This window comes from Periophthalmus magnuspinnatus, chromosome 17, assembly GCF_009829125.3.
Source record: "Periophthalmus magnuspinnatus isolate fPerMag1 chromosome 17, fPerMag1.2.pri, whole genome shotgun sequence".
NCBI lineage: Eukaryota > Metazoa > Chordata > Actinopteri > Gobiiformes > Gobiidae > Periophthalmus > Periophthalmus magnuspinnatus.
Genome location: NC_047142.1, coordinates 10,818,699 through 10,962,877, shown reverse-complemented (window position 1 = coordinate 10,962,877; position 144,179 = coordinate 10,818,699). Strand labels below are relative to the sequence as shown.

Sequence of the window (144,179 nt, the reverse complement as noted above, 5' to 3'; positions counted from 1 at the left end):
CTAAAGAAAACCGCTTATTCCTTTTTCATCTCCCAAGAAATTTTAATCCTATAAAATTTCAGACGTTCTCTCCCACGCACACGATCTCACTGTCGATCCATAGCACCACTGCCTATAGATCTATAGGCTATTACCCGGGACAATATGGACTACATTATCCACTCAGCAACACGTCTAAACTGGCCCTCCCCATGATCCAATGCCAAATGGGCACCACTGGACTCTTTACTCTCCTTTATGTGAGCTGACTTGTAAATGACAGACCCTTTAAAACTTTATAAACAAAAGAAGTTTACAGTTCTGGAGTGAAGGCATAGGATTATCACTTCAGACATGTTTTATAAAAATAGAGACATGCATAAATGCTTTTTAATTAGATGGGATTCATAGCAGGAAGCTGACTTATTTTTATCTCAAGAGTTGGTTGTACATTATCTGTACTGGGGGTTTTTTACTCAAATACATGCAGGGTGTCGGGTACAAGCCTTTAATAATAGAAATAACAGAATTTTGTTAAAGGCAAAATCCAGATTTTTAGGATTGACTGGACAAATCCCTCCAGAAATAATCATCTACAGACACGATCACATACTTCACCACATGCTTTACCACCATTTATACTTTTTGGAAGCTCAAATACAATTTTCAGCAATCTTTTGTACTGAAAAGTAGCATTTTAATCTGATGTCAACCATTGAAAATATGATTTAGGCCTAGTTCATTCTAGTTATATGCAGCATTTCAAAAGATGTAATATTTTGTTTTAAATTGGTTACCGCTATGGTATTTATAGTCATCCTGGACACGCAGGCATAGCAAGAAGTTTGCACACACTCACTTCTAGCAGCTAATATGTTTCACACTAGCCCAAATAACGTCATGAGTAGAGACTAGAGACGTGAGTTTTTGGGTGTTAGCCGTTAACATAGCAGTTGCATTTGGGTTGGTATGTGAGGAATGCATCCCGACCACCAGCGCGCAGGAGAAAGAACGCCGCGGGGAAGTGTTTGAACAAGACAAAGGGATTTCTAAATGTTTTTGTGGAAAGTGTGGGGGAGACGATGCAGGTTTTTTGTTTAGGTCGAGAAACTTGAGACCGGAAACCATTGCCAGTAAATTTATCATCATTCTGAAACCCATGGATAGACCTTTGCCTTAGCGATAAACAATTTAAAACACAAAATATGTCTTTTGAGTGGGAAAAAACCCAAAATATCAGTCACATATTCGTTGGAACAAAGAAAAGCCTCATTTTATAAAAGTTAAGACTGAACAGGGTAGTCTCACTGATGGGAAGATTTTAGAGGTATTTTGTAAAACCTACCCTAAGATGAAAAAACATACACCTTATCCTCTAGCTAGGTACTCCTGCACACGAACCTACTTCAAATAATGACACGGGACTTAAAAAAAACAAATCTTCAGTTGTAAAGAAGGCCATACAGCCAAAAACTTGCACATAATAAATTAACTTCTGCAAGGACAGACGTGTGCAGGATTCTGTCTGAAGTTTGTTGTGTTGCTCTCATTCCCGTGCTATACATGACTTAAAAGGAAATGCCAGCCCATAAAGAGACACCATTTACACATGCTAAACCAAGAGTACTGTATGAACACTAGTGGGACTGGTCCAAGTGTAGCCTGTGGTCTGTGACACCTCTGCAGACAGGACATGGTGGAGCTTTTACTGTATGAAAAAATTATGAGCTCCACACAGACACGAGACAGGAGCACGTCCTCCCGACCACATGGGGGGGACAGGAGCTCGGAGCTGGGCTGAAGCTGAAGGAGGATGAGGACATGTGTGGTTCTGTAGGGCAGATTTTTAACATGTTTTTAAGAGGCTGGTTTTATTCAGGGATAGCAGGGGGCTGGACAAACTTGGATATATCAAATGTCATACAGCTTGTTTACAGAGAAGTGCAAGACAAGTATATGATGATGGAGTAGATTTAGAAGTTAAATAGAAAATGATTAAAATGAATCAGCAGCTAGAGCTATAAGTATTAAGTATAAAGTCAGAAGCTAAAAACTGATTCAAAATGTCTCTATGGCACATTTTACATCCAGATAGAAATTAAATCATACTAATTCACCACCAACCATACTATAATTGAGTTTTGTTTTTTCTAATTAAAAAGTAAAAAATATAAAAGAAACTGAGGTAATGTCATGACCATGAAGTACAGCCTCGTTGTTGTGGCGACCGACCAGCAGCATGGAGCCTCTTTGGAAAAGTCTGGGTACTTTTGGTGCAAAGTTTGTAAAGTTTGAATGGATTAAATGATAGATAAGTTCGGTTTCATAAGAAATCTGATGGTGTGGATGTCATTCTGATCGCATCAACATGGTAAGAAACAGCAGCGCTTGATACAGAGCAGGTGCATTCTGCTAAAAACAAACTTTAAAAGCAACGTTGGCGACATAATGAACAAAAAGGTTCTTGTCTTGTTTCGGTATGTTTATTCCAGAAATGATAAGATGGATAAAGTCTAAATAGGGCTTAAGTTCCAACTAAGACAGCTTCAGACATACCAGTGCCTCCAGTTTTCATCAACATAAGCTGAGGGTGTGATGCCAGCTGTGAAGAATCAACTATAGATATAATTAAGTTATTAGATAAAAATGGATTAATACTATAATTAAATTGATGATCAACATGAACATGTGTCTACTCTTTTATATTCATTTGAACACTGGACTTTTTTTGTACAACTTAAATTAAATCAGGGACTTGGGACTAAAAATGCACCTTTCCTTTATGCTGCTTGTGAACTCTTGAGTGTTGCTCAATGCAGAGGATGTGATCTATGATAATAAAGTGTGATCCCTCAGATAAGCATCACTGTTCTCACTGACCCGAGGGGCAGAAAACAACGTGACCTACTTTATGTCATCTATACTTTATATGTGCCACTCCAGAGCAGAGTTCAGACCGGTGCCCCTCCAAAAAAGACAGTATGCAAGACAGAAGAGCCAAAATGCCAACTGTTAGAACTGGATACAATGTAATACAGAGATACAGCAAATGAAGATTCTCCTCTCTTAAGATAAACACACCTACAAGGATTGCAAAAGAAATGGGTGCTTTTAATCTAAATGTATTCTATGTATAAGACTTAAAATATGTTTAAAATAGTAGCAGTAGAAGCAATAGGCATCTTACTTCTCCAGGAGCACAGGGGGCCGGCTCATCATGCTGATCCTCCTCCAGTACCACACCATGATGATGACGATGCTGGGTGTGAGGAAGGTCTTCATGGCAAACCACACTTTGGTGAAGCCTCCGTTCTGATGGATGCCCTGCACAGTAACCATGGACACTACATTTAACAGCATGACCACACTTGAGTTTGAGTTTTCAGACAATCTTAAAACTTTTTTGGCAGTGTTTGCTAATGTGCACATTGTGTCACCACGGTAACTTCCACATGTCTGTGTATGGTGTAATGTTTAAAACACCCCCAGCGTGACGTCATTGGACAGTATCAATGGTGTTGTGCTCTTACCACCAGGCGGATGTCCTTGATCTCTCCGATACCCACGTTGACTTTCTTGCGTTCGTTCACAGGGAGACGGATGTTGACCAGGTAGTATTTATGAGCCACACTGCCCACCTCCATGAAGGGCAGCAGGTCGCACTCGTAGTGGCGGCCTTCATTATCAAAAGTCTGTGGGGGAAAAAATGTACAGGAAGTTTAGACCAGCTTCACGCTAGGATTTTAGGAAGACTTGAAAATCTTTTGCGATTTAAAGACGTGTCAAAGTGTGTGGGCCACAGACATAAGAAGAGTTTGTAATGATTATTATTCAGCTCACAGTAGCATGAAGGACAGCCACGCCGCAGAATTCTCAGAAACGATTACAAGCGGAGGACTGAATGTGTCACATGATCTAAAGGGTTGTCAATGAAACAAATACATGAGAATACAACAGGAGTGGCATCAGTGGCTCTTTGCATTAACTCTTGTACAGCAAATATGAAAGAAGAGACACGTGTGGCTCAAATCCTTCTTGTAGATGTGATGATTAATAAAAACATTTTCACAAACTCAGTGTTTCTGCCCTATACACAATTTCTATGGTTTAAGAGGCATCCCTAGGCAACGGAGGCTGGCGCTGTGACCTGGCTTCTCCGATTGGCTGTTGTAAAGTATATCACAAGTGTGAATATCCAAATGTATAAATATCCAAACATGTTGAAATCTTACAGTCTGAGGTTGTGGAGCTGTGACCTGACAACTAGTGATAGCAGAATTACTCCGCAGACAAACATAAATAATCATTTTATGAGAAGTGCTGCTTGGGACACGCCTACTTGAATTCGTGGAGAGCCAAATCTGCCTTAAAAATCAGGCAGCTGGCACCAGAGAGGAGCACCACCGAGGATCGCTAATGGTTAACTACATTTTTTGACAGTTGATGTTGCATATAGTGTAAAGTTATTATCAATTTACATGGTGAAGTGGTTAAGTGTATGTGTCTCTGCTCTCACCTTGTCTGTAGTGAAGTTGCAGCTGAGTTTCCTCTGTTCAAAGGAGTGGGCCATCTCAGTCCACTCGCTCATCGTGTCGTCTCTGTAGGCCAGTCCCACGTCTATGGTGACCAGAGCTCCATCCTCTGGAACAGGAAAAACAACACTTTAATGTCAAGGCTGAAGTAAAGAGATTAAGAATGAGGTTGTGCTTTAAAAGGTGAAATGATAGCCAAGGTGGAGGTGGGCAGATTATCAAAATTGTGAATGTTCTTGGAGGGATATACAACATTTTTATATTTAAAGTACATCATTTATAGCTGGGTTTCAGATGACATCACAACATTCTATAGGACGATAATATTTAATACTGGAGGGGGGCAGCTGAAATATTGTAAAAATGCAGAATTGTGTAGTGTTACAGTGAGTTGGAGCATCTAGTCACTAATAGAAATAATCAGATTCAAAATTTGGTAAATGGCAAATACAATGTAATAAATGTGGAATAAATGGCTTTTGCTGCCATCTGGGAGTATGACATCACTATCTAAAATGTGAAAAACACAGTATACAGTGACATTTCTGCACTTTTGTGGATAATTTTACCTTCAAGTATCACAAAATTCTAACTGTAAAGTATGTAACTTTCTGGGAGTGGCACGTCAACTGCATGATTCCAGGGAAATAGAAAGTTAAAGCCATACTTTGGGACATTCCCCATGGAGTTTGATACCATACTGTGGAATATTATAGCCATGCAGGAGAAACCCCCCTCCAGACTAAAGGTTTGTGGAGATGTAAATCAGTTTGGAGTAAATTTTTCAGTTCAATAAATAACCAAAAAGAAAAAAAAAAGAAAAATATGATTTAATTTTAGTCTTATGCCAAAATGTGCATGTAGCTTTAATCTCAACCCTTTAACACATTGAAAAAAAGAGTCCTCAAAATGGCAGCTTTAAAAAAGGAACTGAGGTCTGATGGAACAGTGCTGTTTGTAATGAGCTTAAGTCCAGTGTGGTCCTGTGGAATGAGCTCCTGCTGACAGACACCTGACCTCTCAGTTCAATGGAGAGAGAGACCTACAAGACTGGAGAGTTTATAAAGTACTATAGAGTAGTGTTGTCACGATACTAACATTTCAAACCCGATTTCGACACTAAGGAACGATGACGATAAAAACAATATTCCCATGTGGCCTTATATCTGTATAATCCATCAGTCGTCCAGGTAGGTTCCATAGTGGTCCATGGTGTATACTAGTCTATGCGTCTTATACTTATTCTGATACAACTCAAAATCATAAATCTATTCAGAAAAGCTTCACTTCTGTCCTGCGAATGTGACTCATTAGTATCAATACTTCAGTACTATAGTTTAAGCATCAATTAGCGTCAGATTTTTGATACTTTTGAAAACTACAACCCTAATCCCAAACCTCCAGACTGTATTCCACCTGCATCGTTGGCTCCATCACAAAGCCAAGTGCACTCTGCCACAGCTCAGAGTGGTGACGTTATGAAACACACTCCAGTCAAGAGGAAGGAACCCGGTGGCCTCTGCAGTGAAAGCTCTCCAAGTCTGCCCCTGTCTCCCTCATTTCCACGGAGACACTGGACTGACGCAGACAGACGCACTAAATATGTAGAGCTGCGCTGTATGAAAACGATGTAGAATATGGAGATACGCAGGATTTATGCAAGGTTTTGAATTTGAAGACCACCCTTTTCTCCACAATCAAAATCTGTCTTATTCTGCATTTAAAAAAAAAAAGTAGATCTGTATAAACATGTTCTGAAATGTGATTATTAGTTTGTCAGTTCATATTTCAGTCTTTTAACAGAACCAATTTATTAAAACAAATAAAAAATATAAAGCTTGTCAGAAAAATTTTTCCCCAAATCATATTATTAACCATAATGAGATCCAATAGCTTTTTTTAAACCAGTTTTGCCACTAGACATAACAGAAAGCCCCTTGAATTTGACCGGAGTGACGTGAAGCGACTTGCCCAATGACACAATGGCAGTATACATTGTCAGCAGTGTGGATTTACTGCATTTTTAGTTCATTTTTATCATCTTTTGCATTGAGTTTTAAAGGCAATGTCTTGAAAAATTTGAATACTGTACATATTGTTATTACATGTGAATTCTTAGCTCATAGCACACGGCAAGACTCTAAATATAATCACAATTATGCCAAACACCTTATAATATCTCTCAAAATAGGTTCTCTAAAGCTCGCTACATCCCAGCATTCCTATGTAGTGTGGCCACCATTACGGGGGAGACTAAGCCCTCTCTACAGCTGTGTTATGGCTGGACCCCCGCCAAGGCTGCTGAGTGCGGGTGGAGTGGGCCAGGTGGAGGAGGAGGGCACTATGAGAGGGGGCATGTAGTCAGAGCAGCCGTATTCAACTCATAAGAAAACGGAAGATGAACAGGAAGATGAGATGCGTGTAGGGCTGTGCAATTCATCAAATTTAACCAAGATCACGATTTTGGCATTTGTAAGGGTCAGTGATCAGCTCGGGTCTTTTTAATGGAGAGGTCGACAGCCAATCCTCTGACTTCTGCTCCAAACCACTTTTATCGACAGCCGTTGGAGGAATAAACTGTGTGTTAGCTAGTATTGTGCATGGTTTAAGTTTAAAATACTGAAAGCAATTTTTTCAAAAGTATAAATGGGGATCAATATGATTCAGTCAATATGAGGGAAAAAAAGATTCATTTCAACTGTGCCCTAAAGATATTGGAAAACACTGCGCAATACAATACGGCAAATACTGCAATATCAGTTAAGAGTGCGCCATGGTGTTTCTGGTGTGTGGTCAGGTAAAAGCTTGTCTCCACGGATATGTTATTTCTTTTGCTTGCAATGTTCCACAATATGTCATTAACTACAATAACATATTTATTCAATTGCAGGTGTTTTTATGGCTTAAAACCTTGAAAAAAAAAAAGTATTCTTATTGTAAGCGAAGATCATCTCTCCACAGATCTGACCTGTATCTTGGCCTGATGCTGTCTCCATGGCGATAAATAAGTGAAATGGCAGACTGCGGAACATTCTAGGCAAAGCAAATAACTTCTCAGTGGAAACAAGCAGGTGAAGGAATCTACAACAGAAACATTACTAAAATCAAAACTTATATTCGAGTTCTGTACTAATAAACTTTTCAAAAAAATCTGCCTTTAAAAAAAACTGCACATTTCTGACATCTACTTTGATTTGTATTTGTTTTTCAAAAAAGGAAGTCTTTTATTTTTTAGTCACCCACTGTATATTGCTCTTTTTGATGTTGTTTCATGTTGTTAAACTAGGGTCTGGTGTTCTGCTACAGTGTCATTAGGCTCCAGCCTGTAAACATCTGAATGAGTGTAACATCTGGACTCTCCTCTGGGCCTGTCACCTCTGAGTCACTGTCTGCAGTCTGTTTGATTCTTACGTTGTGATTGTGTGAGTACAGAGAGGGTTACAAGAAGTGAAGTTACAAGCCTATGAGCAATACAAGCAATTAGATAATAAGGAACAGGAGGCTGGTGCAATACAGAATAGATAAGATGGTATGAGGAGTGGTGCACGGAGTAGAGACGCTGCTCCTCCACACTCAGGGAAGACAGCAGAGGAGACGAGGGGGAAGTTTTGTTCTCTGGATTTACTGCATTTATTCAAATATTTAAATTGCAATTTCCAAAAAATGATTCATCCTCACCATGGAATATGTTCTCAATAAGCAAACTGTAGCTTTTATCAGTGGTATTTTAATGTTCCCTTTCATGAAAGTGAAAAGTGCTCATAAACTCAATTTTGATAGTAAGGAAAAGGTTTACTACTCAGCATCAGTTTTGTGATGTGATCATTCAACACAAAAAGTACTTTTATAGTACCATGCGGACTACTAGATCTGCTATACATCAAATCTATCCAAAAGTAAGGTGCCATTTTTGTCCTGTTAAGGTGATTAGGTGGTTTGTACAGTATCTGATTAGTGTCCCATGTCAATATTAGTCTTAAATACTGATTAATATTTGAATATCTATTGATGCCTTTTACAACCGTAATTCAAACTGACCATGCATTCATTGTGAACACATTTTATTTATTTTCATTATTCATTTGGATTGCTGACAAAAGAGTGCTCCAGCAACTAAACACCGCACTGGAAATGGAAGTGTAGTTTTTTATTGTCTCAAAAAAAAAAAAAAAAAATATCTCTGACTCAACTTCTCTTGACGTCATGTTGAAACCAGGTTAATTCTCTGTTCTCCTGGATTAGATAACCACTTCATTGCCCAGAGCTAACCGGCTTTCAACCCAGTCCACATCCTCTCTCCCCCTCCTCCCTGTCTCCCCTTCTCCTCCTCTCCCAGCCCCCGTAGGGTCTAAACCACCAACACCACCACCGCATCCATCATTGTTTGTCAGCTTAAACAGAAATCCAATCTCCACGCACATTCCTAGTGCTACCTCGAGCAATCCCAAACAACAATGTGTGGACTTTTGCATTGGGAATAATAGTGAAACGGACTGAGTACAAGTGAGTTATATGTGAAGTGACACGGAGTGGGAACGTTTAAAGGCTACACTCCTCTCGCGGGGCAACTGCAAATATTTGACTGTCCATTGTGAGAAAAAGCCAAGTGCTGACATGAGTTAGAATCTAGAAGACCTTTGCAAGAGGAGAAAATGTAGAAGCTGTGGATTAGATAAAATAGAATGTGATTTTCGACATTAAATAATAGTACTTTCTTTTGTATTACTATGTGGTGTTATATCTGTGTAATCGTCCAGATATGTTCCATAGTGGTCCATGGGCATATACAAGTTTATGTGTCTTATACTTGTTCTGATACAGCTCAACATCATTCTAAAGCTATTCAGTTAGTTAATTTCTGTCCTGTGAATGTGACTCATACCTGCTGAAATAAGTAGTTTTGATGCTATTCAATTATTAGTATTTGATTTGATACTTTTGACACCCCATGAAGCTTTTAGACAATCACTTCTTTAGTCTCCCCAGTATCCCTCACCCCTCCTCACCTATCTGGTTGTACATCTTGAAGGCGATGTCGAACTGCAGGATGACCAGCATGAACTGGAACCAGGGGCTCATCTCCTTGTAGGGCATTGGGATGTGCACAGCGAACACGATGTTGTTGGCTTCGATGTGTTTGGCCATGGCCTCGTCGAAGGAGCGGATCTTGTCACACTGGTTGGGTCCCCACGGCATGAACCACTTAGAATCCTGTCGGTGCTTCACATTGTCCACACATTTGGTTGCCAGGTAATGTACGGCTGCGGTGGGGCTGGGGGCTGCAGGGTAAGAAAAGGCAAGATTTGGTTTACTCTTATCTAAAAAGGCGTTATGGGCAGTTTAATAGTAAATAGTAAATAGAAAACAACAATTTCAAGTCACCTGCATGATTCCATGGAAACAAAGTGCAAACCATACTTCAAAACATTCTTCATGGAGATGGGCAAATTTTTATGCCATATTATGGAATATTATAGCCAAAGGAACGACCTTTCCATGGAATCAAGCAGGAGACGGCCCTCTTCCAGGCCAAATAAGAGTCAGGTTTGTGGAGATGCAAGCCTGCTCAGAGTAAAGATTCATGTTTTTCCATGTTTTTCAGTGAAATAAAAACATCTATAATGAGAAACATGCTTTTATTTTAGTCATTTTTTGGCAAAAAAAGTTATAGTAAATACTACACTAAATATATGTAGTCATGGTTTAACTTCCTGTTTAAAAAGGAGACATTTTGAGGACTTTTCACAAAATAATATTTAGTTTATGGCAACAATGTTAACATTAACAAAAGTGGCATTAATTGAAATATAGAATACACTGTGTATGGGCAATTCAAAAGAACACTGTCACATAGTGGTTAGTGCACTTGCCCTACAGCCAAAATAGCCAACCAAAGAAAATCATATTGCCATAGTGCACCACACATCCCCAAGTATGTGAGCCCTGTAGAGACATGCTGCCCTTAAAAAAAATCACACGAGATAACAATGAATTGGAGGAGGATTAAACATGTTACACAACGACTGTTGAATTAAACGCCGTCTTTGGAGGAACTGTAAGAGCACTACATTTGTTTGCTGTTATCATAGGGATACAAGTCAACCATTACACCCCCCGCAATTATCTGGTCTTATGTCTGAGCGTGCATGCCAGTCTTTGAAGAGGTTAAAGCAGGCTCAAGTTTAAAGAATGTGGAAAGAACATGTCATTTAGAAAAAAAAATGGGGGTTATAACTTTTCCAATTAAGTTTAATACTAGCTTGAAAGCTACTTTTGGATTGACAATGTGTATAGGCATTTTCAAAATTTTATTCAAATTGTTGTTGTTTTTTTTGTTTGTTTGCCATTTTGTACCAAACGTGTCTAATTGGACGTCTTTACATGTTTCAAACATCTGCCCTCAAATGCAGGCTTGTGAATTTCATCAAAAGTTCAACGTATCAATCCGGATGCATGAAACCAAAAGCTGAAATGTTGGTCAAGCCTTGAAGCCCATCCTCCATAGACTTTCCATGTAAACTCATCACCCCTGACTGTCACACTCATGACTGAGTAGGGTAGCCAATACACAGATATGACCCCAAACCTGGTGGTGACATGTGCTTGTCTCTATGGATATAGAAAGGCTAAGTTTAATGTACTACTGTGGAACAAAGTAATTCATACTTTGCAGTGACATCAAGCTGGGGGTGTTCTACACATATATCCATGGCAGAATGTTCATCAGTTACCATAGTGACACAATGCAAAGATTAACAGAGCCAAAAAAAACTTTTAAGATAGTCTGAAAACTCCTACAGACTATTCACCTCTATAATGGCCAGACGGATGGAGGAATTTTTACCTGTGGTGATACATAACGACAAAACAGGATTTATAAGAAACCGCCCGATGCATGTTAATATACACAGAACTCATGTTATAGACCATGTACAAAAAAATAAAACTGAAGTTGTGCTTGTAAGTGTTGACACTGAAAAAGTATTGGATTCAGTTAATTGGGAATTTCTCTATAGAGTTCTATATGAATTTGGCCTACATGAAACAATTATTGAAACTACTAAGGTCTTGTATACGAAAGCCACTGCGAGAATAAAAGTTAACAGCAAAAGAGGAAATAGACAGGGATGTGCCTGGTCTCCCCTCCCGTTCGCTTTAGATCCTCTGGCCCCGTCCATAAGACAGGACCACCACAACAAGGGTGTAACCATCAAAGGAAAGGAGCAAAAATCAGCTTGTTACACTGATGACATTTTAATTTATTTAGAACAACCTACAAACTCCCTACCTAAACTGGAGCATTTGTGTGAAGAATATAGCAAAGTATCCAGATATAAAATTAATATGAATAAAACTCAGACACTTTCCCACAATTATAATCCACCAGTGGAAATACTTGGGTATTAACATACCAAAGGACCAAACTAAATTATCTGAAATCAACTATACCCCTTTCCTTAAAAAAAATATATTAAAAAAAAACTATGGAATTTGATCCCCTATTTTACTCTATATTCTCAGGTACAGCCTATTAAATGATGTTACGACTGTTGTTTGTTTCAGACTGTACCTATACATATTGATCAGAACATGTTTAATGAGTGGGACAAAGTAGAGCCAGCTAGAGTCAGCTTCAAAACTTTACAATTGGCTAAAGATAAAGGAGGATGGGGTTTGCCATCCCTAAGGAATTATTACAGGGCAGCACAGATGAAGAACGTGATTAACTGGTGTGATGTATCATACACTGCTCAATGAGAAAGTATTGAGGAGAACACATTTTCTGTCCAAATAAAAGTGACCTTGGCAGACCCAAATATACAAAAATGTATAGATCGGGTGGGTAATCAATGGGTTGAGTGTACTCTCTGTGTGGAAAAATGTAGTGAAAGAATTCAAATTGGATACAGACATCACAGTTTTGAAGTGGTATGCATATGATGCTCATGTTTTACCAAACAGACTAGATTCATCATTCAAAATGTGGTCTCCAAGGGATTATCAATAATAAGCAAGTTGATTAAAGATGGCAAATCAATTAGTTTCAAAATACTGAAACCTAAATATAATTTGGAAAAGCGAGATTTTTATCGATACTTGCAAATACAGCATAGACTCAAAGATACATATGGTGTCAGATAAAAAAGTCAGCTTAAAAAAGTGCTTAAAAATGCATATAATGGTAATAACAATAAGAAACTCAATTTCTGTATAAACGTATGACAAATCACAAGTCCCACTCAACTGGTAAGATTAAGGCACTAATGGGAGAAAGCAGGAATAAAAATTATCAGAGGAAAAACGGACTTTTATATGGTAACATCAGTGGAGATGTACTGTCTCACATAGATGGAGTTTGGCTGGAAAACTTTGATTAGATACTTTATTAACCCATGTCAGAAGACTCAATATGACAGAAATCCTCCTATCTGCTGGAGAAAATGCGGAAATCAGCAACAGGAACACTTCCATATTCTGCCCACTGATTAAGCAATACTGCATTGACGTTCATAAAACATTGCAGGACATATTCAAAAGAACATTTCCCTTTCGAATAAAAACTGCCTTCTTTGGATGTGTACCACAGGACTGGATGAAGAAGGATAAATGCCTTTTTAGTCGCTTGTTGGTTGCCAGCAAGAAGTGTATGACAAATAAATGAAAGAAATGAATGAAGAAAGGGACTTGTTTAACTGCACAAATCAGCTCACCTTTATAGTTTTAGCCAAGTTAATTCTTTGTGGTCAGATTGTGTTAAAAGAAAGCTTAGATTAAAATCCAACTTCAATAACAGAGCTTCAGACAGAGCAGAGCCTACAGTTAGCATCACATCCCCAGAGAATGCTGATGAATCAACATAACATCTCCAAGTCACATAGTGCATCTTTGAATTGCAGCAGTAGCCTTGTTTGGAAGCTTTTAAATTTTAAAACCACAAATCCAACTTCCTCTGATGTAACAAGTCAGAGCAAAAGATCTGAAAACATCTCACTTTAAAATGAGTTGTTTCTATAGTTTTTGGAGGTGAGATTGTTCCTGTTGGCTGTGATCGGAGGGAATTTCCTGACAGTTCTGAGGGGCCAATTACCTCGTTTATACATTGAGATTCATGAGGCTGACGAGTCCCATGTTTGTCTCTGCTCCTCAATTACCTTCACATCCACGCCAGGAAGTAGATCCATCATTATCATGCAAACACACCAACACAGCCTCTTTGTTGTAAGGTCATAAAATCTGGAAGTACATTCTGAATCACAGTTGCCAAATCAGATTCTTTGCAACTTTTAAAAGGGCCCAAAGTTGCAACAAACCAAAAAATTTTAAGAGTTGCATGTTGTGTTTTTCTTGGGTTTGCTCCTGAGTGACACTTTCATAAAAGAGGAGCGTTTTATCCTTTTTCAGTTCAGTTTCACATTAATAATTAAAGATCATGTTTGTGTTGTCATAATAAAATCTAAAACTTGGCTGTTCATGTCTTAAAACCGTTACTGATGTTAAATATGTCAATATGTCAGCTGTGGCACACAATGTTTACCTAGTTGCCTCCATTTTGGCCATTATCGTCCTAACATGCTAACACAGCCTCTTTGTTTTGGGCATGTAGCTCCAGACAAACACAATAAATCCGTTGAGCATTTCTTATGACAATGGCTGGCCTCAGATTTTAAACACTGCAAACTCACAAATGGAGTTTGGAAATGAACAGAGGTGAAATAAGGTCTCCCCTAAACAAATTATGATGGTTTAATGTGGTGACAACCAGACGCCAGGGCTGATGCCAAATTCTAAAAAGCGAGCTCCTAGAAGAGAATTTTAATTAGGGATGTAGCGTTTAAGTATCTGTCGCTACCTGATATTAGGTTGTCCAAAGTATCGGAAATCAGATACTAATCTATAGCCTACTAACGTGAATATAGAAAATCGATACTCATTTGAGCAAGTATCAATACTGAAAAACAAGACAAAATTGGAGATTTCCTGAACAGTTTGTGTCATTTTGAGCTTTTTCACATAATGTATTAAAGTGCTATTATTTTCTGTATGAAAATTGCATCCCATTACTAAGAAAAAAGAGCATGTTTTATTTTCTTCGTTCATAATTTGTATCAAGTATTGAATCAGTTAATTAGTATTGAAAGAGTGTGACATTACTAGCAAATATTCATCAATACCAGTGTAGGGACTGACATTTTTTCCCCCTGTCAAAACACAACTCATTACAACATGGATCCAATTGTTTCATGTGAGTATCAACAGAACAGCTGTGGGGGAAGTGGCATATGGTGTTTTCAGTTGAACGTGCTGAAATGTATATTCTATAGACTTTTTATGATTATTTGAGTGCACAATTTCCCTACGATAAAACTTGTCTGACTGGCGATTGCTTTTAACCTTAATTAAACTGCTTGGCCTCAATCTCTGCACCCTGCTGTAAACAATGGCGCTGTGTATGCAAGTTGAAATAAACCTGTTTTTCAAAAAGTATACAGAATAAAAGCTCCCAGGGCTAAGGTGGTAAGGCAGTACAAGTTTACTTTTAAAAGAATAAACGCTGAATAATATTAAAAAGGTGAAATTTAGGTACAGCTGATATAATTTTTCTGTTAGAGGGTCTCCATGCTAGAGCGGAGGGTGGAATGTTCCCAATTATGGCATTAAAAACCATAACCCATTTATTTACGTATTGCAAAAAAATTACCTGCCTGCTTTGTCTCCATGGAGATAGAGAAGTTAAATGCCAAACTGTGGAGCATTCCTGGCAAAGCAATACCATATCCATGTAGTGGTGGAACCTCCAACAGAAAAGTTACATAGTGCACGTTTAAATTCCTCTATGAACTACAGGTAGATTACAAATGTTTAGGTCTGTAGATCCATCTAAAATACTTGGTCCAAATCATTGCAAAAGCTCCATTATGCATCTCTATGCATCTGACCCAAACTGCACAGGGGTTCATGCAAAAACTACAATTTATGCTGAAAAAGTACTAGGGAATGTATGCACAATGTGTTTATACAATGATTCAGACTCTTAAATCATGAGTTTGATCTGACGTTTTACATAAACACCAAAAAAATCCCTCACAAAAAATCTAATCTACATCCAACTCATCCCTTCACTGATTAACTTCTGCTGCTGTCCCGGACGAATCCTTCTAATAATCTAAATAAAACTCAACCAATACAAACGTTCGACTACACCACTAAAGCCCCGCAGCCCTAAACAGTTGACACACCCTTCACATAGTAACAGACAAGTCCATAAAACATTTACAACCCCCTGCTCATTGTCTCGGCGTGAAAGTCCCTGCATCCAAAAGGCCCACACATATACGAGAAGCCGCTTTGATTTCAATTATCCCTGACCCCTGCTTCATCCTGGTCCTATCCCCGTGTGTCCATAAGAATGCCCAACGCTGACCCCATGTTGTGTCCCTCCGGCCTGGGTAACGAGAGGAGAAAACCCCCTTCATACTCAATTACCCCCACCGGCCCCAGCCACCGGGCAAACACAATGGAATCTGGCTTCATTAAAACCATCTCAGCCCAGAGCAAACCGAACCGGCTAATTTATGGTAGAGTGAGCCGGGGGGGAGCTGGGGCAGGGGTAGAGCGCTGATGGTGAATATGGTGGAAATGGGTATTGGGGATAGGTCTGTCCTGTCACGATAATGCATAGGATATAGAGATGATAAACTTTAAAGCCACACTATGTAACTTCTGCCTGTGCCTGCCTCAACAAAATCAAAACAACAGGATGTCTCACCCAGCTAAATCAAATACCAAAGACCGAAAAGGTATAGGCAGAAACTAATCTTCTTATGCGCATCATTCTCACATTTCTACATTGTTCTCACTGGGCAATCTGAAAATATAATGCAGCCGTAAACAAAAACATACATGTAATAAATGCAACTTCATAATTTACAACTTTTCACTGATAAATAAAGAGCTTTAGTTTTAAACATTTTTTCAAACATGAACAACAAAAGTACGGGACTTTAGATCATCGTCTAAACTGTTGCACCTTGGGGTCAGTTTAACTTTATGGACACAGTTTGGAGCCATCATGTTTTTTACTTTAAATATAAATCCAGACATTTTGTAAGTCATTATATTTCAAGACTTTGTAAATGGTAAACAGTAAAACGCAGTTATCTGGCAGTGGTTCAATTACAGGCGTGTCTACTGCTCAAAATGCCTTGGAAAACATGCATTCTTACTGTGAGCGGGGTCGTCTCTCCGCAGATCTGACCTGTAAATTAGCCTTTTGACATCACCTGCCTGTCTCCACGCAGATACATAGGCTTTACGGCTTAATACCGTACTGCAAAACAGGTTAAACTTTTAAAACTTCTTCAAGCAGAAGGCCAATACTGCAGTTAGAGACTCCTGAACATTAGCCATGATCAGTTTATTAAGTATGATTTATTTATACAGAAATATTTGTACAAAATGAGTGACTGGTGATGAATGCGTCGCTGTACTCTGTGTTTTAGTTTTTCAAGTCAGGAGCTAGTTTCATAAGAGCAGCATCTATCATCTGCTTCGGCTTCACAATGAATCAAACTGTCAAGCTGCACAGACTTTTTTAGTATTACAATGTTTAAGGTAATAAAATGTCTTGAGTTTGTAATGGGGGAAAAGTAACCCTATAGTTTACTTTAGCATTTAAAAGCATGTTTGTAGAGGTCCAGAGATTTTCATATTAGTCAAGCAGCGATATTTTAAGCTCTGGATGCCCTTGGACATGTGTGCCGTGGACTGAATCTTGATTTTAAAACATAAATCACAATCTAGTCAGTCGTGATCAGTGGTGGAAGGTAACAAAGTACAAGTAGTAAAGTACAGATACCTAACCATTCTACTTAAGTACATTTTGCAGTGGATAAGTACTTCATGTTCGTGGTCACATCCTGACTGAAGTTTTCGAGTTGAAGCTTCGGATTAGAGCAAACAAAAATAAACACAAAAAAATCATGAGAAAAATCAAGAAAAAAAAAAATTTGTATTGCTACTGTTGCCCAAAATATGTAGCATTTTAATCAATATGACTGCTTTTCACACTTTAACAAATTAACAACACTTGTGAACGTGTGAAATACTTTTTACTCAAAGTGCATTTTTAAACGGGAGCTTAAATATTTTTACTTATGAAGATTTTTTCTTTTAATACTTGTACTTGAGTAACTTTTTACATCTGTATCTGTACTTTTACTTAACAAAATTGAGTACTTCATCCACCACTGGTCATAATACATGGACGAAACCTTTTTTTTGTGCCGCTCTAATTTGCAATGATGATTATTTATGTTTTGATGTGTTGTATTGTCATTTTAATGTCTTTCTTATTCTGTAAAGTACTGTCAGTTACTTTATGTACGAATTACCAATGCAGCTTATTAGTGGATTTCAGCTTCCTGTTTATAGGTGATATTTGGGACTTTTGATCATCCAAAAGATAAAATATTCTGTTTTTAATGATTATTTCTATGGCAACAGTGCTAATTTTCTATTACTCTGAAACCTATGGATAGGTAACCATTTAAACTAGATAGAAAACCTTTAAAAGTGGAAATGTTCCAGATATACACCTAGTCATATCAGGGAAAGGGTCAAAAGCTTATCACTCTTTATTTGCGTCTTTATCACAGTTAGATATGGCAGCCCTCGCATAAGTGAATTGTGTGAATGGTTCTACATCCACTTACAAACTTTTTCTTCCATTTTAGTAGTTGCATTGGCAAAGAGCTAAACTACAAGGTCCGAGTGGGTGGTTAAATTTAAAGAAAGCTGACAGGTTCTCCGGGCGACACGGAGCCCTGGCAGCTGTGTGCGGCACTGGGTGGAGGGTGGAGGGTGGAGGGCGGTTCCAATGCAGAGAGTGATGGGGATTTGGGGAGAAGGGAGTCTGCAGAAAGGTACAGCCCGGGGCTCTCACACAAGAAAGACATTACAAACAGGAGTAGAAGAGGAAGAGGAGGAGGAGGAGGTGGAAGAACAGGAGGATGAAGAAGAGGATGAAGAGGAGGTGGAAACATCTAACCAGGAGGTTGGATCAAATAGAATGAAGGTTCTAGGATTGTTCTTTTAGCATCCAGTTGCATGTAGGTGGTCTAAATGTAGGTGGTCTAAATGTAGGTGGTCTAAATGTAGGTCAGTTCTGGTCCTTCAGGCCAAAGGTGCTACCAAAATAATGTCAGATCCTCACAGGACACGAGACTTTAAAAATGCGCCTCTCTTTATGTTACTCTTGATGATCCTGGCGGAAGGAAAAAGCAGTCCAGTGTGTGAAATGTATGAGCGCTTTGAAGCATCGTGAGGCATGTCTGCACCAGCACCTGGCCGCTGCGCACTGATTTGCTGCACTCGCGTTAGCTTTGGAGGCTATCTGTGAGCTACTTTTGGTGTCATCAAGTCCATGTTTTGTGTCACCACAAGTGGCCATAGAGTCTTATTTAAACTCCAGAGGCAAAGGGTAGATTAGTAAACCTTTTACATGGCATTTGGCTTAAAGTTTATAAAGAAAAAAAAACCACAGTCATCATTAGAAACACATGCTCAACTTTTCCCCTTCTAGAAAACAGCCCATGTTCAGCAGCGTGAGCCTGTGTGCGCAGCGCGTAAAGTGGTTACGCACAAAAAGTCCAAAAAGTATCCCATACAGAGAAGAGAAACACTCACCGATTAATCCGCCCACCATGAAAGCGAACGCCTGGAACAGCAGCAGGATCACTCCCACAATCACCAACTTTTTGGTGCTCATGTTTTCAATGATAGCCCCCGCCATCGCGACGGAAAGCGTTTAGAAACGTCACGGACAGCCACAAAATGCAACAATGTGTTTGAAAAAGGACCGAATGAGTTCATCCGCGGTGAGAACGCGAGCTGGGACCCTGCGCCACCACTTAGCTCTGCTGTGCACTCCGCTCCTGCCTCAACTTCGAAGGAGGAGGAGAAAAGAGGAGGAAAAAAACACGAGTCACATGACCGTGCTTTATCCCGGAGCAGTACGCCCGCGCGGAGCAGATGTGTGAGGCGCGCGGGCGCAGTGCGCGTTGTAACAGAGCCTCTGTGTCCTCCGGATATTTAAAGGCCTATATGTCACCTCTCATGTCTGGAGCCCTCAGCACATTGTCATCACAGTCTATTCTGGTTTGTGAGGAGTTCTGTTGTGCCCATAACACACGCGCGCGCACGGGGCCAAGTGTTTAAAGGGGCAGTTTGTCTAGGAAAGAACTAATGCATTTTGTTTGGGAATATTTGAGAGATTTGAGACTTCCTTCCACATTAGGGGCAGTTTGTGCATCTCCCTCTGTGGGACACACTGTTGATTTCCTGCTCTTATCCCTTAGACACCTGCGTGTTTATGAAATCACTGTTGGCCAACTAGTCTTACCCTGCAGCACTGTGGGCCTAAAACATTTAGTTTATTAGATGTAATCTTTATATTGTCCACCAGATGTCAGCACGATGACTCAAGTGTGTGTTTCAGTGGGCAGTTTCATTTAGTTCGCCGCCTGGCTGCGGAAACACAGGTGCTCACTCCTGTGTGAGGTGTTCTTCTTATGACTTACAGTGAGGCAAATAAGTATTTGAACACCCTGTGATTTTGCAAGTTCTCCCACTTACAAATCATGGAGGGGTCTGAAATTTTCATCTTAGGTGCATGTCCACTGTGAGAGACATAATCTAAAAAAAAATCTGGAAATCACGTTGTATGATTTAAAAAAAATAATTTATGTGTATGTTACTGCTGCAAATAAGTATTTGAACACCTGAGAAAAATTATGTTAATATTTGGTACAGTAGCCTTTGTTTGCAATTACGGAGGTCAAACGTTTCCTGTCGTTTTTCACCAGGTTTGCACACACTGCAGGAAGGAGTTTGGCCCACTCCTCCACACAGATCTTCTCTAGATCAGTCAGGTTTCTGGGCTGTCGCTGAGAAACACGGAGTTTGGCTAGGCCACTCCAGAACCTTGATATGCTTCTCCTTGGTTATCCTGACTGTGCACTTCGGGTCATTGTCATGTTGGAAGATCGAGCCACGACCCATCTTCAATGCTTTAACTGAGGGAAGGAGGTTGTTTCCCAAAATCTCGCAATACATGGCCCCGGTCATCCTCTCCTTAATACAGTGCAGTCGTCCTGTCCCATGTGCAGAAAAACACCCCCAAAGCATGATGTTTCCACCCTCATGCTTCACAGTAAGGATGGTGTTCTTTGGATGGTACTCATCATCATTCTTCTTCCTCCAAACACGGCAAGTGGAATTAAGACCAAAAAGTTCTATTTTGGTCTCATCTGACCACATGACTTTCTCCCATGACTCCTCTGGATTATCCAAATGGTCACTGGCAAACTTAAGACGGGTCTGGACATGTGCTGGTTTAAGCAGGGGAACCTTCCGTGCCATGCATGATTTTAAAACATGACGTCTTAGTGTATTACTAACAGTAACCTTGGAAACGATGGTCCCAGCTCTTTTCAGGTAGTTCTGGGTTGATTCTTCACCTTTCTTAGGATCATTGAGACCCCACGAGGTGAGATCTTGCATGAAGCCCCAGTCCGAGGGAGACTGACATGTCATGTTTAGCTTCTTCCATTTTCTCATAATTGCTCCAACAGTGGATCTTTTTTCACCAAGCTGCTTGGCATTGCCCCGCAGCCCTTTCCAGCCGTGTGGAGGTCTACAATTTTGTCTCTTGTGCATTTTGACAGTTCTTTGGTCTTGGCCATGTTAGTAGTTGGAGTCTTACTAATTGTATGGGGTGGACAGGTGTCTTTATGTCTTTCATGGTCAGAATTCTAGCTGATAGACAGGTGTTCAAATACTTATTTGCAGCAGTAACATACAAATAAATGATTTAAAAAATCATACAATGTGATAAAATCACAGGGTGTTCAAATATTTATTTTCCTCACTGTATTTATATTGGTTAAAGGGACTGTATGTACGATGATATCATGCTATGTAGCATGATATAGAACTATGTAGTAATAAGATCTACAGTCATATACTACACATAGATACGTCCACAACCTGCAGAAGACACAGATCAAATACAAAGGCAAGGACACATCATTTACTAAATGGCCAGTGTAGAGTAAAGAAGGCACGTGTTTATATTAGAAAAGATACTGCACCATGTAGAGACAAAGGTCTAGGTTGTGTATTGTTGCTTTTTTTGTTTCCCTCTGTGCTAGTGTCCTGAGTCTGTCTCCCCCTCAGATGGTTTTGGGGACCACCTCAATGGCCATTACTTTCATTTGGTTGACATTGCATTGGTTTGAGAGCTTGAAATGTTTTACAATGGGATCATTAAGATTTTCTGACCTGATGGTATACTTGTATTATGCAAATCTGTCTCTCAGTCTCCCTTTTGTGAGCCCAATTCAAAACCATCCACAGCTGAGTGAGTGTATTGCAGTTTTCATATTGTTTGAAGAATGTTTTTATTGTTTGCCCAGATGAACCCTTGAGCGCAATGGACTTGTTTATATGTGTACAGTGGCCACATGATCCACACTGAAAAGTGCCAGCTGGTGGTGGAAGAGTCTTAGATTTGAGACCTGGTAATTCTTGACCAGTTCATCCTTTAAAGGTCTTACACTACGCAAAATTAACTCTTGTTACCTCCTCAAAAATATACCTGGAGTTGTGTTTTGTTTCATTCACAAATGTTTGACTAACACTTTATTATTAGTCTGTCAAAATGCTCTGTTCCACCTTGGGATGTCATGAAGCAGTAGTTTTCAAGATAACAGCTACAGTTTACCTTTTGTTCAGTAGAGATCGGCAATTGATGATTTTATTGAAGGTCTTTGGAGTTTTTAAACACGGTGGAGTACTTCATGTATTACGACATGACATCACAAGGGGGAACAGAGTGTTTTCAGTTTGAGAGAAGAACTCAGCCTAAATATTCAAGGTTTGTGTGTTAAACATGAGGGAATGAAACAAAACACAACTCCAGGTTTGTTTGTGATGGGGAAACAACATTATAACAGATTTAAAAAATAGCGTACTACGGGCCCTTTAAAGTTGGGGCCTTTCTCACAGCAATGATGTTTATGTCAAGAGAGGGATTTGAACTGCCAGCCTTCAGGTTAGTGGAGAAACGCTCTACCAACTGAGCTACTGTCTCACTGTCTTCTTCCCTTAATCCTAAATAAAGTCCAGCATCATGTGGAGAGCATTTGACTCCCTTGGCAGTGCCCTCGGTCTGTTTCTCATCAGCGTGACAGTTGGTTGAGTGTTTGATCCAAAGGTTGGAGGTTCAAATCCCACTGGTAGAGTACTCAGATTCACTGATCCACAGGTTAACGGTGCGATTTCAGGTCCCAGAGATGAATGCTGTCGTTGTGTTGGTCCTTAGGCAAGACACTTAACCCACCTCGCCCCCTGTGTCTGTGCACACTGGTCTTTGAATGGGTGAGTGGTTCCTTGATGTAAATAGCTTTGAGTGTCTTGAAGGTGGAAAAGCACTATTGACCTTATGTAAAGTCCAATGTGTCAAATCAACAGTAAAACCAGTGGGGAGTGAATAATATTACTTCTTGTTTCTAAGTAGTGATGTAAACCATGGGGTCCTTCAGAATGGTCAGTATTGGTATATAAAGACTCCACACTATGATCAACAGGAACAATTCTGGGCTACAAAGTTGCAAAATGCACAATGTTGCACAATGTTGCAAATATTTCAACACATTCTTGGTATTATTGGTTTTGGTTCTTTGTTCCTTCTCAGACCAGACAGCTTTTGTGAAACAGCTCTCAGGAAGGACCCAACATCAGCCCAAAAAGAGGATCACAAATGGCAGGGAATCCAGAAGTTGTTTCTTTGCAGCCTTCAGCCAAAGGAGGTAAGAGGGCCCAGCTCTTTCATGTTTTACACAATTTAACAGATGTGCCTTGTCAGGGTCTAGAAATGTCAACAGTGAAAGGCAGTGATCAAAGCAAAGGGTGGCTATTGTAAAAAATCTAAAACAAATTTTGAGGTTACATACTTGTAGTTTTCTCGACAATTCTCATAGTTTTGATGCCTTCCGTGAGAATCTACTATGTAAATACCGGTAGTAGAAAAAACTAAAATGAAAGTGTGTCCAAACTTTTGACTATTAGTGTAAGTGGGATTCAATTCATTTTATGTGTCTTTATTTCTGCAGTGAGAGCCCAATGAGAGCACAGGACTCTCTTTTTCATGAGCGCCCTGTTAAAACACAGTACAATACAAACAAAAACAAAACACATAATTGCATAGGTCCATTTAAAACATTAAAAACAGGAGCAGGTGTGATTATAAATGTTCATCACCAGACTAAAGTGCATCAGTGGCACTATTGTGTCCAGTTTTGAATGTCCTTGAAATGGATTCCATTTTTGGGAAGTAAAACAACCGGAAGCTTTTCTAGTGTGGCCAGTTTTTAGATGTAGACAAGATCACAATCATGAGATCTTGTATTAAAAGTTTCCTTATCAAAGTTCAAGAAACAAGTGAAATATTCAGGTAATTTATCGTAGTATTTTTATTTTCTTATAAATATTTTTCATACTGTGTTGTTCTCTTCTGACAGATAATGACGGTCAACCTATTTTTTCATAGTGTACAGTGATGGGTTTTTAATTCATCGCCTGTTATGAAACAAAGGGCTGAGTGAAAGAGTGAATCTAAAGATTTCAAAGTAAAGACTGAATGTATACTATATTTCCATAATCCAGTACAGAAAGAAAGGTTAAGGGTTATGTGTCTGTTCAGGGGTGGGCTCCTCTGAAAGTTCTCCACTTCTTCCTGGTTCCTCATCTGAGTCCCAGAGCACACAGCAAGGTCAGAAGTACTGGAACTAAGCCAAGGATTAAAATATACAAAGGACTAACTGATGAAGCCAAGTCTAAACGGCAGAGGGAGGGGGAAGTCAGAGTCAAACTTATAAAATATGTTAATACGTTGTTTTTAGCCACAATAAAAAGGTAACATAGTGAAATAAATATGTTATGTTTCAGCAGTTAATGACCCATAGAAGTAAAATACTCCCTCTTTAATACCCCAAAGAAGTAAAATGCTCCCTCTTTAATACCCCATAGAAGTAAAATGCTCCCTCTTTAATACCCCATAGAAGTAAAATGCTCCCTTTTTAATACCTCATAAAAGTAAAATACCCCATCTTTAATACCCCATAGAAGTAAAATGCTCCCTTTTTAATACCTCATAAAAGTAAAATACCCCATCTTTAATACCCCAAAGAAGTAAAATGCTCCCTCTTTAATACCCCATAGAAGTAAAATGCTCCCTTTTTAGTACCTCATAAAAGTAAAATACCCCATCTTTAATACCCCATATAAGTAAAATGCTCCCTCTTTAATACCTTATAAAAGTAAAATACCCCAAAATCAGTATCATTTTGTAAGAGTTGTTTTAATTCTTACTTTGTGGCCCAATTTACCTGATAACATGCACATGACAGGTTTTCATGTTTTTCTAATTGTGATAAATATGTATCATAGTTTTACATCAGTTAAGTGGCAGTTTGTAGAAACAAAGTTGATAAGAAAAGCACAAAAATACAAGAAATAGCAGTGAGTTGTAAAATACCTATGTCAAAAAAAAACAACCAAATAGACAATTTAAAGAAAGAACGAAGGCCATTTATTATTATTAGTCTAATGACTATTGTGTAATTTAGACATGTTTTGACTCTTGTTGAAGTAAAATTATAAACTCCCCCAGAATTAAATTTAAAGCTAATGCATTAGTAACTTAACTTAAAAATCTTCTTTTTTGTTTGTTTTTTTTTGGTGCATGGGCAGTCCCTTCATCATCCTTGTGTTCACATACAGTGTATTGTCTGATATTGGGCCGAATCCAAAGGTGTCTTCGGTCAGTAGAGCTGAAGAGTTTGTTCTTAAACCTGCTCTCCTCTTGTGCAGGCTGTGGAGGCTGTTGCTGTCAGTATTTCTGTCTCTGTTTGGCCTCTGTTGTCGAGAGCTGCGAGAAGTGCGAATGCTGTAGCAGAGACACCCCATCGACCATGCCCTTATGCTGTATCTAGGGTCTAGGGTCCACCTCCCTTTCTTTTGATTGTCCTCCTGAGCTGTTCTGGCTCCTGTCAATTGTCCCTCTTATTTGTTCCTTTTTTCCAGTAATGAGACATTAAAAGTACATTTACATAGGAAACACAGGAAACTTTCAGGATTGCAACATATTGACACCTATTGATACTTTGGCTCTGTTTAGCTGTGCATATGACTGAAAGTTTTTATTGGTTTGTGTTGTGATTGTAATGTCATTCTGTTAAGCACTTACTTAGCAATTACTTTGTGTACGAATTGTCCTCTACAAATAAACTTGCCTTGCTTTGCCCACTTTGCAGCTGATGTCATCAACATTCTCTGGGGGTGTGATGTAAACTGGATGCACTGGTCTGTCTGAAGCTCTGTTCTTGAAGTAAGAAATTTGAGCTTCATTTTACAATCTGAAGGTAAAAAAAAGTGACTTAGCTGGAATTACAACCAGTGAGCTGATTTATGCTGTTAAACAAATCCCTCTCAATTAACATCAGCCAACTGTTTTTCAGTTAGGTTAGTCTCTTTATTTTGCTGAACATCAAACATCAATCTTAAGCAGGATCATGAACGCACACCTTGATCACAGGCTCCTGAAAATGTGTTGTTTCAATCCATTTTGTATTTCTCTTTTTTTTCTTTTTAAGACTTATGTCTTAAAACCTTTTGTCTTTGTGTTTGCTGGTGTGTGCATTGTGTCACCATGAAAACTGCTGAACATTCCACCATAGACATCCATGCAGAACACCCCCAGCATGATGTCAAAGCAAATTATCAGTTACTATTTCAATGTCTCTGTGAGTTTGATTAATAAAAACTGGATATCGTTTGGTGTTATTGCAATTATAATCTATGAGTGTGTCCCTCCATGTCTCACTGTATTCAGCAACTTTCTTTTTCTTTCATTTGAAGTGATCCTGCTAGCGGTAGTTGCCAATCGAATATTTACAGAAATTATCTATATTTTTAAAGCTTATGTGGTGCTTAACTTTTTTTCCTTATCCAAAAACACAACCATCCACATTTCTTGCATTTCCCTGCCTGTATCAGCAGTTTCAAAGTCTTGCTGCCATTAAAGTTGTAAATAAAATAATTAAATATCAAATTTTAATGTCTGTTCACCTGATGGTTAAAGGTCTTATATTATGCCAGATGTCTTCAGAAATATGAAGTAAATCCACAACATTTTGATAAATCTTTCCAGGACTTAAAACATCAGTGCTAATATTGATATTGGCCTGATGTTAATGGTGGGACTTTAGGCTCTTTTATGGGATCCGAATCTTGTATTTATTTTACAGAAACCAATGTGAGAACTCATATTATCTACAAACTAATCACTGAGAGAAATGACCAAGGCTTAAATGTGTTTAAAATGTTCCAAACTGAGAGTGGGAGTGTGTTTAACCTGCACTACCATAATAATTATTTTAAAACTAACTGTTATTATGAGGCCAAATATTTTTTGGTGCATAAATCTCTCACATTGCTGCCTGCTCTGCTTCTGTGCTGATTCTTTTGTCAATTCAGTGATAATCAGTATAAAAATGCATACAAATAAGAAAGAAAAAGATTCAGCTATTTTAAAAAATGCGATCTGGATCCAACCGTTCAAAAGAGCCGGCTCGTTCACAAACATCACATCACTCTCTGATATGGAAAAAAATCTGATATTTATATACACATCTTCATTCATACATATCGAGTTTGTGTTCAGTGTTTCAGGTGTGTGTGTGGAATCTAAAGAGAGTGCATGTTAATGATATTATATACATTTATTTCATATATATGGTCTCGTATTTAGTCATTGTGTGACCGGTCAAGCTCTTTTAATGTCGTATTCAACATCTGTGACAGTAGCTCAGTTGGTAGAGTTTTTGTCTATTAATCTGAAGGTTGGTGGTTCAAATCCTGCTCTCAACATAAACATCATTCCAGCTCTCACAGATGAACGCTGTTGTTGTGTCCTTGGGCAAGACACTTAAGACATGAATGTATGTGTGAATGGGTGAGTGGTTCCTTGAGGTAAAGTGCTAGACAAAAATATGACCATTTACCATAGTTAGTTTTGAAAGTAATTGAAAACTAAAAATCCTTTAAATAAACTGACATAGCTCCCTCTAGGACACATTACTCTGCTGTACAAATAACCAATGCTTCTTCACTATTTCTTCACCTTTTCTACTTTATTGTGTTGCCATGTAAGTTTAAAGGCCTGCAACTGGCACTTGGAAAATTGTCACCAAAGTGAAATGCATTGCAAGACAAGTATCAGACATGGGTACTGGCTGCTCTGATATTAGAAAGCTACACCCTGGCCCAAATCCAGGTTAATTAAGTCTGAACCAAGTCTACATCAAACTGAGACAGATGCTGCAAGCTAATAGCAACCTCCAAGTCCCACAGCCCCGGGAGCAGAGCTGGTAGAACACACGACTGCAGCTTTGATACAGCATACAGAATATAATGAGCATAATAATAAGATGAACTTTGGTTTAAATACTGTGTAGGGTTTATTTAAAAGCAAGGGTCAAGTAAAAGTACTGACACAAATCTCAAAGGAGAGGGAGTGTCTTCAAGCAGCATGCAAACAGAGCATTTCTGTACCAAGGATTAAAGATCTACACAGAGATGGACCGTGATAACAGCATTTCTTATGGGGCAGCTGCTGTACAATACTTGGTGATTTGTTTTTCTATGACATAACAAAAAGTGAAAACTGTTGAACTGGTCTGGTTTCTGTAAATTCTGTATTTCTGTAAACTTTATAACATTGGTAAAGCTGCACATATCGTTCATCACAAACCGATTGCACGATGTAACTTGTCTGGTTTTGGGTCCGCTACCATCTTGTCTCCGTGAAATTGTTATTAGTTTTGCCTGAAATGTTCCACAATATGGTATTAAACTTATCTATCTTATATTTATTCAATAACAGGTGTTTTTATTGATTGAAACTTTGAAAAAAATGCATTCTTATTGTAAGCAAGGGTCAACTCTCCACAGATCTGACCTGTCACTTGGCCTGATGGTTGTCTCCATGGAGATAGATAAGTGAAATAAAAGAAATAACTTCTCCCTTCATCAGAAAAGTTATGTAATGCACCTTTACCATATGTGCACAAATGGGATTTCCAGACCCCAAAAGCCAAATCCTAGAATAATTTATTTTTAAAAACCCAAATTTTGCAAAACCTTCCTGGTAATAAACATTTGAAAATTTTATATCAATTTTACCGCCCATTACTCTGTTTTATGAATACAGTGAAAACATAACATTCAGCCTCTAAAAATCAACAATACATGAGGGCTGTAGTCGTTTATTCGATTAATCATTCGATGGCGTCTTATTTTATTTAGGTCAGTGGGTCATCTGAAGATTTGGGAGTGAACCCTGTGTTTTTGTAAAAATTGTTGGGGTTTTTTGAATGAACTCCACCTGCAGGTGTAGTCTTGTGAGTGCAGTTTGGGTCAGATGAACAGAGATACGTAATGGTTTTGAGAGCTTTTGCCACGTCCTTTTGTAGTTGACTAATCGATCTGCAGGACATGTCTTTAATCGACCAAGGATTTGTTCAGACTACAGCCCTTCAGCACATAACAGTTTACAATGGCAGCTTGGCCCGGTCCATCTCTGCTGACAGTCTATGGGTAAAACATACAAAATATCATTAAGTTTCTGGGTTCATTATATCAAAACAAATATCAAAACACAACATGGTGGACTGGCATCTAAATACAACTAAGTTTTAAAAAGAAACTCTACATTTCTATCTAATGCTTTAAGATGGTTTCAAGGCGTACTACATGATACTGTGATGTCTTGAAGCACCTGAATGCAGCGGTCCACAGAGCACTGCTTATGCTCTATTGTAAAAAGTAAAAAGAGAATATGTCATCTGGCGCACTGCACCATTGGCCTGGAGCGTAGCAGTGAAATATGGGGTTTGGCACTTGGGGACTGCAGGTAGAGAAACAGCATGGCACTAGGTGGGTGGGTGGGGAGAAAACCAGTCCAAGGTTTGGACACACCTTTTTTTTCTTTATTTTTTACTGCTTTCTGCATTTTAGATACATATAAAAGACATCAAATATATGATGAAAGATGTATGGAATTATGTAGCAAAGAAAAAAAGTTAAATAACTTAACTCAATATTTGTAATATTTTATATTTAGATCCAAGTGTCCAGCCTTTGCTTTGCTGACAGAGTGGCAAACCCCTGTCCTTCTCTCAGTGAACTTCATGATGAAATCTCCTGAGATGGTTTTCACTTCACAGCTGAGCCAAGAGCACAAAGCTGTGATCAATCCAAAGGGTAAAGGCTATTTTAAAATAAATAAAATCTAAAACAAATGTTGAGTTATTTTGAGTTTATTTTTTGTTTACTTTGTTCCAAATGTATCATTCATAGTTTTGATGCCTTCAGTGAGAATCTACAATGTGAACAGTCATGAAAATGAAGAAACATAAATGAAAAAGTGTGTCCAAACTTTTGACTGGTGGTGTAGGTGGGGGGTAGGTGGGTAGGTGGTAGGTGGCATTTGGTTGTATTGGAGAGGAGGTGCTTGTCCTGGAGACTGGGTGGGTGTGCTCAGAAGCGAGCCCGGATACGCTGCAGAGGGTCGGTGTCCCACATGTGACTATCCCAGGCCTGGAACCAGCCGGTGAAGGTGGGTGGCTCTGCTCCCTGTTTGATGGTGGTGATGGGGGTCCCCCTACGGCCGGAGGGGTCGGAGTCCACGTACTCTTTAGCTGAGGGAGAAAGAAGGAGCAGTGGTGTTATTAAAACATGTACCTGATTTTTTATTGTCTCTGTAAACATGAAAAACTGAACAAAACAGAAGTCCATTTTAAACAGTTTGAAGCAGTCCAAACTTCCTCACTTTAACATATTTCTAGCGTCCTAATTATTTACAGCAATGAGCTCATAAACACTAGTTTTCATCATGCTAATACTAACCACAACTACCATGCTAACAGAGCATTAGCCTTGTATCCTAGTTTCGCAGACAATAGGCTTCACGTAGAAGCCCATTTCCATCAGTAAATTAAAAAAATCCACCAGTAAATACAAAAATTTTAATAAAAAATGATAGAGGCAGTGAAGAGAATCTGAGCACAGAAATGCTTCCTTGTTTCCAGAGAGAACTAGAGAACTAAAAGGAGTAGACACCTCACCAAACATTATTCATAATAGTCCCAATACTAAACCTGAACTCTCAGATGCACACAGTGAATCCTGCCTAGAGCTGACGGCCTGAACATAATGTTTTCTGTCCCGCACTGTGTGATGTGAGTGAGACACAGTCTTCTCCTCAGGGCCTTTGATACAAACCTATTTTAGGAGCCCCCTTCTTCTCCTCGGCGTTGGCGTCTTTTCCCACCCAAATGAAGATCTGAAACAGTCACAGGAGATACACTCAGTAACAGCGCAGTAAAAAACATCTGTAACCACATTTTTCCTAACTTTTCTGACAATGTGTAAACTATCTGCTTGTCCCCATGGAGATGTTATCTCTTTGCCTGGAATGTTCCTCAGTACGGCATTTAACTTAACTATCTACCATTCATTTTCATGAATTTCATAACTGCCATTTAATCTCAAAAACACATTAAGAAGCTTGAATGAACCTTTAACTTTTACTGTTTGTGGTCTTGCCTCTCCACAGATCTGACCTGTAATTTGGTAAAGTGGCGTTACCATGGAGATAGATATATTAAATACCAAATTAGGGAACATTCTCCGCTGTGAGGAATCTCTTCCAAAAAGTTACACAGTGCACCTTTAAATAAATATATAACCCTGACCCTGTATGGAAACGACTAACTCACTTTCCTAATTGTCTAATTAAAAAGCACATCAGCAGAGGGCGCAAGGACCAAAGCTTATGGCACACTGAGGAGTGAAGCAGCATGAAACTAAATAAAAACACAGCAGCTAGCATTGCATTGGGCAGTGATAGCAGTTATGAAATGATTGATCAAAATGAGTACAGTGAAGATGTACAGACTTTAACACAGGGAACATTTAGACTACTTAAACCTTTCACGTCTCATTATTTCTATATGAGTTTGTGTTAAAATAATATACAATTACCTGATCGCAAGTGTCCAGCAGCATGACATCATCTGTGGCCAGGTCGGACTGAGTGAAATCTCCTGGAACTTCTTCAACCTAAGACATAATCATAAAGCAAAAGAAACATCAGTAATGTTGCTAAGAGGACGTGAGCTAACCTGATGGTACTGTTGGGGACTGACAGCGAGTCGTCCGGTTTTGTTGGAGCAGGCGAACAGTCGCGGAGGGTTGACCACGTTACGAAGGGCCTTAGACGTCTGGTACTCCTTCTTCCCTCCCAGAGCTGACCAGAATTCACCTGAGGGACACAAGCAAGATTCAAATGACGTACTGTTTTATGTATCAGGTCAGGTTTAAATCCTGTTTTTGAAATGAGCTGGAGTTCTCATTTATGGGACACAAATGACATCTCTCTCTGAATCTGAATTGAATAATGGAAAGCATGTAAGAAAACTACATACATGTTTTGGAACTTGATCTGCAATAACAAATTGGATGAACTGTGACAAATGTACTTACATAATCTAAAACTGATGTCATCTGGAGTCTAAACCTTTTGGTATGGGCTTATTACCAACAGAGAATATACTTTTAATAAAAAATGTTTTATTTTAGCATGCCGGAGGTAATACAGTGAACTGAAAGCAAACCACTGCCATATAAGTGGGACATGTCTTAATATTGTTCCCTAAAAAACTGTTCCTTATGGACTCGACTAGACACAATGTATGTGAGTCTCCTTTTCCAGATCTTGAGCACAGATGAAAGCTTTAACTAGGAAATGGTTAAACCCACAAATACCAACAGCGGATGAGTGGTTTGATATTGTTTACTGTATTTTTAAGATGGAGAGAATCACTTTTAATATCAGGTTGCAGCAAGACAAATGTAAGAACAAATGGGAACAGTGGAGTTTATCACAACTGTAAGACTGTGTTACATCTTAATTGTCTCATTTCATGTTGTTTAAAATATTTAAAAAAATTGCAAAAAAGAAAAAAACATGTTTTATCCAGTCCTGGGGAACTTCATGTTATTTAAATTCAGAAAGAAACCTCACATTCCTTAAGCAACATGGTGATTAATAAAAGAAAATGAATCTTTATCCACTGTGACATATCTGTACCTGGCTCGCGGCCCTCGCTCACAGAGGAGGGGCTGCCTCCTAAAAAGCCCACCACGTGTTTGGCTGCCTCCATCTCCTGCTCACTGGCCCCTGCTCCCCTCCACACGATCAAGGCCGAGGGGCTCTTCAGCACAAACACGTCGTTTGTGTTCAGACAGGACGCACTCGCCTCCACCTGGGACACACACAGTATCCTCTCATGTACCACTTTAACAGAGATATAACAAAAGTACGTGTATTATGTACAGCGCATATGACAAGCAGATTTTCGTGTTCTTCTAATTATGACTTGAATGAAAGTTAAAAAGAAAGAGTTGAAAAATACAGACTGTAACAAGGAATTTGTAATATTTACATGTAAATAATACAAACATTGGACCTTGTTAACATTATGGTTGTTAGGTAACAGTTATGGAATTAACTCTACATCATATCTGCTTCCCGTGTCCAAACAGGAAGTAAAAATGTTCAAATCAAAGAAAACTAAGTAAAATGATAATTGTGTTAACTAGGTTTTAGTGAACTGTGTAGTCTAACCTGTCATACTTAAACATAAAGTACATGTGTACCTCGACCGCGCGCGTGGCCCCAGACGAGCTCTGGCGGATGTGAAACAGGCGGGTGCTGGCTGTCTGGCTCTGTCCTCCTTTACGGGACGTCCCTCCAAGGTGAATCATCATGAGCTTAGATCTGAACAGGCTCATGAGGTGAGGAGGCTCCTGGCCTTGGGTCACACGCACCTGCACAGCAAATAGATCACTTTATCTCCAAGTAGACCACAGAACAAAAGTGCAATTCGTCTCATTTGAAGTACATTAAAACATAAATTGCAAATCTAATCGCAGTTGCTTTAAAAAGCACAATTAACTGTTTCCTAAACTGACTGTCCTTTCAAAAATAATGTCAAAGAATAGAGTTGTGTTCCACGCTGCCCTCTCCTGGTCACAGTTCAACTTACAGCATCTCATCTTAGTGGCTGTCACAGAGCTTCAAATTATTTTAGTGAAAGCTCAAAGTCTGAATTTGTAGCTTTTAGACCAATTTAACTTAAATAATATATGAAATTCTATATATCTATATGCAAAATGTACTTTTTTGAGCTTTTTTGTGCCTTTAATATTGTTCCCTCATCAAAAATATATTAGATATATATTAGAGTTATATTTTGCTTTATTCAGGCTTGTTTGATGAATCCTTTAGTTTAGTAAGTTTACTCCTTCTAAGCTCCATTAAAACATGCAATTTTGAAATTCCCAGGTTGGTGACGTAACAGATAAAAGAGGTCTCCTGTTTTTAAGTCCATAAAATCAAAATCTGAGAATTTCTCCCATCAGTTTGTTTTTATTACTGCATGTTTCTTTTCACATGTCAAAAAGAGTTGCTCACCCTACCCGTGGTTTGTTAACTGAATAGTACTAACCCCAGTTCCCAGTATTGGAGCACACGTCCTGAAATAAGTTGTCTATAATCAGAAGAAGTTCTTAAGTTCTAAAGTGCAAAACATAAAGTTCTAAAACATGAAATCAAAAATACTCCGGAGAATGTTTAAAGGCCAATAAAACCAAATAATGCATAATATTATTTTTTTTAAAGTGCAGACCTGAACCGGAGCTCCTCCCATAGAGTCGTCCAGCTTCACCGTGAGGAAGGCTGAGGCAGCCAGCTCGTCCTGGGTGCACTTCAGCCCCTGCCTTTAGAAAAGTTATGATCATTAGTCCACTCTGTGATGAGTGTTTGAATGTGCAGTGTCTCCCTCCACAGCTCACCATGTGTAGATGATGTGCTGCTCGCGGCCTCCCAGTCTGTAGCTGTACAGAATCAGGTAACAGTCTCCACCGTAGAAGTGCCCATAAGAGGCTGGGTCCACAGGTACATTAGCTCCATCCTCCACTCGCCAGATCTGTCACCAAAATCAGAAAGTGTTCAACATGTACAACAAATTCGTCCTTAAAGACACAGTTTGTAATGCACTGATTACTCTGCGAGGGTTTGCAGAGCTGCCTTGGCCTTGGCCTTGTATTTTTTTTAATTTTTTTTAATAAAATGTAATGTATTTTGGGTTATAATTTTAGTATTTTCAATAAATGAAATGAGGTTACAGTCAGTAATATCTTTACTTGTTCATTGGAGTAAAAAATAAAATAGCAATATCACTTTATAGAAATAGCTGAACCTGCTAAATAAGACAAATAAGATTTTGTGCATTGTTGGAAATGCTGATAATAGCAATAATATTACATTTTTTTATATGTTTATTTCTAAGCTTTTGAATATATTTTCCAAAATCAGAGGTGAGAACATGCAAACTCTACACAGAAAATCTCCACATTTTCTCAGACTCAAACTTGGTACCTTCTTGTTGTAAGGCAACACCACTAACCACTACACCACAGAGCCCCTCACCTGAACCTTGCCGTTGCCGTCGTCCACCATGCCGTGCTGAGCAGCCATGGTCTTGTTGGAGTGGAGGGAGGAGGCGTCGAAAGGCTCCTGTTTGATCTTAGCAATGCGGCCGATGGCGTAGGCTTTGGAGGGGCCCGTGGTCTCGTCTTTGTCCTTCCAGTCGCTGAAGAACTGCTTAAACAGAGTGGTCTCAGCTCCGGCCGGAAGCACTTGGATCTGGAGACAGAAGACTATAAGAATAAGAATATGGACATGTTATTAGCAGTTTCTACAATTACCAATAGAGGAACATCGAGGGCACTTGATCAGTAACTTTGTGCGATGTGTAAAATTAATGTAATCAATAATACGTAAATAATAATAATTATAATTAGAAATATGTAGTAATAATGTAAATGTGTTCAATAGAAAAGCCTGTAAAAAATGTTTTAAATGTGATGGAAAATCTTTTTTAGCATGCAATCCTTTTAATCTTTGTAGATAAAATAAAGATTTAGAAAACTGCTTCTTTAGTTTCTTATCTATATTAATATGTATTTATGATTTTGTACTGATAACTATTATGCAATTAGTTATTTGATTGTCTCTTATAAAAAATAAAAAAAAAATAAAAAAATCAAGACCATAAATGGACATTGTTATTTATCCACTGGGCCCTGGTAACCTTGGACAGCAAGATAAATTCTTGCAATATTTGGGTTCACAAACTCATGAGAAACCATCTTGTGTGCTCCTGGAGGGTTAGGACCCATCATTGTTTGGATGGAAGTCAAATGTGAAGCTTCTTAGACAACTGACAAACTTAGGCCTAGTTTACCGAAAATATAGAATATTTTGTCTTTGGAAAATGTGCAGGAAAATGTTTGGACTTTTCTCTCAACTGGATTTAACAAACAATTGATTTTTCGTTGTTCTGTTGTTGTGATGCCTCGCCCAATCAGCTTGGAGAGTTCAAACAGGTCCCAATCACTTGCAGTGAGAACCGTCCCAATTTGAAAATGTGTAGAGGTCAATTCAGAGGGTGACATAAACCTGCCATGAGCCAGGTTAGGGCCCTAGTGCAGCGAACACAACATGATGTTACAAAATTAAATATGGATGGGAAACTGACACACATCAAAACTGGGATTAAACCAGAACTAAACCAGGACCAAACCAAGTCTATGTCAGGACTAAACTAAGATCAAACCAGGACCAAACCAGGATGGGGTGGAATTTAATACATTTACTTCTTCCCACTCCTTTTCAAGCTTAAATAAGAAAAAAATATGTGAAACATGTATTAAGTGAACTTGAAACATGAGTTCACTTACCTGCTCAAAAAAAAACAAAAAACAAAACGTTACCTGAGTCTTATTGGAGTAGCCCTTGTCCCGGATGAACTTCTGTCCAGCCGACATGGCAGCTTTACGCTCCGATGTGTTGGCTTTAGGACCTGAGCAAAAACACATAAAAACACATAATATAGTAACAGAATTCAATGTGTGATTATATTTAAAGATTTTTAAGTATGAGTATTGTTAAATCTCCATATGTACAAAAAGCATGTAGAGAAAGACCTCATAAATCTAACAGCCTCCACCAGGGACACTACATTTGTAAATAATGAGCCCGGTGGGAGGAATGCAGGGTGCCTCTAAAGTCATTATTTGTTTAAGAGAAGAGGAGCTGACCCTTCCACACAAAGATGTTCCTGTCCACTCCGTTGTCTAGGATGTAGCACTCCTCCGCAGAGAGCATGGCCTGTTTGAATGGGCTGGAGGGGGCCACCATGGAGACCTTCATGGACCCTGAGGCATCAGAGATCTGGGTGGAGAACGTGATAGGATCAATAGGATTTATCAGCCTAGTGAGGTTTTAATCTGATGTGTTGATGGAAATTCTAAACATCTGTGTAATCCTTCAATCGTCCACGTCTGATCCATAGTAAAAGCCAAATGTAAAATCTGTCAACTGGACAAAAAGGAGTGTTTACATATTGCTAGTTGTATTGAATCAAAGAGAATAATAGAGCTAGCCAGGATGCCAATGGCTGTGAAAGCACCCATTAAGAGCTGAATGAATATAAGTATGATTCAGGCACAGTGCACACTTAGTGTAACTCAATACACATTGCCTATGTACAGAAACTGTAAACAAAAGCTGTTTCCAGTTTCAGTGTAGTTACCCCCTCCCTTCAGATAGATATAAGGCAATGTCCACCAATAATCTGACCAGAACTGAAGAAGTGGCTTGGATGAGCAGTGGAACATCTTCACTCCTATAACTTCTTTGTCCAGTTGACAGATTTTAATTTTGGCATTTTCCTATCAGAGGCTCAGAACTGGTAAACGGACAGTACGTCAGTATGTTTAGAGTTGAAAATTTTATAAACATGACCTATCTCTGTCCCGAGATATGAGGTAAATATGTCAGATATAGTTTTTACTGATAACACAAAACATTGGACATGATGACTAATCTGTTTATAATTTGATGTTTTGGTTCTAATGACGATTATCCAATCAGAAAGCAGAATGAGTCAACGCTGAAATTCAGTTGGTTTAAACGTGGTTTAAACTCTCTCTGATCTGAATCGTGACTATCTAAACCCCAATACCTACAGCCAATCATTAATCAGTGCTAGTGCAGGATTTTAGGTTCTGAGCTTTCACATCTCTGTCCATATATGAAAATGAAAAAAAAAACTTGTATTGTAGCACCACTGGTAGATGTATTGTAGATTGTAGTACCAAATAAGAGCACAGGCTACATACCCTCCCTTCAAAATAAACATGGTAAACATTGGTTTAGCTGCTCTTGTACTCACCATGTAGAGGGCGCCCTTCTTCCTGTTGGACACATCCACTTTCTCATCGTCAGGAGAAGCAGGAGCGATGCTGGATTTAGGGCCCAACACCTGCAACACAAGAGGGTTTCTTTAATAATGAATATAAGTAGTGGAGGAGGGGACGAAATAAGTATCCTGGATAGATAACAAAGTAGTTATTTAGGAGATAACCAACTCCCAAATAACTATATGATAGAGCCAGAGCGTACATACAAATAAAGCAATACATTCTTCTTGTTTCATTTATTAACACAGTGCCAACATGAGTGGAAATCTCTATAATTATTTTGTTGCATTGAAGTTTTATCATTTAGTCTAACTGAATATTTGAAGAGTTTAACAGTGATGATAACCTGACTCCATGAGGTTATCTAGGACTTTGGATTGTCTACTTCCTAAACTCATGTTGTAAGGCTAATTTTGGCACAAGGCTGGAATTGAACAAGCACTCTACAAAGACCTGGGTTGTTTTAGTGGTTTCACACAGAGTTTAACCCCTCAGTGTGAAGTGGGACAAATTTCTGTGCTTGGGTGCTACATGAATTCAAACAAAAGCTTCTAATATACGTTTTAACCGAGCACACATTTACGCGTTTATTCATATCAGTTTATTTATATAGTGCCTTCCAAACAGTCTAAATGGTGCACAGACTTTACAGAATATATAGAATGAGTGGCTGTTTCTAATGACCCCACCTCAGTGAAAGCTCCGGGCTCGTCCCCCTCCTCCACCAGGTGCAGTTTGGCTCGGCCGTTCCTCTCGTTGTCACGGATGCCGATGGCCAGCTCTGACGCCTTCAGCCTCTCGTAGCGGTTACACTCACTGCCGCACCACTGGTAGATGTCCTGGGAGCGAGGATTACACAAAATGATTGAAAAGTCTCAACTCATATTTAGTTTTTTATTATTTGCCAAAAACGTCTGAACGTCAAAATATCCACTTTAATTTGAGTGGACAAAAGTGTATGTAATTTTTAGGCATAGATTTAGTTATTACTATTACTTTTGAATTAGTTTTAGTCAGCAGAAATGTAGCTTTAACACAAACTATGAAAACATTTTAGTTGATAAAATAAATACTGATTGTGATCCCTGAGAGGAGAAGTGAAAAGTAACACTGTAAAGTAATAAAACTCAGTCACTTCACTATTAGGATCATTTCGTCATAAAACTGTACGGCATGTTCCTGTTTATATCATTTACAACTTCTTAATAGTTATCGTCTAGTACAAATACACCATAGTTTTATCTAACTCAATCAACAGAAGAACACATGTGGAAGCAAATTGGCCCCACACTGTTTGCTAATATTAAGTCAGTAACTGATGTCCCACGTCTTTCTTTTCTACACATACAGCCAATGTCATATTTCATAATGTAGGAATCCAACAATCCATCTTTTTCAATTCTGACGCTTAGACTCATTTTTTGAGAGTATTCTTGACATGGGATGATATTGAAATTTGGTATCACAATTATTAAGGCCAAAATAATTGCAATTAACAATTATATCACAATAATTATTAAAGTTGCTAACAGATAAAAAATGTTATGGATATGAATAATCTTTAAATAATATTCTAAATAGGTTCCATATTTAAACAACTCTTACAGTATTATATCAGTGAAAACTAATAAACTACTGCACATCACATCAGGTTTGTCAAGTTGCTGTGTACAGGTTTTAATCATGCTTTTGTATATTTATGGAGAATTGTTGATTGGAAACATGGGTGATGTAGTCTTGTGGGTTGAGCTTTGCACAGAATCTTACAGATAAGTGTAAGGGGGTTTGAATAGGGCTCGGCAGAGATCACTACATTACTCAAATACGTGTGGATGACATCTAAAATCTCTTCAGGCATCAGATTAAGAGGAGAGGCAGAGCACTTCACTGATATCTTTAAAGTGGCAGTAGAGGTGCGCTTCTCAGCAGAATGTGTAAACAACTTAATAATGTAAACAGTGAGCGTACCTTCCCCAGGTCCAGGATAAAGCAGTCCCCTTTGTTGAAAGATCCCCAGTTCACGTCCACTTCCGTTGCCCGGACGACCCTGCGACCCTTAACGTGCAGCAGCCTCTTCACGTCTGCGTTGTTGGTGACCACGTGCTGGAAGCCCGATGCCACGCCCCCTTTCTGGAAAACAAAATATATAATATTATTATTATAGATCTGCTGTAGCAGCACTTAGGGCTACAGCAGCACAAGAAGACTACACAGGATTAGAGCAAGGAGGACAAACAGGTTTCAATATAGTTTGTTGTTTAAACTGTAGTGTGTTGTATATTTTCCTATTAGTTCCTTGAATATATACACAGAGAGCTGCCATAAGGCTGCTCGGGTGGCCTTTGTTAATAGTGGTTGGCTTAAGTCACAGTTTAGTCAATTATTTCACAAAACATTAAAACTATAGCTATTAAAAAAACTACTGAAGAAAAAAAAAATTCACACTTAACCTACAATTTAAATATATATATATATATATATATATATATATATATATATATATATATATATATATATATATATATATATATATATATATAAAAATACAATTTGAACAATACTTGAGCTACAGTAATAATTACATGCTCTTATGACTGTGGTTCCCAACCTGAGGCAGGACACTTTAAGGGAGGGTTTAAGTTCTTAAAAAAGGTTATTGTATAAAAAAAATAAAAGAATATTTGCACACAAATAATTGGAAATTGGGTATAGGAAATATATTGTTAATATAGCTGAAATAAATGTTTGTTTCTATCACGTGATTCATAGGAAAAAGGTTGAGATCCACTGCCTTATATATAAGCCAAAATGGGTTTCTAAAACACTGAATGAGATGAGGAAAGGAGAGAGGATGGACAGTCACCAGACATCACAAACACTGCACTACAGCTACAGCCCACAAAGCCTATATGATCTATATGAGTCCATATAAGGTTATATTAGGTGAGCGTATGTTCTTGGTCTGGAGTACAGTGTGTACCTTCAGCCTGAGTGTGTCTCCCAGTGTTCCCTCCTCATGAAGCCAGTAAACAGAATAAGCAGGATCAGCACAATCAAAACCACTTTTAAAAGTTTGACTATGCATTTGAACTGCCAAGTGACCAAATGGGCGAGTGTGAATTATTCTATAAATAATAATTTACAGTTTAAAGGTGCACCATGTTTGCGTTTTCAAGTGGAGGGTCCTAAACCTTTTTTTTTCTATGGAGATGATCAAACATTATTGCCAGCCATCTTATTTGAATAAGTGAAAGATTAATTTAATGTCATACTGTGAAACATTCCTGGCAAAGCAAAGACAATAGGCAACCGGCAGAAAAGTTACCTGGTGCATCCTTTAAGTCATTTGTATCTGAAAACATCTTGAAAATCTATTGGCCCTTTGTTCACTGTCACTCTATTGTTAGCTTGTAAGCTCTTGCTAACATCTGTTTTCGCCCAAAGCCACACGCATACCATCCGTCTTGTTCAGCCTATAAACTTTTCCATGGCAACTCTCCCGGCTGCAACGGAGGACTAGTTTTAGACCCAAACTATGAGCAGACCATTCCAGATCCCAGTCTCCTCTGCTCCTCTCTAGTTCGCTGTAAACAAGTTCTGAGGGAATAATTATCCCTAAGTCAAACCAGCACTCTGCCGAGGTGGTTTACATGGAAATGGGAAGCAGATGTATGGTAGAGAACAAGCGGGTGCTACATTGGTCAATGAAAATGGCATTGCAGCGGGTTGTCATGGCAACAGCAGTAGGCCTGTCAGACACTCCTCGGAAGTAAACAGTGTGGGTTACAAGTACTTAGGTGTAACACAGTGACAAAGTCCAACTATTGTAGGTATTTATTAACTATGGAGTCATTTTTAGGACAAAATTATTAGACGGCTTTTCCAAAATGTCTTTAAACTAAAGTCTCTTTGCTCAAGTTTGATTTGGAGGAAAAGAATTTGATAGAAACCAGTATTCTGTAGAGTTCTGATCATGCGTCACACTACATAGCACAGTGTTTTTCAATTTTTGGTTAAAAACTTTTCAAGGCACACCACCTTTTAGAAGACTACCAACTTATACCACCTAGAAAAAAAAAAACAAGTTAGCCCTTATCCCTGTGCCTGATAACTGTTTTGCTCTGTCTACTTGTACAGAAGTTACCCAGGACACCACAAAATAATAAATTATCTCAAGGCATGTAGAGTCCCCCAGCACACTGGCTGAAAATCAGTATCCTAGTAAGTAGTAGGCAGGTAGAAGAAAAGTTAAATGTAAATGCTTGCAAATATAAGCCCACTGCTCACTGCCTGCTCATTACAGTAGTGAGAAAATAGAAAAAGTATGAGGTCAAAGTTCAAACGCACGCTCAGAGAAGTGCCCACGGTCACAGAGAAAGTTTGTGCAGGTCTCTAAAAGCACAAGCGGGAGTATTGACTGTTACAAATCAGTGATCAGTTTGTAGAGGATATAATTCCGCTGCGCTACTCGTGGTTTTATGATGTAGAGTATACCAGTGTATCACGTAGACTACACCATTGGAATGACCTGGTACTAGTGGTTATATGACGTACGCTTGCCATAGACTGTGTATGTAAATGGACATAGCCAACTCCCTCTGCGTTCCAAATAGAAACGAAGACAATGGGTCTTTCAAGCTCTGGTTACAATTGACTTCTATTTCACTATTTTGTCCCTAAATTAAGATATGAACATTAATAACTGACAAATTCGATACCTGCTTTCCTCGAGGTCGCTCATACTGGCATTAGCAACAGGCTGATTGACAGGTTCGTTGCCCCCTACCAGACAAGCGGTGCAGTCAGGAGGGGGCGTGTACCTTCAACAGCCTCGCTTCTGATTGGCTCTTTGGTTTCAGATAAGACGCTATAACTGCTAGCCTCGATGAGCTTCCTTTGGCTCCAACCAAACGCTATGGGTGACGTCACACTCCCTCAGTCCACTTATAGTATACAGTCTATTATGTCTGTGTATCATGTAGACTACACTACTGCTGTTACCTCGTACTAGTGGTTATATGACATATACCTGTAAGTCAAGTAAACTACACATTGGTATTACCTGGTACTTGATGCCGGTCTTGAAGTAGCCCTGGAAGGTACTGGACTCATAGTTCTGCACCTCCCTGTACTGCACCGGCCCGCCCCCCAGGAAGTCATCCAGCTGCATGGCAAAGATGGCCGCCGCTCCACTCTCGTCCTGGGAGCACTCGTCACCTGCAATACACCATTTGATAAACATATTTAGTTTTTCTTTAGTATGTATTATTTAAGCTAGCACCTACTTGTGTCCATGGAAATTGGCAATAAACTTATTTATCAGCACAGAGAAAAAGGTAACTTCACCCCATCAAAAACTGTGGCTAGTGTGGTTAGTCACAATAACTTGCAGATTTATGACAAATTCTATAAATCCTAAAGGCCCTGTGCGGCAAATGTGTCTTGCTCCAGTGCAGGTATGTTGTAAAAGCAGCTCTTGAGGTCAAAATAAGTCTGTTGAGTGCTGTCTGGATCTGATTATTCTTTTATTTTGCACTCTTCTGTCTTAATGTAAATTTTATGCTGACTATTTGTGATTATTTATGTTTTGATTTGTTTGATTTTAATGTGTTTCTTTTTCTGTAAACCACTTTGTGTACAAATTGTGCTTTAGAAATAAACTTGTCTTGCCTTGTTAGCTTTACTGTCAAGAAAAACTCTGCACTGGTGAGTTGTGACTTGTATACTTATAAACAAATTAGGACGTGTGAGGAATAACTTCAGATCGCTGCAAAACATTTAACATTAATGTTCTATTTTGTATGTTTGTAAGACTGTGAAAATCTGCTAAATCAACTCATTCAGAATCAGTATTTATGAATCAACTGTTGCAAAACCAAATTTCAATCACTATTATCGTTGTCAAAAGTATCAAAAATCAGATACTAATCCATACAAAAACTAGATACTCATTTGAGCAGGTGTCGATACTAAAAAAGTCACATTCAGAAGACAGGAACGAACTTTTCCTGAACATCATTAGAATTATCTTGAGCTGTGTCAGAACAAGTATAAGACACATAGACTAGTATACACCCATGGACCACTATAGAACCTACTGGACGACTGAGGGATTACACAGATATAAGGCCACATGGGAATATAAAAGAAAGTACTACCAACGTAATGCTGAAAATCACATTCTACTGTCTAAATAAAGAGATAACAGAATCGGTATTGCTTATCAAGTCTGTTCCTTAGTATCAAAATCGACAAACACTAATCACTATTGTAACTTTTTTTTTAGCATAAATGTTCAATTATCACAGAAAATGGCCGTTCAGATTCTTGCTCACGACCTCACATGACCCCTGAGTCACACATGGTCTGAGTGAATCACATTTAAACCACATAAGAACTGGCTCTGCTCCACACACAGGGAGCAGGCTGCACCAGGACGCTTCAGGCAGGACTTAAACCAAAACAACTTGGGTTTTATACTTCGCAATAAAATACGTTATAAAACAGTGCATGTGTGTCTATTTCAATTTTTGTACTTCTTTTAAATGAATTGCGGCAATAAAATGGAACCTACTGTGAATAAAAGAAGTAAAGATTGATGCTTAAGTAGTTTAAATAAGACAAAATACAGTCACTAAAAGCATCAAAACTGGTTGTTAGGAAGAGGAGATTAAAGCAACACTATGTAACATCTCTGTTGATGGGTATACCACCTGTATCATTTGCTTGTCTCCATATATAACACACATCCCTTTAAGAGCTACAAGACAAGCAGAGAACATGCTGTACAATAATGTATTTATTTTGTTTTCACATTTTATTAAACTATAAACTACTAAAAGGCATAAATACTTAGATTAGAGCATCCATTGTAGTCTAAATCATATATTACTGTGTTCACCTGTGTAACTTTTCTGCTTGCCACTTGCTGGTCCCCATGGAGATGTCATTGCTTTGCCTGGAATGTTGCACAGTAAGGCTTTAAATTTATATTTTGCATGTATTCGTATTCTTCTTATTATTCTTATTTTGTATGTTATTCTTACTATGAGTAAGCGACTCATTTAAAAGGAGTACAATAATGCAAAAAGACACACCTGCAGTTGTATAACATGTTGTTTCTTGTCTCGATGGAGACACGATTAAAGCCTAACTGTGGAACATTTCAGGTAAAGCAATAATATCTTCATGGGGACCAACACGTGGCTGAACCAACACCAGAAAAATTACATCATCTTTAAGTTGAGCACTGTAAGTATATTAAGACTAATATGGATTCTCTAAAAGTCAGTATTTTAGCCCTTATAAATACAGACTAGAGTTTGATACTGAGGAATAGACTTGATACTTAATACGAATTCTGATACCACAATGATAATAAAAATACTCTTCATATAGACAATAGAATGTGATTTTCAACATTAAATATGTGTTCTTTCTTTTATATTCCCATGTGGCCTTATATCTGTGTAATCCCTCAGTCGTACAGTAGGTTCATAGTGGTCCATGGGTGTATACTAGTCTATGTGTCTTATACTTGTTCTGATACAGCTCAAGATCATTATAAAGATATTCAGGAAAGGTCCATTTCTGTCCTGCGAATGTAACTTTTTTTTAGTATCTCATTTCAATACTAATTTTAATATCAATTAGTTTCAGATGTTCTAAACTTTTGACCCTGCCCTGTAGTAGTCTATAGTGTAATAAAATGTGAGAACAAAGCTTATAGATACATTTTGGACTTGGGTTCGTACAGTGTGTCCTCTGCTTCTCTTGTGGCTCTTAAAAGGATTGCTCATTTTGGCCAGAGTCTTCGTTACATAACAAACATGAGCCTGGGAAACTCTCTCCTCCTCTGATTCATTTAAGGATTAGAGACGCTGAAGCAGTTTGCACAGGCCTGGACTCAGCAGACAAAGGGAAGTGTGCAGTAGTGGAGCTGCGTAAGCACAGAAACAGGTAAGAGACATAGAACTATGGCACTGGAACATAAGTGCTTTTTGGTACAGGGGGACACAAAATTAGGTCAAGTTGAGGGTTAATTATTGACTCAAACAGATGTGCACATTTTGGAGAAGGAAAGAAGTGTCTGCTGCACTGAACAGATCATGGTCTGTTTATATAGTTGCTGATACTTCGGCCCCTCTGACCACCAACACACACACTGAAGACATTTATACTTGCCATTATGACAGTTTTGCATTAGAGCCAGTGTAGCACCAGGTATTCAGCGGTCTCCCATCCAGGTACTAATCAGGCCAAACCCTGCTTAGCTTCTGAGATCAGATGAGATCAGGCTTTGACAAGGAGGCATTACCATGTCACATTTTAGGTACAAGAGTAACAGAACCTGCCTCACACCAGATTCATATGTGTATCACTCTGAACTGAGTTCTGCACATTATTAGAGTGGAACGGCTAAAGGTTTTTCACAACAAAATAAATTGTGTTTTTACTAAAATAATACATGGCGTTGCCATGTTTTGTTTTGTTTGGGCTCTTCCCATTTAGCTTTCCTCCAATCCACAATGCCCCTTTGCCATTGGTCCAATCTCCGGCCATCATCGTCCAGGCCCTGACGCACCAGCGAGACCACGCCAACATGGATTCTTGTGAGTTTGTGAACTCATAAATATCATGAGAATCCATCTTGCTGTGCGAGGTTAGCAATAACACACATTTGAAAAAGTTAGTTTTGGTGGTGTAAACATAGTTTTGTCAGTATTACTACCTCCATACGGGGGTAATAGCAACTATGGACCTAAGGCAGGACTAATAATTAACTTTTGTTAAATTTGAAACAACTTTTTTCACTAGTGATTTTGGCATGTCTTTAAATAATATAAACTTGGCTGAAAAAAAACTGTCTGCAGTATACATGTATTTGTACGGTGTCATTTTGACATGAGCTGGGGGTTGTCAAACGTCACTGAAAAACCACAACAGACAAAAAAAACAGGATACAACATGCCGCCACGGAGATTGCACGCATTTTTCAAATATGTCTCAACACAATTATCACGGCAGGCCTATGGTGAGTGACTCATAATGTTTGGGGCATGTGTAATGAAAATAGTTAAACTGCAAACAAAATCCAAAAATGTAAAAGTACTGGTTGATTTACATACAACAAAATAGTATTAGCAGAGGAAGAAGTCCTATAAGGAACAGAAATGAAGTAACTTTACCACATGTCAGTTCTGGCTTCATTCGTTCACTTCAGACAAGTTAAATAGCAACTTAGTTCTGCCCCATAGTAGCAAGGTCCTAAGTTAGATTCCCAGACTTGACAGGGTATTTTTTATCATTTGCATGATCTTCTGTGTCTGTGCAGGTTTCCATGACCGCCACAAATAATGTAGTTGAGGTTTACCCAGAGTACGGAAGTGGCTCAAGACTAGCTTTGGCAATTTTATTGAATAACAAAATATTTTGAAAGTGTATATATCTGTTATAATGCACCATGAATCTATTCTGATGGAGCTTTTATCAACTTCTCATGTACATGGAGATGTTATTTCTTTGCCTTGAATATTCACACTGTGGAATATCTTTAAATTAATTATTCAATTACAGGTGTTTTGCTGCTCAAAAATTACTTGATACATGCATGGTGTCACATAAAGCTGTACTATGGAACATTCCAGGCAAAGCAATAACAGCTAAATGTTATTGCGAGCATGTAACCACCAGACAGGTTACATAGTGTGTCTTTAAATTTATTCTTGATCCTAAACCATAGCCAAAAATACTTCACCACTAATCGATAAATCATTTTGTTTAGATGTAAAAAGACAGATTAAAGTCATGATTCACAAGTTTAATGTGTCTTTATACAGACGACCAGTCCAAAGTACGGACACACCCTCACCCTCTCATTCAGTGTTTTTTTTTTTTTTTGCTTTATTTGTACTATTTTCTACATTTTAGACAAATAAGGAGATATCAAATATATGAAGTAGGACATATGGGATTACATAGTAAATAGTAGTAAATAACTTAAATATATATATTTTTAATTATCTTTTTATATTCAAATTTTACGCCTTGCATTGTCGAAAAAATATTTAGTAGACTTATTTAGACTTTTCTTTACTTTTGACTTCTGGTAGTGTAAATACATACTTTTTTTTTGCATGAAGTCCCACACAGGTGAAGTCTTGTGAGTCTGGGTCCGATAGATGGACATACATAATAATTTTGAGAACTCCTGTCACGCCCCCTTTTTAGTCGATTAATCAATCGCTAGCAGCGACTACTGCCTTAACTTTATTACTTTCTAATTGTGAAAAATATATCTTTCTTCTCAAACTTCTCAAACTGCAAAGGCAAGAATTATCATGCAAAAATAAAAACAGTTCTACAGTGTTGTTCATTACCGATCCACATGTGAATGCTGTAGGAGGGGAGCGAGGTCGTGTGGAGGAGCAGGTAGGCGTCCCCAGTGTAGAAGCTCCCGTGGAGGCCTTTGGGCACCGGCTTCAGGTCCAGGTTCTCAATCCTCCAGATCTGCAGCCCGGCCTGTTTCCCCGCATTCACAAACTCCTTATGGGACACCATCCTGGTCCTGTGAGGAGACAAAGAGCTGATCAAACCATCGTTTCAGACTCAAAACAAGGCAAAAGGGAAAATCAGACACTAACGATGCTTTAACTTGAGACTAGATACTTATTTAAGCAGATATTGATACTAAAAACATTTACAAGACCAAAATAAACCTTTTCTGAATAACTTTAGAATGATCTTGAGCTGTATAAGAACAAGTATAAGACACATAGACTAGTATACACCCATGGACCACTATGAACCTACTGGACGACTGAGGGATTACACAGATATAAGGACACATGGGAATAGAAAAGAAAGTACTATAATTTAACGCTGAAAATCGCATCAGAAATAGGGCCAGAAACACACTCAGACACAGGCATGTGACGTTTGGGCCCAAGATTTCCACTGGACATGATTGACAAGTGAATAAACCAAACAGAGAAATGCACTTGTGCCAGACCAACGTGACGGTTTATGAGAAGAAGAAAACATAACTGACTGAGACTGACAAAGCTGACTTCTGCAGAATTATAGTGAATTGATGCACAATCAAGCATTATACAGAAAATGTCAAATTGAAAGGCAAATAAAACTCATAATTCACTCCCAGGTCAGCTCACTGATCTATCTCCTTTCTGCTGCTGTGCTTATAAATCCTTCTAAATAAAATAATGTGGCACAAATTAGCAGCTGTGATTGGACTGTTCCAAAATAGTGTGTTGTTTGACACACTTTATGGTCTGGTTCAAGTCCATTATAGTAAGACCTGTTGAGCAATACAAATGTGTTGTTATTGGAGACGAAACAATGCAACACCTTCTCATTCCTTTCGTTCTGAGAATCACTGAGCTCTCTAAATACAGGAGCTGGTGTTTGGGCGGAACCAGTCTGACTAGCTCCAGGTACAGCTACACCTATGCTATAAACTGACTCAAGACTGAGACACTTTCTATGGATTCTACTCTCTAATCTCCATTTGAGTCCCACTTGTCAGTAAACAGACAGATTACAGGACCTGAACACATTTTTTCCCATGTATTTGAGCACAATTTTTCTGGCCACAGTACAGATATATTGTATATGCAGCTCTGACCAAAAATCAGGAAGTGCACAGTTAGCATGCTACTTGTTGTTTGCATTACTATTGGCCTCTGAGAGTTGTGAAAACTCGTAAGACCTCATTGTGGTGAATAACTACGCTACTCAGAATGCATAAGGTAAATAAGGGAGAACTTTTGACCACAGCAAACTTTAAAATGAACTAAATGTGTCTTTCACATTCTTAAAACTGTAAAAATCAGGTAGAGGGCGTTTACTATTAGTCAGCACGAGTAGTGTCTGTACAGGGACACACCCTGTACAGACACTACACTGAGGAACTTTGAACTGTAATGTAAAGATGATATCATAGAAATACGCGTTATGGGGCTAGATAGTTGTCCAGGTACGTTCCATAGTGGTCCATGTGTGTATACTAGTCTATGTGTCTTGTACTTGTTCTGATACAGCTCAAGATCAATCACTATTGAACGGACCTGGACGACTGAGGGATTATACAGATAAAAGACAACATGGTACTATAAAAGAAAATACTATGATTTAATGTTGAAAACCACATTCTATTGTTTATCGTTGTGGTATCGGAATCAAAGTCTATTTCTTAGTATCGAAATCGGGTTTGAAATTTCAGTGCCATGACAAAACTAATTACAATTCTTGTTTGTAAAAGTGCATCTGATTGATGACGTTATTCATTGAAATAATATGGATTTTATCAATATATAAGCAGATAGAGCGAAAGATTAGAGTAGATTAGATTTATACAAGATTACAAGATTACAAGTGCGACAGGATTACATCGAATTTGACGTAGGAGAGATGACCTGTATCGAATCATCTGACTCATGTTACGTTTACATCTCTGTTGATTTCATACTGGGGTATTAATATATTCACGTGCCGTTTAGTGTCTGTGTATGTGGTGGGTAAGGTCAGATTGTATTGGGTGGGTAGTACTCAGTTACATTTACTTGAGAATCTTTTTACAGAAATTGTGCTTTTCAGAGTACTTTTCTAGCAGCAGACTTTTACTCCCACTTGAGTAATCTTTTTATTGACGTAACAGTACCTTGAGAAAAGGTTTTGGTTCCTCTTCCCACTGTGAGTGAGTGTACAAGTGACAAAAGCTTAATGTTGATGATATGAACATGATTTGAACGTTTTTGTTTCTTGATCAGGTTATAGATATGTTGTTTTTTGTCCTTCAAATTACTTTAACTTCAAATTATAAATCAGATCTTATAGTACCTCTTTAAGTTACTATTACGTGAGTACTACTCAAATACTTTTTTACTTGAGTAATTTCTGGAACCACTACTTCAACTTGACTAATAATAGTAAGTAAAAGTAATGAGTAATAAATTAGCTACTCTAACTACCTCTGATTGTATTTGATTTTTTTTTTATGTTATTGGAAATTTGCCCCAGAATTTGCATTATGCTGTTCACTTAAAAAAAAAAAAAAAAAAAGGAATAAAAAAAATCAAATAATAAAATATAAATAAAAAATAATAATAATAAAAATAAAATAATCCTTTATGCCACGTTAAGTGAATAATCTTTTTTAATTTAATTTGATGATAACTTTACTAAAACATCACATCCAAAGACTTGAGTTAGTCTCTCTCATCATGAAATACTTTTACTTTCATTTTAATTATTTGAGTACTGCACTGTAATTAAATGCTCCAGTCATGTCTGGTTATCCCACAACATAAATCAAAGTATCTTAATAAATGGTCCCTCCCTTACTCACACACCTGCCTATTGTGAACTGCAGTGTATCATTCACCAGCTCCCTCTAACCACACGGCGCACAGTTAAGTCAACATGCTGACAGTCTATTATTATTGCCACTCAGAGATGAGACCCGGGTTTGCTCAGCTGGGCCAAATGAGCGGGCAAGCGGGCTAAAGGGAGATCAGGTTACAGCAGGCTTTTTGCAAAACTCAATCGATAAACAGAAGTGCAGTGATGAACTGTATGGTGTAATGTAGCTGGTGCATCTGAGATCAGGAAAACTACTATCTTAAAGCATTTAAACGTCCTGGACCCATTCATGTCCATGTAATTCACCAAACTCTGTCTTGTCCCAGTACAGATATATTGTATAAGCAGCTCTTGAGGTCAAAATAAGTCCGCTGTGTACAGTCTTCAACTAATCATAAAAGATTTTCTTGAGAATTGTGAAGTGTGCGGTTAGCATGTTACAATGTGCGGTTAGCATATTAGAGCTAATGTGTGTGTTTCTGTTCCAATTATTTTGTATTTTACCAGTCCATATAGTGATGTTCCCGTTTGCAGTGCAGTGTTGCTGATTTGAGGTTTTCCTGGGGTGTTCTGTCTTTTCCTGCCCTTGTGAGTCATGGTGGTTTGTTTTTTGCACTTTTGATATTCTTTTTTTCTTATACTGACATTTCTCCCTGTTCCCTGATGTATGTTTTGTTGCATGTTTTGCATGGTATTTCATACAATAATTGCATTTTTTATCTGGTTGTATTTTGTCTTTGGGGCTTACAAGCAGCTGTCATAGTTTTGTATGTGGTTTCACTATAGTATTTATGTTTTGAACACATCCTGTGACCTGTCTGGCTCTGTAAACAGCACGTAGAGGCAGTGGGCGTGTGCATGTGTCACTGTGCTAACTACTTAATATAGATCTTAGCATAAACCACATTTTAAAAGATATTGTTGAGTAGTCTGTACTAAAGTTAAGTCATCAATCTTATGTTGATTTTTTTAATGCTAGCATTAATTGGTCCAGGCAACTTTGCAAGATTTTCCACAAATATGAATAATTCATTTTGATCGAATCAATAAAGATGCATTATGTAACTTTTCTGGCAAGTCCACTTGCTTGTCTCTATGGGTATTTTATTGCTTTGCCTGGAATATTCCACAATCACCACATCAACATTGGAATTTGGGACCAAACCCGGAACTAAGCCAGGATTAGCACAAGACCAAACCAAAAACCACATTAGGACTCAAACTAGTAGTGTGCGGGCGCACCCTTATTGTGAGCAGGGTCCATCATCATGGAGATTGATGTATTTAATGCCATACAGTGCAACATTCCAGGCAAAGCCATAACATTGGAGATGCTGCGCAATATTATATGCAAAGGAAGTATATTCCCATAGAAACAAGCAGGAGGAGGCCCTGCTCCTGGACAAATAAGACTCAGGTTTGTGGAGCTGAAGCCCGCTCAGAGTAAAGACACTTTTATTACATTTATTAGTTCAATAAACACAACCAAAATGAAAAAACACATGCTTTTGGGCTAAACATACTGTGGTTTTAATATTTGACACTGAAAATCTCCATTAGCTCATAAAAAACTTAATAATTGTTGTGTGACTTGCTCTGCTTTTCCAAACTTCAACCAATTCACATCATCTTGTCAGAGCATTTAAAAGGTAATTCCTTGTTTACACCATAAGGCATGAATCTTATGCTGACTATGGGCTTTCCCTCTGAATGAGCTGTGCCAACTATTACATAAGCGCACGCTCTACTTCCTCGACTCAAAACTCTCGTGCTAACTTTCATAACATCGCGACAAAACGCAGACTTTTCCACCACTTCATCGCACAATGGGACTATGGACCCTTTTATTACCCGTTATCCGTGTTTCCTCTGCCCGCAAAGGAAAATCTCAGCAACTGAGTGCCAGAAAAGCAAACAGACTTCACAAGACAGCATTACAATTTCAACAAACACAACGCTACAGCTGGAAAACAGACCTGCAAGTCCAGTCATAGTTATTTAAGTTGAACATTTATGCATTTTGTAAAAGAGTGAAGCAGGAGCGCCCGGGGAAGAAGTGCCAGAATGCGTAAAAACCTGTGCGTAAAAGGCTGTGCGTAAAAGTAGAATATAACACTGTACTTACGATTTGTGGAAGAAATAACGGAGAAAGTATTCGTGAATGAAGAGAATAGAAGGATGAGTGCGGCAGATGTCTCCGGAGCGTAGAGTTTTAACGCAGAGAGAGAGGTGGGTGTGTCCGGGCTGCAGCGCTGTGGGGGAACTGGACTCTGATTGGCTGAGAGATCCAAACGAAGGAAAGATGCTCAGTCTAGACGTAAATAAAAGGTTTTAACGAGGAAAAACGACTCAAGTGAAACGTAAAGCGGGTTTGGTGAGTCGTGGGGAAGGATAACGCAATGTTTTGGAAGTAATGACCGAGGGTAACTGGCTGGACACGTGTTTAGGGCAGGACACAGCCAAGTGTCCAATGCTGGTTGATTTTCTGTTTGGAAAAAGAGCAGGTGTGTAGTAGGCTCATTTACTTGAGCAACTTTTTAAAGAATTGTACTAACTTTTATAGCAGCATACTTTACTTTTACTTTAGTAAAAAATAAACTAACAGTACTCTTTCTTTCTTACTCTTTTGGTTTTGGTTCCTCTTCTCACTGGGAGTAACAAGTGACAAAAGTATTATGTTGATGATATGAAATGATTTGAATATTTGTGTTTCTTGCAGCGCTTCTGCAGATATAATTTAGTTTTTCTCATTTTTGTTTCCATCCTTTGAAATACCAGACCATTTTGTACATTATTTAATATTTTGTCCTTCAAATTACATTAACTTCAAATCACAGGCTAAACCAGATGTTACTTCCTTACAATTACTCTGCAAGTAACTACTTGGGTAGTAGTTTTCCCAAATTGAGTAATTTTTTGGACCACTACTTAGTTCTTCTACTTGAGTAATATAATTTTGCAGTAATGTTGAGTACTATTTTGGACTTCTCTACCCACCTCTGGTAAAAACGTTGTTAGACTCAAACGTTTGACTTTTTGCTTATCGTATATTATAATAGACCCATAAAGTCAACCCAAAAGTAAATTTTATTGTCCTGTATCTACAGTAAATATTTGTCTCATTTAACTTTATGCACCTTCAATGGACTGTCATAATTGTTATAATCACTGTGTGACCTTTGTGTTGCAGTTACTATGGTTCATACTTGGATGGGACTCCAGTGACTCTAGTCTTTAGGCAAGACACTTGTCCAGTATGAAAGTGATTTGTGTATGAGTGTTTGTGGTGGTCGGAGGGGCTGATGGTGCAGATTGGAAATCTGGTTTCTGCCAGTCTGCCCCAGGGCAGCTGTAGGTACAATGGCAGTTTACAAATACAGATTGTGGGGTGAATGGATAATGAACTGTTAAGTGATTAGAGCGTCTTTAAATGCACTATAATAATATATTATTATTATTATTATTATTATTATTATTATTATTATTATTATTATTATTATTATTATTATTATTATTATTATTATTATTATTATTTAACTTTATTTTTTCAGCTGTTAAATTCTGTCCATTAGGAAGATCATTATTTGTTGGCCTACCTATTGATTTGTTGTAATGTCTTTCTTATTCTGTGAATCATTTTGAATTACTGAAGGAATTGTGTTATACAAATACAGTGCTGTGAAAGTATTTGCCTCCTTACCGATTTCTTACTTTTTCACTTTTAGCCATTTCAGATCAAGCTAACTTAAATATAACTCACTAAAGACAACTCACAAGTTAACACAAAATGCAGTCTTGAGTGCTGATTGTATTTATTAAGGGAAAAAGCCATCTAAACCTACATGGCCCATGTGAAAGTTATTGCCCCCTAAACCTAACTGGCTGAACCAGCCTTAGCTGCAACGACTGCAGTGAAGTGTTTGCGATAGTGTTTGCAATAACTGGCAATGAGTCTTTCACGTCACTGTGGTGGAATTTTGGCCCACTCTCCTCTGCAGAATTGTTTTAAATCAGCCACATTGGGGGGTTTGTGCATGAACCGCCTTTTTAAACTGATGCCACAGCATCTCTATTAGGTTCAGGTCTGAACTTGACTAGGCCACACCAAAACCCTTATTTTGTTTTGTTAAGCCTTTCAGAAGTGGACTTGCTGGTTTGCTTTGGATCATTGTCCTGCTGCAGAACCTAAGTGAACTTCAGCTTGAGGTCACAAACTGACGACCAGACTTTCTCCATCAGGATTTGTTGGTAGAGAGCAGAGCACAGTTCATGGTTCCTTCAATCACAGCAAGTCGTCCAGGTCCTGAAGCAGCAAACAGCCCCAAACCATGACACGACCACCACCACGTCTCACTGCTGACATGACGTTCTTTTTACCAAAAGGGATGCACTCCTTCCAAAAAGTTCAACTTTTGTTTCATCAGTCCACAGAATACTTTCACAAAAGCTTTGGGGATTATCAAGATGTTTTTTGGAAAAAGTGAGATGAGCCTTTATGTTCTTTTTTTTATCAGCTGTGGCTTTTGCCTTGGAACTCTGCATGACATTTTTCCTAGTCTCTTTCTTATGGTTGAGTCATGAACACTGACCTTTACTGAGGCATGTGAGGCCTGCAGTTGTTTAGATGTTGTTCCGGGTTCTTTTGTGACGTCTTGGATCAGTCGTCGATGTGCTCTTGGGGTAATTTTTGTAGGCCAGCCGCTCCTGGGGAGGTTCACCACTGTACACACCACATGCTTTCTCTGTTTGTGTGAATATTGGCTCTCACCGTGGTTCGCTGGAGTCCCAAAGATTTAGAAATGGAGACATGTCAATTACTTTTCTTCTTATCTGCTCCTGAATTTCTTTGGATCGTGGCATGATGTCTTTGTTCAATATGGCCGACTTCACCTTGTCTCACAGGTCTGGCAGCATCAGGCCTGGGTGTGGCTATGAAATTAAACTCAGGTTTCCACAATAATATGATTAATCACAATTACCTCACCATTTAATGTTTACTTGAGTTATCTTTGTTTCATATTTAAATTTGTTTGATGATCTGAAACAGTTAAGTGTGACACACATGCAAAAAAGTAAGAAATCAGGAAGGGGGCAAATACTTTTTCACAGCACTGTAAACTTACCTTACCTTGCCTATCTGTGACCTACCTGTGTCCCCAGAGACGAGGTAAACATGTCAAATATAGTTTTTACTGATCACAATTGTAATGCTGATTTATTCTTAAGTACAAAAACACTGCATGATGTCCCTTTCATGTTATAATTTGGTGTTTTGGTTCACAAGATAAAGCAGAATAAGCCCTTTTCACATGAGGCCTGTCCTTATACTGAGAACGAGCCTGGTTGACGTGCATTGAACCTTGCACATTTCGTTTCTAACACGTCTGAACAATTAGGGGCAATAAAGGAACATTCTCTGATTAGTGTTGTCATGGTTACAACAATATCTGCTCCCATAGAAACAATTGCCAACTATGAAACATCACCCTGAACGAGTTGCGAGGTGGAAATGTCTCAAAAAGTCCATATAGTTCAATCCAATAACTGTTATCTTGTCATATTTTATAACAAAACAATCATCCCAAGTGCCCAGCTGTGGCCTTATCAAGTCTGTCCTGATGTTCACAGATAACACACACGTCTACAGGACAAAGGTCTGCGATTGTACTGGTCGGCTGCCTTAGTTAAACCAACATAATATGTGTGTGTGGGGCTTTACTGCAGTCATGTGACCAGAGAAAACAGAGAAAGTGCCTCCGTCTACTTCCTGGAACATAATAGCACTGGGGTTAGCCATATCCCGGCCCCTGTGTCAACTTAAATACTGCATGTTAGCTGAACTGGCATTAGCATGTTGTGTCGTGTGTGTTTTATTGATTCACTGGTAAATGTAATGTTAGTAGTGAAGAGGAGGAGATGGAAAGGTTAATGAGACTGGTGGTTCTGCTGCTGCGGTGGATGAATTTAACTGAAGGAGGAGATTGTGCTTAAAGGTGCACAGCGTAACCTTTCATGGAGATTTTATTGGATTGTTCCACAGTATGGTATTAAACCAGGCCAAGTTACAGGTCAGATCTGTGGAGAGTCGAGCCCCTCCCACAGTAAGAATGCAGTATGCTAACACATATTTAGATTACCAGGTGTTGTTTTGAAAAGGCTGTAGTCTCCTCTCTTTTTGCTCTCTGTGCTAAGTCACCCCCCTTCAGAGCTCTATCATAACATATTTGGTCGGCTTGTGGGCTGAGCATTGTACAAGCTTGTACCCCTAACTGAAGGGTCTGAATAGGGCCGTGAAGGGATCTTAAGATGACTGAAACAGGCATGGATGACACAAAGAACGAGGGAAGAACATTTTAATGTGGCAAAAAACAAAATGAACCCCTCTCTTTAATGATACATTTCTAATCTTTCTGAAACCCATGGATAGGAGCCCTTTAACCATTTCATAAGGGTATATTTTTAGTATCAGTGATGCTACATCCCTCCTCTCCCAGCTCGGATAGGAGACAAACAGGAAGTGACATAGACCGACATTGTACCATACAGAGCCCACCTGAATCAGACAACATCCTCTACAACAATACAGGCTGTGCTGGGTTAGAAAGGCCAGGAGAGTGTGCCAAGTCCATGAGCATCACACACTATGGACAGTTTTACTAACAGCCATGCAGGGGTAGAAAGTACTAACTACAAATCCTCACATTATCACATTACTGTTTGGAGAAGATATAAACATAAACTTGTGCTTGTTACTGAATAGTACAAGCTCCAATCATCTGAATCCATGGTTGTCTCACACAGACTGTATATATAAATGGACATGGCTACCCCGTTAGCCGCCACATTCCAAATAGGAAATGAGCCTGGGCTGTGCTTCCGGCTCCATCAACTCTGGCACCAATTCACTTTCTATTCTGTAACTGCTTCTGTCAGACTTGTCATTTTGGTCTTAAAATGTTCCTATTAACCCACTCTACATGATCTTGGTGTTTTTATTTCGCTGTTTTGACAGGAATTCAGCTTTTAACTGTTTAATTAATCACATTTTTTAGAAAAGATTGATATAAAATGATAGTAAACCTGTCCTATGAAGTAACTAGTACTTTTGTGATCGAGGACATTTTTAGCTTCTGTACTTTTACTACAAATTACTAGTATTACAAATTTTCATCACTGCAGCCTGGTATTAAAATGAACTAGATTTAAATAAGATTCTAATGCACAGTAAATGTTTATGTTGGTTCATGCTAAAAAAAAGAGGAGGAGATGGAGAGGCTGAGGAAGAGGATGGTTCTGCTGCAGCGGTAGAGTTGTATATATTGAACAACAAATAACAGTCAGTCAATATTCAAATTTCAAACTCAGTTCTTTTAGGGAAAATGCTTGAACTCGAAACAGATTTTTAAAACAGATTATTTTTTTTGTACTTTCTTTCAATGTCGGTGAATCAAATGAGTATCTAGTTTCGATATTAGTCTCAGTATCAATTCAAATCTGGATATAATTTTTTTTTTTTTTGGATGCTGAAGAGGAGGAAATGAAGAGGCTGAGGAGGTTGATGGTTCTACTGCTGCGTTGGATTGCATATTTATATACTGAGCAGCAAATATCACTACAATGTGTAACTTTTCATCAGACATCCTGGCTCCTGTGCGCTCACTCTTTGCATTAATTGTTTGAAAGCTGTAAAAAAAAAAAAAAAAAAAAAAAAAAAACATGATAATTTTCCACCTCTGTGTGTAAGACAGATACAGGCTGCAGTCATTGTTCAAGGGCTCTGCGCACAGAGATAAGAGTTAGCTTTAAATAGAGTCACCCATTAACCAGGATGCCTTCCCCTCACCTTAACTGCACCGGGGTCAGTCAAACCAGTGCTACCATGACGTCATCTGAACTTTTGTTATACAGCAGGAAGAATCGACCTCATAACCTTGGATCATAATCTTTCTTTTAACTCACTGGCTGATTTAACTGGTTTAATAAAAAAAAAATTATCAGCACTTTGGGGCACTTTCCTATGTGACCTCTATACTGTATCCTTGGATGTGTTCTAGTCTAATTTCAGCTTAATGTGTAGAAACCAGCTCCAACTGTTATGTCAAATGAATTACCGTGTTTTCTGGAGTATAAGTCGCACCGGAGTATAAGTCGCACCAGTCAAAAAAAATGCATAATAATGAAGAAAAAACATATATTTATGTATAAGTCACACCCCCGGCCAAGCTATGAAAAAAAGTGCGACTTATACTCTGGAAAATATGGTATATAATCCTTACACATGAACACAGCAACATTTATCCTGAATGTAAAGACAAAATGAGAAACAACAATTGTGCCTGTTGGAACAATGTGGCTCATGGAGCAGGAAGACAGAAGCAGGAAGACATATGCGTTTATAAAAAAAAAAAAAAAATTAAAAAACATACTCTAAACATTCTAAACTTTTAAAAATATTCTAAATTGAACATTTTTGCATTGTTTCTGTTCATCTTCTTTTCCTTCTAAAAATTTGCATTGTGGCCTAGACAAGGTTAAAAATGCTACGATTGTTATTTGGCCTTTTGTTCAAAATATTAAAAGCGCAAAATGTAACTTTTCTGGTGGAGCGTCCAGTCTGCCACTATGGATGCCTCTTTGGAGATGTTGCTTTGCCGAGAATTTTCTGGGATATGGCATTAAACTTAAAGTGTATGTGAATAGCATCTGTGCTAAATATTTATCATAGTTTTACAGCAGTTAAGAGGCAAACGGTGGCTCCACTGGATCCGAAGGTTGGTGGTTCGATTCCAGCTCCCACAGATGAATGCTGTTGTTGTGTCCTTGGGCAAGACACTTAACCCACCTTTCCCCCCAGTGCCTGCGTACACCGGTGTATGAATGTGTGTGCTTTGAGTGGCTTGAAGGTGGAAAAATATGTAACCGTTCACCAAAAAAGTTGAAGAAAGTCCAAAAATACAGGAAGTAGCGGTAGGAAATACTTCTACCAACGTCATCTACTCTAAAAGTTCTATCCAAAATGCAGAGGCAATCTAACCTGTAATGTGCACTTTAACAATCTCCATGGAGATGAGCAAATTATTCTATTGAGGCCAAATTACGAGTCAGATCTGGAGACGTTTCTAGATTATTTTGGATGATTTAATAATATACAAGATATTTAATGCCACACTGTGTAACATTCCAAGCAAAGCAATAATATGTTCATGAAGAAAAACCTAGAAAAGCTCCACACTTTTCACAAAATTATGTTATATACAAACATTGGCATCCTTCATTTTGCATGGAAAATACGTCAAGTATATTTCAGAATTTTGTGTTTTTTCCTCACTGACATTGGGCATCAAAAAACATAAAAATATTCCAGCAAAGACTTTCCAAATCACTGGAACAATTGATGATCTGAGGAAAACCGGGTGTGGTCTGATGACTCAACCTGAGTCAATATAAGAGGATAAATCCCAAATCCTCAGTGAATCACTGCAGGAGAAATAAGATGGTTGCTTGGGTCTGAAAGATGATGATACTAAAATGTCAAACTCCATTTTGATACTAAGGAATCGACTTGATACTCAATACCGATTTTGATACCACGGTGATAATAAAAACACTCTTTTTTTAGACGATAGAATGTGATCATAGTACTTTCTTTTCTATTCTGTTCTTATATCTGTGTAATCCCTCAGTCGTCCAGGTAGGTTCCACAGTGGTCCATGGGATATGACATGTTTGGCCATTTCGTGTGTGGGCGTCTCATAAAAAAAGGCATTTGTCACAGTCAATGGAAAAGTGTGTGACAGGAGCCCAGATAACCTTTTCGTACAAGAGTGTGGGGTTATCGCTGTTAAGTAACCACGGCAACCCATAGAGCCTGACTGTGTCCAGGCCAACAGCATGTCCCACTGAGGTAAATGTTTTATTAGGCCTAAATTATACAAATGACTGATCACAAATATAATTAGGAGTGTGTATTTAATAGAGTTTGAATCAAGATTGAGATTCAGTTATTTCTAATTGTTGATTTGTCAATGATCAGCTTGGGTCCACAGCCAAACCTCTGAACTCTGCCCCAAACCATACGCCTTTAGACAGACTGTGGAGGTAGAAACTTGACTTTTTATTTTAGTTTTAAATGTAAATTATTAAAGTCTTTATTAATTGAAGTTTGATGGGAGAAAAAGGAGAAAGGCTGATTTTTAATTTAATTTAATTGATTTATTTGTGTTTATTTATTTTTATTTATTTATTTTTTGTCATATCAACCAGTCAGGAATTATTTGGTTAAAAGGTTAAAATATTGAGTAACTGTTTTTATATTTTATTGGATAATCCGGCAAAAATAAAAATAAAAATAAATAAATACTAATATACATTTGAAAGCAAGTAAGTAAATATATCTTCAGTATTAGCTTAAGACAGGGTACACGCATGACTCAAGCTACTCAAGTTACATGAAATTTAAAAATACTTTAATCAAAAGTGAGTGCGTGCAAAACGACTTCTACCAGAGTACAACTTCAGAGTGAGAAATAATGAATACAACGTCTGTAATACATTTGCACAGGTGTGGCAACATGCTAACTGCAGCCAGTGTTTATCATGAGTTTGACAATATGTAAAGTATATATTTATAAATGAAAGAATGCATATAAGCTGAATTCTGAAGAAACTGTGAATCATATCCTCTTTTATTATTAAAGTACTCAAAGAGTCGAAGCAATAAACCACATCCTGCACAAACCGGAACAGAAAGTAAAGTTTAATCTCTGTGGGATGCCTGGTGCAGTCGTGATAAACACGGCTCGTGCTAAAAGAGTCAAGACACAACTACACTCTATATGTTAGTTTAATCCCCAGCTGTTTTTTTGTTTTTTTCCCCCTGTTTCCATGGAGATGCTATGAAATATTCCACAATATGACATCTGACTTGATACAGACAGGCAGGCAACACCACCAGGCCAAGTTACAGGTCAGATCTGTGGGGAGGCGACTTCCCCAGCAAACAAAATATCAATGAATAAATATAAAATGAATAAGTTTAATGCCGTGCTGTGAAACATTCCAGACAAAATAACATCTCGGTGGAGGCAAGATGGCACCAGAATGCTACAAAGTGCATCTTTAAGATCCTCGTTTAAGATTCATATTATTGACAAATGATCTTTTTTGATTTTGAAGAACTACATTGAAATTCACAGGAAAGTACCAGCCTCTCTGCGGGTTTCCGTCACATGGCAAGTTCCTGTATCGGATGCCATTTAAAACACTTTTTTTTACCATTTAAAAAGGATATAATACTTTGTGTTGAATTGGTATGACAGTCCCACATCTTTCTGACAAGAAGGATGTTGGCTTCAATTCCACTTTCTGCCCTTGAGCAAGACACCTCTCTGTATGAATATGCATGTGGTTATGTGAGGGCGGGGGTCAGAGTCTGTAGCCGTCTCTTCAGGAAGGAAATCTGTTATTTTTGCACTCCATGTCTGAGAAACTGAACTGAGCCATAGCCACAACAGTGTTTCCCATAGATTTTGTTAACACAATGTTGCATTTATTTTTATTTGAATTATGTAATAATGTAATGTGGAGTATAAATGTCACTTACTACCTATATTTCATCTTTAACCAGTCCTTTTTGACCAGTGTAATCTCTTTTATAAGTTTATAATGATATGATGAGCAACAAGTTTAATTTTGTTATGCCAATATAAAGTCCAGGTTGTATCAAATCTCACTCTTGTCATAAACATCATTAGAGCGGTCAGATCCACCGACCCACAGGTTGGCGGTGTGACTCCATCTCCCACAGATGAATACTGTCGTTGTGTCCTTGAACAAGACCCCACCCCCACCCCAGTGTTCCTTGATATACTTTTATAGTACTGTAGTGTTATACTGAAACTCAAATAATTCAATTTCACCATCTGTGCATTTATCTCTCATTAATCTGCTTAAATAGAACGTGACCTAGAACTTAATTTCTTCCTTTGTAAGTCTTGTCAAAACTGTCATCCCCTACTCTATTTGTGTTCCTAAAGTGCTTAGCTAAGACGCACCATGTAACTTTTGTCATTGCTTTTTATGAAGATTGCATTACTTTGCCTAGAATGTTCCACAATATTGCATTAAACTTACCTGTCTCCATGTGACCAAATTACAAGTCACATCTTTGGAGAGGTGGTCCTGCTCACAGTTAGAATGTATGTTTTTCAAAGTATTTTCTAGAAATAAAAACACTTGTAACACTTGAATCAATGCAAAACATATTAATACTAAGGAAGAGACTCGATACTCAGTGCCCATTCTGATACTGCAGTAATAATAAAAACACCGTCTTTAGACAATAGAATGTGATGTCCAGCATATCAGGAAAGGTTCATTTCTGTCCTGTGAATGTGACTTTTTTAGTATCAATACTTGCTCAAATGAGTATCTAGTTTAAATACTCGTTTTAGTATCATTTAGTATCTGATTTTCAATACGTTTAAAAACCCTAGTCAACTTACATTAAAAAAAACAAACAACAACAATAAAAAACTTGTGGGAAGAATAGCTTGACCGGGACTATTTGGAGTTAAACCAGTTTCAGTTTGTTTAGATCTGAGCGAACTACTTTTTCCTTCACAGCCTCCACTCTCATCTGGAGACACAGATGTCCCTGAAACATGAGCCTCACGAAACATGGGAACTCACAAACCACAGTGGAACATTCACATCCATAAAACAGAATATTAAAGTTTATTTAGGCTAGATCGAAATAAATAAAAACATCTTTAACATTTACATTAAACAGACACGTTAACAAAATATTACATATGAAGAAATGAAAGGTGTAACAATTGTAGAAATACTAAATTGAATAGAGATGCTGATCTGATACCCAATATGAAAATTTGTTGAAACGGATATTAAACTGAAAATGCTGAATCTGTGCATCCCTAAAATTGATTGATAAAATTGCCAAACGAGACAGTAGTTGTAAGTTACGATGTTGTGGCTTTGTCTCCCTCTTGTGGTGAAAGCAGGTAGGTGCGCTGAAGTTTGGTTAAAAAAGCTACTGGAATCACAGCTTGAGATCAACGCTGTGCAATCTCTAAGGGGAACTTTTCGATACCCTGTTTAGTTTTTAGGCCATGACTGTCCATTGTATGATTTTAGCTCTTTCTCCTTGGTTCATACTGATGCCAGTGGTGGACCAATTTTTAATCACGAAATAAAGGACGCACCTCAATGTACTTTTTGGTGGCTCGTTTGAAGCTGTTAAAATTTTTAAGTTCTGCTTCCACTTCTCAAAGCCTTTCTGTCGTTATTGTGTTTTACCATCAACAGAGACTCCACAGTGAGTGACTATGTTCACATGCACACAAAAATCTGATTATTATCTGATTTCTGGACCTTTATGATGATTTGATTAGACATGAAAACTGCAAACTCTGATGTGAGTAATCAGAGGGACCATTATCAGAAAGAAATGAGATGATTTTGCTGTTTATATTAGAGTTGTCCAAAGTATTGAAAATCAGATACTAATATATACTAAAATATCGAAACTCATTTGTGCATAAGTAAGTATAGATACTACAAAAACAAAAAACACATTAACAGGACAAATTCTGAGCTTTCCTGAAAAAGAAAGTGCCATTTTGAGCTTTATCAGAACAAGCATAAGACCTCATCTTAACAAAGAACAATTTTTTTGTGCAGAAATCTGATAATAACCAGATTTTGAGTGTGCATGTTAGTAGTAGCTATTAGCTGCAATCTCAGTCTGCCTTCCCTCACAACTGAGAGGAAAATCAGCTCCAGTGCACAAGCAATTACATGATGAATATGATATGGCCCAGACTTAGAGCCTAAGTCACCATTTTTACACAATATTATAGTAGCTTAATTTAGAATTAAAAGGTAGTTAAATCTATCGGCTAATGACTTCACACTTCCTTGGTTGGTTAAATCCATCTGTCACTCACATCAGATAAAAGAGGGTGACCAATAGGAGGAGCGGGTGTGTCTGTGTTGGACCATTAGATGTTTTATGTAACATCATGTGGCCCACCTCATGCACATGTAAACCTGTTCTTAAAGGTGCACTATGTAGCTTTTCTGGTGTGGGGTCCACTGCCAGCTTATCTCCATGGAAATATTATTTCTTTGGCCTGAAATGTACCACAGTATGTCATTAGACTTAGCTATCTTATATACATTGAATTACAGGTGTTTTTATTTTTAAAAACCTTAAACCACAGATGTGACCTATAACTTAGCCTGATGGTTGTCTCCATGAAGATAAATAAGTGAAATATCAAACTGTGGAACATGGTAGGCAATGCAATAACTTCTCCATGAAAACAAGCTGGTGACAAACTCTCCACTAGAAAAGTTATGCATTGCACCTTTAAGTATTGACATTTGCCTCCAAACCCACCTTATTTTCCCAAGACAAACAAACTTTACTCCAATTTCTCCTATTCACCTTATCCTGGAAGTTGACTTGTTGGTCACATGAATAGAATGTTTTACACAAATCAAACTACCGTACTTTATATCAGATTTTAGCAGCAAAACTTTTCTCAAATTCTCCATCGAAATGAGTGGGACTCCTGCTTAATTGGATGTGCCACCAAAAAGACACTACAGTTTAGTATGTCTGTGTAATCCCTCAGTCGTCCAGGTCTGATCCATAGCAAAAGAAGAAGTTTAAATCTGTTCCTACAACGATTTGTCCAGTTGACAGATTTAAACGTCATCTTTTGCTACTGCAGTTTAGTAGCAGTTAACTGTCAGTCGCTACTAACACGAGCTTAGCCTAGCCTAGCTTCTTACTTCAACCTCCCTTCTACACTTTCTGTCACAGTCATAACCATAGATACATGCTTATAACCTTGACGGCTTTAATCAATTGCAATCTGATTTTAAGTGAAAAGAAAAATTGTAAACATGTTCATTGTTTTCAATCAGCTGAAGGACATCACACTTAACAACTCTATATAACCACCGCCTGGAACTAATATCACGTTTTGTTATTCCACACAGACTGATCCTCCTGCATGGCCAAAGTCTGGTTCACAAACCTTAGCATTCCTGTTAGTGTGCTCAAATTGTCCTCCTCGTCTTCTTCAGGAGGCGCCAGCGTTCCCCGGGACTCCCTCCTCCCCTCCCTCTCCTCCCTCTCCTCCCTCTCCTCCCTCTCCTCCCTCTCCTCCCTCTCCTCCCTCTCCTCCACAATCTCATCCACCTGCTTATCCATCATGTACGTCAAAGGGTTGAAGGATTGATCGGTGGTACCTGTGATGTCTACAGAAGTCAAACCCTGCCAGCTCTGGTCCACTGTGTTCTCTGGAAACGGTGAGATGGAGGAACGCGACACTGACGAATGGTCCTTCAAAGCATCCTTCAATGCGGTTTTCAAACTCGGGGATAGATCTAGGGAGGAGTTGTTGGTGCTGCTTTGTAACCAGTCGGAAACCTTCTGGTTTTTGGTGAAGGAGGTGTGGGTGGGTGGAGGTTGCTGGGGGAGTGAAGGAGAGGTACGAGGGGAGAGGGGCAGAGAGGGTGGGGCCAAGGGAGGAGGGAGAGAAGGGGCAAGGTGTTGGCGATCAGCGGCTCGTTCCAGACTGGAGATTTTACCCAAAAGACGGGTCACTTCGGACTCCTGCAGTGAGAGAAGACAAGTTTAAGTTAGGATAGACGTAAGGAATAGTCACGATACTAAAATGTCAAACTCCATTTTAATACTAAGGAATAGACTCGATTTCTGGTCAAAAAAGTCTAAAAATGGGTGTGTCCTTGCTCCGGGGGCCACTGCAGTTTCAGGTACTTGGTGACATCACATAAGACTGCCCTGATTACACTCAGGTGTTTCTGATTACACGCAAACACCTAGCTGCAGGGCCAGAGTTTGAAATGTTGATAACCAATCACACTGTTTCTCATGTGTCCAGACCTCCTCCTCTCTCTCCCTCTTCTTTAGTCCTTAGTTTAGTCCCTAGTGTTTAGTGATGTGATAAATATCTGCCAGATCCACTAAAAATATTTCCTCCACACTTCAAAATCAAGATATAATTGAATGTGCCTTTTGTTGTTGGTGCAGTGGTACCTTAATGAGCAGAGAGTCCTGGGAAGATTCCACAGACTTGTGCGAGGCGTGGAGCTGCTGCTGGAGGTCTTCAGCCTGGACTCGGCTCAGCTCTGCTCGGGCAGAGAGCTGTTGTACCCGACTCTGCAGCTGAGCGCTCTGGGCCCTGGTTTGGTCATACAGCCCCCTGACCTCCTGGAGCTCCACTCGGCTCTGGAGCAGCTGAGACTGACTCTGCTCCAGCTGAGACTGCAGACACACGGCCAGGCTACGGGCGTGCTCCAACTCTGCTCTGCTTTGGTTTAGCTGAGTCCTGGTTTCATCTAGTTCTCCCCTGGTTTGGTCCAGTTGAGTCCTGGTCTGATCCAGTTCTGTCTGGGTCTGGTCCAGTTGAGTCCTGGTTTGGTCCAGTTCTGTCCTGGTTTGGTCCAACTGAGTCCTGGTTTGTTCCAGTTGGTCCTGGCACAGCTGGATCTTGGTGCTGAGCTGCTCTTGGGAGGACTTCATGGTGGAGGAGATCTGCTCGGACACTTTGAGGAGCTGGCCTCTGGTCTGCTGCAAAGACTCCAGCTAAGGACAAACATAGGATGGACTTCATTGTATGTTCTTTTGAGTTTCACAAATGCAGAAACACAAATTAAAATAACCTGATTGCTACACACGAGTTCAGCCTAGTTAATCATTTTAGCGTGTATGAAAACGTATGTGGTTAGAAGGGTGTATCTGCGACTGTCTGTGGGCTGGTGCAGGGGTCAGATGATTGAGAACCGGGACTAATAATAGACTATAATGGTCTCTGTAAAGCACTTTTATAGATAAAAGGTACATTTGTCCTCTGCATTTGATGTATCCTTCAATGCTGCTGGGGCAACCTATCAGGAGCAGAGGTCCACTGTAGAGCGCGCACAGGGACCCATCTCCAGATCTTAAGATATGCTTAGACAGGACTACCTTGGCTGGAGGGTTTGATCTATTGTGGATGTTTTAGGGTGGATGTTTTAGGATGCATAAATCATGACATTTACAGAAGAAAGTCCATGTACATTTGGACAAAATGCAGATTATCTCCCTCTTTAATGGCAGTAGTCATGAGAGTATAACAGGACCTTAAACACGGATCATCTGGACTGGTCTTGTTGTACCTCCTTGCTGTGCTGCTCTCTCTCCAGCTCCAGCTCTTGTTCCAGACAGGTCACAGTCTCCTGGAGCCTGGCCTCAGTGTGGAGCCAGTGCGCCTCCTTCAGTGCGAACTCCTCCTCTACACGGGATAGCTCCTCCTCCTGTCAACACAACAGTCGTGTAAGTACTAGGCATGAACAATTCAGGAGGAATATTGAATTGCAATTTTTCTGACAAGCATTACAATTATGACTAGATTTGTGATTTATGTTTTAATAATAGGATTCTGTTCAAAGTTCATATTTTAAACGTGTCCAGGAGAATTGACAGAAAAACTGAAATAAGCCTTTGAACTGACAAATTAAATGAGAATCACATGTATTTCAGAAGATGTTTGTACAGATCTACAGAGTTAACAGTTCTTATGCAGAATAAGACCATATTGAATTATTTGTGGAGGAAATGATGATAAATATTGCAGTCTTTAGTCATAATCAAATCAAAATTGCACTTTGAATGGATGCAATATGGCAGCCCTAGTGACCAGTGATAGAGAGATTGTATAACGAATAAACTAAGTGTGTGAGACCTTGTCCTTGCTGTGCTGTCGGATGGTCTGCAGTTCTGTGCTCAGAGCCTCACAGCGCTGCAGAGTCTCTTTAGATTCAACAAGAGCAGCCTCCAGTTTGTGCTGACAGACCCTCAGCTCTCCACTCTCCTAACAGACAGACACACACACACACACACACACACACACACACACACACACACACGCATATTGGAAAGTTAAGAAAATCAGACATAAGTACAATTATCAATTAATGTAATTTTTAAGAGGTTTGTGTTTTGATGTTTTAGTTTTCAAGAACAACTCTCAATCTCAACTATATGTATTTTTCCAAATGGGGATGGTTACACCTTTTATTCTTCTTGACAGAATTTGCATTATAATATTTTAAAACAACAAACATTTGACTAAATGGCATTACTTTTTACTTTGTTCTTATTCTGACAGGTCAAGACAATGGTAGAAATCATGAACAGGGATGCAGACTTTACCATTAAATCCTTTTTTATAGTATTTCAAACTAATACATTTATGAAAAACTAAACATTGGTATTTGTTCCTGACCTGATTCTCCCTGTGGGTCAGCTGTCTCTGGGCCTCTCTGAGCTGCTGCTCTGTGGCCTCCAGACTCTGCTGTAGAGTTTCCACCTTCCTCTGCATCTCCAGCTTGTGCTCGCGGATGGCCACGTCCAACTGTCCCAACTGTCAAACCACAACAAATCGCAACAAACCAAGGGGCTGCCTTAGAATACCTCAGGTTTACAAAGCCAATTTAAAACCAGAAAGCAAATATGGTGCAAATGTTACGATAAAAGTGTACAATGTATACGTTTAAGTACATTGTTTATACAGAGTTCAGACTAGCCTGGGTAAACCTGCTCCAGACCAGGAAGATCCCTGTCTAAATTTCTATAGTAATTGAGTCAGACTCAAAGTGAGCCTGGTTTATGAATTTTGAATTTTAAAAGCTCAATGTTTAATTCTATAGCTGTGATTTTTAGCATGATGCTATCTGTGCACTGTCTTTGTATTAAATAGATCAAATAAATAAACAAAATATGTCAGATTTGGCCATTTTAGCCTCGCTTACAAAGTAAGCAAGGTTTTATGAAACAGGCCCCTGTTTAAGACCAGTGCAGGGCAACAACAATGCTTCAGTGTTGTGTCTTTCCACTTTTAACTTTTATACGTCAGAAAATATCTTGGAAACCATTATGATAATTTGTGTGCAAAGTAGACAAAAATCACATGAACCATCATATAAAAACAGCAACATATGAGAAGTTATTGCAAAACCATATTTGTCAAAATACAGTTCCTTCATTTTTGTACTATACCAGCTGGGCTCTTTGCTGCAACTCCCCCTGTCTTTCCTTCAAGGCATTGTCCATGTCCAGAACCTCATGTGTTCTGTCCTCCAGCTCCCTCCGGCACTCACTGTAACACACATGCACATGCGCGCGCGCACACACACACAGAGGGTTAGTTGACATGCACCTCTAGCCCTTTTCAGTTATTTTTGTTTCAGTATCTAAACCAATGCATAATGATGATCTTTCCATTTCATTAACAACCATGTGAGTGGTACAGAATGGATCCCACAGGAGGAAAAACATGTGTAGTCTTGTTGTATTTTATTAATGGCTCCACCAGAGGGCCGAAGGCTGTGGGTGTGTACACTGGGGCCTTACTGTGAATGCAGTCTACTTTAGGGCTCTTTGTTACTCCCAAAGGGTTATAGAGGTAACTGTGGCCTGGTGCTTCATGTACTCTGGCATTAGCAAATAGCCACATTTTTAGGTCAGGTGAAAATGTGCCATAAATAAATAATGTGCCATCATTTGTTATGGTGAATTACGGTAGCCTTGTTTGATACATGATATATTAGACTTATTTAGGGGCTATGTATGTAAAGTCTAACTTTAACATATTCTAAATAAAATGCACAAAATACAGTATTTGAGTAAACACATTACCTGCAACACTTATGGGTTGCTTTGACGTAGAATGTTACACAGGCTACAGAGGGTTGTGCTTAAAGCAGTTAATGCCAGCAAAGGACCATAAAAATATGTTTTGGACAATATATTTTGGGAATTTACTTTTGGAATACTGTGTAGGTGATGCAGTGTGCAAAATAAAACCATTACAAAAGGAAACATCAAAATATATTTCTATTACAACAGATAATTTAAAACGTGACATAGTCACATACAGTTCCAGGACATCCACAAGGAGATCCTATTTTCCACACATTTATGCAACAAAGCAGCTCCAGTCCAATGCAGTGTGGGCCTCTGTCCTGTAGAGGCACGCCTCACCTCAACTCCAGGCTCAATCTGTCAACAGATGCCTGTCTCTCCTCTGCGATGCCTTGAGTCTTCTGGAGCAGGTCCCCAAGCTGCTGCAGTTTCTGTACTGTGTCCCTCAGCTCTGCTCTCACCACCTCCAGCTGGTGCTCCAGAGCCTGAGCCCTCTGTCTGCAGAGCAGCCCATCAGCCTCACAGCGGTGCAGCGTCTCTTCCAGGTCTGCCACTAGAGGAAGAGGTACTAGTTAGTAGGTAGTACTAGGTAATAGCACTACTGTCGCATTTCCAAAACATTTTACATAATGCTGAACTAACCAAAGAGTTTTGTATTATGAAAAACAGTGAAACGTAATGAGTAAATGTACATATTTATTGGCCAAAGTACAAAACATACCAACATAATTTATGCAACATGTGGTACATCTTACTTCTGATAGAGACTAGATGAATTTGACACATTTGGCCTCTCATCAAGAAGGAGCAACAAGTTTGTCTTGGAAAATCAGCAGCCCCCAAGAACTTATGTCATAGTCCAAAGGTCGTCTTTGGATTCAGAAAGAACTAACCTCATGTGCTTTGTATAGTTTAGTAGATTCCAGTATTTTGCAGATAGCAAAAATCCAAATGCAGACCCTGTGTCTTACCCATGTCTGTCTTGGTGTCCAGCAGAGCCTTGGTCCTGTGCAGGCTCTCCTCCAGGTGGTTGATCTGAGACGCCTTCTGAGCTACGTCCTTCTTTAGATGCTTCAGCTCAGACTCTTTGGACACCAGTTCCACTTTGTACTTGGTCATCTCTGTCGACAGATGGCTAAAATAAAATAAAGACTTTATTCAATTCAATTAATCAATGTTCAATCAATTAGCCAAATCAAATGATCCTACTAGCTTCAAATGTCATCAAATACCTTAGAGTAAGCATAGCCCCCATTGTAAGGTCTAGATTACAAAAAGTTATGGAAGTGGCTTCACTAATTTCAACAAACATACCAAAACATCAAAAACTGCATGTCCAACCAGTGTAGTTAGAAGTGATTGCGCAGATTAAGACAAGTCTGCTGATATTACTACTTATATACACATCTCTAAATGGGATGTGGTTGGGATTGGGAAAGGGAGGGCTCCTGATCTGTGCCTGGAGAAAAAAATGGGATGTTGTGATCACAAGACTGACCCACACGACTAAAGTCATAAGTGTTACATCAGTGGAGGGCCATACACGAAATATGTGCTAAGAATAGAGTCCACAGATAATTGTACCGACATGAGCAGAGTCAGTATAAGGTTTCTCATTGATCTGTGTCAATGTAGCTCAGACAATTAAGAGGTCGAAGAACTATCTTACGTATTTATTAACTGAATATATCTAATTTCAATGTACTCTTAAAGAAACACAGAAATGCATAACTAATGTATCCAAAATGCATGAATACATTAAAAGAAAAGAATTTAAGGTTTAAAAGTGACTGCAATAGGATGTGTTCAAGGACATTACAACATTCTATAATCTTATTTGTTTAAAACTGAGCTGGGGGGCAGGGCAGCATTCTATGGTGGAATTTGCTGTTTAACTGTGAGAGTGCAGATTTGTTGATCTGGTTTAATATCTTTGTAATTACTGCGCCTATCTAATGTCTTCTCCATCAGTAAAAATATTAAAGTGAACCACATTGACCATATTAAGTCAGAAGATTAATATGGAACGTCTGCAGAGGCAATAATATGAAATAATATGATTTGTGGCAAATAAACCGCAAACATTTCATAGACTTATATAGACCCCTACCCTCATCTGTAATTATGGCATCATCAAATCCTACATCAGTATTTTAAATGTGAAATGCAGTCACCTCAATGAATGATGTTTTTATAAATATTGAGCCTAGCAAAATTTCCAATAAGTTGATGCAGTAATTACGGTGGCAGGTCTATAACAGGCTTTATCTGACCTGAGAGAGTTGGTGAGCTGTGTGTTCTCCAGCTGCACCTCCTCTAGGCTCTTGTCTCTTTGTAGGACGTCCCGCTCTCGGCTCAGTGCTGCCTCCTGGAGAGAGGCTCTAGCCCGCTCCAGGTGCTGCTCCAGGTCAGACACCTAAACACAACAGAGGACATTTCATGAGCAAATTAGGCTGCCTTCATACAAATGTGGGTGTAGGTTAGTTTATTTCCCATAGGTTACACATCGTGCACCATGGAACAAAAAAAACAACCACAAACACACAATAATTGCGGATGAGGTGAACTGTGTAACATATTTTGTTATTACATGCTTATCTCCATGTAGATGTCATTGTTTTGTCTGGGATGGTACACAGTATGGCATTAAACATACCCACCTTGCATTTATTATTATTTTTTTAAATACAACTATTGTCATTTTTAATTGTTGACTAGTCAGTCACAATTAGTTGATTAATTGTTGCAGCCCTAAATAAAGGCATATACTTTTTATATTTAAATGTTTTATTTTGCCTGTTAAAATATTGCAACATCATTATCACAATACAAAACATAGTTATCAAATATATTTTTTTTCTTATATTGTTCAGATCTAATCCATACTATGAAAATTATCAACAACATTCTTAAAGTAAAGTAAAGTTTGACCTACAACTTCTCTAGCTCACATCCCCTGGACTGCTCTGGGCTGATGTCCTTCTGTCTCAAAAGAGCATTGTGGATCTACTTTGACCCATCAAATCACAAGGTCAATTCAACATGTCCTGAAGCTCCATCAGAACCCAACCACGTGTCTTAATTATTTTATTTAGGTTAGACAGCAGCACAAAGTCAGTGAGTGTGTGAGTTATCTGAAGATTTGGTGTTTTTCGTTTTATCTGTAAAAAGGCAGATTAAACTCATGATTCACAAGTTTTATTTCAATCATTTAATTTCATGTATTTATTTATTTATTTATTTCGAGCACATGTATCAAGTACAATTAATTATTTAAGTTCGAAAAGGAGTGGGAAGAAGAATCCCACCCCTATCTTCCATTAGGGCATAAATTAAATGCTTTGTTTAAGGTTCCTCTTCAGTTGAAAAGGAAAATGAAAAAAATGGATAGAGAGATAGAGAGATAGAGAGAGAGAGAGATTCTCCCTTCATATCAGCTACGAGATGATTTCCCTCAATGGCCAATAAGTTAAATATCATCACTCCTCAATATAATGTTGAAGTTTATATTGTCAGTAGTATTGACCTTATTCCACTCTGCTACTAAACTGTGGTTTCTTTGTGGTGGCACTTTTGGTTATAGAATTGGAGAATTTGAATAAACCAACGAGACAACACTGCACTGACTCTCTGGGAGGCTTTAAAAGGGCTTTGTAGTCCATATAGAACTTATTTGCTGTCAAAATTGGCAGCCCCGTGTAAAATAATACAACACAAATGATGATGGCAGCGCCCATGGCAACTTCAGGAATAAGGTGAATAGGGAAATCAGGCCAAAAAAACAGGCCATTTTGATATTTGGTACACACTTTATAGTGGGGGTGTCTTCCTTGCAGAGCCAACTGGTAATATTTTTTCAGCTTCTCATAACATATACAGTGTAATATATACAATATTGTGTTGTATATTGTTTCTAACAGTGACGTACCTGTTTCTGCAGTTGGCTCTGACTGTCCTCCAGCTCAGAGATCCTCATGGTGCCTTCACTAAGCATGGCCTGGGTCTGCTCCAGTGACTTTTGCAGCTGCATGTTGTGTTCACTGGTTGTCTGATAAACCAGCGTTGTACTGTGCAGCTTCTCCTGCAGTGAACACACCTGGACAGAGACAAGATGACATCTAATACTAATAACAATCATCATATTATTAGGAACACTTGCAATCTAAACTTCTGTTATTCTAAACAGGTTTGCACTGATCCAGCCTTTTCATTTCTGATATAGATTTTGATATATTATGAGACTATCTGGATTATCTGGACTAATTATGACTAGTAAATTAAAGGCCTGCAATGGAAATGTGTGTGCATTCATGTAGAAATTATGCTTATCAAATGTTTTTCTGTAAATGCATTTGATCTGTGCCAGTCTGTCAGAGACCCAGACCTCACATTGACATGTGTGAAGGAAACCCTTTGTTGCTGTTCATATGACCATGAACAGATGTGACCCTGCTTCTGTAACGTATGATGTTTTGCCATTCTGGTATAAATACTCAGGGCTCAGATACTCTGAAAGAGAGACTCTGGGAGGGCGACTCAGAGACTTGCTTGGGACGCCTGGAGGCTGCTGGTCTATGGCCAGAGCAGGCCTGGGTCCCGTCCTATCCAAATCTGTTATAACAAAGAATAAACCTTTTTGTATTTCATAACTCACCAGGTTTTGCAAATGGATTGCTATTCAGGAAGAAATAATTTCAACAACAGGCCAAACCAGGATAACAGCTGAACTGATATTTTGGAGCCAATACCCTATTCAGCAAACTTTCATGGATCAGCGCTGATATTCAATACCTGCATCTGTATCAGAGCAGCCCTCATTCTAAACGTGAAAACAGTTTATATTTTACAAGGGGCTTCCTCGTAGTACTTATAACTATATTCAGTAAGTTTGGTTTAATTTTATTCTCCCCATAGGCATCGTCTTCAATCTTACACTACCACATAATACAATAAGAGCTCAGGGCTCGCTGCTGGTGGTGAATTCCACGAACCATTAAACAACCATGAAACATATTCATGTTTAGATAAAGATGTGACATCAGGGCAAATTCTAAAATTATTGTAATGTTATACCACATTCTACAGACAAGTAATTTCCCTATGTTGATATGAAGTGAAATTGCTTAGGGAAATTTCACTTCATAAAATTTAAGAGGCTTGTGTGTAAAATAAGACATGAGAGACAGTTTCATATCAATGTGTTGTATTGATATAATGTATATAAATCAATTATATCATTTTTAGCTAATCCTCAGTATGATACAGTTGAGTCAATGCTCTGATGTAATGTTAGTATTGTTGCTAGAGAAGCATGTCAGTACACATTTAAAGATCCTCATGTAATTCATGTGTGAGAACAACACAGCACAGAGAGCGGCTTCTGCGTTTGACACTTTCAAAGGATTTCAAGAAATGGGCCTTATATACAGCACGCAAATTAATTATGGAAAGTAAGTTAGTTGTGCTTTTGAATTGCTGCGTATTTAATGCAGTATTTCCCAACCAGCGGTACAGGTACTCAGGAAAACTTGCAATGATTTTAGATTTGAAAGAAAGATGGAATTGAATAGTATTTGCACAGAAAATGTTCTTGGTGATTGTGACAGAACTAACACAGCAATTTCACTATCTAAAGAATTAAGACTGAAAGTGCTTAATAACAGTTTTTTCTTCATGTTGTCTGGACTGAAACAGAGCAAAGGATCATGGTCTATGTAGTTTCCTGTTTTGTAGCACCATAAGAATGAATTTAAGCAAAACAATTTGTAATTCGTTATAGTGTGATGGCCCACAACATTATTGTGAGACTTGGACGATACAATATCATGATATTTTTGTTACATGCCTAAGTTTATAACATGGTAAAAGTTGATTTTATAGTCCCCTTTAATTACTGAAAAATGACTTTACACTCCTACATAACAACAGAGGTGAGCAGGGAGGATGTGAGGGAGTACCTTGTCGTTGCTCCTATGCAGTTCAGCGTCGTATCTCCTCTGTGTCTCCTCCATTTGCTGCACATACACTTGGAGCTGGTGTTCACAGTTGGACAGAGATGACTGAAGCTCCAACATCTGCTGACACAGACACACATCATGTAAGATCATTCCTGCATTCTCTTAGTACATGTTTACTCTGTCTCTTAACTACTGTATGCCCGGACCTTTGAGGTGGACTGAGTAGATTCCTCCTTTAATCTCTGCTCCAGCTCCTCACGGTGCTTTTCTTCTAGCTCCTTCTCCTGTAGAAAAAGCAATATGGTCAAACATATACGCTACCAGTCACAGCTTTGGACACACTTTCATTTAATGGTCTATTTACATTGTAAATTCTCACTGAAGGCATCAAAAACGATTAATGAACGCTATAGAACAAAGTAAACAAAAACATGTTTTATATTTCAGATTAAAAAGCCTTTGCTCTTGGCATTCCACTGACAAGGCACACTTGTGAAGTGAAAACCATTTCAGAAGACTTCATCATGAAGCTCACTGAGAGAAGACAGAGTTTGCAGCGCTGTCAACAAAGCAAAGGGTGGATTCTGAATCTAAAATATAAAAACTTTCTGTGACAAATAATTGCTGTTACTCTCCTCACACTGCCCTGACCCTGCCTGTCCAGACCTCCTATTAAGCTGCACTGAGACCTTTGACCTTTGAAGAGCAGTGGAAATGTTGCTGCAGCTAAACTTGAATTTCCCTCAGTATCAGCCAATCTATCCAATTCCATACATCTTGCTACATATATTTTATGTCTTCAGCATGTCTATACAATTTGAAAGTCAACATAATGAAAAAAACACTGAATGAAAAGGCATGGCCATACTAGGGTTGTCAACTTTGGGCAGCTGAAGTTGTAGTTAAATGTGCTACATAAATAAAACTGAATTGAATTGGAAAATCAAATGCTAATCGATAAATAAAGAGTGTTTTATTTATTTTTTTTTCATCGTGGTATCAGAATCAGTACTGACTATCAAATCTATCCTTAGTATCGAAAAAGAGTTTGAAATTTTTATTATCATGACAACACTAGTCCATAAAATTTACTGGTAGTGTATATTAATGGATAAAATAAAAGAATAAAGAATAACACATGACGCAGACTTCACCTGTGTGAGCCTGTCCACACTGCTCTGGAGAAGCAGAGCCACATTCTGAGCCTCGTCTCTCTCCACCTGCACAGAACCAAACAGCTCCTCTGTCTCCAGCAGACGCAACTGGACCTCTTTCACCGATGACTCCAACTGAAGAATAAGGACACTGGTATTTTACTGGTGAAATCAAGTATGATTTCATTCACACATGACTCTGTTTGGGCAGACCTGTCTCAGGTCAGGTTGTATGAGTCAATGGAGCTTAACATGGTTATAATTGTTTTACATAATATGTCCCCTTTGAATGATTTTGGGCATAAAATCACACTACTGCTACTACTTACCATCTCCATCTTGTGCTGTTGTTCCACTGACAGTTGGTTCTGTGTTTTCTTACATTTATCGAGCGACTGTTGGTATTCCCTCTGCTTTTTACTCATCAGTGTCTGGTAGTGCTCCACAGTACTAGTCTTCTCCTGCAAGTGAAATGCAAGTTTAAAGATGCACTATATTACTTTTCTGGTGGGGGTAGGGCATTGTACTTATCCATCATCCACTTGTACAATGACAGGTACTTATAGTGTTAAGAAATACATGGAAAAACATAAATTCTTAGGTCCTAAATTACACAAAATGGATTTGTGATCTTTAAGCCAAGTTTTAATGTTGTTACTTCATCAAAAAAATACAGTTGTGTTTTGTTTAATTCACACATGTTTGAGTAACCTTTTAATAGCTTTAAATATGCAGGGTTTGTGTGTTAAACATGTGTGATGAATAAACTCCTGGTACGTTTTTGATGAGGACACAACATCATAACAGATCAGAAAATACCGTAATATGGGCCCTTTAACAAACCCCCATTCATTTAACATGGCCCAGTGGCTTAACGGCTCTCTAAACATAAGTTTAATGGTATACTGTGAAAGATTACAGGCAAAGCAATCAGGTTTCCATGGATACAAGCAGGTGTCAAACCATGATCACATTGTTTTGGTTCACGAAGGAGGCACGTGTCCCAGTGTAACCAATGAGACCACAGAAAACACCCATCGACTGAACTGGGGCCAAAGGTCAAGACCACACTGTGCCTGCTACTCACTGTATAGTGACAAAATCCACCATATACCTGTAAGTATTTACATGGTATTGAACTGAACACCATAATAATATGGACGTGTTGCCACGATACAGATTCCGATACCACGATGATAAAAACTCTTTATTTAGACAATATAATGTGATTTTTAAAATGTAATCGTAGTACTGGTACTTTCTTTTATATTACCATGTGGCCTTATGTCTGTGTAGTCTCTCAGTCGTTCAGATAGGTTCCACAATGGTCCTTCGGCGTATACTAGTCTGTATAGTTTTATACTTGTTCTGATATAGGTCAAGATCATTCTAAAGCTACTGAGGAAAGGTTCATTTCTGTTCTGTGAATGTGACATTTTTAGTATTGATAGTTGTTCAAATGAGTATCTAGTTTGGATACTAGTTTTGGTATCTATTAGCATCTGATTTTCAATACTATCTCCTGGGGTTGTCAAAAGTAAGTAGTGTGTGTAACCTGCAGCTGCTTCTCGAGCTCAGTATTCCTTAGAGCGGCCTGGCTGTAGGCGGAGGTCTTCTCCTGAAGCTGTTTCTCCAGAGCAGCCACACGAGCACTCTTCCTCTTCAGCTTTACAGACAGAGAACAATAACCAACACACTCCATCATTTGTGTTCTTTAAAACCTACGAAGAATGTCACAAAACAACTGTACAGAGGTGGGTAGTACTCTATTACATTTACTTGGTTACATTTAATTGATTAACCATTTTTAAATTGTACATTTCTAGCAGCATACCTTTACTCCTACTTGAGTGAAGTAATACTCTTGAGTAAAGGTTTTGATGAATCTTCCCACTGTCAGTAAGATAAAAGCTTTATTTTGACAATATCAAATGATTTGTGTTTCTTGCATTGCTCCTACATATTTGATTTATTTTTTCTCCTCATATTTGTGTCTGTTCTTAGAAAATACCAGATTTTGTCCATTATTTCATATATTGTTTTGGTTCAAATTACACTAACTTCAAATTATAAATCAGATGTTATGTCCTGACAGTTTTTGAGTTACTGTTACTTAAGCAGCTTTTCCCAAATACTTTTTTACTCTTGGTTAAGTAATTTCTTGGACCACTCCTTTGTACTTCTACTTTAGTAATATTATTTTGAAGTAACGTTACTGAGTACAGGTTTTGGCTACTCTCCCACGTGTACCTCCTTCTCGGTGTCGGTGGCCTGGCTGACTTTGTCCATGAGTTCAGAGTGGAGGTTCTGGTAGTGGGAGGCCCTCTGTGCCATGGAGCTCTGCAGAGAAGAGACCTCTTCTTGGGCTCGAGTCAGACGTTCCTGTAGCCTCTCGACTGCCCTCTGCTGTTTGCTCCGGTCTGACTCTACAGACTGGAGAGCCTTCAACAGCTGCTGGTACCCCTCACCTGGGTCAAAGAGGTTGATTTTTGACTGTTATACACTCAATTGAATCATAGAATAAAAAAAAGAAATACCTGGCTGCAGCTGCATTATTTGTGCAGTTCCTGAGAAGTCCAATGACGGCAGCATACATGGCCGTGCACAGAGGGGCCCCAAACCTCCCTGATAAAGAAAAAAAAACAACAACTTTATAATAATATAATAAACAAAATGCTTATAACCTCAAGATTCAAGATTAACTTTATTTTCCCACTAGTGGGAAATCTCAATAAACCATAATATAGCTAATTCCATGTTAAAATATATTTCCAAAAGTACTATTAATACAAAATATATTTTAAAAATATCTATGTGAAAAAAAAACATTTTTTTTAAATAAAATAAACAGAATTGTTGCATTGCTTGGATTAAAATATGCTGAAATTCAAAAAGTGCCAAGACCAGCTGTTTATATTCATTCACTGATTACTTTGCCTTTCCTTAAAAGGTTATAAATATTTACTATTTATAATAGTTTTGTTGTCAAAACTAGTCTAATAATTTGTTTTTAAATTATTTTAATCACAATTAACCAAATATAAAACAACACATACAATTTTAACAAACGAAAAAAGGAATTTGACACAGCTGATCTGCGATCTGAAGCCTATGTGTGTTCACACTCACCTCCTGCAGGTGTAGCAGCCGTAGCACAGCCTCCAGACTGTTCAGCTCGGCTCTGCTCTGTAGCGCCTCACTCTGGCTCTGCTGGATCTGCTGCTCTTGGCTCTGGTTGTGCTTCCTCAGGTCCTGGACCTCCCTGTGCAGAGCAGACACCTCCCTGCAGTCAGCCATGCGCTCCATCAGCTGTTTCTCCATCACAGTCACCCTGCGGCCTGCCTCCTCCAACTCAGTCTGCAACAGGGAGCGCTCAGAGGCACACTGTTTCAGCTCACGCACCTCCGCCTGCAGACCACTGAAATACAAAGGTTAAGTTTAAATGATGTCAAAGTGGTGATTGGTAATAAATATCCCTGTAATTACTGGGTTAATCAATATGAAAGAAAAACTGGTATTAATATATATATATATATATATATATATATATATATATATATATATATATATATAAATTATATTTGATAACTATATTTTTAATATAATAATAATTATTATATTTTTGCAATATTTATATATTTTGGCACAGTAAGATGAGTTAAATTTTAAATTAAAACAAAAAAATGCAATCATTTTACTAGTCAAACTGGAACTAAACCAATACCAACACAAGTCTAATGTAGACTTATATTTATAAATAAAATCATGGATATAATCTGCCTTTTTGTCAATTTTCCTTTCAAAAACAGTACATTTTTGCAAAATGGGGCGCCTTGTGTTGTTGTGATCCATTTATTTTCTTGCAATATCGAATATTGCGTCAATCAATATTCCAATATCAATATTTTTGCAATATATTGTAAAAACCTTGTTAAATAAAAAAAAGCTTTGCTCAAATGAATTTGTTTAGCATCAAAAGTGACAGCAATATTCAATCAAACAGAACACACAAGCTATTTGACAAGATTTTAAGCCTATAGGAAATAAAACACATTCATGTTCCTTTTTATTTTCTTTTTTAGCATATTTGTAAATGTGAGTGGGACGAGACATAATTTCCACAAGACAAGACACGAGATTGGGTCCCTGAAAATGAGATAATGAGACAACAAAGACTTTGACATAATTTATAATTAATTGTGTGATTCAGTTCAAAGTTTTGGCCTTACAATTGATGATTTATTTGATTTCATATGTTTGCTAGGATTGTAGCACTGTTTTTGCAATTACAGCTCAACTCAACAGAGTTAACTTTTTTTCCCCCCAAGGCAAATGTAAAAACATGGGTGAACAAATCTCATAAGAGAATTCTTTTCATATGTGCACAATCATGTGGCAATTTTATCTTATGAGATCTTGTGGAATGAGATTTTGTCCCATCCTTATTTGACTTGTATTTTGGAAATTCTTATACTCAGTTCTACTCTGAAATCCTCACCTGATGGCCTGGTGCTGTTGTTGTGCCTCTTTCTCTAAAACGGAGCACTTGATGTTCAGCTCCTCTTTCTCCAAGTTACAGCTGGTCAGGTTTTCTTTGAGTTTGTTCTCACTGTCCATCAGCTGAAAAGGAAAATGTGAAAAGCCTTTATGATTCCCCTTCTATGATAACTGACTGTCAACTTGATGCTACAGAACTCTAGAGTCAAATTATTTCAAAAAGTTTGAACATACCTTTTTGAATTTAATCAAAGTTGTGGATTTGTATTGACTGAATGCTTCTTTGAGCCTCTCTGCATTTTCAAGAGCTTGGTTTCTCTGCTGCTCAGCTCTGTAAAGACAAGCTTACTAAACATCCAACATCTGTTGGATAATAAGGTTTTTGGGCAAATTTTTTACCAAAATAAATATAATTGAATAGGAAGTTTCAAAAATTAGACACATTTATATAGTAATGCACTGGTACATGGAAATAGTATTTTTGGAGGAAAAAGGTAAATCAATTTGTGTTATTATTAGGCCCGAGCCTGGGACTACGTCCTGGCGAGGGACTCATTAAAACCGCGTCCGGAGCATGGAAAATGGCAAAAATCAAGTAGTAAACACGCCCCGACATGGCAGTGAGTGGTGTCAAAAATTAAAACTCGCTGAGCTCTAATTGTCACAAAAGACCCCGAGAAAAAATATCGAAAGCCGACTCGGTAGCGCCACCTGAAACTTTGATTTTCATGGGGCCAATGGGAGCCCGACTCGGAAAAAAGTCAACATAAAAATCTGGAACTCACATCAAAAAATAATACGTGTCGGGACATGACAAAAATGATATTATGGCCCCACCCTAAAATGTACAGGAAGTCGGCCATATTGGATCAAACCCGGGAACGACAAAAGTGCACACCCTCGCATTCAGGACATTTCCTCGCAGTTTTCATCACAAACACTTCAAATTTGGCCAAATCCCACTAAACCCATGTGTGATTAAAGATTATCAATTACATTTTGATTATGACTTTGGGTGTGGTCAGGGTGAATTTTCAACAAAATTGCAAATTTTGGAATATTTCAAAAAAATATTTCTCTTTCACACATTTTTTGTTGGGAAAACACTAATACAGCGTTTATGCACATTTGTGAACTGAACGCAATGATATGCAAATCAAGGCACTCTCTCACAAAATGACTCTCTAGCGCCCTCTTCAAATTTCATTTTCAAAAATTCGTAGAAGACAATCGATTTGTCATGGACGTGTGAAAAAGGGGCCTTATTTGTGATGGGGCACAATGTGAGAAAGTCACATGACTGTAGCTGTTATGGTTTAGGAGAAAAATAATGGGTGGAAAATGCGTTTCCATTATTATTATTATTTTGGTGGCCGCTTTGAAGCCATTTTTGACCCCCTGAACGTTAACAAAAAGTCAATTTTATTGGACCCAAAATTCAAGATGGTGAAAAATTTAGTTTTTTGAAATTCCTACTGAAAAATATTGAAAAATGACTCGGTAGCGCCCCCTAACAACCCCAATTCATTTTTTTGTACAAAGTTTCTCTTAGACAATTGAAATTTGGCACATATATCCTTCTTCACATGCTGATCAAAAAAGCCAATGAGAACATTCCTCTATTTGCAACCATGTTACCGTGGCAACATAATAAATGTGATCATTGAAATGAATGGGGTTCAGAGTACTGGACTTTGTTGTAGACTAAATAGATGCTCTACACTCATCAAACTATGGCCTAAAATTCAACATTGGCAAAAAATGTTGTATTTTGATGTTCAAAAAAATTAATGTTTCAAAATGACTCAATAGCGCCACCTCAAAAATCTAAATACATTACGGCAATGAGAGACCTTTCTCATCGTAGACAAATGAAATTTGGTACAAACATAGAACATGTCAAGACAAGTAAAAAATTATATTATGACCCCACCCTAAACCCTACAGGAAGTCGGCCATTGTGGGCGGAACCCCATTTTAAAAAAAATGTTACCTCTCACATTTGAATTTTTTGTGCCTCGGAAGAAACTTGCAAATTGGTCAAAATGAACTAGATCCATGTGGGATTATAGGCTACTCTCCCAAATGTTTTTAACTCTAACTAAAATGTGGGTGTGGCCATCCTTCAAAGAAAAAAGACATTTTTTGAAGTTTTAAATGGCCAGTACCTCAAACATGCAGTGTCCTATTTTCCGTCATTAATATATATTTTGTTCAAAATCTTGATCTGAGTGCATAGATATGCAATTTACACATGTCAAACATTACATTGCTCCACAGCGCCCCCTTGAACTTTTGAATTGTACTCAAAAAAATTACTTTGTCACAAGCATTTCAAAATTTGGCATGGACATCCCTATTGCCATACTGAAGAAAAAAGCCAAATAGAACATACCTCTATTTTCAAAGGCGTTGCCATGGCAACGTCTGACATTTCTCATTGAAATACATGGGTTTTGGTTAACTGGGATGAAAAATAATTACTTTGTCATAGACCATTGAAATTTGGTACACATATTCCTCTCATCATACTGAACAAAAAAGCCAATGAACACATACCTCTATTTCCAACCGTTCAGGCGTGACAATGTCATAAATGCTCTCATTGGAATGAATGGGGCAGTATTACTGAGACGCTGATTTTGGGGGGAGGGGCGATGTAAGCGGGAACGAAACGCAGGAGCTTCACGGTGGCGTGTAGCCCGCGGTCTCAAGAGGTGGCGAGGGCCTTTATCACTGCTTGCAGTTTTAATTATTATTATTATTATTATTATTATTGTGTTATTTTTAGTGTAATTTTCAGCACTTGACAGGTGGGATCAGACTGCTGTGGTAAAGAAGGAGCTGTGTCGAAAGGCAAAGTTCACAATTTATCGGTCAATCTATGTTCCTACCCTCACCTATGGTCATGAACTTTGGGAAATGACCGAAAGGACAAGATCACGGATACAAGTTGTCAAAATGAGTTTCCGCTGCAGGATGGGTGGGTGCTCCCTTTGAGATGTTCAAAAACACCTGGCTGTACTCAGGCCAGTCCTGTGTGATGTCACATAGCACTTGAAAGTGCAGTGGCATTGTCTTTGCTCACAATACAGCAAATGTATCTAGTGTGCACTAAATTTGCTATATACACAGCTAAGTAGCAAAAAAAAAGTTGATTCAAGGTGTAATTACACTATAATTATAGCACTCAATAATGAAAATGGTAAATAACCGTTTGCAAAGTGCAGTCTTGTTCTCTATCTCGTCTCTCAGAGCATTGACCTCCTCAGTTAAAGACAGAGCCACCATCTCATTGTGAGCCGCTTCTTCCTGACTACAGTTTGCCCTCATTTCCACCTCCCTGTAACACACAAGTAATCAGATCACACAGTGAACAGTAAAAACATGTAGTTTATCAAATACAGTTTTAGGTGTTACCAATCAGAATCAGAAATTGGTTAGTGATTTTTGGGTTATCAAAAGTATCGAAAATCAGAAACTAATCCATACTAAAACTAGTATCGAAACTAGATACTCATTTGAACAAGTATCGATAGTTTAAGTATGATCTTGACCTATATCAGAACTTGTATAAGACCTCATAGACTAGTATACACCCATGGACCGCCATGGAACCTACCTAAACAACTGAGAGATGACACAGATATAACATCATGTGGTAATATAAACGTAAGATGATTTAATGTTGAAAATCACATTCTATTGTCTAAATAAAGAATGGTTTTTTGAGTCTATTTCTTAGTGTCAAAATCGAGTTTGAAATTTAGTATCGTGACCACACTAAGCCAAAGTCTACCAGAATGCTAAAGATAATGTTGTACCGTGCTATATCCGTTTTAGTTACATAGTATTTTATTTATTTGTTTTTTCAAAGACTCGCAAACTAACTTTAACTTTCATACTTTAATGTATTCTTATTTGTGTGCAATTTTTTGTTCCTTGTGTTGAAAGAACAACTACTAAAACATATTTTTGTTTCACAACTTGTCATGATTGGTCAAACGCTAAGTGTTATGAGAAAACAACTATTGCTTCCAAGTACTATAACGCAATACCATGAAACAACTGTATCCTGCATTGTCTGGGTTATGGCTGTGTAAAGACAAGAAAGACATTACCCTAGACTAATCCATTTGTTTGTTTGTACAATATGTACACTTATATCAGGTCTTAGTAATGTATTTGTGCAGGTCAAAGGGTTACTTTAGGTGCTGGGCTTGAGCCACCAGTTCTGCTTCCAGGTGTCGGATGTGCTCACTCATGATTGTCACATTATTCCGTGGAGCAGCAACACGGCTCTATATTCAAAGACATATAAATAAGATTAGCTTCTGCATTTGAAGAAAATCATAGTGCACCCATCACTCCGATCATCTTATAGCATTTTTTGTCCTTTGCTGAGTCACGATGCAATGGAATTTTGCTGTGAATGTGTGTTTTCCACCTTCAAGGTACTCAAAATGTTTTACATCAAGGAGAGACTCACCCATTCACACACACATTCATATACCAGTGTACCAGTGGATCTGCCAATGATGTTGTTGAGCGGGATTCAAAGCACCAACCTTCAGATCGGTGGACAAACTGTCTACCAACTGGACTACTGTCGCCTCTAAATGTGTACATTGAATGACAGTAGGGCTGCAAGATTAATGACAACCACATTAAAATTGGTATTTAAATAGATGCAATTAGCAATTTTTATAGTTTGCTAATTGTGTTTGCCAGTTTCCTCCACAAACAACAAAATATCCTGTCTTATTCTACATAAAAACAACTAACCCTGTAATTTAGATCTGTCTGAAATGCGATTCTTGTATTAGTTCATGTTTTGGTCGTTTTAGTCATCAGATAAATTTGAAAGTAAAATTTGCCACACAGGTGTAATATTGCTTTGTACCCTTATGTGAAAGACTAAAACATTAGTTAGTAAACAGCTATTTTGGCAACATTTTGAGATTCACAATATTATCAACAATTTGATACAGTGACCATCTTGAATTATAAATTAAATTGCCAATATTAGGATAGTTAAGAAGAGTCCATCGACATTAGGTTTTTCAGAAACTGAATTTTTGATGAGCCTTAATACAGATTATATCAACCAACAGCTGAGTTTATTGTCAAATTAACTACACAAAAACCCAAAACATAAAGATAAGAACAAAGTGCTGTTACCTGGCTTTGGGAGGAGCCGATGTCAAAGCCAGTGATAAAAGGGCCATCGTGCACAGACAAACAGGCATTTTCCTGTCGCACAGCGCTCCCTCTTTTCTTGGATGAAACACAATCCATCTTCAGCTAGTCACTCTGAAATGAAAGGAGTGTCAGAAATACATTAAATGCACTCAGTAGTGGGAAAGAAATAATAATAAAAAAAAATAAAACTGCAAAATATATCCATGTTTAAAAATTAATTGAAATTAGTGAAGATTATTTTTTTTTCATCATTCACAATAATGATAATATACTATTCAGCTTTGTGATTTTTGCTCTGGACGCTGTCTCCATTCACAAATATATAAAATTCTAAAAATGTGCTTTCAAGGTGCACTATGCAACTTTTCTGGTGGTGGGTCTGCACTTTCTGGTTTGCCAAGAATGTTCCATATCATCCATCTCCATAGTGACAAATAATAAAAACACCTGTTATAAAGTAAGGGTTTATTTTACTTAATTTCTTATTTATTTATCTCTTAGTTAGAATTGTGCAGCTCTCAATCATAGTCAAAATAATGTTGCATATTAGCATTAACACAGATGATATCAAAGCTAGCAATTTAATAATAGTCACTCCAGCTCCTACCGTGGTCATATTTTCAGCTGCAAACCAACATTTATTTACAAAGTCAACAATTGGTAGCATTTTGGTCTAGACTCTTAAGACATGTGCGCACACCATAATCTGTAATAAATTTGTAAATATCACAACTCCATTGAACTCACCTTAAGTTTCTTTCCCATGACATGTACACATTTTAACTTGGTGTATTCTCGTACATTGTTAAATTAACATAGTATAATCGCGTGTTGTAGTTTCTTCTGAATTTGGAGGCAAAACACATGTCAGTAGGCTACATTAGCTAAAGCTGCATGTAAACAATACTCGATCAGTCAACAGGTGGCTAGTTTAACGTTATCGGTGTTTACGTACAGATAAAACGCGGAAATAGATAGACGCATAATGAAACACACGTCACACTATCGTACTGGTTTCTAAACTTAAAAACCTGTAAAATAGCCTTTAGTCTGCAAACAGCCACTTTGAAGTTGCTTTTAAGATGCTAAAAGTAGCCAAAACAGTTTGTAATTTACGCCCCGCCTACACGTTAACAACGCGTCTTCTGATTGGTTAGAGCCATGAGACGTGCAACGGGATTGGTTTAAATGGTTGTCATAGAAATAACCGGGATTAAAGGCGCGTAGGTTCGCTCGTACAGTTAACCACTATTTTTAAAACCCCTTCCCTCAATAAATTGCACTCTTTTTTGTCATTTGAAAATATTTATTCTGTAGAAAATCGGTTCAAAAATAACATGTCATCTCTACAGCGATGTACAATTGTAAATAAAAGTATGTATGTAATGTAACAAAAGTTTGCATGAATGATTCTTTGGCCTGGTTAGCCTGTTGAGTCAGTCACAGTACACAGAAAACTCATGACACTGGCTGAACATATGAACAACATCAAAGTGAAGAAACATTATGAACACTTTTACACTTTGCTCAATAACCTCCATGGAGATTGAATTAATATTTGCAAGTAAACAAAAATGGCTGAAGAAACTGACATGACAGAATACTTTTGATCAAGCGTTTACACTTTGATCTGCTTGACTTATTAAATACTTTGACATAATTATAACTACAACTGAGTAAGTCTGAAACTGGTTTATAAAACACTGGAAAAGATGACACTGAACCCGTTGTTTGTTTTTTCTTAGATTTTTTTTTTTTTTTTTTTGCAATAACTGTAGATAAAAACAAAACATGGATCAAATTTCCGAGAATTTACCTTGTTCAATTTCCATGACTATAGAATAAAAAATGACATAACAAAGTCACTGCTTAGAACTTGACTTGTGTTGGCTTTTGAAGCAAGAACTGGGAACTGAGATACAAAAATGCTGCCTTGTTCCAAAGCTAAATATTAAGTGCAAGCACTCACTAAATAAAAAAACGGCTATAATAATAATAAATGTAGCATCACTCTATATAAAATAATAAACATTTGCAGCAGCAGAACTTTTTTTTTTTTAAACTTCACAACAGAAAATAATTGCAAAGACAACACCTAGCATCACAAACAGAGGAGGGACAGATGCTAAAGAATGTTCGCACGTCCATAGATTCAGTTAAGCTGTCTGAAAAAGGCAAGTGTTGGCAAAAGCAATGATTTCTTCTAACGGTCCAAGGCAATAGCGCGGTGCATTCAATTTCAGTTTGATTTCTTAACACAGACACACAGATGAGTGGCATTGGTGGTGAAAAGTCTTATGAAGCGGTAACTCCTTCCCACTCCACTAAATACTGCACCCTCCCATCCAGTGTGACTCTCCGGGCCAACACTTTGTACCTCTCGCCACAAGCCAGGCGTCCCGCTGGGCCAAAGTAGCTGCTGATGGAGCTCCGGAGGTGGGACATCTGGCTGTTTGGGTCCATGCCGTGGATTATGTCCGTGGAGTGGAGGCCATGCAGCGGGCTGAGCAGCTCTGTGGCGCTGGGGTGAGGGTCCGGTTCACTGGGGGGAGGGATCTCGGGGTTTGGTGGTGGGGCAGCTCTTCGGGGACGCCCGCGCTTCCTTTTTAATGGTGGAGAGCTAAGGGGTGTGATGCTGACGGGTGCTGGCCGAGTCTTGTTGGAACTACAAAGGCTGAGAATGAAGAAGAGAAATAGGAAAATGAACAAGACAATGTAAAGTTTTTAAGCAACTAAAGCCTAAAGCTTTTAATCGTGTTAAAGTAATTTCCCCTTCTGTTACCCTCTTGAAGTTGTATTTAGAGTGATTCATGCATGTTTGAGTAATCTTTATACTCCCGTATTGAAGACGTTGCCTTGATCAATCCCCCCATTTTCTCCACCACCAGCATAAGCCCACTGCTCTGTACTGCTTCCTCCAAATTTTATTTTCTTAATCGGTGATAAAAATAGGGCAGTGTTGTGTAGCCATTTTGGTACAAATAAATTCATTTCAGATGAATATTGCAATAAAAAAAAAATTCTAATTATAAAAAGATAATGATCCACAGGTGTCATAGATCTGAACTATACAGCAGGCACTAACAATATCTTGAAGTAAAGCAATAGTCCTTTAAATTGCTTTGAGTCCTTGCCTTATTATATCAAAAGGTTAGAAGAAGTGGATACAGCATAACTACTATAGGTACAACATACAGAACATGTAACTCCTGTGCACAAGACCTACCTAGATGGTCTTGAAATGCTAGTTGAGGTAGTTTCTGAGGTGCTCAAGGCTCCGATAGATTCCACATCTGACGTTCGACATAGAGGGCGGTCACTCCTGGTTAACAGAACAAACTGCATTATAGCATTTTATTATTATGTTATGATAGAAATTTTGTGAAGAAAAAGTACGTCACTTACTTGATAGCAGGGAATCGATCCCTTGAGTGAGACTCTAAAGGCTTTCGCATTTCCTGTGGATTAAGATCCAGGTATTAGCTCAGTGTCTCTAAGATAGGGTTGTCAAAGATATTGAAAATAAGATACTAATCAGTACTAAAACATGTATCGAAACTAGATACTCATTTGAGTGAGTATCGATACCCAAAAGTCATATTCACAGGACAGAAATGAACCTTTCCTGAACAGCTTTAGAATGATCTTGAGCTGTATGTATGTGTGTAGTATAAGACCAGCACGTATACAAGACTAGTATACGCCCATGGACCACCATGGAACCTACCTGGACGACTGACGGTTACATAGATATAAGGCCATATGGTAATAGAAAAGAAAGTACTAATATTTAATGTTGAAAATGACAGTCTATTGACTAAAAGAAAGATCACTGTGGTATCAAAATCGGCACTGAATTGTTTATTCCTTAGTATCGTAAATGAGTTTGAAATTTTAGTATCATGACAGTACTACTACAGAGATGTAAAATTGCAAGTCTACAAAATGCAGTTAAGCTGATGTTGTAGTACCCCTTAACTCATACACACCTGGGACATGTGCGTGCTGGAGCGCTGGGGCCGCGGCTCCACACAGCGACTCTCCTGCTTCCTTTTTTTCTTCTTTTTCTTTTTCTTCTTCTCTGTGCCGTTGGTTAAAGAGTGGACGTCTCTGCAGCAATAGAAACAAGTTATATTTAGCAATGACATGTACATTATGGGTGTAACCTTTGGTAGCACAGGCAGAGTATTACTGAGTTTCAGGTGACATCACAACTTTCTATAGGTCAGTAATATTTACTACAGATGGGTTCAATGAATGAAAATATTGTTAAAATTCTTTTTTTTTGTTTGTAATACAGCAAGTTCATAAGTCTGGGAAAATAACATAACTTTGTGGATTAATTTTTTGGATATTTCATGGCAAAGTACAATGTAATCAACTCCCCTCTTTCCCCCATCTGGGAGTATGACTTCATCACAATGTAGAATCGGAAAACTACCAACATGACATCAAGTGTAGTAAATAAATTTGGCGGATCAGTTAAGTTTTGCCATCATTCTAGCACAGCTTTTTGGAACAACAGCTTCTCAAAAATATATGTATCAAGATCTTGTGCCATCCCTGTTCAAATGTTATGTAAACAGTTGCATCTGATGTGCAGATTTTGACAGGTTTATGCAGTCAAAGTAATCAGATTAGGGCAAACTAATGTGGCAAACTTCAATATATTTTGTCTTTCAAATACAACGGTCATATGTCACCAAGTGTTTTTAATTATCCATTTTTTTTGTGCATGTGAACACACAATCAAATAACCCAATATCAGATTTTTGTTTAGTTTTTTACTGCTTAAGGCACAGACCACTAAACTGATTTGACAGCTTGTGGATAAAAGATGTTTTACAATGACACAGACCATGTAATCCACCTAGTATCTGTTACATACCATTAAATTTATTATTAAAAACAGTTTAATAACAATAATAATCATAAATCAGACTGCTATAGTGCTTCTTAGGAGACTCAAATATGCTTTCTAAAGAAAAAAATCATCAATCATCAAATCATTTTCTTTTTTTTTAACCTACAATGACAAATAAATCTAATCCAACTGACCTGGAGTTGTTTAGGGTCTTGGCGGACTTGCAACCTTTGATGGTGATCTCATGCGAGGCCCTTTCCATGCGGCCTGCGGGCTCGTCGGTGTTGGGAGGAGCCGGGGGAAAGCGGATCCTCAAACCATACCAGTGCTTCTTTTTCTTCACCTCTTTACCGGACATGAACCTGCCCCCATTCAGACAGATGATCAGGAGGTTAGAGAGAACAGAACAAGATGGCTCACAGAGATATGGGAATCTATACTCGAGGCGAAAACTTACATGCTGGGATTGTTTGTGAGTGCCTCCAAAACATATTCAAATCGCTCAGATCTGGGAGTATCAGCCAGCTGCAGACAAATACATGGGCATGTGGTTATATGTGATTATAAAACGGTCTTTAGATTGTCCACAAAAAATAGTGCTGCAGGCCTTCCGTAGTTTAGTTGATTAATCGGCCGGTGTCATCTAATTTTATTTACATTATAAGAAGTTATATAAGACAACAGCAGAAAGGAGGAGTGAGTGAGCGAGCTACCTGAAAATGTTGTGGTTTTTGGAAATATGTAAAAAGGCAAATTAAACCTGTTTTACATAAATACATTATTTTCAAGTATTTTTTTCTACATAAATAGCTTGTGTTAAGCCCCCTCTATAGTTGAATAATCGATCAGCAGGACATGTCTTTAGTCGACTATAGCCCAACAAAAAGCTGTTATGGCTACACTGTTTTGAAAGACTGAGTTATCAGCAAGTATGTCATGTTTATTAAGGTTGTAGTCGACTGTAGGTCCACAGCCAATCTTCTGAACTCTACTGTAAGCCACAGGCTTTTACTGGTATTGGATATCAGTGCAAATTCTGAAAATATTGCTGGATCGGATATCTGCTTCCAAACATCGGTTCAGTCCTGGTCGTTGTTAGGCATTGCAAGGTATTTTCTAGCTGTGCAGCACTACATCAAACTGTTTTACTAATGTTAAGGTAAATGACACGTGCACACATCGTACAGACCAGAAGCACCCTCCTCATACACATACACACACACACACAAACTAAAAGCTATCAGCATGCACATCTCAGGGCTCTCTTACTATCCTTTCTGGAGAATCTGCTGCTTTATTGTTCACTTTACCTGTGTGGCACTCATCAAAACCCTTTTAACTTTATGTTTCAGACTCTTGCTCCTCTTTAACGCTTACACCAGAAACAAACATTCTTACAACATATACATTTATGTAAAAAGACTATTACATAATGTTTCAACTTTTATTTACGTAAAGTTGCTTGGTAGTTATTTGAGGGATAAATAACAGCTAAATAACATGTCTGGATCAGTTTGACATTTTTGTGTTTATCTAAAGTTGAATACATACAAAAGATCAATATGAGGGAAAACAGAAGAGTAGAAGACAGAACATTGAGTAAATTACCAAAATCACATTCACCTCATGGCCAGTAATGATCATTAGTCTCACTCCCCCATTGTCAGAACATTGTGTGTGAACAGTTGACAGTAGACTACCAACGCTCGAATAAGTATCGACTTTTAGTATTGATTAGTATCTGATTTGATACTTTTGACAACCCTAAATACCACCAAACTGCATATGACGACATTTGCAGAAATCCAGTAAAAAAAAAAAAAAAAAAAACACAAAACAATCCATCATATGCACTTGTACGTAGAATATTTTCACATTTTTCTTATTACTAGGTTTGGTGGAGTAGTACCCGTGGTAAATATTTGATAGTTTTACATCTGTTAAGTAGCAATTTGTGGATAAAAAGTTAAGAAAAGTAAAAAAAAAATACTGTCCCTACATTTTGGATGGAATTGACCAAAAGATTTACAACACCTTTATTTTGTTAAATGAAGGGTTATTTACTTCCATTTGTCCAATCATTACTATTGTGAAATTTAGACAACTTTTGAGTTTACGGTTGCTAGGTAACATTAATGGAATTACCTCTACATATGTCATATCAGCTGCCAGTTTCCAATCAGGAAGTAAAATCATAAACTTGACCAAAATGAAGAAACAAATGAGACAAAACTAGTCAAATATAGTTACTTTACTTACATACACACACGCCTTTTACTTACTTTCTCAATGGTTGTACACACGTGGGCTTACCTCTCCTAACTGCAGCAGATCCCAGTTGTCGTTAATGTAGACCATCAAGTCCAACTCTGAGTCAAAATACTTCTTTTTGTGGATGACACTTAGATTATACAGACTGAGGTGAGTCACATCCTCCCTGAAACAAAACGTATTAGAAACCAGAATAGAAACCCAATCATTGTGCTACAAAACGACACCTCCCATAAAACAGATTTCATTAGCCCAAGAAAATTTAACTGAGTCAACTGGACAAAAGTTTTTAACATGAATATGTTCGGCGACTCATCCAAATAAATTGACTAGTGACTAGTGACTTTCAGAACCCTGTCAGAAATGAAGAATTTATCCAGTTATGTGATTCTTGCTTAAATGACAATGTAGTTTTGATTAGGGAGAACAGCTTCCGAGTGTCTGTTCTTAGACATAAAAATGTAAGTAATCAGTATTTACTGGCCCAGATAGTCTCATGTTTTAACCTTTATTTTTATAAAGCTGTTATGTGGTTATTTGAGGGATAAATAACAGCTACATAAAACATTTGGATAAGTTTTGTCTTATTTTTGTTTAAAGAAAATAAATGCCGTTCTCAGTCTCTGCTCTGGTATCAGTTGATATGAGGTATCGGCAGATACTTAAAGCTATAACAATTTCACTATTAGTTATCGAGCTGATAAAATATTTTCTTGAAAAATATTGCTTCTATGGTCCCTCTCTCTCAAACATCAGAGCTGCATCCAGAACTGAAGCTACGTGAAACAGACTCTAAAAATGTCCATTTGAGAGAATTCATTCTTTGCTATTGACACTTTGCAGTGATATCATGCTGGGAGGGGGGCAAGAATGTGTTAAAACAAGGCTTAGGTTAATGCTAATAGAACCTCAGACAGAGAATGCCTACAGTTAGCTTCACCCCACTCAGGGAATGTGGGAGATAGTATCAAGATATCAATCAGTATCAGAAGTATCAATAATACCAAGAGCATCTGATTACCATGTCAGAGGCAGCCGAGTGAGGTATTCTGGTCCGCGGTTACAAACAGAGCACACAAACAGATAAAACCTGCAATATGGGAAAATAGCATTAATATTACAGGTATAGCAGTAAAAAATGTAGCATTTTATTTAGTAAAACTCTCACCGGTCTCCGTAGAGCATGGGCATTTGTAAACTGTGGAGACAGTCCTCATGGAACCACTGCAGACACCTGCTGCACTGCATCATCTTCAGGTACCAGCTACAGAGACAGAATGGAGACTTATGAACACATTTTCAAACACATTTATTAGTATTAAAAATTTGAGCAGTGTAGTGTAACAATATACCAATTTGTTATTCACCAATTCTCTTGAATGCAGTTCTAAACAAAGACACCTCCTATTGGTCAACCTCAACAATGCTCTGAGGGACCAAATGTAATGAAGTGGGAACTTCCATAAAAAGCAACTGACTTCGTGTTAAAAAATGGGCAACTATCACCTTACCTGACTCTCACCAGTTTCATATGTGTAGTACTCTGATTTTTCGACTTGTTCCACTTTTCCTCCACAAAAGCAGAGTGCTTTCCTCTGCACCTTTTTCTTTTAACAAAATAGTCCACATTAAACAGGCTGAGCATTTGTTGGTTTTGGTTCGTTCGGCACTGGCTTCTGCCCAAACCACAGTGCTGACCTGTGATTGGTCAGTCTCGGACCTATCACATGGTCTAGCTGAAGCATTTGCTTAACAAGATGGGATTCTCAAGAGTTTGTGAACTCAAATATCAAGTGAATTCATCTTGCTGGCGAGGATATCTTATACCCATGTTGAGGGATATTTTCCTCAGGGTTTGAAGGTTCTCTGCTCCAAATTGATTATTTACAAACTGTCTCCACTGTTCTCAAATTGGTTGAACTATAAAAAGTGTTTAGTACTGTACTCACTCTCCCTGTCCGCCGCAGTAACAGTAACACTGCTGCATGTTGGTTTTGTGGCCTGGGTTCCACACCAGCTCATTGGGGTCATATGGAAAAGACAGACGCAGGCCGGAGTTATCCATATCCACTGGCTCGGGGTCGTGATAGCGTGTGGCTATTCTACGATGGGAGCCCGCCCTCTGCAAAAAGTACAACCAGATTCTTCACACTTGTGTTCAATAGAAAACAGAATTCACAAGTTAAAGACAGAGTTACATTTCTATGGCATATTAATTGGTAAGACATAACATTTAGATCTGTTTTGAAAATGCTAGATAATCGCCGGAAACAATGTATTAAAATGTTTAGTAAGTTTCTGTTTCATCAGCTAATGCACATTGCTTCAGGTTTGTGAAGTTGTTTTGTATCATCTGATTCTTGGACAGCATCGTAATGTTTTATTGTAGATAGGGCCCAGATAGGGCCCAGATAGGGCCCAGATAGGGCCCAGATAGGGCCCAGATAGGGCCCAGATAGGGCCCAGATAGGGCCCAGATAGGGCCCAGATAGGGCCCAGATAGGGCCCAGATAGGGCCCAGATAGGGCCCAGATAGGGCCCAGATAGGGCCCAGATAGGGCCCAGATAGGGCCCAGATAGGGCCCAGATAGGGCCCAGATAGGGCCCAGATAGGGCCCAGATAGGGCCCAGATAGGGCCCAGATAGGGCCCAGATAGGGCCCAGATAGGGCCCAGATAGGGCCCAGATAGGGCCCAGATAGGGCCCAGATAGGGCCCAGATAGGGCCCAGATAGGGCCCAGATAGGGCCCAGATAGGGCCCAGATAGGGCCCAGATAGGGCCTGTGAGAGATTGCTAAATTACTGAAACATGCATGGATGACATAAAACCTCTTCAAACATCTTTTTGATGAGGGAACAATGTTAGTAGAAATCTCCAAAAAGTCGATTTTGCATAATACCGTTTCTTTAAAATAATGTAAAACTTGATCGAACTCCAACAGATCTCATAGTAAAACAAATGTCAACAGTATACCTTGGATAAGCACTCGGAGCAGAGCCATTTGGCGTCAGAGTCAATGACAGCAGCATCAATGATGGGAGTGTGACACAGCTGATGGTAACCTTGGAAACGTAACAAAACACAGGTCAATTCTTAGGTTTCAGCTTTCTGTTATGTATATGCAACATTTTGAGGACTTTTTTCAATTAAAATCATATATTTTAGTTTTAAAGTTTTTATTTAGTTGATCAATTGGTTGATGGTGACCTAGCCTACTGGTTCCCAAACTTTTCATGTTACATTCCCCCAAAGTGTTGTCTCATACTCTTGGGTACCCTTTATATCACTTGCCACTGTTTTTGGGGCAGTTGTTTACTAATATAGCCAATTATATCTACTATATTTTCTTATTTTAACGATAATTAGGTCAAAATCATCCTACAGAAACATAAATAAAAGTTGTAAATTCTATAAGTAACAAAATGTTTTATTCATATACTTTTCACTACCTTTCCTTTGAATGTGAAATCATTCAATGTACACCTGGCAAGTGTTTGCTTACCCTGAGGGGTCTCTGACCTCAGGTTGGGAAGCACTGTCCTAGGTGACCAAATTCTGTATTAGTTAACTAAACTTTTTTTAGAGGATAAGGATTTATATGGGGCAACAAGTGAAAGGAGAAGTTATTGAGTGCGTGAGTTGGCATTTTTTCATATTTATATGTAAAAAGGTAGATTAAACTCATGATTCACTGTCTTCATATAAATACTTTGTTTTTTAGTTGTTTTTGCATGAACTCCTGTGCAGGTGTAGTCTTGTGAGTACAGGGTCAGATACATAGAGATACGCAATATGTAACACGCCCCACCTTTTAGACGGCTAATCAATTGGCAGGACATGTCGTAAGTTTCCTACTTCATCCCGTAATCGGTACAGCAAAGGTCCAAATTTTATTCTAAAGCCCATGGATATTAGACCTAGACGCAGACACAGGAGAGAAGAGAGTACGATACCTTGCCCACACTGGTCACAAATGACTATTTCATTGGGCTCTTCGGAGGTTTCATCCTGACAAATAGAGCACACAATGTCCTCGTCCTCCTCATCCTCATCATCTTCATCACCTGGAAATAAGACAACACTGTGTTAAATAAATACTATGCAAAATGTTTGGCTGCTTGCAAATCAGTGTGTTAAATTGACATCTTCAGGTGTACGTGTGTAATGACTAGAAATTCTAGGCCTGCTCTAAAATGGCAGTGCAATTGCTAGAGTCACACTAAACTAATCAGGGTACCTGATACCTTCAGAGTTTTAGGGTTACCTTCTTTTGAAATATTGGGGTCAACTAAGTCCAAGCACAAATAGTAAATAGAGCTATATGATAAACAAAACAAGTGACTGTCTTAAACTTTGTGCCATAACAACATGACACAAAACAGAGGCCTCACTGTGATCCTAAGAACTGACTTTATAATACATCATTGTAATGTGGCAAGACAAATTTTGTTGAACTGCATAGAAAGAAATGGAGTACAATTACTTATCTTTGGAATAAGTATAAAATCTGCATCTGCATATATATTTGCACTGCTCCTGTATCTTAACCTTAAATACCATAACAGATTATTGGCCATCAGTGGCTGCAAGTCTAGAAAATTGCTATCAGCCATTAAATATTCCATATCTCTAGAACACATGTGTCTAGTGTACAGGCTGGTTTTCTACCGTTAACTGACAGAAACAAGAGCATGCAGATAATACCAAATCTAGGTGTGGACAGCGCAAAGTCATGAAGCTTTGATTAACGTCTATATTACCAATAACTACTGGTTTATAATAAGATAAGCCTACTAGTGTTGACACAATACTAAAATTTCAAACTTGATTTTGATATTAAAGAATATACTCTATACAAATTCCAATACCACAATAATATAAAAACACTTTATTTAGATCACATATGTCAAACTCAAGGCCCGCGGGCCAAATGCGGCCCTCTACATCATTTTATGTGGCCCTCAAAAGGCTAAATTAAAAGGTATGATGGTCTTAAAATGTAATTTTATCAGGAGATACACAGTCACATAGCCATATTTTTACATCTAGGCAAATGCATATGCAATATTTGTAACTTGAATAAGTAATAAATACAGAAACAATGAATAAACAAGTTAAAAAAGTAGTTAGATGTATTTTACATCTGGCCTTTTGCAGCCGCCATTTTGCTGATGGGGCCCTCGGTGAAAATGTGTTTGACACCCCTGATTTAGATAGTTGAATGTGATTTTCAACATTCAATATTTGTACTTTCTTTTCTATTACTTTGCAGTCTTAGATCTGGTCTTAACTCTGTATAATCCCTCGGTCCATGGGCGTATACAAGTCTATGTGGTCTTATACTTCTCACACAGCTCAAGATCAACCTAAAGCTATTTTGTCCTGTGAATGTGGCTTTTTTTAGTATCAATACTCAAATGAGTATCTAGTTTCAATAGTAGTTTTAGTATCTCTTAGTATCAGAGTTTCACTAAAGTCTACAAATGTGTCTGCGAGTGAACAAGTTGGTGCATCAGTATTTGGAGTGGGTAATAAGGGTTGACACTGAATACATACCCATACCTGTCTGGATGTCTTTCCAGAGCACCCAGGACTTGGACTGATCCTCAAACACCACAAAGCATCGCTGCTTTCCATGATCAATCTGAAAGTGCAGACACATGGATGTGTGTTACCTTAGGACCACAACACTGGCCTTTTTTTGTGTTAATTTATGCATGTAAATGGGGGTGGTCAATATTGACAAAGATGAACATTTCAATGTATTTTTTTTATATTCCAATAATGATAATCAAAAGGTATTTGTTTAATCTACCAGAAACAAAACATGTTTGTAAATGCAATAATTGATGTTTAAAACTTGAAAAAGACTCTAAAAGTACACACAAAAGTATAGAAATATCACTTCATGCCGTTGGACAAAAGATTTTCTTCCATCTTTATTTTAATCACTTATTTTTGCAACATTCAAAATTAACTGTAAGCAAATTAAAACAGCCATCATTAGTAAACTGCAGTTATTCAAGCAGCGTATTTTTCCCAGCAAACAACAAAAACATCACTTTGTCCATGGAGTCTCACTTATAAAAGCCCTACTACTTTATAAAATATACTATAAAATATACTTATATATGCATGTTCTGAGACTAATGGGCTTTTGCATTAGTTTTGCTGCTGAATGTGTTTAAAATGTGCAGTGTGAATCGAATCCTGATTTAAAACCAGATACTGCATAAAAATTACCGTTATCTAAAAAAACTGTATATTTGTCAAAAATTGTTTTTTCCTGCTCTGGGTATAAGCTCTACATACAACACATTTTGTGTAAACCAACTTTTGTGACGGTTCCCAGGTAAAAGAGTCCATCAGTCCAACGGGCGAGCACGTCCTGTCCCTCGGAGAACCGGTCTCCGTACTCATGAGGGGATAGGGACCGAGGCCTCTGCTGCCGATGGGACACGGGCGAGTGCTGATGGAGAGCGAGGTGGTCCACTACACCGGAGTCTCTGCAAACAAGGGAAGCATATATGAAGTTTAAGAAAAAAAATAAAACTCTTGATCAGTCCATTTATAAACTGTAGTAGAGGAACATGGCCCAATAGCTCTACCTGACATTACTGTGGGTAAGTTGCCCTCCCATTCCTCCTGTAATCCTGTATGCCAGATGCCCTCCCAAGATCTAATCCATGTTTTTTCAAAGAAAATATTCTTCATCTCAAAAATGGCACCTATATAACTTGAAATTGAAACTCATTAATAACCATAGTTGTGTTGTCACAATACTAACCTTTCAAACAGGTTTTCGATACCATTTTAGACTTATTTAGACAATAGACAAAATCATAGTACTTTCTTTTATATTACCATGCAGTCTTACATCTATATAATCCATCAATCATCCAGGTAGGTTCCATGGTCATCCATGGGTGTATATGTGCTCTAACGCTTGTTCTGATACAGCTCAAGAGCATTCTAAAGGTTCATTTCTTCCCTGTGAATGTGACTTTTTTTGATACCTGCTCAAATGAGTCTAGTTTCAATAGACTAGCTTTTGTAACAATTAGTATCTCATTATACTTTTGACAACCCTAACCTATAGGTTTGTTTCCATTAGTTTGTTTTGAAGTTATATTTCCACTGTTATACTGAGGTCCGAAACTACCCGGGAGGGGGGGAGGTGGTCTCTTCCAAAGCGGTATGGGCTTGTCTTGTGGTCAGTACACTTTGGCTAAGGAGGAGCTACACAGTAAAACATGATGGTTGGATAAGAGAGAATGCAGACTAAGGGGAAAAAACAGACCGCAAAATGCAGATTTAAACAAAGTAATCATTTCTCATGTGTCAGATGCCCTCCCTACCCCGTCAGATGCCCTTCCAACCTCCCATTTCCCTGTGTGTCAGATCCACTCTCATGATACTGTACTAACACAAACAATACACAATGCAGCTGTTTACATAGGTATTCATGCAGAGCAGAGCTGAGGGACATTTTCCTCCCCGCTACACAGGAACAACAGGTGATTATGTTGATAAGCTGCAGCACAGTGATTACACACGGCCTTCAAGGCAGAAACCCAAAGTAACTTAATAGGTTATAGAGCACAATTAGAATCATTATTAGAAAAATAATCATGTGCAAAAAGGCTGACCAATCAAAGATAAATTGGGATCAGCTGATATCTGGTAAAGATTACTTATTACTACCTCGGTATCTTAATGGTAACAGTATTAATTATGTCACGGGACCCACGCTGTTTGTCAGATTAACAGTGCGTGGAAACAGAACTGCTTTTTAGATGAGACGACACATTTACGCCACGGTGAAAATGTTCATTCACCGGCTATAGCAAATAATACTAATAGATCAGGATTTTTTGCGGGAAATATTAGGTAATTGAGGTTCAGGCAATCATACATTTTCACCAATGAATCCAATCTTTTTTTAATAAAACGTAAGTAGTTGATGCTAATGTGGTAGCTTGACGGCTAGCAAAAAGCCCCGGTTGGCGAGGTAGACCCACACCCCCATCAGACAAAACATGACAACAATACCTCATCGGGCTAATCCGCTTCTTTACACACACACACGGAACTAAACTACTCTCCGGACCGTGAATGCAGTTATCCCGGCGCTATCCCACACGCAGCTATCTCAAAAGTGCGCCGGAGAATCGTGAGGGGCTCATGGTTGGATCAGAAAATAACAAACGGTTCATATTGACCCTGGGCATTCGCCATTTTGGTTTCCCGCTGGTGCTCGGCGAGTGCATTGTGGGAAGCGCTTAAACCAGTGCGCCGCCGCTGTGTGTGTGCGCTGTGCGGACGGATCGTTTTTTCAAACATTTGAATTTGGAGGAAGGGCGTCACGGAGCACGACATGTACGCCCCTTAAAGGTCCTATATTACACTAAATGGACTCTTTTGAGCTTTAGGGCTGTTCAAATGCTGTCACCTCGTCAAAAACAGACCCGGAGTTGTGTTTCATTCACATATGTTTGAGTAATCCTGAGTAATTAGTCCAAAGTGAATATCTACCTTTTACCTTTAGCTCAGGGTTGAAATTGTCCACATTCTAGTGAAGGTTTAAAAACACAGTGGAGCACTTCCTGTATTACCACATGAGGAAACAATATTATAACATAGATCAGAAAATAGCATAATATAGGCCCATAAAAGAAAGAAGATTTTAGAAGTGCCGTTTTTTTTCTTTTTCTTTTTTTTCTTATTGTAAAACTTATGTTAGTTATTTATGAAGAGAAGTGTGGGGAAATTATTTTTTCAACTTAGTCTGAAAGCCTAGGCCTATTTGATTCATAAAAGAGTAGTTCCCAACCCAAAACAGCATTTGGGTCATTTGATCAGAATTTGAAAGGTGACATTGTCTTTGTAGTCTGAAAATGCCATGCATCAATATGAAGAATTGTGTGTGCTTATTATGATTAAATAGGTTCTTATAGCTACTGCACAAGTTGAACACACTATTTTCTGTTGAGTCTGGGTCTGGTTGAGGATGAATATTGAGAAGAAGAGAATATACTGCAAGACCTTATTTCTCAAGGGGAAAAACACTGTGTCTGAAACTACAATGTTTATTTAAGAATTTGAATGTTTTCAGACTCAACATGTTCCCAGTGAAAGAACTCTTTCAAAATAAGTCCAAATGGTGCTTTTCTAAATATTTGACAAACTATTGACTAGATTACTTTAGTTGCTAAACTGTTCATGAAGCTATTTTATTCTTATCATAACAATAGAAAAATAAAAAAAAAAGTAGCTTAGCCAGATAGGCCTGTTTCTCGTGCATCAGCTCTACTCATCAGATAGATCAGTTGTTCACCTACAGCACAGTTCACCTCACCGATGGTCTTGAACAGAGATCCTACCATTATCACTGAACAAACATTCACAAACTATGTAATTTGGCAGTTTTGCACATGTGACTCAAGTACACCTAACCCTATAGTAATTGATAATAGGGTAAGGAATAGGAAAAAAAAAAAAAATCAAAGTACAACCAAATCTAGGCTATATGAATAATAAGTAGCCTAATAATATCTTCCTTTGAAATATCTCTGCAATAGCTAACCCCAGCTTTAAAACCAGTTTCAAATGTAAGTCTTATTTTAACAAGCTTCTTATATTTGTTCTAAAAATTTGCTAGTCTGCTTCCACCACCAATGAGGCCTAAAATAAAACCCACCACACCATCATGATCAGAATGTACCATTTCTTCCTCTTCAGTGGAAAGAGCCAAAGCTGAGGATCTTGGCTTTATTTTTTCTGATACTTACAGTCCGAGCCTTTTTTGTCCTCTTATGGATTAACCACATCAGATCCAAAATGGCATGCTTAGATCAACATGTAGGCCTAATATCCCGTCTTAGTGTTGGTGTATCTATTCAGTAGTGTCTTATTTTCTTTGTTTGGCACAATCCCAGCTGGGATCTCATAAGCGTCCCCTGTTGCCTGGTAGCGAGAAAGACTGAGTCAATTTTATTTTGAAAGCCTAGCGGAAGTGGTTTTGTTCGCACAGTTTATAATTTGACAGAAAAGCTCAGCTACTTAACCTAATATTCAAATAGAGCTCAGATAAGAGAGTTACACTTTAAAATGTCTGCACTTTGACACTCGGTGCGCTCTGTGATCTCATGCGTAAACAAACTTGAAGAGACAGCGCCAGCGTGTGCAGTGAATTGCGCATGCGTCCTAAATCTACTTCGAGCCAGCTTGAGGTATGTTGGCTGGCTGCTTAAAAGACCAGGCAGCAGCTGCAGTGAGGGGCGCAGTGAAAGTGGAATATGCCTGAAAGTAGACCCTGAAACGGACACGGGTAGGCGGACGACATGGCATATGCGTCTTTTGCGCGTGTTTAGCGGCGTCTGCAAAGCGGCACGCGCTCATTGCCTGCTGTTTTTGACATGCTCTCCTGCAGCAAGCTCCGCGTACTAAGGAGATGATCTATTTCTGTGATGGCGAAGGGTCTGTTTCCACGGGCCTGGGTGAAAAAGTCATTCTACTTCCAGGTAAGGCCACTTATTTGTTTTGCCTATGAATCAAACTAGTGTCGTTTCGCCGCAGTGTGTGTCTATGAGCAGAAGCTGTGGTCTGTAACGGTGGAAAGACCCATCAGACTGACAGCTGACAGTGCACATCCTCCCCAGACTATGGGCTGCTGAGGAGGTGTTGAAATAACTTGAAGAATGCGCCATGGGTCAATGATTAGTGCTTTAAAGGGGCACTGTGTAACTTTTTTTTGGGCTAGTCTCCATGGAAATTTCACTGGTTTGCATTTATTCTTTTACAAACGTTTTTTTATTGCTCAGAAATGAAATACCTTGCAAAAACATTCATTCTTGCCTCTTCACAGATCTCACCTGTAACTTGGTCTGGTTGGTGGTTGGTGTCAGCTTCTTGTCTCCATAGAAAATTCAATTTTTCCAAGTTTTTTTTTTTTTCTTTAAAACAATAAAAACACATATCAGTGAATGAATGCAACGCAATTCACAATTTAATGCCATTAAATTGAACATTCCAAGCCAAGCCATAGCATCTCCCTGTAGATAAGTAGATGGCACACCTCTCATCAGAAAAGTTACATAAATTGATAGAAACAAAGATATCAGGCACATGGTTACAAAATATTTTAAAAGCCATTATTTTAAGGGGGCAGGACAAGAGTATGACACACCCTGAAGAAAGCACAAGCTGACACGTGTCTGTGTATTTTAATGTGTCCTGCCCTTCTAAAACAAAGGTGCTTTACATATTTTGTAACCTGTCAATGAACCTTGATTATATGGATACCAGCAGCTCCCAGTCTCTGCTGTTTTTCAATTACATAAATTGTTATTCACCATTCATATTATTGTTGTCATTGTTCTAAAATTTCAAAATGAATACTCAATACTGATTCAGATACTAAAAAAAACTCTTTATTTGGACAATGGAATGTAATTTTCAACTTAAAATAATAGTACTTTCTTTTATATTCCCATGTGGCCTTATATCTGTGTAATCCCTGAGTCATCCAGGTAGGTTCATAGTGGTCCATGGTGTATACTAGTCTGTGTGTGTCTTATACTTGTTGTGATACAGCTCAAGATCATTCTAAAGCTATCCAGGAAAAGTTAATGGACATGATAGAGAACATGAACATAATACCTCTAATAATCCCAGCAAAACATGTGATTAACTAGCGCAATCCTTATTTATATTTTACCCATTGCAAAGTATTAACCGGCTTGACTGTATTTCATCACAGTGGCTCCAGGGCTGTGGTTAGACAAACATGTAAATTCAAATGGGATGAGCTTAGTATTGAAATTTCAACATTAAGTACAGCATGTTATGGATACGGCCTGTTTTCATACCCCAAAGTCAACCCCATTGTCTATAAGCCCTCGGGATGACCTGGCCCTGCTCCATTTAACATAAAGAGAGGGCTTATGTTCCTATTGTTCACGAGGTGGACTGTATCAAAACATATGACACCATCCTGAGAAGCACTTTGAGACAATAGCCTGATTATGAGGTTTTGGACTGATAATACAATTTTGAATTATATATATTTTTGTCATTTTTAAAGGACTCATATTGCGCTATTTTCTGTTATCTATGTTATAATGTTTTTTCCTCATCAAAACATTCTAAGATTTTTGCGTTGTTTCATTCACACATGTTTAACACACAAACCCTGTATATTTAGAGTTCTTCAATTAAACAAAAAACACTTTGTCCCACCTTGTGATGGCATGTGGTAATACAGGAAGAGCTCCAATGTGTTTTTAAACTCCATACACCTTCAGAGGTATTATTTGGATGATTTCAGCCCTGGAATTGCCCATCTCCACTGAACTAAAGGAAAAAGGTAGCTGTAACTCAAACTAGCACTACATGACATCACTAAGTGGAACAGAGGATTTTGAGCTTTGAAGATGTAGACCACATGTGTCAAACTCAAGGCCCGGAGGCCAAACCTGGCCCTCCACATCATTTTATGTGGCCCTCGACATGGTAAATTAAAAGGTATGATGGTCTTAACATGTCATTTTATCAAGAGATATGTCGTTACACAGCCATATTTTTACATCTATGCAAATTAATATGCAATATTTGAAACTTGAATAAGTAATAAATACAGAAACAGTTAATTAACAAGTTAAAAAAGTAGTTACATCTATTTTACATCCGGCCCTTTGAGGACAGCCATTTTGCTGATGTGACCCTTGGTGAAAATGTGTTTGACACCTCTGATGTAGACAGATAATAAAGTGTTACTCAAACATGTTCGAATGAAACAAAACACAAACCCAGGTGTGTTTTTGATAAGGTAATAACTTTCCAACACATCTCACAATAGTCAGTTTTGCATAATATAGGACCATTAAGAAGCGTCATTAGGTTGGGCTCAAATTACATTTGGTGTAAAACTGAGCTGGAGGTCTGGTAAAATGGTAGAATTGATCTTTTAACTGTCTTTTTGACCTGTAAACAAGTCAAATTTTCACAATAGCTTCAGAAAGTGTTGTCATTAACTTTTTTAGGCCTAAGCTATAAGATATGGAAACTTTCTACATCCAATGATAATCATAAATAATACGTTTGGGCAGACTATTTATGTCAAAGCAATCTCATTGAGTAATAGGACTAGTATTGTCATGATACAAAAATTTCAGACTCAATTTCGATACTAAGGAATAGACTTGATACTCAATACTGATTAAATAAACACTCTTTATTTAGACAATAGAAGGTTCCATAGTGGTCCATGGGTGTATACTAGTCTCTGTCAGCTCAAAATCTAAAGATATTCAGAAAAGGTTCATATCTGTCCAGTTGATGTGACATTTCTTAGTTTCGATACCTGCTCAAATGAGTATCTAGTTTTGTTACTAGTTTTAGTATCAATTAGTACCTGGTTTTCACATCCCTACATTTTACACAAATCAACCTGTTTTACATGATATTTTAGTGCCAAAACTTTTCTCAAATTGCCCATTCAAATAAATGGGATTCCCGCTTAACTGGTAGTTCCATTACAAAGAATTCTTTCTATTTTTGCTACTGACTGAAGCTAACTGAATGAATCACAGGAAATCCCTGCAGTGGTACCTAGCTAAACTTCTGTACTAGCAGGTGTTACAGCTACCAGACCAGTGGAGACATGATATGTTATTCTGTAGCTTGTAATAGCTAACTGTTGCCTATAGAATTAGCTATTTTTACGTATGAGCTTTGATTAGATTTTGTTTACTGTTGGTCAGCACATGTGTCAAGCAGAGCTTAGACAATAACAAAAAGAACAGGTTGGCCTTTTGTAAACGTAAAGATTTATCGAACATTTAATATTGACTTGATATTGATTGCCCTCTGCAGCTGTTGTTCTAAGATGTTTTACAGAAGACATTGTACTTGTGCCTGATCTATAGCCATATCTGTGACACCTGTGGATCATTATGTTATTATTTATAAATTTTGTACAACATAATATTCATCTGCAATGACTTAATAAAAGAAACAAGTCAGCTGACGTTGCCGTAAATGTCATCAAAACAAAGAGCCGAGCATTTGTCAGCCCCTCCTATGGATAGCTGCAGATTGTGCTAGCGAACACTGGATTGTTGGTTTCTTTTTTATATATATGTACCAAAATGACTACACAACACTGCCAAATCCAACATGTATCACAGATTAAGAAAATTTGATTGGAGAACAAAGTACAGAGCAGTGTGTGTACAACGGTGAGGATGGAAATGAGGATCGATTGGCAATAGGAAAATAATCAGTAATCTTAAAAATAACCGATTAAAAGATTGCTCCAACATACACGAATCACTCTTAAAAACACTTTGAGAGGGTAAATGAGAAGGAGGAAAAAATGTAACATGGTTTGCAGAATAGGTCTGCTTTAAGCTAAATTGCTAATTTTCATGGCAGTTTTATTTTTTTAATTTTTATTGGCTATCTTCTTGTGTTCTCTCACTTCCACTCAAGAAAGACTGCTGTGCTGACCAATCACAGTGTGAGGTCAGATTGTATTCAGCCCATAAAATATAATGTATTATTTATGACATACCAGCACAGAGCATAGTGAATAAATCATACCACACCAGAAGGCTATTTTTTATTTTATTTTTTTTTTCATTTTGAAGAAATCCTACTCTGCTCATTATTATTGCACTCACTTTATGTGAGGACATGAAATAAAACAGTATGATGTAACAATAGTGACAATTTCTCAGTTCTATCAACCACTTTTTAATATAGGCTATGTTGTTTTGTTGCTTTTAGGTTTTTCAAAATAATCATCTATTTATCAAATCAATAAAATATGACCCTTAGCCTGTTTTTGGGGCTCAGTATTTATTATGTGTAACCTACTTTTTAATCTACACTGGTGGACACATTTCTTTTAATTGCTTTTTAGAATACATACAGATTTGAGCTGTGGAGGGCTGAATAATTTGTAAATTTATGACTCACTACTTCTTTATATTACTTTTTTTGGGGATGATTGTTGAAAATGGGTGACTACATTTCTGCTCTGTTATAAAGTTACCCATATAGTAAACAAGGGGGGCTATTTAGTTAAAGTTGTAACTAAACTAAATAAAAGGGGTGGGACAAGACACAATTTCTACAAGATGAAATGAGACATGAGACTGGGTCCACGAGAACAAGATGAGATGAGATTTTGACATCATTTAGAATAATTAAATGTATTAATTTCGATGATTGAGAATTTGAGAAAAGTTTCGCTGCCAAAATCTGGGATAAAGTAGGTTGATTTGTGTAAAATGTTCATTGTTCACATGATCAACAAGTCACAAGTTAAAACGGCTCTATAGTCCATATAGAACTTATTTGCTGTTAAGATCGGCAGCCCAATGCAAAACAATACAACCCGAATGACGATGGTGGCGCCCGCGACAACTTCGTATGTTCAATATGTCATGACATTACCAACAATTACCAATTCACAGTCTCTGCATAGAAATGGCACGGAAAACTACCACTTAAATCCTTGAAACCCTTTTACTCATGCATGACCACTACTACCGCTTTGCTTTAGCACAATTATCTCCAGTAAAGCCAGGACACTCAGTTGCGATCCCCATAGGACCATATGCAAAACAAGTGATTTGTAATACATTTATAGAAGTGTATTTGACTATATGTAAAGGTATGTAAATAGTCCAATGGCAAAATTATTCCATGGTAGCTGGTAATGTGACTATTGTCTATGTTCAGTTCTTTTCATACACAAATAACTCTTGTAAAACACAATTTAGGTTAGGTTCATTTGTTTGTGTATATGATGCTTTATCTCTAGCAATATGAACTATTACCATCAAAATCATAGCTGAATATAAACAAATAGGAAAAAGTTTTGCAGTCAAGGTTGTCATGATACTCGATTTTGATATTGAGGAATAAATTCAATATTAAATACTGATTCCGATGCCACAATGATGATAAAAAACACTCTTTATTTAGACAGTAGAATGTAGTTTTCAACATTAAATCGTAGTACTTTCTTTTATATTACAATGTGGCCTTATACAACTGAGTGATCACACAGATATAAGTATGTTCCATAGTGGTCCATGTGTGTATACTAGTCTATGAGTCTTATACTTGTTCTGATACAGCTCAAGATCATTCTAACACTATTCAGGGAAGTTTCATGTTTGTCCTGTGAAAGTGACTTTTTTAGCATCGATACCTGCTCAAATGAGTTTGTAGTTTCAATACTAGTTTGAGCATCAGGTAGTATCACCATGATTTTTTTTAATACTTTTGAGAACCCTAGAAAACATTGTTGGTCAAAGTAATAGAAATAATAGTGTTAACTTTAATCCTGGACGCTGATATAATTCAGACCCATGTGGTGACGTATCGGGTGATGTATCAGGTTACAGGACTAAAGGGCCTCTGGAAAGAGTTTAAGCCGTTTCTGTTCCAGTTTCACTTGTACACTGTAAAACTGCCTATCTCTCCAATGACCGGCCATACTGAAGAGGGCAAAGGCTCAGATCTGATAAAGGGCTTTGGATTGCTTATAATTCCCCATACAAGGACATTATCTTGTTTATCCAGTTTGTGTGCAAAGACCGGAAAGCTACCGTTTGGTTGGGCATTGGCTATAATAGCAAGGGTGACCTGGTAGAAGCATAGTAATCGTTTTATGAATGAGAACGTACAAAAGTTTCAGTTAAAGACACCTGGTGTAACTCGGTCTGGTGGAGTCAGCTGCATGGTGATGTAAGGCTGTTGTATTTAGTCTAAACTAGTGTTGGCACGATGCCCATGTGGCCTTATATCTGTGTAATCCCTCAGTTGTCCAGTAGGTTCCATAGTGGTCCGTGTGTATACTAGTCTATGTGTCTTATACTTGTTCTGATACAGCTCAAGATCATTCTAAAGCTATTCAGAAAAAGTTCATAACTGTCTTGTGAATGTGACTTTTTTAGTATTGATACCTGCTGAAATGAGTATCTAGGTTCAATACTAGTTTTAGTATTGATTAGTATGTGATTTTCAATACTTTCAATTCCAAACTAACCAATAACCTCTCCATAAAGACAAGCAGGTGGTATACCCTACACCAGAAAAGTTGTGCAGTAACTCTGGAGCATGTTTGATGTAAGCAAGGAAATATTAATTTAACCAAGGCAAACTAACTATGATGACAGAGGTGTAGAGGTGTAGTACTTCTATTGCCTGTAGATTTCTTACAGAGAACAGATTAGTTTGTGATCACAGGAGGAAAACATCTGATACCTGGTCCTGGTTTGACTTTGTTAGACTTGTAAATAAAGGGATTTATTTCTGGTTTCTTAATGAAATCGTGAAGGAAGAGATTGTAGACCAGGTAGAGAGTTGAAAGAAGTTTATCTGATCAGATGAATGAAGTTACAGACAGCAGGCACATGCGTTGTGTTTCAGAGGAGTTTTCCAGTACTTAAAGCCTTTTCAAGGTACTATCTATAGAAGGCAGGTCTTATAAGGACTTAACTAATTTTACATACTATCCGTACAAGGTCACAAAGAGATGTATGGTTAGCTGTTTACAGAGAGGTAGAATGCGTCACTAAGAGACGCCTGCAGTCACTAAAAAGATGTATTGCTAGACCTCTTGTCAACTTGAAGAGGAATACCAGTATCCAGTGACCGAAGCGACTGGTTCTAGTGGAGACATCCTAAAATAAGTTTTGTGTCACATTCCTACAGAGAAACAAGTTCACCTTTATGCTAAGACACAAAATAATCAACACAAGGTTTAAAAGTAAAATCATGCTTTCACTTAAAGTGATGGGATGCTACTTTCCGGGGGTGGAAAGTCAACTGCAGGATTGCATGGAAATAGAAAGTTAAAATCATACTTTGGAACATTCTCCGTAGATTTAGATGTTTTATGCCATACTGTGGAATATTATAACCAAACAACATCTCCATGGAAACAAGCACAAAGAGGCCATTCTCCTGGACAAATAAGTGTAAGGCTTGTGGAGATGCAAGCCTGCTCAGGGAAAAGAAGCATGTTTTTCTATTTTTCAGTGCAATAAAAGCAAAAGTTATATACTGGGGCTTTAATATAACTTTCAGTACAATGTTTCTGGTAAAGTTGGTAAAAAATATTATTATTAAAATATCCCCAATTCCATTCAAATTCAACAGCACATCATTAACTTACCATGTCAGATTTGACTATATTCACATATTTCAAACATTTTATCACAATTTGCACATTTTTCTCATACCATTCTTGACTGTTCAAACTGATAGCACCTCCACCAGACTTGTACATGTGATGGTGTGATGACCTGCAAGCCCATGGCAAAGGCCTTATGTGCACGTGGTATGGAGCACACTGGAGCAGATTCCACACTGTAGTGGTCACAGTGAACTTCAAAGACTGGGGGCCCCAAACACACAGGGGCCACATTATGTGTTGTGAGATCAGACAGACTCACAGCACTGCCAAAACATACCAGAACTTCCTGTCACATGACCACAACAATCACAAACAGATTCCAAGTTGATTTCAAGAAGATAGTGGAGTGTAGAGCTTGGGAATAAATTTTGAAGTAATTAAGACTTTAGGATTATGTAGCTACTTGAGTTGGTGTCATTTAAAAGTATTTTGTGCTTTTACCAGCAGTGGCCCACAGTTTAAACTCAGGATTCACCGTCAACCCTACAATTAATGAAACTGTATGTAGCCCGCACTCTTAAAGTCTTAAAAAATGTACTACAGTCACAATTCAGTCTGGGTTGCCAGTGTTTATAACGGCAGATAAGAGGACACATACAAGTTTTTCCTCATTCTCTGTATATGAACAGGCCATACCTCATGTGAAAGCTCAGAATATCCAGAATTCACTCACTGAGCTCCAGAGACTACACTGGCACTGATTAATGATAAGTAAGGTTCATTCTGCTTTCTGATTGGATAATCATCTTGTGAACCAAAACATCAAATTATAACAAACAACTTGGCCACATATCCAATGTTTTCGCAATTAAAAATAAATCTGCATTATTATCGGCAAAAGCTATATTTGATTTGATCTACTAGCTCTAATCATGAGTTTGGGTGTCATAATATGAAACTAATACAAACTTTTTATTTTGTAGTCCAAATCATAATTTGCACTATTTGTAACTAAGTTTGACAGACTAAAACTGACAATAAACATAAAAGAGATTTGATTTAGCTTTGCTCTAAAAACAGGATAGAATCAGCCTTCTTCAGTTCTTAATGAGCTTTTAAGCCAGACACCATGATAGGCACCTCCTGCTGTTGTCACCATGGCAACACACTAACTCAAGGTTGATTAAAAAGCTCTACTTATGGGTCTCAGATTACATCAGAGTGTTGTATCGTCCTGTAGTGTTTTTATTGTGGGAGAGCGCAAACAGGATGTTGTTGATGTGTTGACTCTGTGGTGTTTGGATAAATACTGTGTTTAATGAGTGAGGAAATAGATTGGGCAAATCACTATTGACTTAAAGGTCTACTATGTAACCTTCTGGTGGGGGAAGGAGGGGTGTCTCCATGGAGTTGTTATTGCTTTGCCAGTTTTTCTGGAAAATTCCACACCTTGAAAAACATTTTTACCGTGGGCTTAACTACCTCTCCACAGATCAGATTTGTATCTAGGCCTGCCAGTCAGCCAGTGTCATCTAATCGCCATGGATATATATCAGTATAATACCATACTGAGATTCATTCCAGGCAGCGCAATAACATTTCGATAGAAATAACATTTTCTATAGAAAAAACACGCTGTCTCTCCAGAGGTCATCAAAGGGCAGTCTATTGAAATAATCAAAACTTAAAAAGTACAAGGGAGCTAAACTGGAGGAGGAGCAGTGATACTGTTTTCAAAAAGGCTTTTCAAAAAGGCTTCTTTTTGAGGAAACTCCTTAGATGTGAGCAGGAGGCGCCTGAATGTTCTATCAGGGCATTGGAGCCAGTGTGTTGTTTTATGCTGTGCTGTGTTGGGGTGGGAGCATCACCATGGAGGACAAAAAAACGAATGAATAGGCTGATTATAAAAGGCAGGAGCAGTGGTAGGTCTGAGCCTGGACTCAGTGGACATTGTAATGGATAAAAGGATGAGGACCAAACTTCAAAATGTTCTTTCTCTATTAACCATCCTTTCCACAGCATTTAAAATGAACAAAAAAGCTCCTTTAGTGAATGGTGATGTCCCTCAAAAACTCTTTTATACAGATCGCTGTGCATTTTTATAATAAACATTTTGTCTGACTGTGTGGTATTTACATGCTGTATCTTTGTGTGTTGATGTTACAGTGGGTCTGGAGTCCATTAACTTGTGTCTAGTGTTTGTTTCCGTCTGTGTTCATGTGTTGTGTACATTTAGTTTCTATGTGAGTTCATGGCATTTTAGTTTTCCCTCTGGGGATTAATAAAACATCTATTTATCTATAGATACAAGCAGGTGGCGCACCTTTAAAATTTGTGGATAATCTTTTATTCTATGAATAATTATAAGGTGATTATTATTCAATTCAAAACAGATTACTGGATTGCAATTTTTAGAAAACATAAAATATAATCTGTATAATTTGTTTGTATTGATTTATCAAAAAACGACACTTAACCAATTAGTCTCATAGGGCTCATATTATGCTGTTTTCTGATCTATGTTGTAATGTTGCTTCCTTATCACAAACAGACCTGGAGTTGTGTTTTGTTTCATTCACACATGTTTAACACACAAATGCTACATATTTAGGCTGAGTTGTCAAACTGAAAACACTCTGCTTCACATTGTGATGTCATGTGGCAATACAAGAAGTGCTCCACTGTGTTTTTAAACTCCATACATTTTCACTAGAATCATTTGGATCATTTCACCTCTAGAATTGCCAATTTCTACTGAACCAAAGGTAAAAGGTTAATTGAAAACTACCGCTTCATGACATCCCAAGGTGGAACAGAGCGTGTTGAACTTTGGAGATGACGTAGAGAGATTAACAATTACTCAAACATGTGTGAATGAAACAAAACACAACTCTGGGTATGTTTTTGAGCACCAACATTACATGGCTTAAAGCTCACAAGAGTCAATTTTGAGTAATATAGGACCTTTAACTCCCACAGCAGATTAAGTTCGTAGTAAACTCTGACCAATAATTGTCCTTTTTGTTTCCCCATGCAGGCTCGGATCTCGTGTGTGCGGGTCAAGTACCTGTTCCTGACCTGGCTCACAGTCCTGGTGGGCAGCTGGGTCATCTACGTGCAGTACTCCAGCTACACCGAGTTGTGCAGGGGTCACCAGTGCAAAAACGCCATTGTGAGTCACCATGGAGCTCCCATCTTTGTTTTCAGACCCATTTGTTTATTCAGTTAGCATTGATTTAGCTAGCACACGGCCTTCTCACCCCAGGTTTGCTGATGACCTGGATCAACGTAAACAAAACTAACTGCAAACTGATGGGGTGTAGGGTTGCAGGATTAAAGGGCAACTTCTTCTTCCCATTTTTTCTTCTGATTTTGTGGCTTTTAGTCTTTACGTGAGAGGATAGAAAATAGGACAGAGAATAGAAAGACATTCGGTAGGACTCATGATGACACTGAGATCAATTTTGATACTAAACAATAGAATCGATACCGATTTTGATACCCTAAAAATGATATAATAAAATAATTTTTAAAACTATTTTTAGATGGTACTGTAATTTTCAACACAAAATAAAAGTATTTATTATACCATGTGGTCTTACACTACGTCTTATAAAACTTGAGATGAAACTGTGCAGGAAAAGTCAGATTTTGTCTGTCCATGTGATTTTTTTTTATTAGTATTAACACTAGATACTCATTTAAGGAAGGTAAAGAGCATGCTGGTAGTGCTAAAACCTGTATTTCCACTCTGGTAAAAAACAAGAGTGGAAATGTGGACTAGATTAAACTAAGAGTTAATACTTAAAGAGTTAATAGTCTGAATCCCTCTTGGTTGGCTCCCAGTTAAGCTTTTGGTTTGCCACAGTTAAACAGTCAGTGATTTGGCAAGATGTTTTAGCAACCAGCCACACATACTTAGACTGGACAAAGTGTCCTTCCCAGGGGAACACTGCAGTTGGCACAAAGGCCAATTTTTGAACTAGCAGGAAAACATAGCAAACAACTAATTTAAATCTGTCAACTTAAAGGCCAGTTGACAGAGTTTGTAGCATAGTTTGCTATGGATCAGACCTGGACGACTGAGGGTCTACACAGACATAGCAGGAAAACATTCAACCCACCTCACCACTACCACCACACTTCATAAGCTGTTCTTCCAAGGACTGTTTATAAAAAGCTCACATACCAGATAATTCTCACAAAGTTTGAAACAATTTTACCTGAATTTTAGCTTTGTCATTATTTTACATTAATCTTGAGAACGTGAGAACAAGAATGAGTGAACTTCTGGTTTCCCACGTTTCTGTTTTCTTATGTTGTTAGTGTGATAAATACAAAAGAGGAATCATCGATGGCTCAGCCTGTGTCGGTCTGTGCGACAAAGAAACACTGTACATGGGCAGGTGTCTCTCCACTTCACCCAACAACCAGGTAACACTTTTACCTTCAACTCTCTCATGTATATCTCTCTTATAACATAAACAACTGTAAGTAGAAGAGTGGTACAAGGGAAAGAGTGTTGTCCTAATGAATCCTATAGTTGTAAAGAGGCAGGAGACTCTGGATGTCTGGGGTTTATTTAACCATCAGTCCCAGTGACTTCAATACTCAACACTGCACGTTAGCATCAGCCACTCAAACCTCTCTATGCTTTCACACAAGGAGGTTAAATAGGAAATAAGAAGGACAGATAAAAAGAGAAGTGCAGCTGACGAGTAAGATAAGTTGATCAAGGAAACTGATAATGTTAAAGAAGGACAAACTCTGTAATAGTTGGATGATGCCATAACCGCAATGAACTAGAGTTGTCCTTGCTAAGACTATGCAGACAAGACAAAACAACAGATGACACATATCAATCTTAATGTGAGTCTCATCCCAATGGCATTTATATTGGTGATTAAGTCCTAGGTTGATACAATTAGTTGCACATAAAATCGTTCAACTAATCAACTAATTAGTTCCATATGATAGGCAAATGAATGATATTCTAATGGGAAATGTTAGATTTGTGTGATAAATCAATCCTGAGCTATGAATGGATGTAGTAAGCAGGCACGTCAAAAAGAATTTGGGGGCCTGGAACAAGAAGCTTCCCATGTGCCTCTCTCTAATATAAATTAATAGGCAGATGTTCCAATTCTGGGCCCTTAAGACCCCGGGACAGCAGACCTCTTTGCCCCCCTAGATCATCTAATTTATCCCCACAAGTAGTGTGACTGTGTTGTTGATTGCGTGTTTGGTAGATATACACAGGGAGCTGGGGGGATCATGACGGCATTATCCGCTGTAAATTGGGGGAGGTGGCCCACTACGAGCTGGGGGAGGAGCCAGAGCCACGCAAAGAGGTGCCAGTCTTCGATACACCCACCAGGGGGACGTCTGTGGAGAAGTTCAGGGAGATGGTCTTCAATCATCTCAAGGTACGGAAGCTCTCAAGGATCATTTTGTGTCATTGAATGAAAGGATGTGTGGAGTGTATCATAAAATGGTCCTATTAGTTTATTTCTTATTAGATTTGCAATTTTATAATTTGAAAAGCAGACCGCAGATGTTGTGGGCTAAGTTTGATTGTTTACTTACATGTTGGTTGAGATTTAGGCCACATAAAAATACACAGACAAGCGGAGAGACAAAGATTGGATTGGATTGGATAAACAATTAATAAAACATAACTTATTACTTTTTATTATCCATTACTTTCAAATAAAGTTTTAAGTTTTACCATTTATTCAAAATGGCTCCTTTTTAATAATTATACACAGTAAATTCACATTTATATACACGTACACGTTTATTCATGACAACAAAAGCAAGCAGAGGACAGGCTCTTCACCAGAAAAGTTACATAGTGCACCTTTAAATAATGGAAAAGCTTCTCCTGACCTCCTGTTAATGTTTACCATTATACCAGTGCTTATTCCACCATTACTGACCCTTGTGTTTGACTGTGTGTATAGTCTAAACTGGGAGAGCAGGCGAACCTGGCCAGTCTGGTCACCCACATCCTGTCTGTCGCCGACGGCAACCGAGACGGGCGTGTGTCACTGCCAGAGGCGCGCTCCATGTGGGCCCTGCTGCAGATGGACGAGGTACTCTAATCTGGAACTAAGAAAACAATGAGACTTGAATATTAGACAGGCAGTGAGAAACCACTGTATTGAGTGCAGTGTATTTAAACTAATGCATTGCTCTTGAGGCTGGGTCTTTTGGTGATACAGAATTGATCTGATCTCTGTGATGATATTTTTATCACATGATCTTGTTGTGAATTGTGCTAAAATCTAAATTTTTATCTGGCCCCAGTAAAATTGTGCTATACAATTTTTTTATGGGCCTCCCTCTAATATAAATTAATTTATTTATTCCCATATTTATCCAAAGTTTGTTTGTAGAGCTGCCGTTATTGCAATTTCAGCTCATCCAAAATTCCTAAAGCAAGAAACAAGAAATAAAAAAGAAACAAAAATTATTCCCACCATTTTGACATAAATTCCAGATACATTAACAAATCAATATTTTAAAGATGTTTGATTCTGTTGTGTAAGTTTCGCTAAATCTGTTAGTTTACCTTTAATTTATACTTCATACTTAGTACTTAGTAAACCTTCCCTATTCTATAATCTTTGCTTATACTTTTCAGGTCCTGCTGGGCCTGCTCCTCCAGGACCGCGGCCACACCCCTCATCTGCTGGGCTTCTGTGGGGACATGTACATGACGGAGCGCGTACACTCGGGACCCCTGTACGGCCTGTCCCTCCCCTGGCCCCTCGCCCACTGGCTCCCCACTGGCCTCCAGCGCACCATGGACCAGTGGTTCACACCCTCGTGGCCACGCAAAGCCAAGATCTCCATGGGCCTGCTCGAGCTCGTGGAGGACATCTTTCACGGTACCTACGGCAGCTTCCTCATCTGCGACATGAATGCTGCAATATTCGGCTACACGGACCGCTACGAGCTCCGCCTCCTGGACAATAGAGCGGTCATTTCGGAGGAGCAGTTTGGGCAGAAGATGAAGACATTGAAGTGTCAAACTGATTTAGATTGTGTGTACGGGGCGGATTGCGTTTCTTCGTGCGACGCGGTGGAGAAGAAGTGCAAAGAGGAGCCGCTTAAGCCCAATCTGGCAAAAGCGTGTAGCGTGCTGAAGGATTATCTCCTGCGGGGGGCGCCGTCAGGGCTAAGGGAGGAACTAGAGAGGCAACTGTACGCCTGTATGGCTCTGAGGGGCAGTGCGCAGATGGACATGGAGCACTCACTGATCCTAAACAACCTGAAGGCTCTGCTGTGGAGGCAGATCTCACACACCAAGGACTCCTAAGCACATTGTCTTTTTACATAGTGTTGTCTAGATACAGGCGCAAGGGACCAGCCTCAGAGGAGTGGTGTACAGCAGCAAATGAGCCTGATCTTAAAGGTCCTATATCACGCAAAAATTATAATGTGCCATGTTATAATGCTGTTACCTTTTTAAAAACGTACCTGAAGTTGAGTTTTGTTTCATTCACTAATGTTTGAATCATCCTGGTTTATTAGTCTGTCTACATCTCCAAAGCTCAAAATGCTCTGTCCCACTTGTGATGTCATGTAGTGGTAGTTTTCAAGTTAACAAGAACCTTTTATCTTTAGTTCAGTAGAGATTGGCAATTCCAGGGCTGAAATGATCCAAATGAGTCTAGTGAAGGTGTGCTTTGGAAGAGAGTGTTCTCCGTTTGAGAGAAGAAGACAGCCTAAATATGTATTGTTTGTGTGCTAAACATGTGTGAATGAAACAAAACACAATTCCAGGTTGTTTTTGACGAGGAAACATTATAACAAAAATCAGAAAATACTGTAATATGGGCCCTTTAAACTTTTAAGTATATAGATGCACCAATCCAGCTTTTTCAGTTATTTCAGTGGCTTCAAGTATCTGCCTCTGATACCACTGCAGGGACTAAAAATAGACTTCATGTTCCTTAAAACAAATACCATGTGACAAAATGTGTTATGTAGCTGTTATCGCCCAAGTCACCACAGAGCAACTTGGTCCATATAGTCTCATAAAGTTTGAGCTTTTACATGTACTAACAGGTAAATGACCAGTAAATAATCTTATTACATCAATTTATATGGCCAACCAGGATAAAGGCTGAACTGATATTTTGGAGCCGATATACGATTCAGCTAATTTTCATGGATCAGCACCAGTATTGGTATCATCCCCACTAAAGTAAACATTAAGTCAGAAATGTATATATGACAACATTCCATATTTGTCATAGCTTTGGAGAAAAATGCATTTAAGTGCATACGACAGGTTTTTATGCTTAAATATTGATCATAGTTTTTCATCAGTACATTAGCCCTAGAAAGAAGTGAAAAGAAGAAACAATATGGCTTAACAAAGGCATTACAGAATTCACTACTATTCACTGCTATTTTCCAATTCACACGTGAAGTTCAGGATGAACACACACTTCCTCAAAATATCAATTTAATCAAAACATTACTCTTTTTACACTACTAGCTTGTTTTCAGCTGCACACTACTTCTCTGAGTTTGAAAAATTAGTACTACTCCTAATAGATTTTTGATAATATTGTTACTTTATCTAGATAATTTGCAGTCTTAATTGGGGGAAGCTGCCTCACCGCCATTTATCAAACAACAAGCTGAAGGTTGGCAGTTCAATTCCCTCCCCAACTAGTGCATACTGCCGTTGTGTCCTTGGGCGAGTCTCTTCACTCGCATTGCCTTCATAGTCTGTGTACATATGTGCTTGAATGTTAACATATTTTCATGTACCATATGAAGTCTTAGCACGAGTTTCACCTCCATTATATTCTTAAGGGGTTTTCAGTCTATGAATAATATTGCTGACGTGTTAAGGAGTTTACCCATGATGTCAGAACTTCACCTGAAGACATTTTGTGATTATAAAGGTGGCAGTTTGTGTCTTGACGCTAATAACCTTAAAGGAACTGTATGTAGCCAGCACTGTCCTAAAAAGGTACTAAAATACCAGTTCTGAAACCTGCAGATAAGGTTAAGGTACATGCCCCCGCCCCATCCTTCAATGGGGCGGGGGCATCTCCTCAGGAGCAGCAGGGGCCATCTCCATGATCTTGTTGCTTGGCTTTAGGACCACCATAGCTGGATTTTACCTGTTGTGCATGTTTTGGGTTGAGGATACATAAAAGTATTTCTCATTCTCAGTATATGGACAGGGCATACCTCAGGTGAAAGCTCAGAACCTCCAGAATTCACTGAGCTGCAGAGGCTGCACTAGCACTGATTCATGATTGGCTGCAGGTGCTGGGGTTTAGGTAGTGACCATTCTTTCTAATTTGCCACCAATCTGCAACAAGTGTAGAACTAAACTGCACTGTGTTGTGTCAAAAATGAAATTGAAAGGACCAACCAAAATTAAGGCTTGCTTGGAGAGAGAGAGAAAGTGTGAGTGAGAACACAGAGGAGAGCAAATCACTGATTCAGAGCTTGTTATATTTTCAGATCAGAACATAAAACACTTGCACGACTCTACAAAAACCCCACAGGGATATAATGATGGATGAAAGTGGTGTTGTTAGTGACTGAAACCAGCAGGGACGCTGTTGTGCAAAGATACACGTTTGGAGTAAATTTTTGCCAATGAATCGAATGTGTAACTGTATAGTAAATTACAACAAATATAGAGCAAGATGCTGCTATCAAATCCTGCTAAAAAGAAAATATCTGTTATTGAACCATCATATGCTGAGTGGATACATTTATCTACATTGCACAATGAGTACTGCTCTACATCAGACCAACAGGCTATGACATATACTATAGGTTTCTAAATACCTCAAAAACAAATCTAAACTATTCCTCAAAATCTTCAAATGCTGAGATAAATATTGACGCATTACCTCCTCTAATTATAGTCCTCAAACTCATTCACGTTTATTGCTGATTTTGTGATTTTTGTGGTTCTCAGAGTAAAAATGAGCTGGAACAGAGTATTTTAAAGCTGTTTTTATAATTTGAATTAAAACTAAATGCAATGCAGTTGGCACTTCATGTACAAGTAAAACAAAACATTTACCAGACTGTTCAAATTAGTTCAAATCAGTGGTGGTAAAAGTGGTCAAGTAAAAGTACAGTTGCATGGCTAAAATTTGCTCAAGTACAAGTACTGTTTTCGAAATTGTACTTAAAAGTAAAAAGTATACAAGGAAAAATACTGAGAGTACTAGTTACTTTTAACTGATATATTGGCATTTTAGATCAGTATTGTATACAAATTGTACAGTTTAAAGTTTAATTTAATCATTTTATACCACAATCCGCATCTTTCCTGAGCTCTGGACAATCAGAGCAGGCGATGCAGTGATGTGTGAGTTTGTCGGTTTAGAAAAGAGCAGATACAACAGTGAAACAGCCGTGGATCAGGACAATTGGAACTTCAGTACTCATAAGATTTTAAATATACCAGTAACTAATTACAATTATATGGCTAGAATTACAAGTACACTTTTAAAAATCTATTTAAAAAAGTACGATTACCTTAAAAGTCCACTCAAGTGCAGTAATGAGTCACTTTCCACCTCTGATTTCAATCAAATGTAATATTATTTATTTAAAACTTTTTCTCAATCACTGCTTTAATACCACGTACACTTGATGAAATAACTGCTTCAAAATGTCTTATATTTTTGGTTTCTGAATGTCACGATTGTCACTAGATTTCTATTGCAGAGGCTGTGTCACAGTGCCATAGAAACATGCTGAATGTTCGTCACATATCTGTACATATCTGAATGCTGTCATCTCGCTGATATGAAATGCTGTACAGTAGATTTTTGTGTATCATTGTGGAGGTGGAGCTGCAGTTTGGAAGAGACGTTAACTTATGGAAAAGACCAGCATGAATTTGCACAATTAAAACTCATATCACTGAAAACTCAGCTTGTATGGTGTGTTTGTGGTTATAATGGTTTAGGATGAGGGGAGCCAAATGTATACATGACTTTAAGGAACCGATGATGTTGTACTTTTGGGTTTAATGGAATTTGTGTGCTAAAAATATATGAAATGTACTTTTGACCTCTTTCCTTTAGAGATTAGGGTGACAGCCATTTTGGGCCATCCCTCATTCCACTTATTTAGAGAGTGCCCAAAAAAAAAAAAAAATTTTCTTGCAAGAAATCAAGACTTTTGGTGTACTGGCTTTCGATGTTTTAACATGTTGGCACCTAATCCTATTCCGATCTGTTTAAAAAAAAAAAACCCACATTTGGTTGTATAAATCCACTTAAACGTCTCAAGTTCATCCCTTTCTACAATTTGAGGTGGTGACTATACTAGAGAATATTACATACATTATTTTATCAAATCAGGGCCTAAATCAAAAATTTTAAACATTGTTGGGGAAAAAAGGTAACTGATTATTTTTTCCAGTGTAAAAAACCTGACATTTTAGTCCTCAGATTTACCATGTTAATGCTCTGCTCTCGTTTCAAATCTCAAAATTACCACGCTGAAACTATTATCACTTTCTAATTACATAGATTTTTGCCAGATTGTTTCAAGTGCACACGCTCAAGTTAACATTTAGGTAACAATTACATAAATCATAAAATGTGATACAAGTGCATTATAATTCTACAATTTCTTCAATTCTTACTTTAAAATTTTTAAACTTCTGAATTACTTGACAGATAAACACAGCCCGTACATTTTTGACAACGGGACTTAATACATTTATCATCTTATCCACTGCTCATAGTATTTAATGAGCATGTATTAACCAGACCAGAGACACAAATGCTGCATTAAAAATAGCTTTATTGTGGTGTGTGCAGTAGGGCAGGGGCAGAGGCCTAACCGTCCCCTGCCTCCTGCTCTTGTGCCCGTAAGAAGCTGGCCTTCTTCTGTGCCACGCGGTTCTTTCTTTGGGCCAAGGACAACTTGGCTCTGTTCCACCTGCGGAAATGAACAAGAGAATTCCATTAACATTCAGCTCAGAGAGGGAAAACCCGGATGATCGGAAAGGCTATTCAAGACCACTTAATCCACTCTCATGCATCCTAAATGTGGACTCAAAACTGGTCCATTATGGCCTGTGGTGCAAAAAGTATCTAAATTTGTACTTAAGTAAAAGGCAAAAATGTCAAAAACATTCAATTACAAGTACTGCAGCCAAAATATTCAAAGTACTGGTTACTATTTATCACTGTTTTTGTGTTTTTTAGATCAAGCTTTAGTACAAAACAGATTAAATAGTTCAAAGAAGAAATATTGAGTTTTTAATATGACTCAAAGAAAAAAGTCCAACAACTTCCGGGTTGGAAAAGTGCAGAGCTCAATGGGAGGCAAGTCTCGCCTGTCCCTTTACAGTAAGTCGCTGTAAACATCACAGCTAGAGGTAGATCACGGTAGCAAGCAATTTATTAATTTATATTAAACACTCCAAATATAACTTCGAGAGGGTAGAGAAGGGAAAAAACAGTTATAAGATCTGAAACATTTAGCACAATAGGTCACAATAGGCAGGAAGCTGATTTAAGTTGTTTTAAACAGTACTTCACATATTTTGAGCTCTGGCCAATTAGGGCAGGCGACACTGTGCCATTATTTGTGTTTGTGGGTATATACAGGATTGGGACAATTGGGTGCTGCACTCCGTAACGTCTAGGATTTTTAACTAATTACAATTACAATGTTGAGAATTATGCTCAATTTCAAGTACAGGTTTAAAAATCTACTCAAAAAATTACAATTGCCCCAAGTAATTATCCTCCATTAGTTATCTAGTGTCTGTAGTTTCTTTACACCCTGATAATCACTCACCTCTTGGGTTTGACGTCTTTCTTGGGTTTCTTTTCGTGGGCGGGATTTGCTCTGATGGCGGCGTGTGCTTTTTTGTACATTTCTTCAACCTGACATCAGAAATGACCATCAGTTTTATGGAGAATCAATAGATCGAATCTTTCACTGCAAAACTGCAACCGAGATTTGCTGAGTGTGCTTTCATCAATTATTAATTTAAGGAGACTGAGAACAACACTCATGACTTGTGTAACTACAAGTCAAGTTTGGAGACACGTTGGCCTTTCGGTTTACTTCTTTATCAATTATTATCAATTGCAAAATGTATAAAATTACATAGTGAAGTAAAAAGTGAAATAACACTTTTAATATTTTATATTCAATTTCCTCTAGTATCCACACCCTTTGCTTTGTTGACAGAGCTGCAAACTCCTGGCATTGTACTCTCAATGAGCTTCATGATGAACTCTCCTGAAATGGTTTTCACTACACACGTGTGCAAGGTCAGGATCAAAGCATAGGCTGGCCATCTTCAAAAAGGTTGTGAATTACTTAGGTTTTTTTTATTTACTACATTCATTCATTGTTCTGATGCCTACAGTGAGAATCTATAATATAAAAAGTCATGAAAATGAAGAAAACAAATTGAAAAAGCATGTCCAAACTTTTGACTGGTGGCGTACACTACGCTACTCACTGGTTTGTTTTTTGTTTAAAATCATGTTAAACAAACGGTTAGGAACCAAACGCTTCAAGCTAAATGCAATTGTATGTAGAACACCTTTAGCGCCTGTGTTGTGAGGCAGTGCTTGTGTATAGGCTCGCACCGTGTCTGGTGTGACTCCGTTCTTGATGAAGCGAGAGAACTGTTTCTTGTAGGCCTCTTCGTCCTCCTCCATCAGGTAGGACATGTAGTCAGCCACGTTCATGCCCAGGATGTGCTTCCTGTGAACCTCAGCATCAAACTCTTTGCTCTCGGTGTCGTAACCAGGGAAACGCTTCATACTGAAACAAGTAGAAACAAAGTAGGTCTGCCATTAATGACCTGTCACATTTCAAACTGCATTCTATAAACATATACCAAAAATGGCCATTTGTAGTTTCTCAGTAGTATCAAAAATTTGCAATTTCTGTTTTCCTTTTTTAAAACTAGTATTGGCTTGTTTGTGTATCAAACTATTTCAGTCACCCTCAATCAACTTAAAAGATTCCAGTGGGAAATTCACAAATTTACAACTAGAGATACGTATGCAACTCCCAGGTCAGGAGAAATTTTCCGTGTGTTGGTTTTAGGCTGACCTGAACGAAAATATAATTTATAGTTTCTTCAATTTATTACAATTCTGAGGTTCAATTCGGAGATAGTTTTCAACTTTCTGTTTAAAGGACATCTGACCATAAATTGCTATAGCAACTGTGGTAATTTTCCACTCTGAAACCAATGGACAATTCTGCAACCCATTACACTACCAATTAGCCAGTCTAGTTCAATAAATTCCACTCCTATCATTAATGTGCATTTCAGGGTTATTTTTGGCTTCTCTCAGTCCCGTCTTGAAAACAACAGTAACATCAGCCGGAGCTCAGTGTGCTTTCAATCATCATCAAGAAGCAGAACCTAGGCCTGTCACGATAATTACTATATCAACGTATCGCTCAATACATGAGGGACAATTATTTCTGGGCTCAAAATTTATTTTGGGTTCTTTATCTTTATACTGGTGGAGAACCTACTTATATTTTGTACTACAAAAAGATTTGAGCTGAAGAGAGTTGAATAAATAACTACTATGACTCATTGTTTCATGTTCATTGACAATACTGCACATATAGCTTATAGAAGGTGGGGAGTCCTACTTGAGGGTTATCATGTCAGTGTCAAATTTGTTTCAATATTATCGTTTAACCCCTGTCTATCCCTGTCTGTGCAGTGACCCGTGTGCTACTCCTCCCTCTGTGCACTGACCTGTGTGGTATGGACAGGCCTCCGTCCACTGCCCCCTTGAGCGCTCCAAACACCTTGTTTCCAGTGGTGGTGCGGGCCAGTCCTGTGTCCAGGTAACACGTGAAGGCTCCGGGCTGACCATCCACGCTCTCCACGTTAAACTCATCTCCTGTCACCTCCACCTGGCCCTCATACACCTGGTCCATGCCGAACTTGTGCAGGAGCTACAGACGCAGGGGGCAAAATGTGAGGATTATATTTTCAAAGAGAATGTATTCTGGAGTGTCATGTGAATTTATATTTTTACTTTATTACATATATCAAGAGACAACTACTGCATTGTGTCATAGTTTTTGTTAAAACATACAACCACATTAGTATAAATTTTCTTTCATTCCAAGTCATCATCCTAATATGTGATCAGCTACATGAGACATATATCACATATTTCTGAATTACGTTAATATGACAAACACCAGTTCTAAAAGTCTTTTATATACTAAGTTACTATGTGAAATTTTGACAAAAATTAAGTACTCTCAATTCAAACAATTATAATTTTATATTGTGACCTGGCTCACTTATCGATAAATCTTGGAGATCATTACCTGCTAATTTAATCAGTACTTAATAAATACCAAACCAGGCCTGTACCTGTAAAATATTTAGAAATTTACTTTCAAATAGCCCTGCAATGGTTGAGTATCCCCCAAATTAAGCTACACTTATAGCCATTATCCTAGAAAAGTTTAAGACTGTCTAGGCTATATTTTGTTATGGTAAAGTTAGCTCATCTCCTTTTGTACCCAATTCCTTGCTTCTTTCAGTCCCGTCTTGAAAACAACAATAGCATCAGCCAGTGCAAACGAAGGACCAACTCCATTTTGCTCAGTGTGCTTTCAATCATCACCAAGAAGCAGGAACCAGACAACCAGACGCAGACCACCTCTTCTAGTTTATATAGGTCAGTCAGTCACATACTTTTACCACTTACCCTCCGAGCCAGCAACAGCCCTGTGCAGTAAGCAGCCGCGTAGTTCGTCAGCCCCACTGTGATTCCATATTTAGCCAGTTCATGGGAATAGGCTGCGCACACAATGTGGTCTCCTTCAATCTTAGCATAGGCGATCTATAGAGCAAGAGTACAAAAAAAAAAAAAAAATAAAGACTATTCAGGACTACTCACGTTAACATGCACACCAGAAAAACTGGACAACTGCCCTAGTCCAATTTAAAGGCATTTTTCAGAATTTTATTGAAAGGCAATCGTGTAGGGAAAATAGAGGTTAATCTTTATTATAACCAAATTTAGATGAAAGCTCAATTGTTCATTACCTCTTTCCATCAAAAACTGTATGTTTGGGATTGTATATAATAAGAAACCGTAGCGGTTTAGTAGTGATCAATATTATCACAATTTCTGGGAGAGTCCCAACACATGCACCAGGGTCCTCAGAACCCACTTTAAGAACAGTGATTTCCCTGCACACATAAAGTAGCTGGGGATGGTGGGGTGGATAGGGGCAGGAAGAGTCCTGTCCAGGCCCACTGACCTGACAGCAGATGTCCCGGTTGGAGAGCCTCACAATCATGCGGTACTTGGGTGTGTTGTACTTGTTCTTGTCTTGCACCACCAGGCGTTTGCGGGCAAAGAAGTCCGTTTTACCCTCTGCAAGGTCAATATGTTACTGAATAGTCTCATGTTTATGCAAAAGTATAAAGTGATTATAGTTTTTGAACAGAATTAGTGTTGGAATTATGAGGGCAGGGGCCAGCATTCCTGTTTCAATTATTTGCCATTGTTTTATTTTACAAAACCCACCAAACCAAAGACTACATGTAAAAGACTTGACTTGATAGCTGCAGCAATACTCATGTGCAAAGCAGCCTGATTAAAAAGTACACCATTAACTTTTCTTAGTGGAGAGTGAGTAAACTGCCTGCTTTTCTATGCCTATAATGTTCCACCATGTGTTTTATTCTCAAGAATTTCATCTCTTTTTCTCAAACCTCCCTGATAAAAATGCTGCGGTCTCTGCGCCACAGACCTGAGCTAAAACTTCACTTGGTGGCGTGCCCCACTTGTCCCCATGAAGATACATATGTAATGCCAAGTGTGGAACAATCCCAACAGAAAAGTGTCAGATCCTGCCTCAAAAAAGTTGCACTGAGCACCTTCAAGTCTGTTAGAATTAATTTGTATGGTTTTGGTTTAGATATTGGAAAATGCATTGGATTTAGTTAGGACTTACGAATTAATAATGGTGTGGGAAAATGGCTGCCCTGTTCTGAGCTATATAAATTAGTCCAGTGGTTTTCAAACTGTGGTACGTAGAGCCCTCTTAAGTCAAACCCACTATTATATTTCCCGCTGAGTTATTCCTTGTTGAAGACAAGTATAGCAATGGTACAATCCCATTTTGGACTTGTTTCAATCCTAGTTTTTTAAACGTGGAACATTACTGGTTTAGATCTGGATCCACCAAAGAAACATTTCCCTTAGTAAATACAAGTTTATCCTCTTAATACTATACAGGAAAGCAATCTCATCAAGTCAGTTTAGTAGTAGCATCATGCTTTTGTAACTTTACTTTTAAATGCATAACACCTTCAAATGTATTTTACCTCTTCTCCTCCTGAATTTCACCTCATATCTCTTGAAGTAGGACTTGTTTTTCACGACTTTTACAAAGCCCTGCAAGAAACCCAGCGCAGTGGTTAATCAATGTCAGATGTAGCTCTAAATAGCAACAACCATCCACTATAATCCACATTTACGTAATATAATCAAAGATCTTGTTTATGTGCATAGATTCTTGTCAGTGTGCATTTTAAGCAAATTTACAAATGTCTTATACTTTTATTGGTTTCAGCTTCTACAGCCACTGAAGTGCCACGCTGGAGTGAACTGAGACGCCGGTACAGAACAGGAATCATCCACGTCCATCCGTCATTATAACCACACAAAAGTGTCTATCAAGATTCGGTACTAACTACACACACACACCATTTACGAGGCCAACGCTTATATGGATATTTTTACGTACCATTTTAGGGGAGTTTTATAGCCTCTTTTTCTGCTGAATCAGTCTGCTTCTACTGCTTCCGCTCACAAAGCTATAATATATAAGTGACAATGTAGCGCCCTCTCACGTTTAGGCGGTGAACATACGTCTGCACTTGCGCAAAGGGGACGGCAGAGGACGACATTCACCAGGTAAATTAATTTTTATGACAAATTTAGAAATAATTTATTTGATGAAATGTTCATCCAATGCCCTCATATGTTCTGGTGTAATGACGACCGTTTAATTCTAATGTTTATAAGTTGGCATAATTTCTTTCTAAAGCCTGGAAGAAGCGGTAGATGAGTTTGTTTAAATGAGTCTATTGTTTTTTGTAACATGTCTGGACTATTGCATTTTGTTAATGGTGTCTTATAAACCCACTAAAGGGCTCGGCATTCTCTGTATGCAAGACACAATAATAAAGGCATGACCTCTGCTGTCAGGAACCACATCAAAGACAGAAGCAGCTTATAGCAGCGTTGTGGACATTTCTATAGTTGATGTTATGCCATTTGGCCTTTGTTGTTTACCTCTATTTAAATGCCTTAGATAACTTAAATAGTTTCTTGTGGCACTAACTAAGTAGTGCAGTATATTCAATTTTTAACAAGTACCTAGTAATGAGTAAATAATTGGATTTTCAATGTAATTTCCCCAACATTGCCCTCTGGCAATTGCACATACATCCCCAAGGTTTCCCATATCCCTGTTAGAGAAACCTTGGCAATATAGAAAAAAAACCCCAAAAAGAAATAGAATTCTTAAAAGTAAGATGGGGTGACATTGAAACTATTTTAAAATCATCTGCTTCTGATCTATTTTTAGATCTAATAATAATAAAATAGTTGCCTAAAAATATCCTTTAGACTATATTACAATATTGAATTAAAAAGCAATCAAGTACAATTATTGTTAAGCAGATGGGATGGCAGTGGTCTGAGGTACGCCTATTTGACTCTGCATATGTAGTTCTCTATTTTTATCCCATAGTAGGTCATTAGATAAGTGTGTCACTTTGGGATGGGTCCACTGAAAGCAAATGGAAAATGCAGGATGTCATGACGATTATTGTGTTTGGTCGAAGTGTCACAACAGCGGAACAAGACGAAACTTTTGTTACATCCAGCTGAGAGAAAAGCACACACATCTTCCCTGTCCACAAAAGCACAGTCCGTATTGACACTAAAATAGGCTGAAGTTCATCTGCCGACGACACTGTGTTTTGGTCATGGATGGTTTTGGTTCACTTGGGGCTTCGTCTTTGGCTTCCACGCAAACCTCAGGGCTGCTCTGTGATTGGTGCGCCAACCACCTGTCGGTCAAATCAAACCAGCGTGGTCAAACCAAAATGGATTCTCGTGAGTTTGTGAACTCACAAGTATGGTGAGAATCCATCTTCCTGTGCATGGTTAGGTCATTACTGTACATTAGCACGTATAATACATTATTAGGCCTATGTCAAACATTTTAACATAGTGACAAAGTGAATCCTGGTGCTGACTCAGTGGGAAATCTGTGCTACTGTGAGAAAATCAAATGTCAAACAATGATACAGACATGTTAGAGGTTACTATGATAGGCGGAGCGTCTCTTTATGAGGTCAATGCACTGAATCACATGGCATCATTCAAAATACTATGTACAAATGGACAAACTAACTCACTGACGCACTCATATTTTGCATAATGACCTGCAACAGTGGTTTAGATGGTTGAGTGGTTGCCTTGTAACTGGAGCGTTGGCAGTTCAATGTAGAGTGACCAGACGTCCCTATTGACCCGGGATAGTCCCAGTTTTGAACCCTTTGTACCCTGTCCCAGCAGATTTATCCAAAACCACTGATTTGTCCCAGTTTTATATAAGTAATGTGTCAGGTATCCCTATTTTAGACCAGCCTGATCCCTGCCAACAGTAAAGAGGGGAATATATCATTTTTTTTGCTAAAATATATAAAACTGTGCTTGAAAATGATCATTATACTAACCATCCCAACCTGACCGTGTACCAGTTTTTAATTTAGAAAATGTGGTCACCCTAATTCAATCCCAACTCCAGCAATACTTTTTTTTTTTTTTTACAAAGAATGCAGTGTGTCAGTAATGTGGTGAGAGTATTGTTAAAGCTTCATTATGTAACATTTCAGCCAAAAACACCTTCAAAATCATGCATCTTTACTGTGAATGGGCTTGCCTCTCCACAGACCAGAGACATATAAATCGGCCTGGTAGAGCACACACCACCATCTTGTCTCTATGGATCACTTTGCCCCTAATGCTCTTCAGAATTATACAAAATTTATCAATCTCCATGGAGAATGTTCCAAAGCATGGCCTTAAGTCTATATTATCACCAAAAAGTTACACGTTGGGACTTTAAGCAGAAAATAAATGTTGTCAAAACAGCTGTTCACATTTATTTTCATTTAAACATGTTTAAACCAAAATTGTTTGAAAATAATACAAAAACCTAATCAAGTTGTTTCTTGTTGCTGAGTCACTACTAGTGTTGATGTTGTGAAATCAGTTCTAGAGAAGTTGAGTGAGGAGAGCATGAGGAGTGATGCACCGTACAGTGACTTTGAATATTCTTATCTGGCCCCTGAACATCTGCGCTGAGTGACTGAGAGGGATTTTATCTGACAAACCGAGTGAAAAGCAGAAGACATGGTTCCTGTTTTTACTCATCAAAGATTCACAAAGTCACATAGGCAGGATTGTGTCTCTGTATACAAATTAGCATAAACATAAACAGTATTGAGATTGGAAATAAAGTAAAGATACATTCTTACAGTCAGTGGGCTCGCCTCTCCACAGATCTGCAATCACACCAGCTGCAATAACTTGTCTGGAAAAAGAGATAAAGATGGGAAAAGAAAATCAGAATAGACTATGGAGTCAGTGATGGTCAAAAGGAGCAGGAAGAAGTCTCAAAAGAAGTGAGAAGGTCGTCCACCAGAAAAACTGCACATCTTTGATTCCAAATATTGTTGAGGTTGAGGCGCCATTAAGTATTTTTTTTGCATTTCTGAGAAAACGAAAGACTCGCCCTTTACTGGCGCACCAAGGAAGTAAAGAGTTCAAAGTGAACTAAAAACATTTGCTACTTTGCAGCTATCACCATGGAGGGTTGATGCTAACCAGAGGCACTGTTGTGACTGAAGCGCTGTCACTCACGTTAGGCTTTAACCAGAGTTTTATTTTACTACAGTCTGACCAGAAAACAGAACAGGTGAGCTGATTTGTGATGTTAAACAAGTCTCACAAATAACATTACAGTCACAAGCTAGCTAGCATTAGCCAACAGTTTTTCAGTTAGTCGCTCTCATCATTTTTGTTGAACACCTACACAAACAGGACCATGAACATCATCATAATGATCAATGGCTGCTGAAAAATTGTGTTTTTATGGATCTTTTGGATAAATCATCTGGCAGTGTTTGCATTGTGTCACCATGGTAACTGCTGAAAATTCCACCATAGACACACATGCAGAATACCCCCAGCATGATCACTGCAAAGTATCAATAGCTTCAAAGTCTCATCTTGGTATAGCACTGAATGATTTGAACAACCCCAGAGAAGATGAACTTTAAAAACACAGAGGAGCACTTCCTGTGTGCCTAATGATGTCACAAGGTGGGACCAGTTTTTTTCAGTGAGAGAGAGACAGCTTCAGTGTATCACACAAGCATGAATAAAACACTATACTGTAGGTAGATTTTTCATTAAGAAACCACAAACTTTTTTGGTCCAATGAGGTCTTGGTGACAGTTTGGAGCTCACTAATGCTCTTCCTCAGAGTGGTCATGTGATGTTGCTGCGATGGTCAGCTGATTTAAACAGGTTTTGGTGCTGTCTTCCTCCTGAAGACAGAGACGAGGGGACCTTTTTACTTTCACACCCGGGATAATGTCCTGAAGAAGTGGAACAGCAGGTAACACAATATGTGACTTTCTGGGCGTGGCACATCACCTGCACGATTCCATGGAAATAGAAAATTAAAACCATACACTGGAACATCCTCCATAGAGATACAGATGTTTCATACCATGCTGTAGAAGATTATAGCCAAAAGAAAATTTCCTTCTCCAAGCCAGATAAGGGTCAGGTTTGTGGAGATGTAAGCCCGCTCATATTTATCAATGCAATAAAAAACAACAAAAAACACATTTTTATTTTATAACTGACTGTGTAATGTGGCCAAAATTATAATGAATAATGCTATTTTGCCACTTCATAAACACTGTTGTTTTATGTTCCCTGCTTAACTCTTGAGGGCACCAACAGAACAAATTGTAGCAGTTTGTTTACTTGGAAATTAGGCTTTTACCAATAACAAAGTCTAAAAAAAAACTTGTGGAATAAGAAAAAAAAAACTATTTTAAAAATCCATTGAGTAATATTGACCTTTGCCCTTCGCACAAAAGTTTTACACAATTAAATTGTAGAACATAAAGAAAATGGAATGCAGAAGAATGCTGCGGTTGGCCTTGAGTTCACATTGAGGTCAGAGAAGTGAAAGGAAGAGAACCTTTGGAGTAAAACGCCCTTTTTTTGACTAAATGTTCAAAAATAAGCTGCAAGTTCGTGGCATAACTGGGAACTAAATTAGAGCACACAAAAACAGAGTTGTGAAAAGTAGCCAAAAGTACTGTCAGCATATTTCAAAATAAAGAGTATAGTAGTCGACACCTTTTGAGTCTGAACGTAGCATCTGACAAATGAAAGGACAAAACACTGAATAATAAAACATCTCAAAGAATCAGTTTTCTAACATTCTTTCATAAATAAAACAACATAGCAAATTCAGTATCTAATTATCTGATGACGGCCCAGTGAGGCTGAAACGTGTTGGTGTTTTTTATGTAATCAGCCATGAATGAATAAAGGGTTTTTAATATTTTCTAAATCCCACGACTGCCTCTGTGCCTCTGCAAATTGTTTGACGTTTTAAAGCCACAGTATAACATTTTTAGTCAAAATTTTAAAAATAAAAACAAAAAAAATAACTTTTTTTATTATTGCGGTTGTACTTGCTCTGAAAAATGTAGAAAAAAATGCGTATTTTTTCTTTCTGTTTCTATATAATTATGCGGGTGATGTGCCAAACAGATGGTCCATCTTCTCTGTTTTTGATTTGATGCAAAATTAAGAATAGACCTTAGTTGCAAAAACTAATCTGAGTTCTGGTAACTTTTTGTTCCTCTTGACATAAGGAAGACGGCGGGGTTGTGAGAGGAACTTCAGTTTGTCACTTGGTCACCACTATCTGACAGCCGGCATCACAGCTTCATCTGACAACGGCTTTCACACCACCAGGCCACATGAGGCGAGCAGAAAAGTTAACCATGTCAGACAGGGTGCGACAAAAAGTCTGTAAGATGTGAGGTTGAAATGAATCTTTCCTGAATAGATTTAGAATGATCTTGAGCTGTATCAGGACAAGTATAAGACACATAGACTAGTATAGACCCATGGACCACTATGAACCTACTGGACGACTGAGGGATTACACAGACGTAAGAAAATACTATGATTTAATCTCATTTTGAACACTCTGGTTGCCATTTGACCATTTTTAGTCGAGATTGGAAGTGTTAAAGTGGGTCAAAAGTTTCCCCCGGCCCAATAAATGCTAAAAAAAATCATGTGTGGTTTGAAGTTCAAGACATATTTTGCTTTTGTCCATCATATAGTTCTAACCTATGACACCCATGGATCATTATGGACATTTAAAATCATAATATTCATCTAAAACAACTTAATAAAAGAAAAAAATGCGCTGACTGCTGAATTGGAAAACCGCGGTGCCCAATGGGAGCTGACGCCGCCGTAAACGTCATCACAACAAAGAGCCGCACGCTGTCGGCCCCTCCGGTGGATAACCCCCTCGATCACTCTAGACAGGAGGGGCGGTGGATCGTGTATCACCGATTAAGAAAATAAAACTGGAGAACAATGTAAATATGTCACTTACTTAGGCAGTGATGCCAGTGGAGGTGAAAACGGGGGTCGGTTGGCGCAATGACTTACATTAAATACAGGAGAATAAAGATTACTCAAACTTCTATGAATCATGCTCAATACAACTTCCACAGGGGAAATGAGAAGGAGAAACAAGTGCAACATAGTTTAAAGCTCTGAAAAAAAATGTTTTGCAATAGATTTAAAACTATAATGTGGAGCTATTGTATTGAAATCAATGATAAAAGTGTCAGTTAAAAATAGTTGCAGATGTGAAAAGTAATAGCAAACATTTCATAATCACTCCAAACGTGAAAGGAAGGATTTTCTGTCAAAGGGTTGAAGATTCATTTAGCCTTAATAAAGCATGAACGATGACTTAATTCATACTGAACACAAATCGTTTTTTTAAGAATGATTCACGCTTACGGTGCGTTCAAACCGTGGCGTCCAACTAGAGGCGTTTGACGAGATTTTGATGCAACGATCTGAACGTAGCATTAGTAAAAATACTTAACTAATACCGATTCCTGTCACGATGAATAATGTATCGACTCAGTTTATGAAGTAAATAATTATCGTATCACTTTTTCTTTGCATTAGTGAGAAATTTTTGTTTATTTTTGAGATGAGATGAGATTTAAGCTGTCGAGGTTTGAATTATGGACTTCTATGACCCATTATAGATACAAACTAACTACTAAAGTGTTGCATTCTGTTATTTCTTTCTTGAAATACATATTTTTTAAACTAATTTGTATACTTTGAATACTTTTTGGGGGATAAATCTGCTTTATAGTTTAGTAAGTATTTATTATGTATTTTATTCAGTCATTACATTCAAACTCAAACATTATTCAACTTGTATAAGGTTGTAAATAACATTTCTATCATGACCGAAAGGGTTTAGGCTGAAGTAAAAATGACTTAAAATTGCTTCTATTGTGTGGGAGCTTTTTAATTTATCATCAAGGTTATTCCACACACTAACTCCTCGAACAGAAATACAATGATGTTTTTCCTGGTTCTAGTCTTATTTTTTTTTTATAAACCTGTTCGTCTAAAATTATATTGACTCTTTCTCTATTTGAATAACATCTGCAAACAAGAGGGGAGTTTATGATTATGTGCCTTATGCATCATTATGGCTGTGCTCAAATCAACAAGATCAGACAATTTTACTAGTTTTAACTTCAAGAATTTGTTGGCGCGAGATAGTCTGCTTGGTTAACTAGTCTAACGACCTTCTTTTGGAGACGAAAAAATGATTTTATGTTAAATTTATAGGTATTAACCCACATTTCTACACAATAATTCAAATATGGTAGGACTATTGTACAATAATTTAAGTGAAACCTGACTAACTTTGTCTGAAGAACACTACAGTGCACTTTCCAATTAAGTTTTTCATCAATATATTTAAAATACCTAAGAATTTGGTCACAGTCACTCGTTCAGCTTCCATATCAAGCTGAACAGTCAATTTTTCTATTCCCAAAGATAGTATATTTACTTTTATTCAGATTAATTGCAAGTTTATTAATATCATTTGGTTTCAATATTATCATTTATCATCTAGATTCAAAATTTGTTATCGGGACAGGACTTGATACATTTGTTTGTGCTTTGCTAAGGCTAAGGCTAAGGCGGTATCAGTAAAAGATAGACGTATGTTTGACCTTTGACCTTTCGCGTTTGCTGGCTCAGTGCACACAATGAGCAGGAAGAGTGGTTTTGAGTGCCGCGGGTCGGGATGAAGCTGAGGGAGTTAGAGAGAGATTTACTACCAGAAACAGCCCCCAGCGCACACTCATGATTTATGGAATGTTTACAGCACAAATCCAAGCATTTGTTTAGCTTCTACTCACACCTGCTTCCCTTTTCACACTTCGGAGGGCAGCTCTCAGAAATGGCAGCCAACATCAAGATAGCAGATGATATAGCTTTGGTGTAAACTGTTCACAAATCCGTCAAGGAAAAATGTTGAACATTCGTGCGTGTTTGGCTGGAATTGGATTTCGTTTAGCTGGGTTAGTGAAGGAGCCAAAAGGCAAAGTTATCGATTGTCAAGCTAATTACCAACTCTTAGCCATGATCATGAGCTTTAGAACATGATCAAAAAGGTGGAGCTCGGACTAAAGCCACTGCTCCTCGACGACGTGAGGAGCCAGCAGTGAAAACCCAGGTATCTGTTCTGGATGATGACTCCAGAACACGGATCTCGGAAGATGTTCAGGAGTCCAAACACGTCTCATCTGAGGAAACAACGTGGAAAAATTGAACTCTTGGTTGGTCCATGTGATTGGATCCATATCAAAATGAAAAGAATGTAAGTGGGGAGAAGAAGAGTTAATTATTAGTCTGGAGAACATTGGTCCATGACAGGCCAAAATGAGTTTAACTTGCTAAGATCTGGTACTGGTTTAAGTTTAGTCCTGATGTAGACTGGGTTTGCCCCTGTCTAATGATCTAACCCAGGTTTACTTCGAGGTTTACTCTCAGTTTTCCCAGTTTTGATGTGGTCTACAGTATGTGACGCACCCAGATGCACTCATGTCGGCCTATAAAGATCTCATCAAATCCAAAATATGCGTCTGTATTTTTATAAAAAGGGATATCAGGCTGGTTCCCACTCGCTCCACCATGTCCTGAGCTATAACCAAACACGCTCATGCATTCAGATAGTTTACATCAGTGACACATGTGAAAGGAGCTCATTGGTCATCTATCGTTTTGAACAAAATCAAAACAATCAGATTAGGTTAGTTTAGTGCTTCCCTCACTGATTCTACAGAAATCTGCGATGTTTTTCAGTCCCTGTAGATGTAAACGTGTCTTTGGCTAACCCACCTGTCCATTACATCCATCTGAACTTTGGAGACCAGACTCACATCTTTGTAAAGTATTGTTTGTATTCTGGATCCCAGCCAATCTCATCGTAACATGCAAAATCACCCACCAGAAAAAGTGTTTACTTGAGTGCTACCTTAGTTCACCACATTAATCACTTGCCGTTAGCTTAACCGTGGACACTAATTGTACTCTCACACTCCTGAACAATAGCTGAGTGGTTTGGGGACCTTCTCAGACAAAGCAGAAGCCCTCACTAAATCATCGGAAAGCATTGTGCGTGGAGACCGGTGCTGTGGGTTGAGATTGAAGCCGGGCGTCTGTGGTCAAACGGAGGAACAGTGGCTGATCAGATTGTGGCCGGACAGGGGCAGGGGGGCGCAGTGCGAAGGGGGGGAGGCGCCATGGAGGACTAGCGTTGTCAGGATGCGGTTGGGACCTTGAAGAGGAACCTGTGAGGGGATGAGATAGAGCTACATGTGGTTTGTGCTGAAATGCCACAAACAGGAGATGGACAGTGTGAACGCTAAACAGGAGCAGACAAAGGCAGTCCGTTTAGCCACAACCAACTTTATGAGTACTGGACAGGATTCAGTCTGAGATTTTATCAAGGTCTATTGAAATTAAAGGGTTTATCTTAGGCCAGAGGTTCTAACGCCTGGATAAATGAGAAATAATTACATTCGCTGTAGCTATCCACTCTCATGGCAGTTCAGTTTTTTCTATCACGTTTTTTGGGCCTGGGTTTGCAGTTAAATGATAATAATTATAAGCGATATAGTAGTCTACTTGAATCCAGGACTTGATCCCCAAATCTCTTGTGACCCAAAACTTGTGAGTTTCTGAGGCCAATGACTCAACATGAAGTTCAGGCTTGAGGAACCAAGGACTCAGACTTCACTATTTAGGATAAAGTTTCCTGCAAGCTTCATAAAAACACTACTTTTAACTGGTTCAAGTTCAAGTTATTGTAAAGCTTTGAGAATTCACAGTATGGCCCACATAAGTAGATTCTAAAGACGTGAATTCAGATTTCGGACTTGAAGAGTGAAGACTCGGACTTTCACTGGGACTTTGGTTCAACTCGGACAAATCCTAACGACTTGAGAGTGACGTGACTCTCAAATGACTCTGGAGGAGAGTATACTACAGGGCTGTCCAAACTACGGCCCAGGGGCCAAATGCGGCCCTCAGACCAGTTTTTGTTGGCCCTCATGCCTCCTCCTAAACTGACCCAATTGATCAGGAAATTTTTTTTTATCACAAACAGAAGAGATTCTACCTCTATAACCTGAATAACATCACACTGCATTGTGACACAGACCTAAAAATAATCTTCCAAGTCTTATTAATGTCTCTGTCAAACCTGTTAAATGCATCATTTGACTCCTTGTATCGACACTGGTCTGTGGTCCTCCGCCTCAAATATGTTTCAGCATACGACCCTGGGTGAAAAAAGTTTGGACACCCCTGCTATACTATATAAAATAATGTATATTTATAATTTAGACACAGGCACACTCCCCACCAGCCCCTCGTGAATAGACACTTGATGCACAATGACATCTACGGCACAATTGTCAGTTTTGGCCATTTGCCTTTAGCCTGAAGAAGTACCAATAGCTTTCAGTGAATGAATAATGAACTGCTGACATCTGTGCTATTTGTAAACATAGGTGACCTCTTTGTTGTCTTTTTACATTTAAAGACACTGACTGAGGTTGATTTGCGCTAACATGAAGACTTCTCTGTAACTTCTCATACATGTGGTGTGCTGCACAGAGTAATTATAACTCAGTGGTTTTTCTGATTAGTGGAGGCCGAGGTTTAGAGAACTGCACGACCTGACCGAGCAAGGCTGCATTTTGACACGCGTAACTTTATTTAAATCAGATCGTACAGGCAGCCGGCTGAGAATGCAGGCCTCAGATCTTAGCATGGTTGTGTTTAAGGTTAGCTTTAAATGCTGCTGTATGTGTATTAATCTGCATGTATTTCCTGTTTGGACCCGAGGTTTCCATCACTATACGCCAGTCAAATACGATTCTTCTGTGAGAATGGGACTATAATCCAAGGACATGTTACTTAGTCCTTCCTCAATCTGCTATCTGTCGTAACATTTATATCTAACTTTATACAGAGGTTGGTAGCACTTTTTTTTTTAAGAAAGAGAGTACTTTTCTAGCAGCATACCTTTACTCCTACTAGTAATTTTTTTTTTTTTATTGAAGTAACAACCGTACTCTTACTTGATTAAAAGTTGTGGTTCCTCTTCCCAATGTGAGTAAGCCTACAAATGACAAAAGCTTTATGTTAAGTCATCTGTTTTTTGTACCACTCCTTCAGATATAATGTAGTTTTTTTCCCTCATTTTTGTGTCTCTCCTTTGAAAATACCACATTTTCTCAAGTAGCACTTTTCCCAAATCCTTTTTTTTCACTTCTTGGACCACTACTTTGTACTTCTGCTTGAGTAATATTATTTAAACTCATGTTATTCTTAGTTGAGTACAATTTTTTGCTACTTTACCCACAACTTTATATTATTAGCTGTGAGGTGTTGATTAACATAAGGAAAGAAATAGATAAAACTGGTGGTAGAAAAAAGTTTGTCTCTGTTACATAGACTTGTCAACTTCATCACAAACACAAGGGCTAAAAATGAGGACAGTGTGAGAAGCTTGGGGTAGAGCTGCTGCTCCTCAACATAAATAGAAGTGTGTAGGGATGGATTCACTGTGGGGAGAGATCTAGAGAAGACCTACCACCTGCTGTATGGACTATATCACTCTACTGTCCTGAGAACACTCGGATTCCCTGGGACGAGCTGAAGAGGTGTGTGGTAAAGTAAGTCTGGGCACCTGGATTACCCCGGATAACAACCATGGTGTGGAGTACTGTGTAGAATGTGATTTTATATGTACTGGTCACTTACAACGCTGGTGTTTTTATGATTTTAGACTGTGATGATCTCATAGTCTCACACAGGGAGAGCCAGATTTCCCTCTTGATCACATTGTACTTTGCCATGAAATATTCAAAAGGTAAATTCACAAATGTTGACCCAAGAACAAAAATCTGCATTATAACAATATTCGCCTATAGAGCGTTCTGATGCCATCTGAAACACAGCAATACGTAGCCTATGTGCACAATAATTAAGTCGACTTTTCAATATTTTTGTCACAGACCAGTCCACGTTTTCTCATACCATGACTGGTCTGTTCAAAACGAAATATTTTTTGAAAAAACCAATGAATCTTACTTACAGTCAATACTTTTCTTAATAGAATGTCAATTTTTTTCTTGAGTTTGAGGACTATCTTAACACTTTTGTGGCAGCGTTAATGTTAATGTGTGCACTGTGTGATCACGGTAACTGCTGAACATTTCGACATAAACGTACACGCGGAACACCCCCGGTATGATGTCACTGCAATGTATTAATCTGCGCACAGCACAGCGAACGAAATGTAGGTTCATTTTTAAGAACTGAGATAAGAAGTTTGAACAGGCTGCATCTCTCTATTCAGCAAACCCCTGACTCCCAGTAGGCTTCAAGCTGCAAGATAAAAAACCTAACTATGAATGTTCTGACAAGTACTGCGATTGTGATTCGATGGCCGATACATGTTTAAAAAGTAGGATTCTGTTCAAAGTATCATTGTAAACAACTCCAACAGCCTTCACATCAAGACGAAATCTGAACTTTGAACTAATCCAAGAATCCCATGTATTTCAGAACATGTTTGTAGGTCTAAACTACAGGTACAGATTTTTCAATAAAAACAGGATATTTAGCAGAAGAAATTATTGCAGCCCTCAGAGTATGAAATGTGACACTTAATGTCTCGCTACAGACTAAGAGAGCAGCAAAGTCTAGCACAGTTTGTAAGATGTTTAATCATCAACACTGATGCTGTGCAAAAGGAAGTTATTAGAACGATGAATCAGTGTTTTTGTTTTTTCACAGCTCACCAGTGTAAAAGTACATCAAAAAATTTATACTTTGCAGCTGATGTCATCAACATTCCCTGGGGGTGTGATGCTAACTGTAGGCACTGCTCTGTCTGACACTCTATTACCCAAGTTCGGCTTAAATCTGACCTTTGTTTTAGCACGATCTGACGAGAAAGAGCAGATTTCGCTGGAACAACTTGTGAGCTGATTTGTGCTGTTAAACAAGTCTGTCACACTTAAAATTACAGTCACAAGCTAGCTAGCATTAGCCAACAGTTTTTCAGTCACTCTCAGCTTTTTGTTGAAACTCAAACCTAAACAGGACCATGAGCGCTCGTATTGATCACA

At 38.3% G+C, this 144,179-nt stretch overlaps 6 protein-coding genes across 7 annotated transcripts in view; 1 reads left to right on the top strand and 5 right to left on the bottom strand.

The window, feature by feature from the left end:
• Positions 1-19,656, bottom strand: part of wls (Wnt ligand secretion mediator) — a 34,394-nt gene extending 14,738 nt beyond the window's left edge. Inside the window, exons 1-5 of the mRNA XM_033982926.2 lie at positions 19,197-19,656; positions 9,518-9,790; positions 4,496-4,620; positions 3,510-3,671; positions 3,167-3,303 (exon numbers count right to left, since the gene is read on the bottom strand). Of these exons, the coding sequence (XP_033838817.1) occupies positions 3,167-3,303; positions 3,510-3,671; positions 4,496-4,620; positions 9,518-9,790; positions 19,197-19,302 (803 nt within the window). The 5' untranslated portion in view covers positions 19,303-19,656. The remainder of the gene's footprint in view (positions 1-3,166; positions 3,304-3,509; positions 3,672-4,495; positions 4,621-9,517; positions 9,791-19,196) is intronic.
• A 9,240-nt stretch (positions 19,657-28,896) lies between these two features.
• On the bottom strand, positions 28,897-53,638 carry scinlb (scinderin like b). The gene is made up of 17 exons (XM_033982402.2): positions 53,530-53,638; positions 48,404-48,591; positions 43,087-43,241; positions 39,993-40,154; positions 38,714-38,863; positions 37,997-38,086; positions 36,861-36,993; positions 36,534-36,622; positions 35,188-35,403; positions 34,551-34,684; positions 34,385-34,475; positions 33,354-33,524; positions 32,785-32,959; positions 31,841-31,956; positions 31,677-31,754; positions 30,915-30,975; positions 28,897-30,331 (listed from the first exon to the last, which is right to left on the bottom strand). The coding sequence occupies exons 2-17, from the start codon at positions 48,582-48,584 to the stop codon at positions 30,171-30,173; spliced, it is 2,163 nt and encodes a 720-aa protein (XP_033838293.1). The 5' UTR covers positions 48,585-48,591; positions 53,530-53,638; the 3' UTR covers positions 28,897-30,170.
• Positions 53,639-64,368: 10,730 nt separating this feature from the next.
• ccdc18 (coiled-coil domain containing 18) lies at positions 64,369-88,051 on the bottom strand. The gene is made up of 23 exons (XM_055228653.1): positions 87,935-88,051; positions 86,960-87,054; positions 85,968-86,096; positions 82,988-83,084; positions 82,755-82,876; positions 81,386-81,674; positions 80,794-80,881; positions 80,507-80,724; positions 79,812-79,922; positions 78,586-78,717; positions 78,257-78,391; positions 77,309-77,386; positions 77,103-77,219; positions 75,074-75,241; positions 73,419-73,561; positions 72,117-72,280; positions 71,485-71,698; positions 70,501-70,600; positions 69,728-69,865; positions 69,185-69,313; positions 68,619-68,756; positions 67,498-68,046; positions 64,369-67,053 (listed from the first exon to the last, which is right to left on the bottom strand). The coding sequence occupies exons 1-23, from the start codon at positions 88,049-88,051 to the stop codon at positions 66,412-66,414; spliced, it is 4,113 nt and encodes a 1,370-aa protein (XP_055084628.1). The 3' UTR covers positions 64,369-66,411.
• Positions 88,052-89,240: 1,189 nt separating this feature from the next.
• On the bottom strand, positions 89,241-103,393 carry mtf2 (metal response element binding transcription factor 2). 2 transcript variants are annotated; one of them, XM_033982966.2, is made up of 15 exons: positions 103,144-103,393; positions 101,426-101,597; positions 100,648-100,735; positions 99,045-99,155; positions 98,065-98,153; positions 97,040-97,212; positions 96,259-96,354; positions 96,112-96,180; positions 95,133-95,256; positions 93,277-93,344; positions 93,014-93,181; positions 91,945-92,065; positions 91,361-91,413; positions 91,182-91,277; positions 89,241-90,629 (listed from the first exon to the last, which is right to left on the bottom strand). In XM_033982966.2, exons 1-15 carry the CDS (start codon positions 103,146-103,148, stop codon positions 90,251-90,253), a joined length of 1,812 nt encoding a protein of 603 aa, XP_033838857.1. In that variant the 5' UTR covers positions 103,149-103,393; the 3' UTR covers positions 89,241-90,250. The 2 variants fall into 2 exon arrangements, with proteins under 2 accessions (XP_033838857.1, XP_055084629.1); XM_055228654.1 differs by having other exon boundaries at positions 100,654-100,735.
• A 1,763-nt stretch (positions 103,394-105,156) lies between these two features.
• dipk1aa (divergent protein kinase domain 1Aa) lies at positions 105,157-124,178 on the top strand. Its single transcript, XM_033983067.2, has 6 exons — positions 105,157-105,614; positions 116,286-116,420; positions 117,575-117,682; positions 118,498-118,674; positions 119,212-119,343; positions 119,895-124,178. The coding sequence occupies exons 1-6, from the start codon at positions 105,561-105,563 to the stop codon at positions 120,570-120,572; spliced, it is 1,284 nt and encodes a 427-aa protein (XP_033838958.1). The 5' UTR covers positions 105,157-105,560; the 3' UTR covers positions 120,573-124,178.
• Positions 124,179-125,044: 866 nt separating this feature from the next.
• On the bottom strand, positions 125,045-131,108 carry rpl5a (ribosomal protein L5a). Its single transcript, XM_033982826.2, has 8 exons — positions 131,039-131,108; positions 130,617-130,686; positions 129,545-129,660; positions 128,986-129,120; positions 128,013-128,215; positions 126,874-127,051; positions 126,068-126,156; positions 125,045-125,200 (listed from the first exon to the last, which is right to left on the bottom strand). The coding sequence occupies exons 1-8, from the start codon at positions 131,039-131,041 to the stop codon at positions 125,098-125,100; spliced, it is 897 nt and encodes a 298-aa protein (XP_033838717.1). The 5' UTR covers positions 131,042-131,108; the 3' UTR covers positions 125,045-125,097.
• Between the last annotated feature and the right edge of the window lie 13,071 nt (positions 131,109-144,179).

Excerpts from the sequence above, each read along its gene's own strand:
- mtf2 (XM_033982966.2), bottom strand. Across the intron at positions 98,154-99,044 it reads TTGTGACCAGTGTGGGCAAG|GTTACCATCAGCTGTGTCAC; the intron begins GTATCGTACTCT and ends TACGTTTCCAAG. Across the intron at positions 91,414-91,944 it reads CCAGCACGCACATGTCCCAG|GAAATGCGAAAGCCTTTAGA; the intron begins GTGTGTATGAGT and ends CTTAATCCACAG.
- scinlb (XM_033982402.2), bottom strand. The coding sequence starts at position 48,584 with ATGGTGTCCCATAAGGAGTTTGTGAATGCGGGGAAACAGGCCGGGCTG. Across the intron at positions 34,476-34,550 it reads CAGCACATCATCTACACATG|GCAGGGGCTGAAGTGCACCC; the intron begins GTGAGCTGTGGA and ends ACTTTTCTAAAG. Across the intron at positions 33,525-34,384 it reads TGGGAGGAGCTCCGGTTCAG|GTGCGTGTGACCCAAGGCCA; the intron begins GTCTGCACTTTA and ends TTTGCTGTGCAG.
- rpl5a (XM_033982826.2), bottom strand. Across the intron at positions 129,121-129,544 it reads ACCGGGACATCTGCTGTCAG|ATCGCCTATGCTAAGATTGA; the intron begins GTCAGTGGGCCT and ends CTTGCTCTATAG. Across the intron at positions 125,201-126,067 it reads AAAGACGTCAAACCCAAGAG|GTGGAACAGAGCCAAGTTGT; the intron begins GTGAGTGATTAT and ends TCATTTCCGCAG.
- dipk1aa (XM_033983067.2), top strand. The coding sequence starts at position 105,561 with ATGGCGAAGGGTCTGTTTCCACGGGCCTGGGTGAAAAAGTCATTCTAC. Across the intron at positions 118,675-119,211 it reads TGGTCTTCAATCATCTCAAG|TCTAAACTGGGAGAGCAGGC; the intron begins GTACGGAAGCTC and ends CTGTGTGTATAG. Across the intron at positions 119,344-119,894 it reads CCCTGCTGCAGATGGACGAG|GTCCTGCTGGGCCTGCTCCT; the intron begins GTACTCTAATCT and ends TATACTTTTCAG.
- ccdc18 (XM_055228653.1), bottom strand. The coding sequence starts at position 88,051 with ATGGATTGTGTTTCATCCAAGAAAAGAGGGAGCGCTGTGCGACAGGAA. Across the intron at positions 86,097-86,959 it reads GCTCAAGCCCAGCACCTAAA|GGAGGTGGAAATGAGGGCAA; the intron begins GTAACCCTTTGA and ends TGTGTGTTACAG. Across the intron at positions 73,562-75,073 it reads AGAGCCAACTGCAGAAACAG|GTGTCTGACCTGGAGCAGCA; the intron begins GTACGTCACTGT and ends TGTTGTGTTTAG.